This window comes from Peromyscus maniculatus, chromosome X, assembly GCF_049852395.1.
Source record: "Peromyscus maniculatus bairdii isolate BWxNUB_F1_BW_parent chromosome X, HU_Pman_BW_mat_3.1, whole genome shotgun sequence".
NCBI classification, from domain to species: Eukaryota; Metazoa; Chordata; class Mammalia; order Rodentia; family Cricetidae; genus Peromyscus; species Peromyscus maniculatus.
The window spans coordinates 107,781,789-107,925,967 of NC_134875.1; the positions used below are offsets into that span (position 1 = coordinate 107,781,789).

Consider the following 144,179-nt stretch of genomic DNA (forward strand, 5'->3'; position numbering starts at 1 on the left):
CAAAAGACCCAGGGCAGCCAAAATAATTATGAACAAAAAGTAAAACCAACTGAAGAATTACCCTGGCATATCTTAAGATACAATACAGTTCCATAGAAATAAAGACAATGTAGTACTTGCACAAAAACAGACATGTAGACAATTGGAACAAAACTGAAGGCTCAACCATTAGTATACATAAGTTCAGCTACTTAAAATACATACAGTAAAGAAAAGAAAGAGTCTTCAACAAAAGTTACCAGGAAAACTGGATCACTACATGCAAAAGAATGGAATTAAACTTATGTCTATCACTGTGTACAAAAAAAAAAAACTCCAAATGGATCAAAGATGTAAATGTGAAACCCAAAACAAACATCTTGAAGAAAATATAGGCAGTACCCTAGAGTACATAGATGTGGGAAAGGTCCTTCTGAATAAGACTCTAATTGTCTAAGAATTAAGGACAATTGCTGAGTGGGATTTCACGAGTAAAAAGCTTCATCACAGTTAAATAAACATTCAACCTGGTGAAGAGGAAGCTCACAGAATGTTAGAGAATCTTTGATATCTATGAATCTGGCAGAGGGTTAATATTCAGAATATGTAAAGAACATAAAGACAAGAGTCATAAAAAGAAATGATTCACTCAAAAATGGCCCTGGAAATGGAAAAGTGAGCTCTGAATTGGGAAGCATTTTGGGGGGCAACATGAAAATCTAATGCAGTAGAAACTCCCTGGAATCTATGAGGGTGACCCTAGTGAAGACTCCTAGAAATGGGGGATACAGAGCCTGAAGCAGCCATTTTCTGTAACCAGGCAAGGCTTCTAGTGGTAATGATGGCACAGAACTTGTAAAAGTGGCTAATCAATAACTGGTCCAACTTGAGTCCCAAGCCACAAGAGGGATCTCATACTTGACACAACCTGGATTGCCAAGTACTGGAGACTGGATAGATAGCAGAGACCTAGGATAGAACCAAACACAACTGGCCAAAAAAAGTCAATGAAATGATTCCTAATAATATTTTGCTATATTCAAAGATTGGTGCCTAGCTCAACCATCATCAAAGAGGCTTCATCAAGCAACTGATGGGAGCAGATACAGAGACCAACAGTGAAATATTAGGTGGAGCTCAGTGAACCCCACAGAAGGGGAGGAAGGACAACAGGGGAACACAGCCCACAGAATCAACTAAACACAGCTCATAGAGACTCATAGAGATTGAAATGACTATCACAGAACCTGCATGGAACTGTGCTAGGTCCTCTGCATATATGTTAGGGTTGTACAGCTTGTTGTTTTGTGGGGCTCCTAACAGTGAGAGTATGGGGTGTCTCTGACCCTTGCCTGTTCTTGGGATCCTTTTCTTCCTACTGGGTTGCCTCTACCAGCCTTGATATGAGGGTTCGTGCCTAGTCTTATTGTAGCTTGTTATGCCAAGTTCCATTGAGATCTATGGGTTACGCCAAGTTCCGTTGATATCTATGGGAGGCCTGGTCTACAGAGGAGGAGTGGATCTGAGGGAGAAGAGAAGTGGAGGTGGGAACTGGTATGAGTGTAGGAAGGAGAAACTGTAATCAGGATGTAATCTGTGAGAGAAAAATAAAGAAAAAAATGAAAAAAAGTGAAAAACTAACTAACTTTTAAAATGTTCATCATTCCTAGTAATTAGGGAAATGCAAGTCAAAAGAACTCTACCCCATTCAGAATAGCAATGATCAATTGAACACTCAACAATGATGCTGAAGGGTATGGTGGGAAGAGAATCCTCATTCCCTCTTGGTGGGACTGTAACTGGTACAGGCACTATGGAAACCAATGTGGAGAATTCTCAATTAGTGAAATTAAATCTACCATATGACCTTAGCTCTATCATTCCTTGCTTATACCCAAAGGGAAATCTGACCAAGGAAATTGGAACAGGGAGACGCCTTAAAGAGTGGGAGGGAGGTTAAATAAAGAAGAAAGTAGAGTAAGGGAAAAGGGCAATAGCTGGAAACAAATTATCCTGAAAGAAGGAATGAGGAAACAGGATGCTTCTTAAGGAAGTGGAGGGGTTTAGTGCAGAAGAAGATAGGAAGATGGTAGAAAGGAATAGTAGGACACAACTGACCTCATCTGGAAAAAGGGAAAGAAGAGCTCCTTAATGAAGCAGAGGACTTAAATATAAGATCAGAGGTGAGGGAGATAAAATACAATTTGAACAGCTCAAAAATCCACAGTGAATCTTATTATTAATTGCTTAACTAAAACACCCATAGTGCATATAATTCAGTGTATAAATATACATATATATTTTAATAAACATTCTTATCTGGGCTGATAATTCTCACTCCAAAAGTCAAAGACCACCTAACAGTAGCCTGAATGCCAGACATGAAAAGCATTTTTTTTTAGTTGCTGCCCAGGGCTGTCTAAGAGACTCTCAAAACAGCCTATTACTGTTGCCCTTGGTTATCCCACAGAGGTGGAAGGTAAGTCCCTATTGCTAAAGACTCTATGTACTTCAGAAACGGCCCAGAGGTCCCTAAACTGGAACTGGCTTTAATATCCCCTCCTTGAGGACTATGTTTCTTACTACCGTGTGTCATGCAAGCTTCCAAAGGAGGGAGACAAACAACAGCTGTGATGACACCTATGAATCACATCAATGACAAATACAGCACAATAGCACTATTGGTGCAGTAGTGTCACACATATCTTGACAGTAACCAATGTCTCTCTAATTGGACTTAAGACCTACTCAACAAGAGGGATACCATGTTTGGTACTGGAAAGCCAGCTAACTATCAGTGCTAGTGAAATCTTGGTTAATGGAGGAGAATATACAACTACTAATATACAACTACTAATTTACTAACCCAGCATAACCCCTAAAACAGTTTCTAAACATGTCTTTATATCCACAGAAGTATAGTCTTTGCCCCTCATCAAGGAAACTTTGCAACAGACAGAGACCATTACAAAAACAAACAAAAACCTACAACAACCAATATGTAGAGTTGTGGAGTTCAGTCCAAATGAATACATCTATAAAACACACCAGAATCTAATGCTCAGGGAACATTGCAAAATAGGGAGTGGAAAGATTGCAACAGCCAGAGGATTAGGGAGCTTTCTGAGAGAATGTGTCTGCTAGAAACAACAGAAGCTCTACACATAAAGCTTCACTAACATGACTCTAAATGTCAGCTAAACAAAGATGGCACCAATGAATATGCCAAACCTGGTAGACAGAATCTCATGAGGCCTCAACCCAGCCTAAAAAACTATAGGCAACTATGTAAAGCTGGGAGCAACAGAGGTAGCTCTCCCCAGGGAAGAGCACATCAATTGTTGAGTGCCAAATGGTCAACTCTGAAAACATACATATGAAAACAATTATATTGATCAAAGGGTTATATTTGGGAATATATATGTAATAGTAATTGATGAAAAAGAGCATATGAATTTGAGAGCCCTTGCATATACATGTAAAATTTCTCGTCCGTTTGTTTTTTTTCTTTTCTTTCTTTTTTTTTTGGGGGGGGGGTTCAAAACAGGGTTTCCCTGTGCATCTCTACCTGTCAAGGAACTCACTCTGCAGATCAGGCTGGCCTTGAATTCAGAGATCCACCCACTTCTGTCTCCTGAGTGCTAGGATTAAAGGCATGCACTATCACCACTTGGCATAAAATAATATTTAAAAAAATAGACTTGGGTAGACTTCTATAGGAGGAGGAAATACTGTAGGAATCAGAGGGGAAGGAGGACACCAGGAGAACATGGCCAACTGAATCAACTATGCAGGGCTCACATGGGCTCACAGGTAATGAAACAGTAAGCATATGGCCTACCTGGGTCTGCATCAGGCTCTCTGTATATATGTTATGTCTGTTAGCTTGGTGTTTTTGTGAGAGTCATTAACAATGGGAACAGGTATATCTCTGACTCTTTTGCCTGCTCTTAAGACTTTTTTTTCACTACTATTAGGTTGCTTTGTCCAGCCTCCATATAGACTTTTGCCTTGTCTTGTCGCATCTTGTTTTGTTCTGTTTGGCTGTTTTCTCTTGGAAGCCTGCTCTTGTCTGAAGAGAAAACAGACAGAAGGGGATCTTCAGAAGAGCGGAGGTTGGGGGGGGGCGTAGTAATAGGAGGAATGGAGGGAGGGGAAACTGTAGTTGGGATGTATTGTATGAGAGAATAATCTATTTTAATAATAAAAAATGAAATGAAAAAATCATCTGGTTATAAATGTTATATTCTCAATTTTAGAAAATTAGAGTATATTTCAGGATACTTAAACTTCAACTACATTTCTACTAAAAACGAGATTTATTTAAAATAAAAATACTAATCCTAAAATGAGTTGTATGGGGCTGGCATGTAGAGTTAGAAGATAAGCAGAGGATTCCTGGTGATGACCCACAGGGGTGGGAATGTGATTCATTCTATACTCCTACACAGTTACTAAAGTTCAAATTATAGGTTGGAGGTGTATCTCAATGGTAATGTACTTGCCCAGCATGAAAAAAGGCATGGGGTTCTACCCAAGAACAGCAAAAAAATATGTAAAAGTCAAAATAGCAATTGTTTTCTATTGTGTATTCTATTAAGTATGTATTATATTTTTACAAAATCAAAGTGCTCATTGTGGTTGTTTGAATAAAAATTCCCCCAGTTATCTCCTCTATTTGAACACTTGTTTCCCAGTTGGTCTATCATTTGGTGGAGATAGTTTTAGGAGGTGTAAACTTGTTGGAAGAAGTATGACAATACATGATCTTTTAGCTCCTATAAAGCAACTGAATAAATACACTGCTGCTAATGTGACTCAGAGGGCCAGGACCCAACCAAAGCTGGCAGCATAACTTGGCAATGTCATCCATGTGGTTAAGACTTTAGAGGTGTGAAGGATACAGGAGAAAAGTAGTTGTTGATTCTCCTTCTGAATCTTCAAAATGCAGCTGAGGTCAGGCAATTTGTGTCAGTAGATTCTGTGCAAGAAGGCCCAGAGAGGCAGGAGGCCACAAGGCCATTGTATGAAGCTGTGGAAGTGAAGCCTGATTTACACTGAGAACCCAAGATGCTGAAGATGCAAGTGCTATGTGATATCTGTAAAGGATATGTGCAAACAGAGAGTAGAAGCAGCACAAGAGAGAAATGTATGCTGCAGGCAGCAGCTTCAGGCAGCAATTCTGGAGAGGCTGAGCCATTTCATCCCCTTGACACTGGGCATGGAGTTAGAGGATTTGGTGTTTGGCCCACTGGGTTTCAGTCTTGCTTTATTCCAGTATTTCCTCACTATGCCCCAATTCCTATGCTTTGGAGTGCTAATATATATTCTGCACTATCATATGTTGGAAGCATGTAATTATTTTATTTATTTTATTTTATTTTATTTTATTTTATTTTATTTTATTTTATTTTATTTTATTTTATTTTATAGGGCCTTAAAATTGCTGTGAGTCTTAGAAGAGACACAGGAGTTTATAAAAGTGTTGAGACTGAAAATGACTATGGGAGCATTTGAGTTTGACTGCATGCATTTTGCATTATGATATGGCTATGACTATTTGGATCCAGGTAGTGGAATGTAATCATTTGAATGAGAAATGTCTCTCATACTCTTGGATATTCAAGCTCTTGGTCCCCAGTTGGTGGAGAAGATTAAGAGATGCAGCTTTGCTGGAATTAGCAAATCATTGGTGGTCAGGCTTTAAGAATAAAATCCTCAAGCCATTTCCAGTTGTTCCCTCTGCTTTGTTCTTGAAGTTTGAAGATATCCCTCAGTTTGCTCTTCCTGCAAGATTCTATGCCTCCACACTGTGAAGAAATTTTTATCCTTGTGGAACCATAAGCCCAAATAAACTCTTGCTTCTGTAAGTTGTAAATTATGGGGTTTTATCACAGCAACGGAAGAGTAAAAACAAATCCTTACCCCATTATCAAACTCATGTTATCAAACTTTATGTTAAGATCCTTGATCCATTTGGAGTTGACTTTTGCATGGGGTGAAAAATAAGGATCTATTTCATTTTCTACATACAGAAATCTACTTTCCTTAGCATCATCTGTTGCAGATACCATCTTTTCTCCAATGTATATTTCTGGCCTAAATGTCAAAAATTGTGTAACTGTATAAACATCGGCTGATATCTGGGACTTCGGTTCTATTTCTCGTGTCTGTTTTTATGCCAGTACCTACTGTTTTCCTTACTGTGATGCTGCAGTATAAATTGAAAACAGATATGGTGATACCTCCTGTGGTACTCCTTTTATTCAAATTTGTTTTGACTGTCCTTGATCTTTTATCCCTTCAAACAAACATTTAGAATTTTTCTGTCTATGAAGAATTTCATTTGCATTTTAAAGGGAATTGAATTGACTCTGTAGTTTTTGGGTTTTTTTGTAAGATGATCGTTTTCACAATATTAATTCTTCTAATTGTTGATAATAAGACATCTTCAAATCATCTAATATCTTCCTCAATTTCCTTCTTCATTGTCTGAAAGTTTTCATGGAAGAGGTCTTTCATTACCATGATTAAGATTATACCCAGAAGTTTAATTTTTATGTGGTTGTGAGGGATTGGGTTGTTTCTACAATTCCTTTTTCAATTTGCCTGTCAATGTTAAACAGAAAGTCCACTAATTATTGCATATTGATTTTCTATCCTGCTACCTTTCTGATAGAATTTATCAGGTGTAAAAGTGACTTGGTAGCATCTTGAACATTTCTTAAGAATAACATCATACAATCTGCAAAAAAAGGATACTTTTGTCACTTCTTTTCCCGTTTATATCACCTTTATTTCTTTCTCTTCTGATGTTGCTTTGCTAAGGTGTAAATGCATATATTGAAAAGAGGTGGAGAACATGGATATCCTTGTCTTGTTCCTGATATTTTTGAGAATGTTTTGAGTATATCTCTGTTTAGTATGATTTTTGGTATAGGTTTGTTATGGACAGCCTTTATTTTATTGACATAAGCTACTCAAATCCTAGCCAACTTTTCATGAATTTAATCATAAAGGGATACTGTGGCTTTTCAAAGATGCTTCTACCTCTATTATGTTTTTTCTTTTTTGGTGGGGTGGGGGGCAGGGTTTCTCTGTGTAATAGCCCTGGCTGTTCTGGAACTCACTCTGTAGACTAGGCTGGTCTTGAACTAAAATATCTGCTTGCCTCTGCCTCCCAAGTTCTGGGTGCAGTGTGTCATCACCACCCTGGCTTCTGCTTCTGTTATGATGTTTCCATGTTTTCTGCCTGTTAATCTATTTGTGTTAGGAGTTACATTTGCTTATGTAACTATATTAAACCAGACGTGCATCGGTGGAATAAAGATTACTTAATAATGATGAAAGATTTTTTTATGTGATATTGAATTTAGATCACAAGTATATTATTTGAGAATTTTTGCATCTTTGTTCATTAAGGAAATGTGTGTGTGTGTGTCTGTGTCTGTGTGTGTGTGTGACAGAGAAAGAGAGAGAAAGAGAGAGAGAGAGAGAGAGAGAGAGAGAGAGAGAGAGAGAGAGAGGTCTTTACCTGGTATTAGTATCAGCAAAAAACTGCCTTCACACAAAGTTTTGATAGCATTCAATCTTTTTCTACTTTGTGGAATAAGTTGAACATTATTTCTTTCCTGAGGTTCTAGTAGAATGCTACAGTGAATACACCTGGTCCTGGGCTTTATTCCATTGAGAAACTTATTACTGCTTCAATTTCATTGCTATTTATAGATATTTTGGATTATTGATTTAGTACCAGTTCAAATTTGATATGTCATATGCATCTAGAAATATATTTTTTCTATATATTTTCTAAAATTTATTGTAAAATTTCTCAAGTAGTGGATTATAGGTTTATAAAATGTGTCCTGGTGATTTTCTGAATTTCATTGTTATTTTTTGCAATATCTTCCTTTTAGTCTCTATTTTATTAATATAGGACTTCTCTCTCCTTTGGACAATTTTGTTTAAGGTTTGTCAATTTTATTTATTTTTTCAAAGAATAATCTCTTAGTCTCATTAAAGTTTTTTGTGTTTTTTCTTATTTTTTTCCTGTATCAGTAATTTCTCACCTAATTTTGTTCATTCCTTTCAATATATTCATTTGGGGTTTGTTTTGTTTTAGTTCGTTCTTATTTTTAGAAAGCTTTATGTTATATCATAAATTTATTTTATTTAGATCTCTTGAATTTTTTGATGTGGCAATTTAGAGCTAAACATCTTCCTCTTGAGACTTCCTTGATTGCATCAAATAGCTTTTGACATGTTGTCTCTTCATTGTCATTAATTTCTATGAATTTGTGTTTCCTTCTTGATTTCTCCATCGAAGAGTACATCATTCAGCAGTATGCTGTTTGATCTCCATGTTTTTAGGTACATTCTGTAATTTCTATTGTTATAGGTAACTAGCCTTTTCCATTATGGTCAGATGGAATTCACAATGTTATTCAGTTACTGGATGAAGGCTCTATGATGACAGGAAATTCACCAATTTAATCACAGGAGTTAGGCCAGCACAGGTAACCAGACTACAATCCATAGCACATGAGAAGTTAGTAACTTCTAGTAACAAGAAGGACCCTAAGAGGGATGCATGGAATGCCTTGGAAAGGGGAAATAGATGAGATCTCCTAATGAGTAAACTGGGGGTAAGGGGGGAATGGAGGGTTGGGGATGGAGGACGGGAGCATGGGGAAATAGAATGGTTGAGCTGGAACAGGAGCAGAGTGGGAGAGCAATGAGGGAGATATTTTGATAGAGGGAGACATTGTGGGGATAGGGAGAAACCTGGTGCAAGGGAAGTTCCCAGGATTCCACAGGGAGGACCCCAGCTTAAACTACTAGCAGTGATAAATTGTTTGATATATAAAACTTTAAAAAAATTAAATCAAAACCAGAGAAGTACTTTAAATAGACCCAAAACCCCTAGTAAAATAGAAGTAGTAATTAAAAGTCCCCCAAGCAAAAAACATCTCAAGACTAAATGGATTTAGCACAGAATTCTACCAGACTTTCAAAGAATGGCTCTTAAAATCATTCCACAAACTAGAAATTTAAGAAACATTGCTTAATTCTTTTATTAGATCCCACTTAACATGATATTTAAACCACACAAAGACCCAACAAAGAAAATTATAGGCCATTTTTCCATATGAACACAGTCGCAAAATTTCTGTAGGGCTGGATTTGTGGATATGTATTGTTTAAATCTGGTTTTGTCGTGAAATATCTTGTTTTCTCCATCTAGAGTGACTGAAAACTTTGTGGGGTATAGTAGCCTGGGCTGGCATCCATAGTTTCTTAGTATCTGCAGAACATCTGTCCAGGACCTCCTGCTTTTCAGAGTTGCCATTGAGAAGTGGGGTATAATTCTGATAGGTCTGCCTTTATGTGTTACTTAGCCTTCTTCCTTTGCTGCCCTTAATATTCTTTTTTTTTTATTCTGTATGTTTGGTGTTTTGACTACTATGTGATGATGATAGGACTTTCTTTTGTGGTCCAGTCTATTTGGTGTTCTGTAAGCCTCTTGTACCTTCATAGGCATGTCTTTCTTTAGGTTGGAAAGTTTTCTCTCATAATTTTGTTGAATATATTTTCTGTGCCTTTGAGCTGGAATTTTTCTCCTTCTTCTATCCCTATTATCCTTAGGTTTGGTCTTTTTATGGTGTCCCAAATTTCCTGGATGTTTTATATTAAAAATTTGTTGGATTTATCATTTTCTTTGACCAATGAATCTATTTCCTCTATCATATCCTCAATGCCTGAGAGTCTCTCTTCCATTTCTTGTATTCTGTTAGTTATGCTGTAGTTTCTGTTCATTTGCTCAGATTTTCCTTTTCTTAAATTCTCTCAGGTTGTATTTTCCTTATTTCCTCTATTTCAATTTTCAGGTTTTGACCTGTTTCCCTCACCTGTTTGATTGTTTTTCTTTGTTTGTTTGTTTTTTAGTTTCCTGACTTTCTTTCAGAGATTTCTAAATTTCCTCCAATTTTTTGTCTTTTCCTCCATTTCTTTAAGTGAATTTTTCACTTCCTCTTTTAGGTCCTCTACCATCTTCATAAAGATGTTTTTAAGGTCATTTTCTTCTGGGTCATCTGGTCTGGGATGTTTAGGTCTTGCTGTTGTAGGATCACTAGGTTCTGATGGTACCATATTGCTCTTTATGTTGTTTAATGTGTTCTTACACTGTCATCTACACATTTCTCCCTTTAATCCAAACAGGTGGGGCTCCAAGTCATTCTTCTTCCAATTAGTGCAGGTAGGGCCTCTGGCTCCTGTGGTTGTTCTTCCCAATCAGTCCAGGAGGGGGTTTATAGCTCTAGTCGTCACTGTTCCCAATTATTGCAGTTTGGGTATATGGCTCCAGTGGTCACTAGTGCCACAGGAGATGGTTGGCTTGGCAAAGGGGGGCAGAAAGAAGCAGCTGCCAGATCTGTAAGGCTGCACTGGCTGGTGGGGAGGGGCATAGAATGTACCTCTGAGGCCTAGGGGCTAAAGACCTGGTCTGCCCAGTCTGGAGATTAGGGCCTTACCTGTTCCCAACGGTACAGGGTGGGCTTATAGCTCTAGTGGTCATTGATGTCCCAGGGGGATGATGGGTTTGGTGGCAGGGGTAGGGGGAGAAGCTGCTGCCCAGTCTCTGGGGCTGTACTTGCTGTGGAGAGGAGGGGCACAGAATGTGTCCCCACGGCCTAGGGGCTAGAGAACTGAGCTGCCCAGTCTGGAGATTGGGCTGTTACCTGTTCCCAGTGCAGTGCAGTGTCAGGGACAAGGACAGAATCTCTAGTTAGTGGAAAAATACAGACCCCCCATAAGACAGGGAACTAGATCATCTTACAGTCAGGTTGCCTAGCAACAGGACATTGAGTCAGAGTCCTTGACCCTTTCACCCTGTAAACATCTTAAGGCCTTGGTGAAGTTGTTGGATCCCCCTGAAATCGCCCGGTTCAGGACGCGATCCCGGAGGAGAGCAGAGACGACGCAGATAAGAAAGTGATGAGCCATGGGACAGGCAACATCGTCACAAGATTATTCCTTTCTGGCCTAAATGAGCCCCTCAAGATACAAGGAACTAGGGTAAAGAAAAAAGACCTTAAAGCCTTTTTTGATTATTAATGACATTCTTAGGGTCTATAAATATTCCCCTGACATACAAGAGCTTATTAATATAGGATAAAAAAAAATTAAAAGAAGCTTTTCACTCCCCCTCTACCTGCCCTAAGACCTGAGTGCTTTCTCAAGTGCCTTCAGTCTGTCCCTGGAATCATGACCTGCACTCTATGGAAGAGGGGACGCTGATGACTTTTAAACCTAACAATCCCCAGGAGTCCGCTCCTGCCCATCTTCATCCCTCTACTAATAATTTTACCTATAACTCTCCTCCAGATCCCACTGAGGAGGCTTCCCTAGAGAAAGGGGCGGCCCATTACCATAATCCAGACTGGCCCCCCTGTAAAAATCTCCCCTTAAAACAGGAGTCCTTGGGCCCTTTTATACCACCTCAAAAATCTCCGGCGGTTCCCCCTTCCGCAATGCCCCCTCCCTATGTTTCGTGTTCCCATTTTTGTGGGCCTGTACTTGATCAGTTAGTTCCCCCTGTCCCAGATCTCGGCTCACTGGGAGGGGCCCTCCAGGCTCAAAGGGAACATGTTGAGCTTTTAAGGGAATGGAAAACTCTTGACAAAGAACTTAAAGATCTTGCCCTTGAAGTGGTGGCTCCCGGCCTGCTAAAACTGTGATACCTCAGTAAAACCCCCCACTCTATCCCCTACAGACAAAGAGAAGCTTAAACCAGGATTTGTAAGTCTAAATAAGAACTTAGACCCCTTTTCCCCAGGTGGCTGTATCTGCTACAGGGACTTTGAAAAACACAGTCAGGATATTCAACCAAAAGACTAAAAAGGGACGCAGGTTAAAATAAATTATATGGTCTGTGCCTCTAAGAACTAGCCTCACAAAGAAAGGGGAGCACTCCTTCTAACCTCCCTGCTGTGAGTGAGAGATTTAGAAGAGCCTCCCTGGAGGCTTGTAAACTTCGAAAACACCTTACTTTTGCATTCTGTACCTAAAGTCTCCGGTGGCCCCTTTGGGGACTGTGATCTAGGCCAGGCCAGCCCCAGGAACAAAAGAACAGAGTCAGGATGTCTGATGGTAACCAATTAACCACGAGATGTCCCTCTCCAGAGATAACAAGACCAGACCCCGGAGATGAGTTGTAAAACTCCTGACAGGGCAAACAGATAAGCTAGAATAAGATAAAGTCCAGGCCCGGGAAAAACTTGACCAATCAAGGATGGACCCATACTAACCCCCTCCCCTCTAAGAAATTTTATGGGTTTTGCCTATAAAAACTAACTTCCCCAAGAAAGAGGGACTCCTCCCTGCCTCACTGTATTGAGTGTAGGAATGAGTCCCTGTCTAGACTTGTATCTGCAGAATAAACCTTGCTGTTGCATTCTGGACATCCAAGGTCTTCGGTGGTCTTTTTGGGGGGTCACAATCTGGGCATAACAAAACCATCTCAAAAATCTAGTAAATCCAAACATAAGCCTCAGCCTGTCCTGGCATTTCCTGTTACCCAGAGCCAAACCCCTCAGGGGGTTTGGAAGATCAAAATGATGAAGGGGAGGGGGAAGAAGAGGAGGAGGAGCCGGAGCTGTCATCTGAGGACCCCTGCCAGGACAGACTTATCACAAATTAAATTTCCATCTTGTTGATGTTGTGCCCAGATCGTGACCCCCAGAGAGACCACCAAGGATGAGCAAGCCTGAATGCAAAAGCAAGGTTTAATTGTGGATATCCAAATGCAATACAAGCCTAGGCAGGGACTTCGTCCAAAAGATCCAACGCAGTGGAAGCTGGAGGAAGTGCCCACCTGTCTGCAAGCTCAGTTTTTAAAGGGAAAAATCACAAGGTTACATCGTTTAGGGGGTGCTAGTACGGGTACAATTCTGATTGGCTTGTGTCTAGGAATTCCAGAAATCACAATTCAGTTTTCCTTCTAAGGAAGTAGTTGCCCACCACCATTTTTCATTGGCTGCCCCCAGATGGGGGCATCTGGTGATTACACAGTCACTATGGAAACTAGGGTTGGGACATTCTATGGTCAAGCAGTTGCCTAGGGGGCCAGGGAGAGGACATTCCATAGTCCGGCAGCCATTACCTCCTGACTACCTTGTGACTCTGTACTTTTACACTTCCTGGTTTCTGGAATCTGAACTGACTGGTCTCAGTAACTTCTGTCCTGTTCCAGTAACTTATGGCCTGTAGCTAAAAGGAGCAGTCTTAGTGTTAGGTTTTTGTCTGCGTTGTGTTCTTACCCCTTACAAGGAAACGTCACGAAACACGACAGAATCCGCTTATAGAGTTTATTAGAAACAGAGGACAGAAAGTGCGCAGGCCTGTGGGAGAGACACGTGCGTGGAGAAGAGGAGTGGGGAATATCGCGCCGGACTTTTAAAACCGGCTGGGGGCGTGGCCAGGTCACGTCACTACATGGTCATGTTGCGCGCTTACATCACCATGCAATGCCACGGGACTCTGATCACGCGAGACCCCTTGGCCCGGAACTTGCTAGGCGGAGATATCCGGGACAACTGGGTATCCTAGCTACGGAAGACGCTTTTTTGATGCGGAAATGGCTAGGCGGAAGTGTTCGCCCAGTAAATGTGGCCGCGTTGTGAACCCTTCACTTAGGCCTTTAGTTTTTGGGGTGAGAGCATTTTGGTCTTATTTTGGTTCCACAGTTGAAAAGCTGAAATACGCCTGTGCTCAGTATGGTCCTACAGCTCCTTTTACAATGGCCTTGGTGGAAAACCAGAGTGAATATTGGTTAACTCCCAATGACTGGTAGGTATTTCCTTGCCCATGTGGCTCTTTCTGGGGGTGACTTTGTCTTCTGGAAAACAGAATTTACAGAAAATTGTCGAGAAGTTGCTCAAAAAAAGTATTGAACAGCCGTCCTCAAAAACTTGGACGCTAAAGAAACTCCTCGGCAACCCCCCTTATGATACAAATGCAGCACAGGCAAAATTCCCTCCTGGCCTCCAGGCCCTGATTCAAAACGCGGGGGGTCCAGGCCTGGAAACACCTGCCCCAAAAGGCTACCACTTCATTAGCACAGATTCATCAAAGCCCTGATGAATTTTTTAGTGACTTTGTTTCTCACTTAAATGAGGCAGCTGGGAGACTTTTGGGGCTGAACAAACACAAAAGCACCTTTGTTAAACATTTGGCCTTTGAAAATGCAAACCATGCATGCCAGGAAGTCCTCCGCCCTCATGCCCTCATAAAAACAGAGTGGACCTGTCTGAATATGTCAGACTCTGTTCAGGTGTTGGTGGCGCCCATGCCATGGGATTAGCCATAGGGGCTGCCCTGAGGTCTTCACAACAGCCTGGGGCCTGCACCTGTTATTTCTGTAAACAACCCAGACATTTTGCTAGGGAATGCCCCCAGAAAGGTCACAGCCTCGTGCCCTTAGCCCAGCTGACTCAGGAGGTCGCCTCTATGAGGCCCCTGCCTTCCACTCTCTGCCCCTGCTGCTACAAAGGTCGTCATTGGGCTACAGAATGCAGGTCAGAAAGCAATTATCTCGGCCAGCCCCTTCCTCTGCGGGTGCCAAAAAACTTCCAAAGGGGCCAGCCCCTGGCCCCAATGCCTCCAAGAGCGCACCCTGGGGCCTTGAGATCTGCTTGCCTCCTGCCTCCCCAACCTCAACAAATGCTCCCACCCCAGTTCCATTCTCCTCCCTCTGGAGAGTGTGATACCTCAGTAAAACCCCCCACTCTATCCCCTACAGACAAAGAGAAGCTTAAACCAGGATTCCTAAGTGTAGATAAGAACTTAGACCCCTTTTCCCAGGTGGCTGTATCTGCTACAGGGACTTTGGAAAACAGTCAGGATATTCGACCAAAAGACTAAAAAGGGAGGTGGGTTAAAATAAATTATATGGTCTGTGCCTTTAAGAACTAGCCTCACAAAGAAAGGGGACTGCTCCTTCCAACCTCCCTGCTGTGAGTGAGAGGTTTGGAAGAGCCTCCCTGGAGACTTGTAAACTTAGAATACACCTTACTTTTGCATTCTGTACCTAAAGTCTTCAGTGGCGGCTTTAGGGACTGTGATTTAGGCCAGGCCAGTTTCAAGTCCCCAGAAATGATGGCGCCAGCCCCAGGAACAAAAGAACAGAGTTAGGATGTCTGATGGTAACCAATTAACCACAAGATACCCCTCTCCAGAGATAACAAGACCAGACCCCGGAGATGAGTTGTAAAACTCCTGACAGGGCAAACAGATAAGATAAAATAAGATAAAGTCCAAGCCCGGGAAAAACTTGACCAATCAAGGATGGACCCGTACTAACCCCCTCCCCTCTAAGAAATTTTATGGGTTTTGCCTATAATAACTAACTGCCCTGAGAAAGAGGGGCTCCTCCCTGCCTCACTGTATTGGGTGTAGGAATGAGTCCCTGTCTAGACTTGTATCTGCAAAATAAACCTTGCTGTTGCATTCTGGACATCCAAGGTCTTCAGTGGTCTCTTTGGGGGGGGTCACAATCTGGGCATAACAGAGAGCAACTCCAGGCAGTGCCAGATTGGACTTGTGTGCCGCCGCCAAAACAGTATTAAACTCCCTTGAAGGGGCTCAGGTCATCCCTACAGGGGTGACAGGGCCCTTACCTCCTGATGTTTGCGCGCTTGTCCTTGGCCGTGTTTCTGCGGCCCTCCGAGGGATCCAGGTCTACCCTGGCATAATAGATAGTGATTTCACGGGTGAAATTAAGATTTTTGGCCACTGCTGTAAATGGCATGGTCACAATTCCTCAAGGTATGCACCTGGCACAGCTAATTCCTCTACCCTCATCTGTCTGTGATAATTCCTCAATTGCAAACATCCCTCAGGGGTCAGCTGGATTGGGCTCCTTGGATGCCTACTGGGTCCAGCCTGTTACTCAGGATCACCCTACTCTCATCCTTACTATAGAGAGAAAGAAGTTTCAGGGGATCTTGGATACAGGGGCAGATACCACAGTCATCTCTCAGTCTCACTGGCCATCTGCCTGGCCACTGGTTCCATCCCTCACCGATTTAAAAGGAATCGGTCAGTCTAATAATCCTTTAATTAGTTCAAGGACACTTTCCTGGAAAGACGAGGAAGGAAACCAGGGGACTGTCACTCCTTTTGTGGTTCTGGGCCTGTCTGTTAATCTTTGGGGAAGGGACATACTTTCACAAATACAAGTCATCTTATATAGCCCAAACTCTACAGTCACACAACAAATGCTACGGATGAATTATATCCCTGGCACAGGCTTGGGCAAGGCAGCTCAGGGGAGAGTCCAACCAATTCAGCCTGTTCCCAAGGAGGATAGACATGGGCTGGGATATTCGGGTTTTTAGTAGTGGCCACTGACCCTCCTATACCCCATACAGACAAAATTACCTGGATGACCCAGACCCCTGTCTGGGTGGATCAGTGGCCCCTTACTCAAGAAAAGCTACAGGCCACCACTATACTTGTATGGGAGCAGCTTATGGCTGGCCACATTGAGCCCTCCAACTCCCCTTGGAATACACCTATATTTGTTATCAAAAAGAAGTCAGGAAAATGGAGGCTCCTTCAAGACTTAAGGGCAGTAAATAAGGTAATGAGGACTATGGGGGCACTTCAGCCTGGATTGCCTTTGCCTGTGGCCATTCCTGCTAAATTTTACAAGATGGTCATTGACCTTAAAGATTGTTTCTTTACTATTCCCTTGCACCCTGAGGACAGAGCCTATTTTGCACTCAGCCTTCCCCACCCCAATTTTCAGGGACCTATGCTTCACTACCAATGGAAGGTATTACCCCAGGCCATGGCCAACAGCCCTACTCTCTGCCAGAAATTCGTGGCTCAGGCTGTGGACCCTGTTATACTTAGTTGGTCCCAGATATATATCTTACATTACATGGATGACCTTCTCCTCGCTGCACCTGACCCCATCTCCCTTGAGCGATGTTTTTCAGAAATCAGTAGATCCCTTAATGGATTGGGACTACAGATTACTCCAGATAAGGTCCAAACCCAGGACCCTTTCAATTACCTGGGGTTGGAACTCCATTCAAACCGGGTCCTCATTCTTCATGTCCAGTTACATACTGACCATCTCCATACCCTAAATGATTTCCAACAATTGCTCAGCCATATCCAATGGCTTAGGTCTTATCTTAAACTTCCTACGGACTCTCTTCTTCCCCTCTATGAGATCCTCTGGGGCGACCCTGACCCCACATCACCCCGTGTGCTTTCCCCTGCAGCCAACAAGGCTTTGATTCAGATAGCCATTGCCATTAACCAACAGTCTTGTTTTCAGATTTCTTATGCCATACCTCTATATTTTATAGTTCTGCCCACACCACACACCCCCACAGGAGACTTTTGAAAACATGCTCAGGAACCAAAACTTAAAGGCAAGATACTCCTCTGGGTCCGCATGCCTGCTGCCCTTTTGAGAGTCATTTCCGTCTATCCTGAACAGGTGGCCTCACTCATTATGAAAGGACGACAGACCTCTCACCAGTATTTTGGTAAAGACCCTGATATCATTCATACTCACACCCTATCCCAAGGATCAAACCCAGTTTTACTTCCAAACCTTAGATAAGTGGGGGGTTGCCTTGGCAGGGTTTATCGGGACCTTGGATAATCACCTCCCAGATGACTCCTTGCTCCATTTTGCCTGGCTACATCCCTTCATCTCTCCAAAAATTACAAAAACCGGTCCCATTTCTCATGCACTTACAGTCTTTACTGATGGTTCTGCTAATGGTATGGCAGCCCTCATAGCCCAAGGCTGCCCTACCTCCTTCCTAACGCCTTTCCGGTCAGTGCAGTTGGTTGAACTTTCAGCAATTTTAAAGGTTTTTCAAACCTATTCTGATCAACCTATTAATAGCTATACAGATAGTGCCTATATTGCCTTGTCCATCCCCTTGTTAGAAACCTTTCCAGCCATAAGGCCTCCCTCCAACGCAACCCCACTTTTCTCCCAGATTCAACAGCTTGTCCTGACTCGCCAACATCCATTTTTTATAGGCCATATTAGAGCTCATAGTGATCTTCCTGGACCATTAACCGATGGCAATGCACAGGCCGATGCTGCCACCAGGTTAACTTTCCTTTTCATGGTCAGCTCAGTCCTATAGGCCCAAACTGCCCATAAGATCCACCATTTAAATTCTCAGACCCTTTGTCTTCTTTTTAAGATCTCTAAACAACAGGCCCGAGAAATTGTCAAACAATGTCCTTCTTGTATTGTTTCTCACCCTGCCCCACACTTGGGAGTCAACCCTCGAGGCCTCCTTCCCAACCAAATCTGGCAGACGGATGTTACTCATTGCCCTGAATTTGGCAGACAAAAATTTATCCATGTCTCTATAGATACCTTTAGTGGCTTTATCTTTGCCTCTCCTCATGCTGGGGAAGCCACAAAGGATGTTCTTTCTCACCTGATTCTTGCCTTTTCTGCCTTGGGAAAACCAGCTAAGATAAAGACAGACAATGGCCCTGCTTATACCAGCACAGGCTTCAAAATTTTTTGTGATAGTCTACAAATTATTCATACCACAGGGATACCTTACAATCCCCAGGGACAGGGCATAATAGAATGAGCCCACCAGACCCTAAAGACCTGGTTGGCTCACCTCAAGTCTTCTAACCTTCATTTTTACCTCCCCCAGAGATCAATTGAGCCATGCTCTGTTTGTTCTCAACTTCCTCACCTTAGATGCTGCAGGGCACTCTGCCACTGACAGGCCCTGGCACCCTTTTCCAGATGCCACCCAGCCACTAGCCATGTGGTGAGATCCCCTCACGGGGAGTTGGAAGGGCCCCGACCCAGTCCTTATATGGGGACAAGGTTCGGCCTGCATTCTTGACCAGATACACTCTGCTCCCCGATGGTTACCACAACGCCTGGTTAGAGCTGTAAATATACCTGATCTGCCCAGGTGAGACAGCCCCTATCCTGAGGAAACTACTTCTGTTTCAAATGCTGTCCCTCCGACAAGCAATCCAGGCTATTGTCCTCACCCACAGCAACCCCCACCAGCCCTTTAGCTCTGTTATCACTCTGCTCCGAGTTCCTGTGGTGGGACAGCGGGAACTTTACAGAAAACTGTGTTTGAGACCTTTCACACAGTATACAAGTCCCATAGTCAATCACGTTCTGGGCTGAGCAGGGACACTGCTTGTCTAATCCAGTCTGACAGCAGGGCTCATGTTTCCAAGGGCAGTGCTGAACTTTCATCCAAAGTGTCAGAAAGGCTTGTTGGACTTGCTGGCCTTGGTGTCACAGGTGGTCATAGCCATGTTGGGCCAGACTGACACAGCCTGTGGCTGGCAGGTAGCACAGCAAACAGGGTAGCACCAGAGATGCCACTCAGGGCACTTAGGTCCCTTCCACCTAGACTAACCTATTATTCCTCAGATCAATTCCTAGATCTCTAGGAAGAGAAGCCAGGCTGAGATGACTGCCTTGACGGGAGCCTGTTACTGCCATCACCTTAGCAGTCCTTCTGGGGGTTGGAGCAGCAGAAACAGACACAAGAATCTGGTCCTGTCCAACCAACATTACTCTGAGCTTCAACTGTCCATAGATGAGGATATTGCCCAATTTAAACAGGGAATTTCTGCCCTCAAGTCATCCCTTTCCTCCCTAGCTGAGATAGTTTTACAGAACAGGAGAGGCCTGGGTCTCCTCTTTTTACAACAGGGTGGCCTTTGTACTGTGCTCAAAGAGGAATGTTGCTTCTTTACAGACCACAGTGGGGTAGTCAGGGATAGTATGGTAAAGGTTAGAAAAGGACTAGAAAAAGAGAAAAAGAAAAGGAGAACAAGAGCTTGGGTGGTTCTAGAATTGGTTTTCCAACTCCCCTTGGCTAACAACCCTTCTTTCCTCCCTCCTAGGACCTGTTGTAGGCCTGCTCCTGGTCCTTGCCTTTGGGCCATGGGCACTTTCCTGGCTCACTCGGTTCATCCAAAGCCAAATAACAGACCTGCTGGCCCGGCAGATCCAGGTTCATTACCACTACTTTGATATGCAGGACTCCAGGGTTGAAATTTCCCCTGAGGAGAGATGCCCCACACAGACCCCTTCACTCAGGGGAAGCTGCACCTGTGTGTGGGAAAAAGGCTCACTCAAGGCATGATTGGAGTGCAGCTAGGACTGCACAGGCTGGGGACCATGGTACCCCAAAATCCCGAGAGCCTGGATTATATGCCCTGTTGCATAGCAGTTGTGCAGTAACAGCCTTGCACTTACCCATTTCCGATCCCTCAAAAAACTGCACGGTCCATTGATTCTCGCACTATGGGGATGCCCGTGGTGCTTGAGTCTGGAGAGACATTCCCTCTCGGACATTTTATCACAACCTTTAGAGGGATAGGGCCTCTGTAATACTCCATGCAAAGCCTCTTTCAGAGCCCTCCTTTTAGACCATTCAAACCTGGTTTATGTTGGCCCTTAGATTTATTACTAAGAAGGGGGAGATGTCAGGGACAAGGACAGAATCTCTAGTCAGTAGAAAAATACAGACCCCCGATAAGACAGGGAACTAGATCATCTTACAGTCAGGTTGCCTAGCAACAGGACATTGAGTCAGAGCCCTTGACCCTCTCACCCTGTAAACATCCTATACAAACATCCTGTTAGCTTGCCCTACCTTATGCAGATGACAGCTTCTTGCTCCCCCTACCCTGTAGGAACTATATAAACCCTTGTGGAAGGAAATAAAGTTGCACCTTGATCAGAATCTAGACTTGGTATATTTTCCTTTGTATCTCCTGTCCCTACATTCCCTCCTTAAGGTGGTTGAAAACCCATTGTAGCCCTGCATGCAGGGTAGTGTAGGATAGACATATGGCTCCAGTGTGTCCTGGATGTCCTGTTTCTTTAGGTCTTTATACATTCTAATCCCATGACTGTATGTAAAATTGGTAAAGACTCTGATGATATATTGTGTCCCCAAATATATTATATACCCTAATAAAACTTATCTGGGTTCAGACAGCAGAACAGCCAATAGATTAGCCATAGAGGCCAGACAGTGGTGGCACACAGCTTTATCCTATCACTTAGGAGATCTGGATCTCTGTGAGTTCAAGGCCACACTGGGAACAGAGCCAGGCATGGTGGCACACACCTTTAATCCCAGCACTTGAGATCTCATGTCTTTGTTTAAGACACACACCTTTAATCCCAGGAAGTGATGGCAGGAAGCAGAAAGTTATATAAGGTGTGAGGACCAGGAACTAGAGGATTTTAAGCTTTTAGGCTTTTTATCAGCAGTTCAGCTGAGATCCATTTGGGTGAGAACTCAGAAGCTTTCAGTCTGAGGATTCATGGAAACAGGATCAGATGAGGAGCTGTCAAGATGAGGTTGGCTGTGACTTGTTGTGCTTCTCTGATCTTTGAGAATTCACCCCAATATCTGGCTCTGGGTTTTTTTTATTAATAAGGCCTTTTAATATTTTGTGTTACAAAAGACCTTTCCCTATTCTATATCCTTTCACTTTGTGTAAATGATGATGTCCTTTACCATACAACAGCTTTTCAGTTTCATGAGTTCCCACTGGTTAATTGTTGGTCTTAGTGTCTGTGCTATCAGACCTGTTCAGAAAGCCTTTTTCTGTTCCAATGAGTTCAAGACTATTCTCCACTTTTCCTTTTATTAGATTCAGAGTACCTGTTCTTTTGTTGAGGTCCTTGATCCATTTGTAGTAGAGATTTTTGCAGGACCATAAATACGGATCTATTTGCATGCTTCTACACACAGACATCCAGTTTGACCAGAACAATTTGTTAAAGATGCTGTCTTTCTCAGTGCTCACTTTTTGTTTCTTTGTCAAAAATCAGGCATTCATAATTGTCTGGAGTTATATTTGTGTCTTCTACTTAATTCTGTTGATAAATACATCTAGTTTATGCTGTTTTTCTTACTATAGGTCTGTAGTAAAAATAGAATCATGGATGGTGACACCTCTAGCAGTTCTTTTATTTTTCAGGACTGTTTCATCTATCCTGGTTATTGTTGTTGTTTGTTTTTGTTGTTTTGTGTGTGTGTGTTTACATATGAAGGTAAGAATTGCCTTTCTAGATTTGTGAAGAATTGTGTTGGAATTTTGAAAGGGATTTCATTGAATCTGTAGATTACTTTTTTTAGGATGGCCATTTTCACTATTATAATCCTCCTGATTTGTGAGCATAAGGTATCTTTTCATTTTCTTTCATTTCTTACTTCAAAGTCTTAAAGTTTTTATTATATATGTCTTTCACTTGCTTAGTTAGAGTTATCCCAAGATACATCATTTTATTTTTTGAAGCTATTAGTGAAAGGTAGGATTTATTTTTTACTCTTTTTGTCTCTTGTATTACTGATTTTTGTATGTTAGTTTAGTATCATCTTTTCATGAAAGTATTTATCAGGTGTAGATGTTTCCTGGAATAATAAGGGACTTCTGTGTAGAAAATCATATCTCCTAATAAAGATACTATGACTTCTTTGTTTCCTGTTTGTATTTCTTTGATCTCCATTGGTAGTTTTATTTCTTTAGCTAAGACTTCAAGTGCTATATCGAATAGATACAGAGAGTGTACATCCTTGTCTTGTTCCTGATTTTAGTGGAATAGCTTTGAGTTCCTTTCCTCTGTGGTTGATGTTGCCTATGGGACTGTTGTAGATATCCTTTATTATGTTGGGATATGTCCCTTTTATCCCTAATCTCTCCAGGACTTTTGTCATGAAGGGGTATTGGATTTTTGTCAAAGGTCTTTTCTGCTTCCAATGAGATGATCATGTGTTTTTTATTTTTTTCAGTTTGTTTTTATGGTGGATTGCATTTATCAGGGATGGGGGTGGCATGGGGCTAGGTGGTGGGGAGTGGGAGAAGATGAGGGAGGGGGAACAGGGGTTAGTATGTAAAAGGAAAGAAAAAAATTTTAAATAAAAAATTATATAAAAAAGAAACTGGACATCAAAAAATTATTCAATTAATAATGGAGTTTAGAAACAACATAAAGTTCTCAAACTATAAAGCATAAATGACCAAGAAACACTTAAATGTTCAACATACTTAGTCATCAGGTAAATGTAAATGAAAGCTACTCTGAGATTTCATCTTACATCAGGAAGGATGGACAAGATCAATGAAACAAATGACAGCTTATGCTGGTGAGAATGTGCCAAAGGTAAAATCTTATCCATTGCTGGTGGGTGTGAAAACTTGTACAGCCACTATGGAAATCAATGAGGCAGTTCCCTATAATGCTGGGGATTGTGCTACCTCAAGACACAACTATACAAGTTTTGGGTACATATTCAAAGGACTCTGCATCGTACTATAGACACACTTGCTCATCCATGTTCGCTGCTTCTCTATTAATAACAGCCAGAAATAAGAAACAGCATAAATGTCCACCAACAGTGAATGGATAATGAAAATGTGGTACATTTACATAATGGAGTATTATTCAGTTGTTATTTTAAAAAACCAAAATATTAAAATTCACAGGTGAAAGATGGAGCTGGAAAAAAATCATCCTGAATAAGATAACTCAGACACAAAAAGACAAATATTATATATATATTTCTCATATGTTGATGTTAGCTTTTAATCCTTTAATAGGCATGTTTTAATCTATATAACTACAGATGTTATGTATAAAGTAAGGGACTAAGGCATGGAGAGGAACTCCCAAAGAAAGGGAAAGATGTGGGGGAGACTGCAGTAGGAGGATTAAGTATGGAGGGTATACAACTGATCTTTAGAGGAAATGGGAATATGGAGGCTTTTTATGGAAGATTGAGGTGGGGATGAATACAGGATAAGAAGGGAAGTAGATAAAATAACAATATAAATGGCTGAGAAAGCCACAAGGAATCATGCCATTAACTATTTTCTTTAAAAAATGCATGTAATTCAATATATATAAACTTATCTTTCCTAATGATGCTCCCTTCAAGACACAAAGACCACCTAACAAAAATTCCACTGCCATATATAAGAAGCCTTCTTTGGAGTTGTTGGACAGGGTTGTCTATGAGACTCCCAAAACATACAGTATATTGCTATTGCCCTTGGTTGCTCACCAGAGGTGGAAGGTAAGTCGGGCTAACGACACCAAAAACTTCACAAAGAAGGTCCAGAGACCTCTGTGCTGGAACTGACCTAAATGCCCCCTGTAACACAATTTTTAAAAGGTCTTATTAATATAAAACTGGTAAGCCAGGTTTTGGGGTAAATTCTGAAAAGCCAGAGAAGCAGACCAAGCCACAGCTAACCTCACCTCAACAACTCCTTATCTGATCCTGTTTCCATGAATCCTCAGCCTGAAAGCTTCTGAGTCCTCACCTGAGTAGATCTCAGCTGAACTGCTGCTAAAAGCCTCAAAGCTTATAAAGCTAAAAAGCTTCAAGTTCCTGTTCCTCACACCTTATATACCTTTCTGCTTCCTGCCATCACTTCCTGGGATTAAAGATGTGTGTCTTCCCTAAGCAAGACATGAGATCTCAAGTGCTGGGATTAAAGGTGTGTGCCACCATGCCTGGCTCTGTTCTCCAGTGTGGACTTTAACTCAGAGATCACGGTAGATTTCTGACTCTGGAATGCTAGGATTAAAGGCTTGTGCTACCACTGCCTAACCTCTGTGTTTAATATAGTAGCTGTTCTATTCTCTGACCCCCAGATAAGTTTATTGGGGTACATAATATATCAACCACAGCCCCCTCCTCCAGTAGTTGCTTTCTTGGGACCATAAGGTACCTTATAATCTTCCAAAAAGGGAGGAAATCAACAGTCTTATCCAGCTATGATACCTATGAACTACATTAATGATCAGTATGGTATGAAAACCCTATGTTTGCAGTAGTTGGCACAAATACTTTGTTGGTAACCAGCTGCTCCCAAATTGGACTTAAAACACTCTCAACAAGAACAGATACCATGCCTGGTACTGGAAACCTAGCTACCTAGCCAGTGTTGGTGAAATTATGGTTATTGGAGGAGAACATGCAACAAGACATGCAATTAATTACTTAACCGGCATAATCCCTATCTATAAATATGTGTCCTTTTACCCATAGATGTGTGTTGTCTTTATCCCCCATATAGGAAACTTCTATTGTGACAGATGGAGACCATTACAGAAAACTACAATCAATATACAGAATTGTGGAACCCAGTCCCAATGGATATACAAAACACTCCTACACCTAAGGTTCAGGGAACATTATAGAAGAGGAGGCCAAAGGATTGTAAGAGCCAGAGGACTGGGGAGTTTGGTGTGAGATTTTGTCTCCTACTAACATCAAAGATATACATATAAAGCCTCACCAACATGACCACTCAAACCCTACACAAAGTATAGCTAACTGGGTAAGCTGACAGTGGAAGAAGTGTTCCATCCCAGGAAGAAAAAAACATACCAATTGGTTGTCCAGTACCAAATTATCGGCCATGAAAACATATATAGAAGTACATTATATTGATTGATTAAATGGGTTTTAATTAGGGTTCTATACATATATATATATATGTTATATAATAAATAATAAGGATATAGAGAGACAAATACATGTAATATAATAACAATTGATTGAAAGAGGCCATGAATCTAAAGGAGAACAGAGGGATGTGTGGGAGGATTTGGAAGGAGGAACAGGAAGGGAGAAATGTAATTAAAATATGATCTCAAAAATATATGAGATAAATATAATTTGTTGTTGCTGGTCTTCTTGGGTTGATGAATCAGCTATGATTAACAAGTCATTAGTGCTACTGAGCTGAAACTGTTTTTCACTGGCACAATGGGATGCTGGTCATATGAAGCTGAAGGATTAGCTGTGCTTGATAAGAGATTGGCCCCACTGAGATGAACTTTTCTGTGACTCATTGGGATAATAGGTAAGTGGTCAGCACACTCAAGCTATAGTCTGAAGAGGACAACACTAGATCTAACTATTCTCCCTCTTGGGATATGTACTTTAGTTGTACTTTATCTAACTTTGGAGGGAATAGTGATAAGGCTTAGAAAATCTGTAAGGCTGCATTATTGTCTGTCCTTCTCACTCTATCTCCTTAGGCAACTTCATACATGTCCTTTGATGTTCCTTGTAGTGTACTGGCTATATTTATGACAATTTGAACAAGCTAAAGACATACTAGAAGAAGGAATCTCAACTGAGAAAATGCCTTAACCAAATTGGTCTGTGGGGAAGACTGTTGTGCAATTTCTTGACCAATGATTGATACGGGGGGGACCCATCTCACTATGGGTGTTTCTATCCCTGGGCTGGTGGTACTGGGTGCTGTAAGAAAACAGGCTGAGGAAGAGATTGGAAGTAGCCTGTTGTCCTTGGGATTTTTAACTGCAGAGAGACATTTGATTGTAAGGGCTGCTAAGTTAAGCCAACATATATATCTTAAAAGTATCTTGACTTCAAAATGTGGGTCTAAAAATATGTTGTGTTAGAAAAGAGGTTCTGCTGTTATTTCCACAGAAGATGAGAGGCTGTGGATTCTTTCTAGGTTAATATGGTTCCATCAAGGAAGATCCTCTGAGAGATCTCTAATGGGAGCAATGGCCCAGATGATCCAACATCCAGAACAGCTTCAAGGCAACTAGCTATGATAATGCAGCTTCACAGACTACTCCTATTAGCACTTGATCCATAATCCTATATTTTCTCATCCTCATAAGATTGCCAGGGCCCCCAATCCAGCAGGAAGTAATATAGAAAGCTACGCCCAAATTCCCAAAATACTGTTTATGAATGTTTGTTTTTATTTAAAGGGGGAATGATACAGAAGTGATGAAAAAGAGGTAGATAATTAAATCTACTTTAATTCAAAAAACAATTTTTAATATCAAAATACTTTACATTGGTATGATTTTGGGTTTATTAGTACAGTTTTAAGGTCAATTTTGTTATACTGTATGTATATTTCTATTCTTGTTTAAGGTATGTTCATGTAACTCATTTAAAATTATAATATATATTTAAGAAATACAGATTAATGGTCATCTATGATAATCAAACTTATAGTCATGTTAGTTAAGTTTTTAAGGTATACAAAGATATATTTCAATTAGAGAGATAATTTTCAAACACTTCAAAGACCTGCAGAATATGGCATTTAAAATGTTTTAAGAACTTAGACTTTTCTGGACAGTGAGAAATATCTTCTCCTGGCAGCACCAATTGATTCAAAGAGTATGATGGGGAACCAAAGAAACTCATGAAAGAGTTGGCTTACAATGTGGAAAAGGCTAGCCATTTGGGGAAGAAACTGCTCTTGCCTCGAATGCTTGACAATATGCTATATAAACTGGGTATGCAGAACCCATAGGAAGGTGACCACTCAACTTTGCCAGTGGTCCTTCAGATTCCTGCTTCACAGAAGAAACTGCCAGGCATTCTGCAGGACACAGAGAAAAGTGACTGATGAACTTTTGTAGATGAATGGTCTTGTTAAATAAGAAACACAGAGCCAATGCAGAGATGAAAGCCCAAGAGGTCAGAGCTGAAAACCTTACCCTTCACTGCTGCTGTTGTCCTCTTCAGCAAGAGACCTACTTCCTGTCTGTTTGTCTTTTTTATAGACTTTCTATTCTGCCTTCTCATTGGTTGTAAACCCAAACATATGACCTCCTTATCACTGCCTGTCTGTACAGACCTCCAGGTATTCTATGGTTGGTATTGAGATTCAAGGCATGTGTCTCCATGCTGGCTGTATCCTTGAACACACAGAGATCTGCCAAGCTCTGCCTCCCAAGAGCTGGGATTAAAGGTGTGCACCACCACTGCCCAGTTTCTGCTATAGCTTGCTATTAGCTCTGACCCCCAGGTAACTTTATTTATTAACATACAAATAAAATCACATTTCAGTACAATTAAAATATCGCCATATTTCCCTTTTTCTATTTTAATAAAAAGAAAAAAAGAAAGTTGTAACTAATATAAGAAAAACTGTCCATTCTTGTTGACTATGTGTGTGTGTGGCTTCATCTTAGCATCTCATTCTTCTCCATATCCTTCTATTAAATGCCAGTCTACTATTGAGAGGCGTGAGTTTAGTTACTCTTCAAGAATAGCTGTTTCAGCTGCTGTTCCATTGCACAACAGAAGCCATCAGCCCACTGCCTGTTCAGCTGCCTTTGAAGAAAAGGGCACTGTACCTTTTCCAGATTGTGAAGGCCACTTCAGAGATGGTGCCATATTGTCCTGGCCTCAGAAGATACCTTTTGATAAAGCCATAACCACACTTGTTTTGGCAAGAATCAGTAGTCCTTTGTTTCGTGTCTTGTCTGTCAATTTTGTCCTGTTGTCAGCAGTTGATTCGAGGATAATTTGTTGTCCAGTGGCTAACTTTTGCAACAATGAAAGTTAACTCCATATGCAGTTTCTTCAATGCTCATATTCTCTCTGAAGTAGATTGGTACTGCCAGGAGCCGACATGTTTCATAGTCATAACAAAAAGAAAAAATTTCTAAGTTATTAAAACATTTTAAATGCCATATTCTGTAGATCTCTGAAGGGTTTGAAGATGACCTGTTTATCTAAATATATCTACTCAATCTTGAAAACATACCTAATATGACAATAAGTTCTATTGTAATGTCTAACTACTAACTTTCATTTCTTATATCCTAATAGTTGGTAATAATAACATTTGAGAATCAGGATTTGCATTATATTGTTAAATGACAAGTATAAGTATAATATCTTGAACAAAGTTAGAAACATACATATAGCATTTTCTAACAATATCAATTTCAATATATATAATCTGTATACAATATAAAAAAATCCAATCCAATGTAAAGTATTTAAATCTAGTAATTATCTTTTTCTTTTTCTTTCTTTCTTTTTTAAATAACCTTAAATGTAATCTCCTTTGCTTAGCCCTTTTTCTAATCCTTAACAACAACTTGTAGACAACCCTCCTAAACAATGAAAATTATCCCAGATTCAAAACCCAATAAAGACCAAAAATAAAACAAAACAAAACAAAACAAAACAAAAAAAAAAAAACCCGCCCGACACCACCTCTTTGGGAATGTGGGCATCATATTCTGCTGTGGATATCGTTCTATATAAATAAAACACTGATGGCCAGTGACCAGACAGGAAGTATAGGCAGGACAAGGAGAAAGGAGAATTGGAGAAACAGGAAGAAGGAAAGAGAGACACTGCAGCCACCGCCAGGACAAGCAGCATGTAAAGATGCCGGTAAGCCACCAGCCACGTGGCAAGGTATAGATTTATAGAAATGGGTTAATTTAAGATATAAGAACAGTTAGCAAGAAGCCTGCCATGGCCATACAGTTTATAAGTGATATAAGTGTCTGAGTGATTATTTTATATGTGGATTGTGGGACGGCGGGGCTTGGTAGAACCTGGAGAGAAGCCCTCCAGCAACAATATTCTTAAAATTGCTTCCTGCTGGGTATGAGCGAAGGTATATTTATCCTGAAAAGAAAAATTTTGGGTGAATTGTCAAATTTGAGGGAAGGTAATTATATCCTTTGTTATCCAGTCTGTGCATAATGCCAAAGTTCAGGGTTTATATCAAGTCCTTATTCAAGTAGTCTTTGTAACTGGATCATCTCAGCCAGCCCTCTCAAAATTGCTCTGAGCACTTTATAGTCCAAAGCTCATCTGTAGATGATGTTTTTCAGCTTAGTGATATTATTATTGTCCAAGTGAAATTGTTGTTGTTGTGGGGCCCCATCTTCTTCCTGGAGATTTCAGTTGATGTTAGGCCTGGCCATGATTTCCTGCAGAAAACTGATAAGAGACTTGAACACAAAGACATATATATACAGCTAATTGAAGCCTTTTTTCTAGAATTAGTTAGTACACTATATGACCATTTATATATTTATATCTTAACAAAGTTTAAAATGTATATATATATATATATATATATATGTCTTGTAAATTTTGATATAAATTCATACTTTAAGAAAAGTTTAAAGAATCAGAATAGAATCAAAGAGTTGAGGTTAGTAATAGAATAGTCCCTTAATTAATTTGGTTTTTCTCCTGTCCCATAGCAGAAGATGGCTCTTTTCTTCTGGCATGATACAGGGAGTTTGCATTTTCCTTTTAACAACATGCTTGAGTTTAAAGAAGGAGAGAGCCATTTTCCAACTACAAAGTTAGGTTTAAATTTTAATTGAACTGGGATGACAAGGAGACCAATAGTGTTAAATGTCTTTAGAGAAGAGCAGAAACAAACATTTAGGAAGACTTATAAAATTTATAGATGATATACCAATAGGCCATTTTACTGTTTCCTGGGATAGATGATTTGTCCTTTTTCTTCAGTTGTCTCATTTGTCCAGTGTTCTTCAGATTCCTTAGCCTTCATTCTCCTAAAAGAACAAAACAAAGCCGGGCGGTGGTGGCGCATGCCTTTAATCCCATCACTTGGGAGGCAGAGCCAGGCAGATCTCTGTGAGTTCGAGGCCAGCCTGGGCTACCAAGTGAGTTCCAGGAAAAGGCGCAAAGCTATACAGAGAAAACCTGTCTGGAAAAACCAAAAAAAAAGAAAAAAAAAGAAAAAAAAAACTTTTCCTCAAAACTAATTTTGGGGAGGTTCCTTTTTGGCAAGTTATATCTGATTAAATGAAAAGGCATGTGTTACTGGTATAAGTTAGTTTATATTGGATGTTCATGCTGGTTGATAAACTATCACCTCCTCTAATTAAGAGGTCTCTCTTGTTCAAATCGAACCTTCATCAATTTTGATGGTACCCACAGCTTATCTTCTCCTGTAGAAACAAAAGCAAAACCTCGTCCCCAATGTAATACATACCCTGGTTTCCATTCTGAGGTCAGCACATCCTTAAAGTACATAGGCTGATTTAATTCTGTAGTTTTTTCTATTATCCAATGTCTCTCTGCAGCTGTTGTTCCTTTCTCATTGGCATTCAGAAAATTCAAAGTTAGAAGAGCATTATGCAGTCTATTTCTGGGGGTTTTCGTTACCCATTTCTGTTTATTTAGCATATCCTTTAGAGTTCTGTTTGATCTTTCTATAACTTCTTGACCTGTAGGATTATGTGGTATGCCTGTAATGTGCTTTATATTGTAATGAGCAAAAAACTGTTTCATTTTAACAGAGACATATGATGGAGCATTGTCAGTTTTGATTTGTGCAGGTATACCCATGATGGCCATAACTTCTAGCAAATGAGTGATTACAGAATCAGCTTTTTCAGAACTCAAAGCAGTTGCCCATTGAAATCCTGAATAAGTATCGGTGGTGTGGTGTACATATTTCAGTTTTCCAGATTCTGCAAAGTGAAATACGTCCATCTGCCAGATTTCATTCCTCTGAGTACCCTTTGGGTTACATCCTGCTGGTAATGGCATTTGATTGTAGAAGGAACAAGTAGGGCATTTCTTTACTATTTCTTTGGCTTGTTGCCAGGTTATGGAAAAATCCTTTTTTAAATCTTTACTAATGACATGATGATTTTATGAAATTCTGAGGCCTTCAGCACATTTCCTATCAATAATTTATTAATCTCATCATTGCCTTGTGCTAGAGGGCCTGGAAGACCAGTATGGGATCGAATGTGAGTTATATATAAAGTATGACTCCTTTTCCTGATTGTATCTTGTAATTGAATAAATAGTGAAGTTAATTCTGAAGCATCAGGGATAAATTCTGCAGTCTCACTATGTAATACCACTCTTTCAGCATACTGAAAGTCAGTTACTATGTTGAGAGGTTCTGAAAAATCCATTAATACCAACAGAATAGCATACAATTCCCATTTTTGAACTGAATTATAAGGACTTTGAACCACTTTACTTAAATTTTCTGATTTGTAACCTGCCTTTCCTTCTTTTTTGGCATCTGTATAAAATGTATGAACTCCAGATATGTTTTTTTTTTCTGGTACAATTCGAGGCAAGATCCAATCAGCTCTCTTTATAAGATCAATTCTATCACTTTTGGGATATTTGCTGTTAATTTCTCCCAAAAAATTACTGCAAGCTCTTTGCCAAGGATCACTTTCTGTCCATAATTTTTCAATGTCCTCCTTAGTTAAATGTACAATAATTTCTGCTGGGTCTATTCCTGCTAATTGTCGAAGTCTCAATTTTCCTTTCCAAATCACGTCAGAGATTTTTTCCACATAAGTTTTTAATTTTTTACTTGGTTTATTTGGTAAAAATATTCATTCAAATATAATATCTTTCCTCTGCATTAATATTCCAGTAGGAGAATTCCTAGAAGGTAAAATAACCAAAATGCAATCCAGTTTTGGATCAATACTATCCATGTGCCCTTCATGTACTTTCTTTCTACCATGGCCAATTATTTCTGAGTTTCAGGTGATAATTCTCTTGGACTAAGTAAGTCCTTGTCACCTTCAAAGGTTTTGAACAAATTATTCAATTCATCATTTTTTACCCCAATAATAGTTTGTAGATGAGAAATGTCTCCAAATAATCTTTGAAAGTCATTCAGAGTCTGTAGTCTATCTCTCATAATTTGCACCTTTTGGGGTCTAATTTTTTTGTAGCTCTATTTTATATCCTAAATAATTAATAGAATCTACTCTTTGTATCTTTTCAGGAGCAATTTGTAATTCTCCAGCAAGGCAAAATTTTCTTTACTTTTTCAAACACTCTTTCTAAAGTATCTGCATTTGAGTCAGCTAGTAAAATATCATCCATATAATAATAAATTATAGATTTAAGAAATTTTTATGTATCACTTCCAATGGCTGTTGTACAAAATATTGGCACAGAGTTGGTCTATTCAATATTCCCTGTGGGAGGACCCTCCATTGAAATCTTTTAACCAGTTGAGAATTATTATAAGTAGGCACTGTGAAAGCAAATCTATCTCTGTCTTTTTCTTGTAAGGGTATTGAAAAGAAACAGTCTTTTAAATCAATAACTATGAGAGGCTATCCTTTTGGTAACAGAGTAGGCAAAGGAATTCCAGATTGTAGAGAGCCCATTGGCTGAGTTACTTTGTTAATTGCTCTAAGGTCTGTTACCATTCTCCATTTACCAGATTTTTTTTTAATAACAAATACAGGAGAATTCCAAGGCCTGGTTGATTCTTCATTATACTGAGCATTTAACTGTTCTTCTACCAGCTCTTCTAAAGCCTGGAGTTTCTCTGTTGTTAAAGGCCATTGCTGAACCCATACAAGATTATCTGTTAACCATTTTAAAGGTAGAGCTGTTGGTGTCTTTGGAAGATCATCAGTTGTTGTGCCCTGTTCTTGTATAATATGGATGGCTGGTGACCACTCATTAGAATAATATCTTCTAATATTTCTCTCAGAAACATGTGCTAGTTTATGATTTGTTTCTGAGATTGGAGGGATGTTAATCTGAGTATTCCATGGTTGCAACAAGTCTCGACCACACAGGTTCATAGCTATGTTAGCCACATATGGTTTTAGTTTTCCTCTCTGTCCTTCTGAACCTATACATTTGAGCCATCTTGCACTATGTTTCACATGAGATAATGTCCCAATTCCTAACAGTTGAACGTTTACCTCCTGAAGAGGCCAAGTTGGATGCCAAAATTCTGGTGCAATTATGATAATGTCCGCACCTGTGTCTACCAGACCAGACAACAAAACATCATTTATTTTTATCGTTAATTTTGGTCTTTGTTCATTAATAGAAGTTTGCCAAAAAATTTTCTTTATGTTTTCTCCTGAATTTTCTATTCTCTCTGTTTCATCATCCTGACCAGCATGATTTATTCCAATAGGCATTTGGTTATTTAATTGCTCTGAGTAGGGGTTTCCTCTACGACTTCAGGAAAGGTCTGCACTGGATTTGCTATGGGGGCCTGCCTGAGTCCCCTCTGGGAGTTTCCCAAATACTGAGGCAAAGGATTACCTTGCCTGTCTCTTGTTGATCTACTTTCATTGGTCCAGTGTTTTCCCTTACCACACCTTCTGCAGACTCCAGAAGAAGGGGCATTCTGTTGCCATTGTTCCTTGAAGAAACATTGTTTCTAGGAATGACCTGTTTACAGTCCCTTTTCAAATGTCCTTGCTTTCCACATCCAAAACTTCTGACATTCCTTATACCTTTTGAAATTGCTTCTCCTACCCACATATCATCTTGGTCATGAGACTCAACATTACCTGTGTCTCTAATCCAATCTTCCAAGGGTGCAGATCTTGCCTTTAATGGCCTGATTATTCTCTTGCATGCTGCATTCACATTCTCAAAAGCCAAAGATTTGATTATTATCTGAGTAGCTTCTGAATTGGGGACCATTCTCTTTTTTTTTTGTGTGATATATATTTTTTATTTTACAATACCATTCAGTTCTACATATCAGCCATGGGTTCCCCTATTCTCCCTCCTCCCACGCCCTCCCCTTACCCCCAGCCTACCCTCCATTCCCACCTCCTCCAGGACAAGTCCTCCCCCGAGGACTGTGATCAACTTGGTAGACTCAGTCCAGGCAGGTCCAGTCCCTTCCTCCCAGACTGAGCCAAGTGTCCCTGCATAAGCTCCAGGTTTCAAACAGCCAACTAATGGAATGAGCACAGGACTTGGTCCCACTGCCTAGATGCCTCCCAAACTGATCAAGCCAATCAACTGTCTCACCTATTCAGAGGGCCTGATCCAGCTGGGAGCCCCTCAGCCTTTGGTTCATAGTTCATGTGTTTCCATTCATTTGGCTATTTTTTTCAATAATTGAGTAAAACTGAAATTGATTATATGCCACAGTCATCCTAGGGACCTCCATGCTATATATATAGCCTCTATGGTTCTATGGGTTGTGGTCTGATTGTTCATTTTATATCTAGAATCCACCAATGAGTGAGTACATACCATAACTGTCTTTCTGGGTTTGGGTTACCTCACTCAGGATGATTTTTTCTAGTTCCATCCATTTGCCTGCAAATTTCATGCTTTCATTGTTTTTCTCTGCTGAGTAGTACTCCATTGTGTATATGTACCACATTTTTATCATCCATTCTTCCGTTGATGGGCATCTAGGTTGTTTCCAGGTTCTGGCTATTACAAATAGTGCTGCTATGAACATAGCTGAGCATGTATCTTTATGGTATGTATCAGCATTCTTTGGGTATATGCCCAAGAGTGGGATGGCTGGGTCTTGAGGTAGTTCGATTCCTAATTTTCTGAGAAACCGCCATACTGATTTCCACAGTGGTTGTACAAGTTTACATTCCCACCAACAGTGGAGGAGTGTTCCCTTTGCTCCACATCCTCTCCAACATTGGTTGTCATTGGTGTTTTTGATCTTAGCCATTCTAACAGGTGTAAGGTGGTATCTCAGAGTCGTTTTGATTTGCATTTCTCTGATGATTAAGGATGTTGAGCATTTCTTTAAATGTCTTTCAGCCATTTGTAGTTCTTGTTTTGTGAATTCTCTGTTTAGCTCTTTAGCCCATTTTTTAATTGGACTGTTCAGTGCTTTGATATCTAGTTTCTTGAGTTCTTTATATATTGTGGAGATCAATCCTCTGTCAGATGTGGGGTTGGTGAAGATCTTTTCCCAATCTGTTGGGTGTCTTTTTGTCTTATTGACTGTGTCTTTTGCCCTGCAAAAGCTTCTCAGTTTTGAGAGGGGGGACCATTCTCTTTACTGCTGAAGCTAGTCTTTGTAAGAAATCTGTGAAGGATTCTTTTGGGCCCTGTATAACCTTTGTAAATGACTCAGTTTTCTTTCCTGGTTCCTCAACTCTGTTCCATGCATTCAAGCCTGCCATTTGACATAGAATTAAGGTTTGGATATCATATAAACATTGTGTTTGTACTGCAGCATATTGGCCTTCTCCAATAAGCTGATCCTGGAAAACTTGTATTCCTTTATCCCTCCTTTGTTTTTCTATGTTTTTAGCCTCCTCTTTGAACCACATTTGCCACTGGAGCTGTTGTCTGGGTTCCAGAACAGCATATGCCAGCTCCCGCCAGTCCTGTGGTATAATCCTATTATAAGTTGACCAGGTGTTTAACATTTGCTTTACATAAGGGGAATGCATGCCATAAGAAACTATTGTGTAGCTAGAGTTTTCCTGCCTTGCCCACAGTCAGGACAAATCTTTGTCACCTGCCAGTCCCACAGCTGCTCAGACCCAACCAAGTAAACACAGAGACTTATTTTGTTTACAAAATGTATGGCAGTGGCAGGCTTCTTGCTAACTGTTCTTATATCTTAAATTAGTCCTTTTCTATAAACTATACCTTGCCACATGCCTCGTGGCTTACAGGAATCTTTACATGCTGCTTGCCCTGGTGACGACTGGCAGTTTCTCCTTCTGCCTTCCTGTTCTTTATTTTCTCCTCTCTGTTAGTCCCACCTATACTTCCTGCATAGCCATGGGCCAATCAGGTTTTATTTATTGACCAATCAGAGAAATTTGACATACAAACCATCCCCCAGCACAGCCAAGTGCAGACCATCTCAGACACCTGCACTCAGGCTTGTGGTCCTAATCATCCTTTATGCAGACCTGCTGGGTAAAGCCACAAGGAACCCAAGAACAGGCTCCCACAGGACATACAGAACATCCCACAACACTATTGCCTCCTTAAACCTTTGTAAATCTAACATTTCAGTTGGAGTCCAAATATTTTGTGTATTCACTTGATCAGGTAACTGCTGTACGGTTACCAGATAAATTAAGGGTGATTGAGTGAAAACAGGCTTTCTTTCTGTAACCTTATGATCCAATCTTGAAACAACTTCACAGTTAATTTCTTCTGTCTGAATCTGAATTTCTCTATAATTCATTTTAACAGGTTTAATGGGTTTTTCTAAAACTTTTATCCTGGCATTTAAATTGACTATCTTTTAAAATAGTAATATAAGGATAAGAAAAGTAATAAACTGCATAATTCGATCCATATTAATCTTCTCATATAGTTGTTCCATTGTCAGACTGCCTAAAATTTCAAACAAAGCCCAATTTTCTTACAATGTACATATAAAACCCATTTTTAATGTGAAAAAAGTTTTAAATAGTTTCCTTTAAAATATCTGATATCTTAATTGACTTACCAAGTCTGTGTAGAACAGTAGAAGTCCGAGGGAATTTCAAAACAGCTACCTAGTGTCTGAGATGTGAATCCAAACAGAGAGAGGGGAGGTGGGAGGGAGAGAAAGAGAAAGCAAGCAAGAAAGCATAGCCACAAGTTCTGGCTAAAAGCTTAATTCCAGCCACACGTTCCCACTTGAGTCAAGTCAAGCCTGGGCTCTGGCTTCCTTAAGCTCTGACCACCTGTGTTGGAGTATCAGTCAAAAGCTGAGTGTAGCTTGTTGCTGGAATCATATCTGAAAACTTTGCAAATTCTCTGAAGAGATGATGAGGGATGAGAAATCATAATCAAACTTCCAATTAGAGATGTCTACTGAAGAGACATCACTTTGAAACCATTAAATGACAGCACAACTTTTTTATCTTGTCATCTCCATCATTTAGTTGTTGCTGGAGGGCTTCTCTCCAGGTTCCACCAAGCCCCGCAGTCCCACAATCCACGTATAAAATAATCACTCAAATGCTTATATTACTTATAAACTGTATGGCCATGGCAGTCTTCTTGCTAAATGTTCTTTTGTCTTAAATTAACCCATTTTTATAAATCTATACCTTGCCACATGGCTGGTGGCTTACCGGCATCTTTACATGTTGCTTGTCCTGACAGTGGCTGCAGTGTCTCTCTTCCTTCTTCCTGTTTCCCCAGTTCTCTCTCTCTTTGTCCTGCCTATACTTCCTGTCTGGTCACTGGCCATCAGTGTTTTATTTATATAGAGCGATATCCACAGCAGTAGCTACTGCAATTAGTGGTAGCTCCAGCAGGGCAGGCCTGAGTTGTTTGTAGCACCGGCTTTAAGCAAGTAGCTCCAGCTGTGGTAAGGGCTTGTAGCTATGGTCAGTTGGGCCTGAGACCTAAGCCGAGCTGGGCCTGAGCTTGGGAGCCAGGCCAGAGCTAGTGAGTTGGGCTGCCTAGGTGGGAATCCAGACCCACTGCCAAGCCAAGCCAAGTGGTTTTTAATGAATTCTTGCCACGTTGGGCGCCAAATGTAGATGAACGGTCTTGTTAAATAAGAAACACAGAGCCAATGCAGAGATGAAAGCCCAAGAGGTCAGAGCTAAAAACATTACCCTTCACTGCTGCTGTTGTCTTCTTCAGCAAGAGACCTACTTCCTGTCTGTCTGTCTTTTTTGTAGACTTTATATTCTGCCTTCTCATTGGTTGTAAACCCAACCACATGACCTCCTCGTCACTGCCTGTCTGTACAGACCTCCAGGTCTTCTATGGTTGGTATTGAGATTCAAGGCATGTGTCTCCATGCTGGCTGTATCCTTGAACACACAGAGATCTGCCTAGCTCTGTCTCCCAAGAGCTGGGATTAAAGGTGTGCACCACCACTGCCCAGTTTCTGCTATAGCTTGCTATTAGCTCTGACCCCCAGGCAACTTTATTTATTAACATACAAATAAAATCACATTTCAGTACAATTAAAATATCACCATAAACTTTGCCAATAGGAAGAACAGTCCTTAAAATTTCCTGCTTCACTGAAAAGTATGGCAGATACTCTAGGCCTGTAGGCTGAAGATTGATGCCCCAATGTTACAGACGAACTTTGAGTTATTGTCCATGCAGCCAGATGTTTCTGCCATTTTAGAAGTTGCTTACAATGCACTTCCTGTTTACTCAGATAATATTATATCCTTCTGGGGTCTTTGATGGGAGTTGAAGACTAGATAATTATAATTATAGTTGTCCTTGGTTATGATAAAAGATGAATTAGATATGAAACTTAGGCTCACAAATATAGGATAGATGATAGAATATTTTCTTTAATTTTGCCAAATACAAAGATTAGATATTGTAACTATAATTCTTGCTTGATAACTGTTTGTTATATGTAATTTTACCATGTTAAATATAAAACCTTCCTTTTTTGTTAGATAGAAAAGGGGAAGTCTTTTGTGATGGTCATTCTGTATGCTGTGTTGCTACTATTGGTTAATAAAGAAGCTGTTTGGGCCTATGGCAACATAGGATATAGCCAGAGAGGAGATCCAAGAGAGATACAGGGAGAAGAAGGGCAGACTGGGGGAGACGCTGCAAGCCACCAGGGGAGCAAGATGTAGTGGAACACAGGTAAAGCCTTGAGACATGTGGCAATACACAGATTAATAGAAATTGATTAATTTAAGATGTAATAACTAGCTAGCAATAAGCGTGAGCCACAGACCAAACAGTTTGTAATTAATATTAAGCCTCTGAATGATTATTTTATGAAAACTGTTGCTGCCCAGGCAGGACTGGATAGGACCAAGAACCTTCAGGCTACAGTAGCCATTAAGAAGCACTATTCCATGTCCTCTGCATCAGTTGCTGTCTCTAGGTTACTGCCTTGAGTTCCTACTCTGAATTTCCTAGATGATGTACTAAGAAAATAATAAGAAAAAAAATAAAAATAAAATAATAAGAAATAAAATAAAATAATAAGAAAAAAAACCTGGATTGGCAGGACTAGGTAAAGCTCATTTGTGTTTAATTTTTCTGTTTCAAAATTAAAAATAAATCTCTTTTAGGCATGAAAAAAAGACAAAAAAAATCTTCCTCCACCTCAAGTCTCTTTTGGTCGTGGTGTTTTATTCCAGCAATAGAAACCTTAGCTACGGCACACTGAATGATTACAACTTGACTGAGGATTTAGATGCCATATAATAGATTACTAATTGGGTTTATTGCATGTGTTGGATGCCAATAGCCTTTGCTCTTTCCAAATGGCATAATGAGCATTTAATAACCTAACCATATATTTTGAAATAATGTTGATAAAATTTTGATTCCCTTTCCCAAAATCAGTCACCTCATTAGGGATATTTTGGGCCTTTGGGGTTGAAATGGAGGGGGATACTAGAGAACCTTTCATTATTTTCTGGGTAGCAATAGCATATGCTGTCTTATTTTCTTCCTTTACAGTGTAACTGTTCCCATTATTAAACCACATCAATCCTGCCTTTTTAGGGCCTTGTCACATAAATCAGACTTGCTAATATATTGATATTACTAGGGTATGACAGTTTAGATTTACTGTTAATTTCACAGGATCTAGACTCTAGATTCTAGAATTACACATAATAAATTTCAGGACACACTTGTGAGACATTATGTAGATTTTGTTAGCCTCTGGGAATGCCTGTATGGGGTTATATTAAATAAGTGATTTGAAGTGGGAAGACCTTCCCTAAAGGTAGGCAGCACCATTTCCTAGGCTTGGGTCATGGACTGCATGAAAAGGAGAAAGCAAGTCAAACAGCATTTGCCTCTCTCTGTCTTCTAACTGTGATTACAATGTAATCAGAATCTCAAGATCCTGCCGCCATGATATCTTTGCCACTATGAACTAGACCCTGGACTCCCAGGCAAAATGACCTCTACTTTCAGGAATTTAGTTTGGGATTTTCTTTGGGGAGTCTCTCAAGTTATCACACTCCATCCAAGTTATACCTAGCTAGAATTATTTCATTGTTCTGTTGTTGATGGTGAGTAATTTGTTTCTGTTGCATCTCCTTAGGAAATGTCTCACAAGAAGTAAAGGCATAAAAAATGTATGGAACTATATCAGGGAATACTTGTTAGGCTAATTAGGTATAGGATAGACTGAAAATATTTAGTATGTAATAAAATTGGAGTACAAAGAGAATAAAAGATGAGATGGAATTCCTCAAATTTTAAAACTTTAGGAAAAGAAAAATCTATTTAAAGGACTAAATGAAGGAGCAAAGAAATATGGGGAATAATTACACAGGTATTTTGAGAAATGCATTGTGGAGATTCCTTATAGCAATCTGTAACATAGTTCAGGAAATTTCATCTGGTAGAGAGTTGCAATTTTTATGGCATGGGAAACAGGCCTTCTTTAATTTTTATGGATTTAGAGGATGATGTAAGGAGTCAATATATTTTTATACTCATTTCCATGTCTGCCATGTTCCTTGATTATTTACCTTCAGTAACAATAATTAAAATACAGAACTCATAAGTGAGCAAGATTTTATTTGATGAAAATCCATAAGCCAATCAATGAAATCCTAAAGCAACCAAAACAGGAAATATAAATGGAGGCCCCTTGTCCACCTTTGGCATGCTCTGAATCTGGAAATTTTAGGTAGATATCTGAAGAATACTTGTGATTACTTCTTGTAATTTTGGATTTTCAAGTCTATGTAAGTTGGAAATTTACATTTAAATATTAGAATATATATGGGGACGCCGGGGAAGAGTGAAAGAAAGGGAAATTGTGCCACCCACTAGAAATAAGAAGGAAGAAAGAGTTGCCATTGTCAGCGCAGTGCCAATTCTCTGGGTATCTGGGAAGGATGGCATGAGGAAATATGGGGGGAAGGCAATCCTGTCCTTGTGAATGATGGCTAAATAGTTGTACAAGACAGAAAGGAAAACAAAGCTGCTAGCAATGATGTTCAGAACCCCTGAAAAGAAGAATGGATTGTAGGGGGCTTTCTTCCGGAGTCTCCTTGAGTAAATTCTCCAAAGAGCAGCAATGATGGAGACTGTCGCAACCATGCCGAGAAAGCTGGAGACAAGTAACAGGTGTTGAGCAACTCGAATATCCAAAGGAATGAAGGTATCCTGGTAGGTGTATGGGTAACACACTCTGAAAATTCTGGAAACATTTTCCTGTTGGTAAACGCAGGCCATCCACATCCCCACTAAAATCATGCTGGGTTTGGAATCCACGGGCTCTTTAAAAGACCACATTCGCCAATGAGGGAGGGCCATAGAGATGCTACAAAGGATCCATGCTAGGACGGCAGCACCAAAGCCTCCTAGCTGCCGGTTGTCACGGCTGCTGACCATTTTAACGGTGACACTGAACACCTGGAAACTGTAAAGAAACACAGGACATCATGAGGATGGGCTCTTCAGGCCTGGGAGATTGTCCACTGTGGGGCACTACCAGGAGAGAAGGGTTATATTGAGCAGGTGGGCCTTTGACCAGGAAATCGACAGGGAGTGTGTTCTGATCAAACTCAGAAGGGCTGACTCTGTGGCAACATTTACCAGCAGGTTGATAATCCACACACCACCTAAGATTTTTCTTTTACCATTTTTTATAAACTCACAATGAAGTTTGGCCCCAAATATTTAACCATCCAGATTGTCATCATAGCATGAAATTTCATACTGAAAATAGAAAGCCATCTGAAGCACATTATGCATTATCCATACCATGGAGTTCCATGCCACCCTTAAAGATAGAAGTGTGGTCATACATTTAAGCTGTCTTATTTTTGACTCAGCACATTTAACTATTCTTTTTTTTGTGACACTGTATGGCTCTGTATCCCAGGCTGGCCTTCAGCTAGAGGCAATCCTCCTGCCCCCTCTCCTTTTCAACTGTTGGTATTAGAGGCAGGAACCACCACATTAGCTAACTAGTGTCAGATTCAAAGTCTATCAATGCTACAACCAGTATGAGAAGATTGTCAACTTCCATAATGTTTCTCATTGTATGGATGATCCATGCTTTCTCTGATCAATCATTGAGTTTCTATATCTGGATTAATACTGAGTTAAACTTATGATCAATGGTGCCATGTGCATTGTATGTAAGGATATAATGTATATATACCTGTGTGTGTATGTATGTATAACTTATTAACTTATGTTGATATACATTCTCACGTTCTTTGGTTTTATCCTAAGGAACAGGATTGAGTTTGTGTAATACAGTGTCTAGTGTGTATTTTAGAATTTACTAAATTGAAGAAATGACTAAGTTTAGAAAATATACTGTAGAAAGAAAGCAAATGAAGTTATAATAACTGAAACATAGTTTACAAATAAGAACACAAATATCAAAATCACAAAATGACTGCAACTAACTATACTTTTCAATAATAACTTTAAGTACCAGTGGTCTCTACTTCCCAATCAAAAGTCTCAAGTTGGATAAAGAAACAAGAGCTATCTTGGTGTGGTCTACAATGAACTCACCTTCAACGTGAGGAGCTACCTTGAATCAAAAGGATGAAAGAAGTATCCTAAGCAAATAGGAATAGTGAAAAAGAAAGCAGTTTTCTCTACCCTAATTTCAGACAAAACAGACTTCAACATAAAATAAATGAAAGGAGACAAAAAGGATACTTCAGAGACACAGCATGCAACCTCTCAACCCAGACAGATCTCACTCAACCTTCTCTAGGTCTAACCAAGTGAGTATCCTTGATCCTCCCCTGACATATAGACTTCCCAACCACTAGATCTCTCCCTGAGACCCACAACTATGGCCAAACCTATTCTAACCACCATTGTCTGCATGTAAAATAACCTCTACACTTCTGCCAGGAACCACCCTGCTTTCCTCCCACCCAGAAGGCCCTTCCCACACCACCTCCAACCTTTATATTCAGTCAGATCTACACACATATTCAAGGCATGGACCAGGAGGGACATCCTATACAGCAACCTAGTCCACTGTTTCCAGTAGACTGCATTCCTCCCTAGCCATTTCCAACCTCTAGGACCACTATGCCCACACATTCTCTCTTCTGACATAATCTGCTCTATGCATATAAGATAAGAAAAGCAAATAACAGAATGAATCCATATGCCCAGATCTCGTTGCAAAAATGCAATCAATATGAAAGATCAAGCCAGTGTCTTCTCTCCAAAATCTACCAGACCTGTAAAAGTGTTTGCTAATGAGAATATATAGATGAGTCCTAGGACAAGAGCACATAATTTAAATCAATAATCATATGCTTCAGTAAAGAATTCAAGGAATGTAAGAAGATACAAAGAAACAGCCCAGTGAAGTTAAGGAGACAGAACTGAAGGAGAATAAATGCCTGAGTGATGCCCATAATATATAAGGTTGAAGGAAACAGCAAAGACAGCCTTGGACTTCAGAACAGAATTCATCCAGGAGATAGAAATATTGAGGAGAACTCAAGCAAAAATAAAAATCCAATAACTAAAGTAGAGAACTCAAAGGAAAGCCTTGTAAGTAGAATGACTCTAGCAGAAGATAGAACATCAGGACACAGAGCTAAAGTAGAGGATCTAGACCAAGCAAGCAATGGGTATGAAAATTTTACAAAAACACAGGGAAGGAACAAACAAGAAATGTGGGACATCATGAAAAGCCAAACATTCAAATTATACACATATGTGAGGGAGAAGATTGCCAAGTCAATAGCATAGACCAGGTGATCTTCAAGAAGATCATAGAAGGAAACTTCCCCAAACTAAGGTAAGGCACACTCATGCAAATACAGAAGCACACAGAACACCAAATAGACAAGAATAGACAGGAAGATCCCACAGCATATCATAATTAAAACACTAAGTATATATAACAAAGAAATTGTATTGAAACCTGCATGGGAGATACTATAGGTCACATATGAAGAAAAACTCATCAGCATAACAGCTGATTTCCTGATGGCAACCTTGAAATTGAAAAGAGCCTGGAACAATGCATCCAACTCCTAAAAGGACTGCACATCTTTTAAGCCCTTGTTATTATCTTATTGACTTAACAGAATATAATTTTTAAATTTTTTTCCTTATTCTGAATTTCTTTGATGTCTGCTATCTTCCTCTGACTGCACCAGAAAACTCTATTGTCCACTCCACTGGCAGTCTCAGAATGAAAACACAAACAAATCTCCTGCAACAATAAAAGATCAATAAATTTGAAAGCTGGTTCTTTGAGAAGATACACAAGAATCACAGACTATTGGCACAATTATTACAAAATTAATCAAATGAATAGATTCAGAGGTAAAAGGGGAAACAACTGACGTCAAAGAAATTCACAATAAGGAAAAAAAATAAAAAATATATTCTATAAAGCTATAAAACCTAAAAGAAATGGATGGGTTTCTAGATGCATCCAAACCACCAAAGTTAAGCCAAGGAGAGATCAACAATGTAAACAGGTACATAAATAAGGAAATAGAAACAATGATAAAATGCCTTCTGTCTTACTCAATTTCTTTCTTCAATGTCTTAAAGTTTTTATTATACAAGCTTTGCACTTACTTTGTTACAGATATTTCAAGAAAGTTTTTTAGCTTATTAATTTGTATATAAGAGGGTTACTGATTTTTGTGTGTTAATTTTGCATCCTGCTACTGTGCTGAAATTGCTTTTCAGTTGAAGAAGTTTCCTGGGGGAGTCTTTAAGGAATTTTACATATAAAATCATATGATAGGCAATTAATGATACTTTCAATTATTCCAAACATGAGAAGTTCTCCCATGCTCATGAATCAGTAGGATTAATATTGTAAGAATGGACAGACTGCCGAAAGCAATCTACAGATTCAGTACAATCCCTGTCAAGATTCCAACATAATATTCACAGAAATTGATAAAGTAGTTGTCAATTTCAAATGGAAAAACAAAATATCCAAGATAGCTTAAACGATCCAAAGTAATAAAAGAGCTGTGGAAAGTATCACCATCCCAGATTTCAGGTTGTATTATAGAGATGCAGTAATTTAAATAGCAACAACATGAAATTGGCCTAAACCAGACACATTGGTTAATGGAGTAGAATAGAATAATCAGACATAATCCCACACACTTTCAGACACTTGATTTTTGAAAAAGAAGCTAAGAATAAACAGTGGAGAAAAGATAGACTCTTTAACAAATTGTTCTGGTCAAACTGGATAGCTGCATGTCAAAGAATTCACATTTATCACCCTGCACAAAACTCAATTCCAAATCAATCAAGCCCCTCAACGTAAAACCAAATAATCTAACCTGATAGAGGTCAAAGCATGGAATAGGCTTTAACTTATTGACACAGGAAAGGACTTTCTGAACAGAACAGCAATACCACACCATTAAAGAACAATTAAGCCAGGCGGTGGTGGCGCATGCCTTTAATCCCAGCACACGGGAGGCAGAGGGATCTCTGTGAGTTCGCGGCCAGCTTGGGCTACCAAGTGAGTTCCAAGAAAAGGCGCAAAGCTACACAGAGAAACTCTGTCTCAAAAAACCAAAAAAAAAAAAAAAAAAAAAAAAAAACCCAACAATTAATAAAAGGGACCTCAAGAAACTAAAAAACTTCTGTGTAGCAAAGGATAAAGTCATTCAAGAAAAGAGGCAGTCCACAGAAGAAGCAAAAATATTTACCAATACATCTGACAGAGGGTTAGTAACTAGAATACAAAAAGAACTAATTAAAAACTGATCAACAAAAGAAATGATTCAACCAAAAAGTGAATGCAGATATAATCAGAGTTCTCAAAAGATGAAACATGGATAGCTGAGAAACACTTAAGAAGTATTGAGTATACTTAGTCGTAAAGAAAGTTCAAATTAGCCAGGCGGTGGTGGCACACGCCTTTAATCCCAGCAATTGGGAGGCAGAGGCAGGCGGATCTCTGTGAGTTAGAGGCCAGCCTGGGCTACCAAGTGAGTTCAAGGAAAAGGCGCAAAGCTACACAGAGAAACCCTGTCTCGAAAAACAAAAACAAAAACAAAAAAATTAAAATTAAAACTAGATTTCACCTTGCCCAGTCAGAATGACCAATATCAATGGAAAGTGACAGCTCATGCTGGCAAGATTATATGGAAAGGGAAATACTTACTCATTATTGTAAGAATGCAAATTGGGGCTCCCAGCCTGCTCCCGACTTCCCTTCTGGTCCAGAGGTGAGTACCTGGGTCCAACCCGGACCCCATCCCTGGGCACCAGCCACTCCGGGAAGACCTGCCCAACTTGGCACCAGGTTCGGGCCACCGGGCAGCTCCCCTTCTAGCCCCACTGGGAGGGATCCCCTTTTCCAAGCCCCCCGGCAGCCCCTGCAATCTCCGCGCCCTGCCCCCACGCCCATCTGCCTGAGACCACAGCCACTTCCTGAGACTTAGAGACCGGCCCCCAGCTCCCAGCCTGTCCCCGACTGCCATTCTGGACCAGAGCCTGCCCCAGACTTCCCTTCTGGACCAGAGAGTTGGACAAGAGAACTCCCTTTTGGACAAGAGAGAGAGTCTTCCTGAATCTGTCAGCTCTTTGTGAAACAAGTACACTGATAAGACCAAGAAGGAACCACGAGGAGATAGGCAGACGTCAAGGCAGAAGTACATACAACAAAATGAAGAGCAACACAGCATCACTAGAACCTAGCCTGCCTCCAACATCTAGACCTGAACACCAAAAATTGGAAGAAGCAGAAGAAAGTAGCCTTATGAGTAACTTCATGAAGAAGGTAGAGGCTTGTGTAGAGGAAAAGACAAGAAAATTGCAAAAACGCTGTAAACAACTAGAGGAAAGGGCAAACAAATTAGAAGAAAACAATAAAGCCCTCCAAGAAAACAATAAAGCCCTCCAAGAAAACAATAAATTCCTGCAAGAAAACAATAAAGTCCTGCAAGAAAACAATAAAGCACTGAAAGAAAATCATGAAAAAGTAATGAAACAAACAAAGGAAACAGTCCAAGAACTGAAAAGGGAAATTGAAAATATAAAGAAGACACAAACAGAGGGAATGCTGGAAATAGAAAACCTGAGTAAAAGATCGGGAACTTCAGATGCAAGTATAACCAACAGAATGCAAGAGATGGAAGAGAGGATTTCTGGCATTGAAGACACAGTAGAAGAAATAGTTTCATCAGTCGAAGGAAACACTAAAGCCAACAAAGTCATGAACCAAAATGTCCAAGAAATTTGGGACACCATGAAAAGACCAAACCTATGAATTGTAGGGATAGAAGAAGGTGAAGAATACCAACTCAAAGGCACAGAAAATATATTCAACAAAATTTTAGAAGAAAACTTTCCCAACTTAAAGAAGGAAATGCCTATGAAGATACAAGAAGCCTATAGAACACCAAACAGACTAGACCCCAAAAAAAAGTCCCCTCGACACATAATAATTAAACAACTGAATGTACAGAATAAAGAAAGAATATTAAGAGCAGCCAAGGAAAAAGGCCAAGTGACCTATAAAGGTAAACCCATCAGAATAACACCCGACTTCTCAATGGAAACTTTGAAAGCCAGAAGGACCTGGACAGATGTAATGCAGACACTAAGAGACCATGGATGTCAGCCCAGACTAATATACCCAGCAAAACTTTCAATCATCATAGACGGAAGGAACAAGACATTCGAAGACAAAGCCAGATTTAAACAATACCTATCCACAAACCCAGCCCTACAGAAAGCACTAGAAGGAAAATTCCAACCGAGGGAAGTCAGATACACACTTGAAAACACAGGCAATAGATAAAGCCACAACAGTAAACCCCAAAGAAGAGAAGTACACACACACTACCACCAAAAATAACAGGGATGAAGAATCACTGGTCATTAATATCCCTTAATATCAACGGACTTAATTCACCTATAAAAAGACATAGACTTACAGAATGGATACGAAAGCAGGACCCATCCTTCTGCTGCATACAAGAAACACATCTCAAATTCAAAGATAGACACTACCTAAGAATAAAAGGCTGGGAAAAGACTTTTCAATCAAATGGTCTTAAGAAACAAGCAGCGGTAGCCATCCTGATATCCAACAAAATAGACTTCAAACTAAAATCAATCAAAAGAGATCAAGAAGGACATTACATCCTCGTCACAGGAAAGAACGACCAAGATGAAGTTTCCATTCTGAACATATATGCCCCAAACACAAGGGCACCCACATATGTAAAAGAAACATTACTAAAGCTTAAACCACATATAAAACCCCACACATTAATAGTGGGAGATCTCAACACCCCACTTTCACCACTGGACAGATCTCCCAAATCGAAACTTAACAGAGAAATAAAGGACTTAACTGATGTCATGACCCAATTGGACCTAATAGATATCTACAGAACATTCCATCCTAACAAGAAAGAATATACTTTCTTCTCAGCACCCCATGGAACTTTCTCTAAAATCGACCACATACTTGGCCACAAAGCAAATCTCAACAGATACAAAACAATCAGAATAACCTCCTGTGTTCTATCAGACCACCATGGTTTAAAGCTAGATTTCAACAACAACAAAAACTACAGAAAACCTACAATCTCATGGAAACTGAATAATGCTCAACTGAATCACCAATGGGTTAAGGAAGAAATAAAGAAAGAAATTAAAGACTTCCTAGAGATCAATGAAAATGAAGACACCACATACCCAAACTTATGGGACACTATGAAAGCAGTGTTAAGAGGGAAATTCATAGCACTAAATGCCCACATAAAGAAGTTGGAGAAATCCCACACTAGTGAATTAACAGCACATCTGAAAGCTCTAGAACAAGAAGAAGCAAAGTCTCCCAGGAAGAATAGACGCCAGGAAATTATGCAAGTGAGAGGTGAAATTCATAAATTAGAAACTAAGAGAATAATACAAAAAATTAATGAAACAAAGAGTTGGTTCTTTGAGAAAATCAACAAGATAGACAAGCCCTTATCCAAACTAACCAAAAGACAGAGAGAGAGAATCCAAATCAACAAAATCAGAAATGAAAAGGGGGACATAACAACAGACATTGAGGAAATCCAGAAAATTATAAGGTCATATTTCAAAAACCTCTACTCCACAAAACTGGAAAACCTAAAAGAAATGGACATTTTTCTGGATAGATACCACATACCTAAGTTAAATCAAGACCAGATAAACTATTTAAATAGTCCAATAACCCCTAAGGAAATAGAAACAGTCATTAAAGGTCTCCCAACCAAAAAAAGCCCAGGACCAGATGGTTTCAGCGCAGAATTCTACCAGATCTTCAAAGAAGAGTTAATACCAATACTCTCTAAATTGTTCCACATAATAGAAACAGAAGGAACATTACCAAACTCCTTCTATGAGGCTACAATTACCCTGATTCCTAAACCAAACAAGGATGCAACAAAGAAAGAGAACTACAGACCGATCTCCCTCATGAACATTGATGCAAAAATACTCAATAAAATACTGGCAAACAGACTCCAAGAACACATCAGAACAATTATCCACCATGATCAGGTAGGCTTCATCCCAGGGATGCAAGGGTGGTTCAACATACGAAAGTCCATCAATGTAATACACCATATAAACAACCTCAAAGAAAAAAAACACATGATCATCTCACTAGATGCAGAAAAGGCATTTGACAAAATCCAACACCCCTTCATGATAAAAGTCTTGGAGTGATCAGGAATACAGGGAACATACCTAAACATAATAAAGGCAATATATAGCAAACCAACAGCCAACATCAAATTAAATGGAGAGAAACTCAAAGCAAATCCACTAAAATCAGGAACGAGACAAGGCTGTCCACTCTCCCCATACTTATTCAATATAGTACTTGAAGTTCTGCCAGAGCAATAAGACAACATAAGGAGATTAAGGGGATTCAAATTGGAAAGGAAGAAATCAAGCTTTCCCTATTTGCAGACGACATGATAGTATACTTGAGTGACCCCAAAGATTCCACCCAGGAATTGATAAAGCTTATAAACACCTTCAGCAACATAGCAGGATACAAGATCAACTCAAAAAAATCAGTAGCCCTCCTATATACAATGGACAAAGAAGCTGAGAAGGCAATTAGAGATACATCACCCTTTACAATAGCCAAAAATGACATAAAATACCTTGGGGTAACACTAACCAAGCAAGTGAAGGACCTATATGACAAGAACTTTAAGTCCCTGAAAAAAGAAATTGAAGAAGATGTCAGAAAATGGAAAGATCTCCCATGCTCATGGATAGGCAGGGTTAACATAGTAAAAATGGCAATCTTACCAAAAGCAATTTACAGATTCAATGCAATCCCCATCAAAATACCAACACAATTCTTCACAGACCTGGAAAGAACAATACTCAACTTCATATGGAAAAACAAAAAACCCAGGATAGCTAAAAGAAACCTGTACAATAAAACAACTTCTGGAGGCATCACAATCCCCGACTTCAAGCTCTACTATAGAGCTACAGTAATAAAAACAGCCTGGTATTGGCATAAAAACCGACATGTGGACCAATGGAATCGAATTGAAGACCCTGACATTAACCCACACACCTATGGACATATAATTTTTGACAAAGAAGCCAAAAGTGTACAATGGAAAAAAGAAAGCATCTTCAACAAATGGTGCTGGCATAACTGGATATCAGCGTGTAGAAAGCTGCAAATAGATCCATATCTGTCACCGTGCACAAAACTTAAGTCCAAGTGGATCAAAGACCTCAACATAAATCCAGCTACTCTGAACCTGCTAGAAGAGAAAGTAGGAAATAGTCTTGAACGCCTTGGCATAGGAGATCACTTCCTAAATTTAACACCAGTAGCGCAGACACTGGGACAAACAATCAATCAATGGGACCTCTTGAAACTGAGAAGCTTTTGTAGAGCAAAGGATACGGTCAACAAGGCAAAGCGACAGCCTACAGAATGGGAAAAGATCTTCACCAACCCCACATCTGACAGAGGACTGATATCCAGAATATATAAGGAACTCAAGAAATTAGACATCAAAAGGACCAACAGTCCAATTGAGAAATGGGCTTTAGAACTAAACAGAGAATTCTCAACAGAGGAATCCCAAATGGCTGAAAGACATTTAAGGAATTGCTCAACTTCCCTAATCATCAGGGAAATGCAAATCAAGACAACTCTGAGATACCACCTTATGCCTGTCAGAGTGGCTAAGATCAAAAACACTGAAGACACTTTATGCTGGAGAGGATGTGGAACTAGGGGAACTCTCCTCCACGGCTGGTGAGAATGCAAGCTTGTACAACCACTTTGGAAATCAATATGGCGCTTTCTTAGAAAATTGGGAATCAATCTCCCCCAAGATCCAGCTATACCACTCCTGGGCATATACCCAAGAAATGCTCAATCATACCACAAGAGCACTTGCTCAGCTATGTTCATATCAACATTGTTTGTAATAGCCAAAACCTGGAAACAACCTAGATGCCCTTCAACTGAAGAATGGATAAATAAATTGTGGCACATATACACAATGGAATACTACTCAGCAGAGAATAACAATGACATCATAGGTTTGCAGGCAAATGGATGGATCTAGAAAAAATCATCCTGAGTGAGGTAACCCAGACTCAGAAAGACAAATATGGTATGTACTCACTCATAGGAAGATGCTAGATGTGGAACAAGGATGACTGGACTGCTACTCACATCACCAGTGAGGCTACCTGGAAAGCGGGACCCCAAAAAAAGACACAGAGAAATGGACGAGATCTACATGAACAGCCTGGTCATGAGTGGGAACAATGAAGGGCGACAGTCGAGGGAAAGAGAGTGGGAGATCCTAGCTGGATCAAGAAAAGAGAGGGAGAACAAGGAATAGGAGACCATGGTAAATGAAGACCACATGAGAAGGTGAGAAGGGGAGGAAGCAGAGAGCTAGGGAGGCCCACGGAGATCCACAAAGATACCCCCGCAAAAGACTGCTGGCAATGGACGGGAGACGGCAGGAACTGACCTACTCTGGTGATGGGATTGCCAGACACCCAGATAGTGGTGCCATAAACCCCATCCAAGGACTGAGGAATCTGAAGGCAGACATCCACGGCTGGGCCCCTGGTGGAGCACTGGGAGTCTAATTAGTGAGAAAGAAGAGGGTTTATATGAGCCAGAATTGTTGAAGCCAAGGTTGGATAAAGCACAGGGACAAATAACAAAATGAATGGAAGCACAGGATCTATGAACCAAAGGCTGAGGGGCCCCCAACTGGATCAGGCCACCTGAACGGGTGAGACAGTCATTTGGCTTGATCTGTTTGGGAGGCAGCTGTGCATTGGTGCCAGGTCCTGGGCTCGTTGCGTGAGTTGGCTGTTTGAATCCTGGGACTTATGCAGGGACACTTGGCTCGGTCTGGGAGGGGGGAATGGACCTGCCTGGACTGAGTCTACCAGGTCGATCCCGGTCCTCGGGGGAGACCTTGATCTGGAGGAGGTGGGAATGGGGGGTGGGCTGGGGGGGGGCGAGAGGGGGAGAACAGGGGAATCTGTGGCTATTATGTTGAACTGAATGGTGTTGTAAAATAATAATAATAATAATAATAGAAAGAAAAAAAAGGCAAAGTGAAAAAAATAAAATAAAATAACACATGTTTAATTGTAAAAAAAAAAAAAAAGAATGCAAATTGGTACAGCCACTATGAAAATCAAAGTGGAGGTTCCTCAAAAAGCTGAAAAGTGTTCTGACACAATACCCAGGTAAGCCATTCTTAGACATATGCCCAAAGAACTCTATATCTTATTACATTGACACCTGCTCTTCATGCTCATGGCTCCTCTCTTCATAATAGCCAGGTATTGCAAAAAGAAAGCCTAGATATCCATTGAATGATAAATGGATCATGAATATGTTACAAATTTATATAATAGAATATTATTTAGCTGTTAAGAAAAATGAAATTATGTAGTTTGCAGGTACATTTAAGGAGCCAAAAAAATTATCCCAAGTAAGTTGACCCAGATCTCAAAAGTCAAATATTGCATATTTTTCTCTTATATATGAATGTTTGGTTTAAGCTTTAGATATGTGTGTTTAAATCAGAATAACCATAATGGTTAGGTAGCTATTAAGGGGCCAAGGGAGAGCAGGAGATCTCCAAAGGAAGGGAAAATATAGCATAGTGTTACAAAGATAAAAAGGAAAACTAGAACAGGAAGATTAAATAGAGGGATGTGCAAGAAAAGTAAGGGGGAGAAAATAGGGAGGGATAACTGAAGCTAACGGAAATTTGAAAAACTATATGGAAATCTACTACTGCAGAAGTTTCTGGGGGAAATATACATACATACAGACTAACACACATGTATGTAAACTTAGAGTCATTTATAATAGGGGATACAATGTCTCAACTATACATTTTGTTGAGTCATTGACCAAAAGTTTTTCATAGATCCCCAAACATCACATGTTAACTACCAATACTCTGGATTGTTCGCCATAACCTGACAACAAGACCCTATAGCTGAAGACACCACTTACTTTTATCATCAAACATGGAAGCTTCACCTGTACTGGCCAGCATTCATTAAGCTAGAAGGTACTTGTCATACTATCAGAGAAGAAAAGTAATCATCAATATCACCCAGCTTCAAAGCCTGAGATGTAAAATAGTGACCTGCTTTCAAGATACACTGACATAATAGTTAGACAAATGTTATAGGGGTAAGCAGCAACCATTTTCATTGTACTTAAGGCTCAATCCATGAGAGGGAACACACATTTGACAATGCTAAAGTGGCCAATAACCTTAGACTAGATAGGTCAAGCATACTACTATTATTTTGCTAAAGGAAATAGCAAGAAAATTATTCCTAATGACACAGTGCTATACCCATAGACCAATGCATTATTGAACCCTCTTCAGAGAAGCTTCTTACAGTAAATGGTAATAACACAGAGACCCACAAACTGGCCAATGCACAGTGAATGAGGGAGTTTGGAGTACTCATCACTAAATGAATCTTTATCAAACCCCATCTCCTCACATTTCAGGGATCTATGTGGACGAGGAAGCAGAAAGATTTTAAGAGCCAAGGGTGATGGATGACTCCAAGGAAACAGCTTCTTCCACACCCAATAGGGCTGATGCCACTTGGACTCCCAGAGACTGTGACAACATCTGCAAGGCCCACACATGTTCAAAAACCATATGTACTCTCAGCACAGAGAAGGAGAGGTGGACATGGGTCCCCCCATACACACTTAAAAGAAGCTATTTGCAATGATACCTTCTGGGAAAGGAAAAATACGTTTCATCCAATAGACTATCACTGCATATATCAACCACATCCCAGAGCTGAGCTCATATCCAATAGTAGTTTACTAGCAGAAACTGGACTTCATTTTCAGAGACAGAGAAGGAAGCAGGCACAAGGTACTATCTTCAAAGGCATATTCCACAGGAACTACTTCCTGCCCAATATCCCATTTCCTTCAGTGTCCAGATCCTCTCAAGTTGGTATTAAGAGCTAGGAATGATTGATTCAACAGAAGATCGTTTTACAGATACAGACCACATTGAATGAGAGCACCATGGGAAATTAAGGACTAACAGTACAGGTGATAGAATATGGTTTCTACTTACAGACTTGAGAAGGAGAGAAATGTGCACATGGGTGGCAAATGGATGTGGCATGTACACATTATGCTAAACTGCCAGTCCCAAAAGATCAACCACCATGAAATTCCACTAAAACAGACCCTGGTGCAGTCACCTCCAGATGCAGACATCACAAAAGCAGTTGTTAGCAGCCAGGGCAGTGAGAAATGATAGATGGCATTCAATCAGGGCAGTTTTTCAGTTGGGGAATGTGAACAGAGGTGATATTTACACATCACGGTGAATGTACATATAGCCATGAACCTACTTTTCCAAAGTTAATCATAAATTCTGATAAGAATACTTTTAAACATTAATTACATATACAACAATGATGGATAGAGCCTATACTTACCTGTTACACTGTCTCCAAGTGAAATGGTGGCCAGTTATGCGGTAAAATATGAAGCTAACTGGACTGGCAGAGCTAAGACAACACAGCTCCCCTCACATGTCCTCCAAGGCTGGTTGCTTACATCACAATCAGCTGTGTGGTGACTGGCCTGCTTCACAGTTCTTAGACCTTTATTGCATCATCACATTTCATCTCAGTGAGATCATCTCCCAAGTTTCAGCCATTAGTGTATGAGAGCAATGACAGTTTGACTAACCATGGAAGAGTTTCAATTCCTTTTGTCCTGTTTTCTTAGGCAGCATTTGAGGAGTGGGATGTGTTTGCTAGTATGCCTCCTTGCTCATAGGCAAGACCTACCTGATTGGTTCATCCTTGTCCATTACTTTTTCCTTTGAGGCACAGTTTCTAACCCTCTCATTGGAGGTGGTGACATTTTAAAAGAATTAGTGCCATATGTAGATCCAGGTGCTAGAAAATGTGGCACCAACATACCAGGAGAGGTCCTTGTTAACTCATCAGAGATGTTCACAAAGATCCAGTGGTATAGAACAGCCAATGAGATTATAGTTGGGATGAAAGGAGAAATCTCTTAAAATCGTATGTAGAAAACTCCTTCAGTATACAACTGTAGATCATGATAGATGCAGTTAGTCCACATTATGTTGAAATGTGTTGAAGGAAATGTTTCAATGTTACTTAGTAAATCACTCATTTTAAAACTATATCATTAGCTCAATCCTAATTCTGTAATAATATAAAAGGAAAAGGGAGAGATGAGGGCAGAACAGAATTTAAGGAAAATAGGGGATTTTTAGTATTTTTGTTTTCATTTTTGAGACAGTTTCTACATCTAGGTCATGGTCACCCTGAATTTATGAAGATACTATCTCTGACTCCAGGGCACTGGTGTTTCAGGCATGTTCTACCATGCTTTTGTTAGGCACTTGTATTAGTTAATTTTCTATTGCTGTGATAAAATACCTTGACCAAGGCAACTTGTAGAAGGAAGAGACAATTCAGGCTTCTGTTTCCAGATGGAAACATAATGTCCATAATGTCAGGGAAACAGGACAGCAGGCACGCAGGTCAGGACACTGAGACCTCATCTCCATTCCAGAGAGACCGATCTAGAACTGCACAAGGCTATGAACTCTCAAAGCCCTCCTACATTGGATGAGGTTCTTCCCCCAACAAGGCTCTACCTCCTAATGGCCCCACAACCTCCCCAAGGAGCACCAACATTTATGGACCAAGTGTTCACATACACGAGCCTATGTGGGCCCTTTCTCATTTAAACCACAACAGTACCCATAAAAACTAATATAGTGAATCTTTCTAGCCACAGTTTTTTTTTTAAATGTTCTTAAATATGGTGACTTATCTTCCGTCCTGACTACTGGATACCTGTCACAACCCAGACACATGAATCATCTTTCATTACATAAAACACTATGTACAGTTTCAGATAGTCACTGAGCAACCTGGATCATATTCCCTGCAAGAAGGACAATTGTACTCAAAGCTTACATACATTGTCTACACAAGGCCTGGGTTCCAAGCTCATTCATCTCACAATGGCTCATCTTCAATTACAAGAAAGGACATATCAGATTAGAAGTTTTAAGTCATTTTCTTAGACCATGCAATCTTGAAGTTAAAGGGGCTTTGCACCAAGATGGCTGCTCAGGTGTTCAAATGCTTCTGCCCTTGGCCATTAGTTATCTTAGGTGACTGAAGGCCACTAGGTACATGGCCAAAGCTATGATAAGCAGCTTTATAACTTCATTCTGGTATGCCTGCTGATCGCATGTCCAGATCACGGGGCTGGGCCCAGGAAGAAAATGAAGGACATGTGGCACAGAACAGCCTGAACTATTTATTTGATATAAAAATTTAGGATCTATGACATAAAAATTGTGATGCAAGTAATATTTCCCATGTATACTGCTGAGATTTCATAGCAGTGCTACACAGTAGTTTGAGTGACAGCTAACCTGTGTCTGACTGTAAGTTATTTAAGAACCTGCTACCTGGTGAATGTGGTTCTTTCTCTTTCCCTTTCCCTTCCAATTTCTCTTCCTCCTCTTATTTCTGAGAAACTGTGTAGCAGTGGATCCCAAGGTGACTTTGAAGCTTCAGCAATGAATACTTTTCAACACCCCAAGGACTTGCATGGAAGGTTTGGACTTCAGTACTGTGTTTCAGATACTGGTTTTTGGGTGGGAGGACATTGCTAGTATTTGAACCCAGGACCCCATGCTCATATCCTCTTCCCCTGACCCACATGTCCAGCACTGGTACTTTAATTCTTTTTACAAGGCTATAATGTAGGAAATAAAGATACCTTCTATTCATTTGAAGAGACACTATTTATTTTGTCAAAATCAAGCAGGGGGAATCTGTTGGCAAGCTTTGACTATGAAGTCTGTGCACATTTTACATGGTGGAATGCAGAGTAATCCCACAAAAGTTGACTTTAAGCAAGCTCAGTGTATACACAGAGGACCATAGCTGCTGTGCCCACTACTATGGATGCCAAAGGACAACCATTAGGACCAGGTTGTTTCTTATTCTATACTATTACTACATATAGGCTAACCAGACATGGAGCAGGCAAGCAAGGAATGGACAGATAGATCATTATTACATTTGTTTAACTAAAAGCCTGCTAGGGAACTACATATTGTTCTCCTTAACTGAAAATCCTGAAACAAAATGGACAGGTAATATACAAACAAAACTCCACTGCCTGCATGCTATATACGTTTCATTATAGGGGCCATAATACAGTATTTGGGGAAAGGAATCACAGGTGACAATTTTGGTATAAATTAACATTCAACAGATAACTTGGTAGCCACTATCATGGTATCTTGTTGTCAGGTTATGGAGAACAATCCAGAGTCTTGGCAGTTAACATGTGATGTTTGGGGATCTATGAAAAACTTTTGTTCAATGACTCAACAAAATGTAACCCATTTGTGGCATTGGGTGTTTAACTTTGTGATGTAAGTTGTATAGTTGAGGCATTGTATCCCCTATTATAAATGACTCTAAGTTTACATACATGTGTGTTAGTGTGTATGTATGTATATTTCCCCCAGAAACTTCTGCAGTAGATTTGCATGTAGTTTTTTCAAATTTCCATTAGCTTCAGTTACCCCTCCCTATTTTCTCCCCCTTACTTTTCTTGCACATCCCTCTATTTAATCTTCCTGTTCCCTCAATTCTCCTCTCTCCTTGTCCCGCCTATACTTCCTGTCTGGCTACTGGCCAATCAGTGTTTATTTATACAGAGCGATATCCACAGCAGATTTTTGCTTTTTATCTCAGGTTAACCCTTATACCTTACTGGGTAGATCAGAGGTCAGAACTTCACTTGCTGTTACTTAATGCACATGTACAATCCCAGTGCTTAGGAGACTGTGTTAAGGCAAGTAAATCTAGAGTTTAAGGCCAGCCTGAGTAACTTAAAAAAATGTTCTCTCAAAATAAAAATGGCCTGGAGATGTAGTTTAGTGAGAATACACTTTCTTACTCTACATGAGAGTCTGGGTTTAATCTTCATCATTAACAAGAAAGAATAAGATAAAAAGACAGCCAGATACATAGAGATTAACCTATAGCTTCAGCACTCAAGAGGTTGAGGCAGGAGCCCAGTGAGTTCTATTAGATGTCAGGAATACGTTCCCTCCCAACGTTCCAATTTGACAAGCAAAACTGTTACAGGATGCTGTCAAGTGTTTCATGAGATGGAACACAGTCTATGATGAGAATCTCTGTTCTATGAGAATGGAGAACTATGAGTATCCATGGCTATAGAACTTAGTTGATGAATGATCATGTCTCTGGTAGGCTTCATGTTACCAATGAATGCATGCTGCTTTCAAACCTTGACCAAGGAAATGCCAAGCACTAGAGGGTAATGAGAAAAACCTGGCTTAGCCCCCAAGGCAGCCATAAATATTGGAAAATATTGGAGTATGCCTTTTAGCAACTCTAAGATGCTTTAGAATCCTAACAGATAGGCACAAGGGAAGTGGCACTCCCTGGTTTGTGCCATCAATCTATTTGTCCTCTGTGGTGAAGAAACTCTGCAAAACATCTTCTTCCATTGCTGAGCTTCCTCTAGAAGTTACTCATCTTTGAGGAAGAGTCTCCATATTAAGGTGGAGGATGCACACTGGTGTGTAGAATGGTATCCAGTGACTTATACTTTCCCAGGTGGTCTGTGGCCATTTCATTAGATTTCAGGCCATGCCTGGTCTTCTCCATGGCCCTACAGTAGCTGACTATGGGAGGATCAGCCATATCTGACAAGGAGCACAGATGTTCTATAGGAGCCAAGGCATGATAAGATGGCTCCTATATGTGGTTTTCAGGTACAGGCAACAGCATTTCTTTGATCAGCATCTTGATCTGGTCCTGCTCTAGGCAACAGTGCAGTGATGGCAGCTTTGCCAGGGTCCCAGGTTCTAGTGGTTCCTGTCCTTGGGCTGGCTATCTCAATGCTCAATTTTCATGGGAACTGTTTTCAAGGTGGTGATATTTTCATTTACTCACTGAATTATGCTAAGACAAGGGCTTGCCTCTGAAATCGTGACTTTCACAGATTCCCACTGACAAATATCACTGCCAGGCCTCCTCCCCACATGCAACTTTACATAAAATTCCACTGTCAAACAAGTAAGTGGAAAGACAAGGCAGTAGCTGGGAATTGTCCACATTGCCCCTTTACATGGTATTCAGATGTCTACCAGTCCTACTGAAACAGTCACATCAGGTGGAAACTTCCAAAATTGCCTTGGCTAGCCTTCAACACATACTCTGACCCAGGCAGGACTTGAATTTGTAATCTTCTGACCCAGCCTTCCAAGTACCTAGGATAACAGGCTTGGGCCACCAGGATGGTGTCCAATGTTGACTCTGAATTAGTCCAGCTCTTGTGTGTTCCACTGGCAGAGGCTTGTCTAGGGAGAGCTCTAGAGAGCCGTCTGCTTGTGTATGCTCTGTTCTTTTGAAATACAGCTAGACAGGTGGTGGTCAGACAAATTATTGCTAGGGAAGTTGCTTTTAAGGCACTGAAATTAAATGTCATCTCACAGAGGGCCCTGGCCTCTATCATGTGGGAACAGTGGAAGATGACACCACCAAAGGACTATGAGGCATTTTTGACTAGACACTATATCTGTTACATTTTGACCTTCAGTTTCCAGGCTCAAGAACCATAAGCAAGTGGTTTCCAAGCCATTCAGCCTGCAAGATTCTATTAAAGCAGAAACTAACAAAACATGACATTTTCTTTCTATACCCCAAGAATGCTACAAATGGAAAGATGATGGATAAATGGATAAATGATGTCAATTAAGATATAAATCACAAGCCGGGCGGTGGTGGCACACGCCTTTAATCCCAGCACTCGGGAGGCAGAGCCAGGCAGATCTCTGTGAGTTCGAGGCCAGCCTGGGCTACCAAGTGAGTTCCATGAAAGGCGCAAAGCTACGTAGAGAAACCCTGTCTCAAAAAAAAAAAAAGATATAAATCACAGCTGAACCTTTTGATTAATACCAAGAGTCATCTTATTTTGTTTCCTCATACCCTCTCAGACTTCCTTTCTAGCCCATCTCTATTCTTTTTTGTCAGACACCAATACGCAGGAATACTATCTACCATGAACCCTCAGTAGCCACACTGGGATGAAGCTTAGGGATCTCATAGCCTCAACACCAGTCTGGGATCCACAGTGAGCAATTGCAATCACAGAACAGAACACCATCCAACAAAGTCAGGATAACTACATCAAAAGAAACCCCAAACACTATAACTCCAGATGCTTAGATTCCAGCGCACAAACACAATTGTGAATAGACCAGTCAATATGCCTCTTTAAGAAGTCAGCAACCCAAATGCAATAGGACCTGAGATAAGTAATTTAGTTAAAGCACAAAATAAGGACTTCTAAATAGGAATTTAAAATGTGCTCAATTGTAGCACAAATCTTAAAAGTTCTTATTAATAAAAATAAACCCGGAGCCAAGTATTTGAACACCATCAGAGAAGCAAAACAAGCCACAGCTTCCTCACCTTGCCAATTCCTCAGCTGATCCTGTTTCCTCAGACTGGAAGCCTCTCAGTCCTCATGCAGAATGAACTTCAGCTGATCTGCTGCTAGAAGCCTAAAAGCTTAACCAGACTAGTTCCTGGTTTTCATGCCTTATATACCTTTCTGCTTTCTGACATCACTTCCTGGGATTAAAGGCTCTTGTTACCATGCCTGGCTTTTTCCAGTGTGGCCTTGAACTCACAGGGATCCACGCAGATCTCTGCCTCTGGAATGCTAGAATTAAAGGAGTGTGTAGCACCATTTTCAGGCCTTTATATCTAGTGGCTGTTCTGTTCTCTGACCCCAGATAAGTTTATTAGGGTGCACAATATTTTGGGGAACATAATATCACCACACTCAGTGACCTTAAAGATTTGAATAAATGCTTTAATGATTAACATGAGAATGCAAACTGTTGGCTGAAACAATAAAAGCATTTGAAGATATGAAAGTCAAATTTGAAGATATGAAAGAAAATGAACCATCAAAGAAAACACAAACTGAAAATAAAAAAAAAACTTAAGATTTCAAACAAATTCTTCAGTGGTAAGCCTCACCAAGAGGTTACAAGACATGAAAGAGAAAAGTTAAGATCATAAAGACAAGATAGAAGGAAATAGATAATTCAGTCAAAGAAAATGTTAAATTGAAAAAATCAAAAAATCTGAGATACTAGAAAAATATTAAACCTGCAAATGATAGGCATAGAGGGAAGAGAAGAAATCTAGGCCAAAAGTGCTGAAAATATTCTTTTTAAATCATAGAAGAAAATTTCTACAATCTAAAGAAAGTGTTGCCAATCAAGGTATAAGAAGCATACATAAGGCCAAATAGACAGGATCTGAGAAGAAATAAAGAATATATATCAAAAGCATCAAGACAAAAAGAATAAGTCACATATAAAGAAAGGCTCATTTGAATAGCACCTGACTTTCTAAGGGAGGCCTTGAGAACCAGAAGGGCCAGGGTGGAGCTTCTATGAACACTGATAGATCACAGATGTCAGCCTAGATCTTGCAAAAATACCTGGCAAAGCTATCTATCACAGTTGAAAGAGAAAAATCCATTATGAACACAAAGTTAAGCCACTTTTATTTAGCAATCCAGCTCTATGGAAGGTAACAGAGGGAAAATTTGAATATGTAGAGGCTAACTACATCCATGGGGAAACTAAGAATAAATAATACAAGAAGAATAAATTGAAAGAGGTGAAAAACATGCACAACCCAACAGCAAAATAACAGAAATCAATAAGTGATGCTCATTAATAACTCAATATTGAAAATCTCAATTCACCAATTAAAGGTGGACACTAACAGACTGAATTAGAAAACAGAATCTCTCAGCATCTATGAACTGTACCTCACCAACAAGAATAGTCATTATCTTAGGGTAAAAGAATGGAAAATAGTATTCCAAGCAAATGGATCCAAGAAAGAAGTAAGAATAGCTATTTTCACTTCTGAGAAAATAGGCTTTAAACTAGTACTAATCGGAACAACTAGGGAAGGATGTCTCATACTCATTAAAGAAAGAGCCCAAGAGGATATAGTCGTTCTCAACATTTAAGCCCCAAAGGTCAACCAAGTTCATAAAAGAAAAACTACTACATGTAGTTGTAACCAACCGTCTTATTAAATAAGAAACACAGAACCAATGTAAAAGTGAAAGCCAAGAGGTCAGACCTCAGAGCTAAAATCTTACCCTTCCTCCTGCGGTGCTCCTACCTCTCCAAAAGACAGCTACTTCCCGTGTGTTTGTCTTTAATATAGTCTTTCTGTTCTGCCTTCTCATTGGTTGTAAATCCAAACACATGACTGCCTCGTCACTGCCTTTAAGTACAGCCCTCCAAGTCTTAAAGGCATATGTCCCCAATGCTGGCTGTATCCCTGAACACACAGAGATCTACCTAATTCTGTCTACCAAGGACTGGGATTAAAGGCATGTGCCACCACTGCCACGCTCTTGCTATGGCTCTAATAGCTCTGACCCCTGGGCAACTTTATTTATTAACATACAATTAAAATCACATTTAAGTACAAATAAAATACCACCATAACTACAGCTAAAATTGCTTGTTCAACCTCACACAGTGATAGTGACATCAATACCCTTCTCTCATCAATAAACAGATTGTCTAGACAAAAACTAAGAAGAAAAAGGGTGGAGTTAATTGATGTCATAAATCAAATGGAGCTAGCAGACATCTACAGAACGTTCCACACAAACACATATGAGTAAACTTTCTTCACAGGAGCTCATGAAACTTTCTCCAAAGCTGATCACATTGTAGGATTCAGAGCTCATTTCAACAAATAGAAGAAAACTGAAAAAATACTCTACATCTTATCTGACCACAATGAATCAAAGCTGCCTATCTGCAACAACAGAAAGAGAACAGAGAAGAGACTGTACAATCTTGTAAAAAACAAACAACTCACTACAGAATAAAACTGCTGTGGGATGGTTTGTATGTCAAATTGCTCTGATTGGTCAATAAATAAAACACTGATTGGCCAGTGACCAGGCAGGAAGTATAGGCCGAACTAACAGAGAGGAGAATTGAGAGAATTCTGGGAAGTGGAAGGCTGAGGAGGGAGACACTGCCAGCTGCCTCCATGACAAGCAGCATGTGAAGATGCCAGTAAGCCACAAGCCACAGGGTAAGGTACCAATTATAGAAATGGATTAATTTAAGATATAAGAACAGTTAGCAAGAAGCCTGCCACGGCAATACAGTTTGTAAGCAATATAAGTCTCTGTGTTTACTTGGTTGGGTCTGAGCAGCTGTGGGACTGGCAGGTGACAGAGATTTGTCCTGACTGTGGGCAAGGCAGGAAAACTCTAGGTACATAAAACCTCAAAAACAGCCACAAGAAATTATACTATTAACCATTTACCTAAAAAATTATAATGCACATAATTCTATATAAATACACATGTACAGTTTTAATGAACTTTTCTCTCCTGGACTGACAATTCTCCCTCCAAGAGCCAAAGGCCACCTAACAAAAACCAATGCCAGACATGAGAAGCATTCTTTTCACAGTTGTTGGCTAGGGATATCCAAGAGACTCTTAACATATGGCATATTGCTATTGCACTGCTTTTCCCCCAAAGGTGGCAAAATAGGCATGCCAAAGTAGATAGGGACAATCCTCAACATTAGATAACAATAGGCAAGTGAGTAAAGCTATGAGTTGGAGATGCAGGTTCCCCAGGGAAGAATATACCCATTAGTTGTCCAGTGCCAAATGGTAAGCCTCCAAAATATATATAAGGAAGAAGAATATATGGACTGAACAGGTTATATTTAGGAATATATATATGTATATACAAATACATAATTCATGCTATAACAATTAATGAAGAAAACGGCCATAAATTTGAAAAAGAGTTAAAAGGATTATATGGGAGGGTTTAGATGGAGGAAAGGGAAAATAGAAATGTTTTATATTATAATCTCAAAAATAAAAAATAAAGATAAAAATTGAAACTGGATCATGATAAAGTAACAAAAAATTAAAGACTTTAAGGGATAGTGTTGAAAATGAAAACACGTATGTGACACAATAAGGGCAGTTCTAAGATGGAAGTTCATAGTACTAAGTGCCTATACAAAAAGAGAAACAATAAAAGTTCTCATATTAGTAACTTATTAACACACCAGAAATGCCTAGAACAAGAAAAATAAAATAGAAACAGACATACAAACAAAAATAAAACAAAGAATCAATGAAATGAAGACTTGGTTCTCTGAGAAAATCAACAAGACTGACAAACCATTAACCACATTAATCAGAAGACAGAAAGAGAAGATGAAAATTAATAAAATTAGAGATGGAAAGAATGACATTATGCTTTCATAATAACACCCTCAGCCTTCCCTTGTAGCCCATCTCCATCCTTTTATGTCATCCACCAATTCCCAAAAGCACTTTCTATCAGGGACCTCCAGTGGTCAGAGCAGGATAGGACTTTCTGTCCTTCATTATGATGAGTTTGGTCTCATTTTCAGTTCTGTTGGAGCCTGCATGCAGGAGTACCTCCTCCTACCCTACCACCATTCCCTGGGGACTCTGACACACCTAGCTTAGCTCTTTCCCACAGACTTCTTGTGTCTTCATTCTAGTCCATCATAAGTCCTTTGTGTCTGCCTCTGATCCCCACAATCACTTTCTACCAAATACTTTCTACCAGAAACCCCCATGGCCACACTGGGCTCGAACTCAAGTAGTCAATTCTCAGTATCCTTCCTATCCTTCATTACATGCTCTCCAGAATTACTTTTTATCCTGCACCAGCCTGTTTGGATAATTCCATCCTGCTACTCCATATACTCCATGGAGGCTAGGGACTCCATCTCTTTGTGAAGACTCAGAGTGTGCCTAGCCTTTTTATTCCTGTCTCTCCAGATTTATTCCTTATCCTACTGCAGACTGCTTGCAGTAGCATCTGCTCCCACAGAAGCTCCAATCCCTGGTGACTCTACCTCTTGGTGCAACTCTTTCTAACAGCTCCTCTCAGCCTTTTCCCCTAGGAAATCACCATTTCTTTCTGCTACCCACAGACCCACATACACACTTTCTACCAGGGAGCCCACAGACACCACACCTGCCTAGGATCCAGAGAGGCAAATAACAAACACTGAAGAGAACACTCACCCAACAATGACAAGACCAGTTATTGCCACCAACAAGCACCTCAAACATCACCATAACTCCAAATGCCTAGATCTCAATGCAAAAAAACCCACAAACATAAACAGCCAATATAATATTCTTCTACCAGAAGCCAGTAACCTTATAGAGTAGAATCTGAGAAGTGTAACACAGCTGAAGCACAAGACAATGACTTAAAATGGTAATTATGAATATGTTAAAGTACCATAAAGATGATATGAGTAAGTCCCCAAATGAAGTCTGTGAAAACAAACACACAGTTTAATTAAATATTGAAACCAATTCAAGGCATGAAAGTAGGATATAATAAATAAATGTAATTATTAAAGAAAACTCAAACTGAAATAAAACTGGAAATGAAGCAATTAGAATGTCAAAAAACTCAGTTGTAAGCTTCACCACAAATTACAAGACATGGAAGAAAGAATCTCAGGTATTGAAGACAAGGTAGGATAAATGGATAGCTCAGTCAAATAAAATATTAAATATAAAAATAATCCAGGCACAAAATAATGAGTATATCTAAGATAGTATGAAAAGTATGAATCTACCATTTATAGAGATAGAGGAAGGAGAAGAAACCCAGACCAAAGACATAGAAAATATTTTGATCAAAGTCATAGGAGAAAATTTCTCCGACCTAAAGAAGGAGGTGCCTAACACAGTATGTGAAGTACACAGAACACCGAGTAGACAGGACCAGAAAAAGAAATTCACCATGACACATAATCAAACACTGCATGTTCAGAACAAAGAAAGCATATTAAAAGTTACAAAGGAGAAACAAACTGTAAAAGGAATCTTAAAAGTTCTTATTAATAAAATCAAACCAGAGGTCAGTTATTGGGATGAATACTGGAAGGTCACAGAGACAGAATAAGCCACAGCTATCTCACCTCACCAGTTCCTCAGCTGGCCCTGTTTCCTCAGACTGGAAGCCTCTGAGTCCTCATCCAGAATGAATCCCAGCTGAACTGTGCTGATTCAAAACCTGAAAGCTTAAACAGCCGAATGCTTAAACCAGCCAAATGCTTCTAGTCTCTGGTCCTCACGCCTTAGATACCTTTCTGCTTTCTACCATCACTCCCTGGGATTAAAGGCTTGCTTCCTGGGATTAAAGGCGTGAGTCACCATGCCTGGCTGTTTCCAATGTGGCCTTGAACTCACAGAGATCCCAGATGGATTTCTGCCTCTGGAATACTAGGATTAAAGGCATGTGCTATCACTGCCTAACTAGTGGCTTTTCTGTTCTCTGACCCCAGATAAGTTTATTAAGGTACACAATATTTTGGGGAACACAATGCCACCACAACAAACAAACAAATAATGTAGAAAGGCATGCCAAAGAGAATAACAGCTGACTTCTCAATGGAGACTCTGAACCCAGAAACGCCTGGAGAGATGTTCTATATACTCTTATAGATCTCAGATGTCAGTTCAGACTACCATACTCAACAAATCAATGACAATCATTGGAGAATGAAAAATCTTACCAGAATAAAATCAGATATAAGCAGTATCTACCTGCCAATCCAGCTCTACAGAAGGCAGTAGAAGAAAAACTTCAGTGTGAAATATTAAAAATATCCAAGATGACACAAGGAATTAATAATTCAAGAACATTAAATCAAAAGAGAGAGTGAATGCATGCCATAAGAATAAGGTGACAGTGTAGCCTGAACTGTCTCTCCAGTGAACAGACTGGTACCTAGCACAATTGTCATCAGAGGCTTCACTCAGCAACAAATGGAAACAGATGCAGACACACTGCCAAACATTAGGCAGAGTTTGGGGAATCCTGCAGAAAAGGGGGAGAAAAATGGTAGGAGCCAGAGGGGTCAAGGTCACCACAAGAAAACTCAAAGGATCAACTAACCTGGGCTCATAGGGGCTCACAGAGACTGAACGGACAACCAGGGAGCCTGCATGGGACTAACCTAGGCACTCTGCATAGAGGTTGTATAGGTTGTGTAGCTATAATTGTGTAGCTTGGTCCTCTTGTGGGATTCCTGACAGTGGGAACAGGGGCTGTCTCTATTTTATTGGCTTTTGGGACCCTACTCCTCATACTGGGTCACCTTTCCTAGACATGCAGAGGTACTTGGTCTTATTGCAAGTTGATATACCATGTTTTGTTGACATTCATGGGAGACCTCTCTTTTCCTAAACAGAAATGGACTTGGAGTGGATTGGGGGATGGAAACAGAGGAGGTGGGGGGAGGGAGGGGAAACTGCGGCTGGGATGTAAAATAAATAAGTGCATTTATTTAAAAATAAATAATTAAAAGAAAAAAGAATGATGCAACAGAAAGGAATAAACACTGCTCATTGATAACTCTCAATTCCCCAATTAAAAAGACATAGAGATTAGGTTAGAAAAAAAGATCCATACTTCTACTGCATCCAAGAAACACACCTTACCATGGAGAGTAGACATCACTTGGGGTAACGGGTTGGGAAAAGTTATCCCAAGCAAATGGACCTAAGAAGCAAGCAGGTATAGCCATTTTAATATCAGACAAGATAGACAAAAACTAATCAGAAGAGGGAAGGGATATTGCTACATATTCTTTGTCTTGATTAGTTTTACATCAACTTGGCACAGCTAGAGTCATCTGAAAGGAGGGAACCTCAATTGAGAGTTAAAGGACCAAGTAGATGCCATAACAGGCCACTCAGTCTTCTCCCAGAGATCAGTCCTGAAATTTAAGCAAGCAGTTTCTGGGAGGGCTATGACATAGTCTTTGCAGTAGCTCCCTTTCCGCACATACTCTGACTGCTCAAGGTTCAGTCAATTGTTTACTGTCTGGGACCCCTCACCAACTTAGAGCTGTGTGCATGGGTCAATGTGAATGTGTGAGGTCAGCCAGTCTCCATGGCAGCTCAAGGACAGAGCCTGGGACTTGTCCAGGCCTGCCCAAAAATGATAACTGTAACCCCCAACCAGTAAGTTCAAAGGTTACATACCCTCACCCAATCATGTGATGCAAGGTGCCACCCTGCTTGCGGTTTTTACTTTTAAAACCCCCTCACTCTGAGAGCTCAGGGCCATCGTCCTCCTCCACCCACTGTGTGGAGTGTTGGACACATACCAAGCCCAGGCTTGCTAGATATCAATAAACCCCTATGTGTTTTGCATCAGATATTGGCTCTGTGGTGGTCTTCCTTGGGGGGTCTCATGACACTGCACAACAAGAAAAAAAATGCCTTAATAAGATTCAGCTATAAGGCATGTTCTTAATTTGTGATTGAGACAGAAGGGTCCATACTATTGTGAGTGATGCGATCCCTGGGCTAGTAGTGCTCCTGGGTTCTATAAAAAAAAAAAAAGCAGGCTGAGTAAGCTATGAGGAGCAAACCAGAAAGCAGCACCCCTCCATGGCCTCGGCATCATCTTCTGCCTCCAGGTTCCCGCTCTGTTTTGAGTTCCTGTCCTGACTTCCTTTAATGATGAACCATGATATGGAAGTGTAAGCCAAATAAACTCTTTTCTCTCCAACTTGCTTTTTGGTCATGGTGTTTCATCTCAGTAATAAAAAACCTAAGAGACTCATTAAAGGAAAAATCCATCAGGAAGATATTGCAATTCATTCTAAAGAATTATGCCGCCAAACACTAGGGCAATCAAGTTCATAAAAGAAACACTATCACAGCTAACAATCATATACTGACCATTACACACTGGTATTGGGTGGTTTCAATTCCTCAATCTTGTCAATAGACAGGTTATCTAGACAAAAACTAAATAGAAAAACACTGGTGTTAAATAATGCCATTAGTCAAATGGACCTATGAGATGACACAAGAATATACTTTCCTTTCAGTAGTTCATGGAACATTCTCTAAAGTTGACCACATACTTGGACACAAAGCAAGCCTCAACAGACACAAGAAAAAATAAAATAATACCCTGTATCCTTAAATGACCACCATGGATTAAAGTTGGATGTCAAATGACAGAAAGAGCTGATAGCATACAAACTAGGAGAAAATGAATGACTCACTACTGAATGAAAAATGTGTCAAGACAGAAATCAAGAACAAAGTTACAACCTTTTTAGAAGTGAGTGAAAATGAAAGCACAACATAGTCAAATATATGGGGTGCAATAAAGGGAATTCTATGAGGCAATTTCTTAGCACAAACTGCCTACATCAAGAGATATTTTATATTAGTAATTTAGAGGCACACCTGAAAGCTCCAGAACAACAAGAAGAAATAACACACAAAAAGAGTGGATGACAACTCAGCGCTGAAATCAATGAAATAGAAGCAAAATACTATACAAAGAATCAATGAAACAAGGTGATTCTTTCAGAATATCAGTAAGTTTGACAAAGTCTTAGCCAAATTCACTAAAGGACACAGAGAGACAATCCTAATTAAGAAAATTAGAGATGAAAGGGGAACATAACAACAGACAATGAGGAAACCCAGAGAATTAGAATGACATACTTTAAAAGTCTGTACTTCACCAAACTGGAAAACCTAAAAGAAAAGGAATAAATAAAGGAATAATTTTCATTTTCCTTTTCCTTCCTTCCTTCCTTCCTTCCTTCCTTCCTTCCTTCCTTCCTTCCTTCCTTCCTTCCTTTCTTTCTTTCTTTCTTTCTTTCTTTCTTTCTTTCTTTCTTTCTTTCTTTCTCTCTTTCTTTCCTTTTTTCTTTCTTTCTTTTCTTCTTCCTCTTCTCTTTTCTTCTTTCTTCTTCTTCTTTCTTCCTCCTCCTCCTCCTCCTCCTCCTCCTCCTCCTCCTCCTCCTCCTCCTCCTCCTCCTCCTCCTCCTGCTCCTTCTTCTTCATTTTTTGAGACAGGGTTTCTCCGTATAATAATAGTCTTGGCTGTCCAGGAACTTGCTTTGTAGACCAGACTGGTCTTGAACTCAGAAATATCTGCCTGCCTCTGCCTCTGCCTCCCAAATTCTGGGATTAAAAGTATGCATCACCACACCTGGCATTCAACAAACTAAAGATAAATCAAAATGAAATAAATAATTTAACATAGCCATAACCCCTAGCGAAATAATAAATATAGGACTCTCAACTGAAAATGCCCAGGATCAGTTGGATTCAGCATAGAATTTTAGCAGACCTTCAAAGAAAAATTAATGTCAATACCACTCAAATTACTCTGCAAAGTAGAAACTCAACGTAAATTTCCTAATTCTTTTTTTATGAGACCACTATTATCTAGTACAAAGATCCAACAACAAATGAAATTATAGAACAATAACCCTTACGGATAGAGATGCAAAAATTCTCAATAAAATACTTGCAAATTGAATTCAAAAACACAGCAGAAAGATTATCCACCATGCTCAAATTGGATTCATCCAAGAAATGCAGGGATGGTTCAACTAACTTAAGCCAATAAACCTTATCTACCACATAAACTGTGAAAGTGAAACACCACATGGTCATCTCATTATATACAGAAAAGGCCTTTGAAAAATCCAATGCCCCTTCATAATAAAAACTCTAAAAAATCTAGGGGCACAAGATGACTCCCCATGGGAGACCTTGCCTTGGAGGAGGTGGGAATGGGGGAGTGGGTTATGGGGGAAGGCTGGGGGTTGGGAGGAGGGAGGATATGGGAATCTGAGGTTGATATGTAAAATGAATAGAAAATCTCTTAATAAAAAAGTAAAATAAAATCTATACTTATCCCCTTTTCTTCTTTAGAAAGAGATCACATTTATAATTAACATGCTTTAAATAAAAATATTGGTTTTTCTCTGTCCCATACCAGAGGGAACTTCTGATATGGGACAGAAAAATGTCTCAACCTTTTCTTTTAGTAATATGCTTGGGTTTAGAGAAGGAGTGAGCCAATTCCATCTCCAATACCAGCTTGGTATATTTGGAAATTTGGGTGTAGCTTCCCATACTACTTCCTGCTGGATGAGGGTGCTGTACTCTTATGGGGACATAAAGAAAATTTTAAGATTATGGAGTAGTTCGTGAGGCTGTATTTTCTGAGCCAGTTGCCTTGAAACTGCTCTGGATGTTGGATCATCTGGGCCATGGTGTCATGGGAGACCTTTCAGGCGGTCTTGCCTGGTCAAACCTGATGTATCTTAATCTGGAACAAATCCATAGCCTCTTGTTTTCTGTGGAAACAAAAGCAGAGCCTCCTTTCCGAAGCAACATATCCTTACATCCAAATTTTTAAGTCATGATACCTTTAAAATATACATATTGATTTAACTGAGCAGCCTTTACAATCAAATGTCTTTCTGCAGTTAAAAATCCCAAAGACAACACAATCCAGACTCTCTGTGTGGTTTCTACCTTTACATGGCTTATTTTTATATTACTTTGTCTTTAAAGACTTTATTTTTAAAATTATCTATTTCTTTATATAACTGCATATATTACTTTTTTAAGTAATACATCTTTCAAGGCTACAAACATTTTTATACACATTGTAAACCATTTAAAGGTTTATCTCATTCGAATCTGTCTCATTGTGAATCTATTGCTTTAAACTACAGCATTTTCCACTCACCTCGGCTTCCCAACATGGCAGTGGTACATTTTCTGCCAGCTCTGGATCTGGGAACCATGTATACCATCAACTCTCAGAAGCAGTGGTTTTATGCTTCTATTAAAGCAGCATGTAGCCCAGAAACCTTTTTTTTTTTGTCTGTACTAGTAAAGGCTAAATCCACCACACAGTGTAATGTGCGGTTTGCAGACACCTCATTCCCACATTGATGTAGGTCAAGCCTGCATGCCATGAACCCACCATAAAGTAGCTCAAGCCTGAAGGCTGCCATTAACTTGAGAGAGACAACTAGGAAGCTGTTTTTAGCTCTTTTTTAGAATCTTCTTTCTCGGGTTTTAGGTGGAAATTCAAGCCATTGGGCGCCATTTGTTGGTGGAAGTATTAAAGAAACTCTATGTAGTTAAAAGGGAGGTTTATTTTGGGGGGTAACTTACAAGTAAAGGGATAGGCTACAGGGTCCAGGAAAGGTATAGTGTAGTCCAGCAGTGTTCTTTAGAGAACTCTGCTTGGTCTACCTCTGTAGGGAGCCGCTATTCAAAGATGGCACTGGCTTCCTGGTAGCCTAGCTGTAAACAATTCCATATTTGGCTATGATGCATGAGTATGGTAATTGGCCTTATGTCCTCAGCCTATCCCGTGGCTCCCCGTGTTTGCATTCTGGCGGGACCCAATCACAGTACGGCACGGCACGTTTGCCTGATTCCCTATATAAGCAGCTGCAGTTTAGTCCTCGGGGCCCCTCACCTCCCGCTCTCCCTTAATCAAGAGGCGCTCCAATAAAGTGTGATCTGAGAAGAATCCTCCCGTGGTGGTCGTTCTTCCTCGCTGGCCGAGGAGTGCGCCACAACTGGTGCCGAAACCCAGGAAGGTAACTTCGGACAGCAACTGGTGCCGAAACCTGGGACGGGAACTTCGGACACCAGGTGAGGGGTCGAAGAGGATTCAGAACTCAGCATACGGAGCGGTGACGTCGGTGAGTTCTCCAGGAACGGTGACGTCGGTGGGTTCCCCAGGAACGGCGGTGACGTCGGTAAGTTCTCCAGGAACGGTGACGTCGGTAAGTTTGCCAGGAACGGCGGTGACGTCGGTAAGTTCGCCAGGTATGCTGATTGCTGGGATAAATCCGTTTGTGCTTGCTCTTGTGTTCATTCCTATGACAATTGTTGTTCTTCTTTGCTGTTTTGTATATGCATGTCTCAAGGAAGAACGCAATGTGGAAATCATTAGAAAGGGACGCAAGGCATTAATTAAGCACCAGGATAGTCTATCAGAATCAGACGTTAAAGGGGAGAACTTAAGTAGGCCTAAAAAGGAAGGATATCCAGTATTAGACGGTGAGTTAGACCCTGATGAGGAGGAGGATTTAGAGGAAGCTGCCGCTGAATATGAGGAAGAGAGACATGGGCGGCAGCGACCTCCTCCTTATAATGTTTCTGCTGGGGTGAATGTGGAACCAACGGCGCCTTCGGGACCACATCCACCCTCGGCAACACCTTCGTATCTGCAAACAGGTGGAGGTTGTCGTTTTATCAGGAGAGACACCTGGGCGCGGCTAGCGTCCGCGTTTCCAGTCTTTGAAGATCCGCAAACAAACAACAGATATCATGAACCTGTGCCTTATAAACAATTAAGAGACCTGGTAGAGGCTGCTCGAGCCTACGGAGTAACGGCCAGTTATACCTTAACATTATTGACTAGGCTCACTACTCAGGCTATGACTCCAACAGATTGGTTTGAAATAGCTAGAGCATGTTTAACTACAGGGCAGTATCTGGATTTCAAATCTATAGTTACAGATAGAGCCCAGGTACAAGCTAAAATTAATCTTCAGAATAATCGACCACAGTGGACGGCTGACATGCTACTGGGTCAAGGACCATGGACCGTAAATCAGACAGCATATCCTATTGAAGTTTATCAGCAGATAAATGAGATTTATTCTAAAGCTTGGAAATCATTACCAAATAAAGGAGAAGTTTCAGGGAATTTGACTAAGATCATTCAGGGACCTAATGAACCTTTTTCAGATTTCGTAGCTAGAATGATGGAGGCAGCAGGAAAGATATTTGGTGATGTAGAAACAGCTATGCCTCTGGTTCAACAATTAGTATATGAGCAAAGCACTAAAGAATGTCGTAGAGCCATTACCCCGTGGAAAGGAAAGGGATTAGAAGCTTGGCTAAAAGCCTGCCGAGAAATTGGGGGACCACTAAGTAATGCTGGCCTAGCGGCAGCAGTCCTTGCAGCCACACGAGCCGCACAAGGAAGAGAGAATGAAGGATGTTTTCACTGCGGGCAGAAGGGACACTTTAAGAGGCAATGCCCTAAGACTAGGGAACGCCTGTCCGCACCTCAGAGGCAGCCTGGCCTGTGTCCTAGATGCAAAAAGGGGAAATATTGGGCATACTTGTGCCTTCCCTAATGTTATTGATAACCATCTCCCAAAACATGAGTTGATTACTTTTGTTAATAATAATGTAGTTTATTTTCCAAAGATCACCTCCAAGGTGCCAATAATTTCTGCATTAACAATATTTACTGATGGATCTAAGACTGGTAAAGGTGCTTTTGTTGTTCAAGGACAAAAACCTGTTATTTTTCATTTTTGGCCTGATGCCCCGCAAATTACTGAGTGTCAGACTGTCTTGGAAGTCTTTAATAGATTCCCAGAACCTTTTAATTTGTTTTCAGACTTGCAGTATGTGGTGAATGCAGTTGCTTCCCTTGAGGTAGCAGCATCTATTAAGCATACTAGCACGGTGTCTAACATCCTTCACCAGATACAGACTTGTATATTGCATAGGGAGCATCCATTCTTCATTGGGCATATTCGAGCTCATACCTTGCTCCCAGGGCCTATGTCCCAGGCTAATGATCTGGTTGATCGTGCTACTCGATCCTTGGCCTTGGTGGTGACGGATCCTGTAGAGTCTGCTAGGGAATTCCATAAACTTTATCATGTGCCACCAAACACGTTAAGACAGAAATTTTCCATTCCCAGACATTTGGCAAGAGATATTGTAAAATCCTGTTCTTCCTGTGTTACTTTCCTCCATCCACCTCATGTGGGTATGAATCCTAAAGGACTCAAACCGAATGCGTTATGGCAAATGGATGTTACTCATATTCCTGAGTTCGGAAGGTTAAAATATCTTCATGTATCCGTTGACACTTATTCTGGAGTCATTCATGCCACACCCTTAACGGGAGAAAAGGTAACTCATGTCAAAACTCATTGCCTAGAAGCATGGGCAGCCTGGGGAAAGCCTCAGCGTATGAAAACAGACAATGGCCCCGCGTATACATCTCGCGGATTCCGTGCCTTCTGTGCACAACTTCAAGTAGTGCACACGTTAGGCCTGCCCTATAATCCTCAGGGCCAAGGCATTGTTGAAAGAGCCAACAGAAGTATTAAAGAACTGATTCAAAAACAAAAACGGGGGATAGCAGAGCATGCTTCTCCCAGAGAGAAAATATCTCTCGCGCTATTTACTCTTAATTTTTTAATCTTGAATGACGCTGGCGATTCAGCGGCTGACAGACACACTGTGGCACCTCCCTGTCAGGAGGAAAAAGTGATGTGGAAAGATGTATTAAATAACAAATGGCATGGACCGGATCCCGTAATATCGAGATCCAGGGGAGCTGTTTGTGTTCTTCCACAGGACAAGGAGGATCCAATTTGGGTACCGAGTCGATTGACGCGAATCATCAAGGTTGCCTCCGTGGTTGGGCCTGCTGATGCTTCTGCTGAGCCTGCAGCCAGGGATGATGGAACAGAGATGGGGGATACTGTCTGTATTCCCGAAGCCGATGCTGATACAACATAATGCAAAAGTTTTTCCCAGATTTTTTACTTCCAATAGCGCAATTAATCTTCTTTTTTTTGTTGAAATTGGATATGGTACAAGCAACCTTAGGAGAAAACCATATCTTTCCCGAGAGAGGATCTTTATGTTTCCAGTTAGATCAGTCTGGGGATTGTACCCCCCTGACTAAGGCAAGGTATGGAGATAGAATTTATTTTTGGCATGCTGCCTTGGAGGATGCGTGTTTTGTCTGTGGTTGGTCTGCCGTTTGCGAGCACGTACAAAAAAGGACAAGGTCATTATCACTCAAGCATTAGCCACTTTGGAGTGTGGCTCCTCCCCCCAGATCTGGCTTTCTGCCTTAAAGAACAACTAATATCCACATAGCCTTTGCACCCCTGGGACTGGCAGTCCATTGCACTCGGGAAGGTATGTGGACAGCTTTCACATACTTGTATTGAGCACAGGATGCCAGGCTCGTGCACTGCACTTGAAGTGTAGGACATTTTCCTTCCTTCAAGGAGAGCAAGTCTGATGCATATGGGTTCACATAGCCTTTGCACCCTTAGGACTGGTTAGTCCATTGCACTTGGGAAGGTATGTGGACAATTATCACAGTTACTCACCTTCGATGGGTCAACACATCATGAGGTGGGGACCTGATTGGGTGAAATGGTTGTGTTATTCATCTTTGATCGGTCAACACATCATGAGGTGGGGACCTGATTGGATGAAATACTTGTGTTGCAGAAATCAGACCTATACTCTCTCCTGCTGCTTAATTAATAAAGAGGGGGGAGATGTAGGGAGCCGCTATTCAAAGATGGCACTGGCTTCCTGGTAGCCTAGCTGTAAACAATTCCATATTTGGCTATGATGCACGAGTATGGTAATTGGCCTTATGTCCTCAGCCTATCCCGTGGCTCCCCGTGTTTGCATTCTGGCGGGACCCAATCACAGTACGGCACGGCACGTTTGCCTGATTCCCTATATAAGCAGCTGCAGTTTAGTCCTCGGGGCCCCTCACCTCCCGCTCTCCCTTAATCAAGAGGCGCTCCAATAAAGTGTGATCTGAGAAGAATCCTCCCGTGGTGGTCGTTCTTCCTCGCTGGCCGAGGAGTGCGCTGCAACTGGTGCCGAAACCCAGGAAGGTAACTTCGGACAGCATACCTCAAGTGTCCAGGATCCAGGAATCAAGAGAGCTGGCACATCTGGATTGCACGTCTTTTTTTTTATTTTATAATTTAATTAAATTTTACATATCAGCCACAGATTCCCTTGTTATCCCCCCCCCTCACACCTCCCTGCCCCACCTTCCTCCCAGCCCACCTCTCCTTCCCATCTCCTCCAGGGTAAAGACTCCCCTGGGGATTGAGTTCAACCTGGTAGATTCTGTCCAGGAAGGTCCAGTCCCCTCCTCCCAGGCTGAACCAAGTGTCCCTGTATAAACTCCAGCTCATGCACAGAGAACAGGTCCTGGTCCCACTGCCTGGATGCCTCCCAAACAGATCAAGCTAATCAATTGTCTCACTTATCCAGAGGGCCTGATCCAGTTGGGGGCTTCTCAGCTATTGGTTCATAGTTCATGTGTTTCCATTAGTTTGGTTATTTGTCCCTGTGCTTTTTCCAATCTTGGTCTCAATAATTCTCACTCATAGAAACCCTCCTCTTTCTTGCAAATTGGATTCCTGGAGCTCCACTTGGGGCCTGGCCGTGGATCTCTGCATCTATTTCCCTCAGTCATTGGATGAGGTTTCTAGCACGACAATTAGGGTGTTTGGCCATCCTATCACCAGAGTAGCTCAGTTTGAGCTGTCTCTCGACCATTGCCAGCAGTCTTTTGTGGAGGTATCTTTGTGGATTTCTTGGGACCTCTTTTTTTTTTTTTTTTTTTTTTGGTTTTGTTTTTTGGTTTTTCGAGACAGGGTTTCTCTGTATAGCTTTGCGCCTTTCCTGGAACTCACTTGGTAGCCCAGGCTGGCCTCGAACTCACAAAGATCCACCTGGCTCTGCCTCCCGAGTGCTGGGATTAAAGGCGTGCGCCACCAACGCCCGGCTTTCTTGGGACCTCTTTAGCACTTTGCTTCTTCCTATTCTCATGTGGTCTTCATTTATCAAGGTCTCTTATTCCTTGTTCTCCCTCTCTGTTCTTGATCCAGCTGGGATCTCCCACTCCCCTAAGCTCTCTTTCCCTCAACATTTGCCCTTCATTTCCCCTACTCATGTGCAGGTTGTTCATGTAGATCTCCTCCATTTCTCTGTCATTAGGTGATCCCTGTGTCTTTCTTGGGGTCCTGTTTTCTAGGTAGCCTCCCTGGTGATGTGAGTAGCAGTCTAGTCATCTTTGTTTTACATCTAGTATCCTCCTATGAGTGAGTACATACCATGTTTGTCTTTCTAAGTCTGGGTTACTTCACTCAGGATGTTTTTTTCTAGATCCATTCATTTGCCTGCAAACCTCATGATGTCATTGTTTTTCTCTGCTGAGTAGTATTCCATTGTGCATATGTACCACATTTTATTTATCCATTAAGTTGAAGGGCATCTAGGTTGTTTCCAGGTTTTGGCTATTACAAACAATGCTGATATGAACATAGCTGAGCAAGTGCCCTTGTGGTATGATTGAGCATTCCTTGGGTATATGCCCAAGAGTGGTATAGCTGGGTCTAGGGGGAGATTGATTCCCAATTTTCTGAGAAACCGCCATACTGATTTCCAAAGTGGCTGTACAAGTTTGCATTCCCACCAACAGTGGAGGAGTGTTACCCTTGCTTCACATCCTCTCCAACATAAGCTGTCTTCAGTGTTCTTAATCTTAGCAATTCTAACAGATATAAGATGGTATCTCAGAGTCATTTTGATTTGCATTTCCCTGATGACTAAGGATATTGAGCAATGCCTTAAATGTCTTCTGCAATTTGAGATTCTTCTGTTGGGAATTCTCTGTTAAACTCTGTAGCCCATTTTTTAATTGGACTGTTAGGTATTTTGATGTCTACCTTTTTAAGTTCTTTATATATTTTGGAGATCAACTCTCTGTCAGATGTGGGGTTGGTGAAGATCTTTTCCCATTCTATAGGATGTCGTTTTGTCTTACTGACCATGTCCTTTGCCCCAGAAAAGCTTCTCAGTTCCAGGAAGCACCATTCATTAATTTTTTTTTCATTTCACTTTATTAAGAAATTTTCTACTCACTCTACATGCCACCCACAGATTCCACCTCCTCCCTCCTCCCATCTCCCAGCCCTCTCTCTCAAGCCACCCCATATCCCCACATCTCTCACATCAAGGTCTCCCATGGGGAGTCAGCAGAGCCCAGCACACTGAGCCTAGGCCAGTCCAAGCCCCTTCCCACTGCACCAAGGCTGTGCAAGGTGTTACACCACAGGCACTGTATTCCCAAATGCCTGCTCATGTACCAGAGATGGATCCCGATCTCCCTGCCTGGGTGCCCCCAAAACAGTTCAAGCCAAACAACTGTCTTCTGTATCCAGAGGGCCTAGTCCTGTCCCATGGGGGCTTCACAGCCACCAGTCCACAGTTCATGGGCTTCCACTAGTGTGGCTGGTCATCTCTGTATGTCTTCCCATCATGATCTCCATGTCCTCCGCCTGCAGAATTCCACCTCTCTCTTATCAACTGGATTCCCGGAGCTCAGCCTGGTGCCTGGCTGTGGATCTCTGCATCTGCCTCCATCACTCACTGGGCAAAGGCTCTATGATGATAGTTAGGTTATTCACAAGACTGGTCACCAGAGTAGACCAGACCAGGACTCTCTGGACCACTGCCAGCAGTTCAAGGTGGGGTCATCCTTGTAGGTTCCTGAGAGCCTCTCCGGCACCCTGCCTCTTCCTATTCCCACAATGTCTTCATTTATCATGGTATCACTTTCCTTGCTCTCCCACTCTGTCCGTTCCAGCTTGACCCTCCTATTTCCTTATGATCCCATGCCCCATTCCTTCTATTACCCTCTACACCATAGTAATAAGGAGAAGCAGAGTGCTAGGTAGGTTCCTAGGAATCCACAAGGATGACTCCACCATAGACTACTGGCAATAGTCCAGAGGGTGCCTGAGCTGTCCTACTCTGGTGATTGGATGGCTGAATACCCCTCATTCAGTGACTGATGGAAGCAGATGCAGAGATCCATGGCCAGGTCCCAGGTAGAGCTCTAGCAGTCCAATGGTCAAGAGAGAGGAGAGATTCTATTAGCAAGGGATATTGAGACCATGATTTGAAAAAGTACAGAGACAACTAGCCAAACTAGTGGAAATGCATGAACTGTGGACAAATAACTGTGGAGCTCCCATGGTACTGGTCTAGGCCTTATAGATAAGCAAGACAGTTGTTTAGCTTGATCCCTAGGCAATGGGATCAGGACCTGTCCCTAGTGCATGAGCTGGCTTTTTGTAGCCTAGTGCCTACAGTGAGACACTTTGCTCATCCTTGGTGTATGGAGGAGGAGCTGGACCTGCCTCAACTAAATGTACCAGGCTCTGCTGACCCCCCATGGGAGAGCTTACCTTGGAGGAGGTGGGAATTGGCAGTGGGTTGGGGGAAGTCTAGGTGGCAGAAAGAAGAAGGACAGGGGAATCTGTGGTTGGTATGTAAAATGAATAGAAAATTTTTTAATAAAAAAAATTCAAAATCAACACTATAATATATAGGATCCAGACTCTCTGTGTATTTCCCATCTTCTGTGGCTTATTCTTTTTTATTATTTTACTTCTCTTTTAAAATACTTTATTATTTTTAAAATATTTATTTATTTCTATGACTGTCCATACACTTTTTCTTTCTTAAGCCTATATACATTGTAAAACACACTGGAACCTATTTAGAAATTTTTCCATCTGGAACTCTGTTATTGTGTATCTTTTAGCCTTTTTTGTCTGCATGAGCAAAAAACTGCTAAGTGGTGAGGCTATGACCTCTGCTTAGCTATGGTAGCTGGCCCCACCTGCTCCTCATTTTAGGAAAGCCAAGCCTAAAGCTCACGACCTGTTCAGAGATTCATGACTGAGAACTGCATTCAACCTTCCTAGCTATAGGTACCTGCATTTTTTCCCAGGGTTTTTACTTAGCTTGCCATTTTTATTTAGTGTTGGTGGCTGAACAGCAGTGTCACTTAAAGGAGCTGTGGCTTTATCTTTTCTTTTTTTAAATTTTCTTTCTTTTTCAGCTTTCTCAGGAACTACATGGAAATTCAGCCTATGTTGGTATGCCAAAATATTGTTGTTGTTGTTGTTGTTGTTGTTGTTGTTTTCTCCTTTACTCTTTTGGGGGCCATCACATAGCTCCCAAATAACACACAGAGGCTGCTTCTTTCATATGAATAACCAGCCTTGTCTTGTTTCTTGCCAGCTTTTCTTAACTTTAAATTATCACATCTACCTTTTGTCTCTGGGCTTTTTCCTTTTCTTACTTCTGTGTATCTTACTTTCACTCTTACTATGTGGCTGGCTGAGTGGCTAGGTGGCTGGCTCCTAGCATTCTCCTCTCCTTGTTCTCCTGCTCCTCCTTCCTTTTTCTCCTATTTATTCCCTCTGTCTGCCAGCCCTTCCTATCCTTTCTCCTGCCTCACTATTGGCCATTTGACTCTTTATTAGACCATCAGGTGTTTTAGACAGGCAAAGTAACACAGCTTCACAGAGTTAAACAAATACAACATACAAAAATGCAATACATCTTTGCATCATTAAAACAAATGTTCCACAGCATAAAACAATATGTAACACATCTTAAGATAATATTTCACAACAGGCCAGTTTAGGGCTGAAGTTCAGTTATGATTGCTATGAGACCAACACTACTGAGGTTAAATCTTCTCTGACTAGTTGGGACAATAAGGAATGGGTCAACATACAAAAGCTGTGGTCAGAAGGGGGCAACACTATAGCTACACCTCATCTATCTGATAAAATCTGTAAGGCTGTCTTTTTGTCTGCCTGTCTCTCAATCTAAGTCCTGCTTATGACTCTTGCAGTGATTGATGACTGCTGCTTGTTTGGACAGTTGAGTAGTTTCCAAAAATTTAGAAATATTGTTTATATATTTTTTCTTTTTTCTTTTTATTTATCCTTCTATTATGTAATACATCCCAACCACAACCTTCCCTTCCTTCACAAATCCCAGTTCCCTCCCCGCCTTCTATCTCCCCCAAATTAGCTCCTCCTCCATTTCCCTTCAGTAAAGAGAAATCTTCCCAGTGATATCGACCGAACATGGCGTAACAAGTTACAATAAGACTAGACACATATCTTCATACCAAGGATGGACAAGATGACCCAAATGAAGGAAAATGGTCCCAAGAGCAGGCAAAAGAATCAGTGATGTGGGCTATTAACAGTCCTCACTCTTTCCTATAGTGGGTGGTTGTCTGTGCCAGGCCCTAAAGCACCATCCCTAGTAAGTCAGTGGGTAGCTGCTAGGTACCTTCCCCCTTGGGCATGGCCTGGAAGGGGATCCTTAAGACCTGAGATGCACATACATGCACCTCACTTCTTCTCTTCACTACCTCATGGTCTTGGATGCTGGTGCTGTGGATCAAGGCAGAGCTCTCCTGAGAACCATGTTGGACTGTGCCCGCCCCCCAGGACTCTGCAACCAACTCCTTTATTCTTGTTGAGTTAAACCCTGAATAAATTCCTTTGACTGTCAGATAGACTTTGTGGAATTATCCCATTACTTTACTGATGGCATAAGGGGCATGTAAGTTCATTAAAGCATACTTCAAATTAATTTTCATAGAAATCTTTTCACCTTTACCCAGAACGTGTCCCATTGTTAAGATTATTTGCTTGGCATTTTGGACACAAGTAGAAGGGGGTGATGGAGCTACTTCAGGTATTATTTGGGGGCTGAACATTGAATATCCATTTACAATATGACTACCTTCAGTAGCAAGCCACATCTTCTCTGGATTGTCTAGGGGCTGTTCACTTACATTAGCCTGGATCAAATAGGTGTAGAGGATGGTCTCCGTATGCAAATTATCAGATCAGAAGTTTCCAGGGGTATAATTGATGCTAAATATAGAGTGCTCCATGTTTTGATAGTTATATCTGAGTTTTCTAGGATGGTTGCTTGATATTTAGTCTAGTTCTAGTTAGTTATAGGAGCCCATTTAATTCTAGTATGGTTTTTATCTGATGGAATTTGAGGGATTCTAATGTTTTCTCCAATGCCAGCTTAGAAATTCCTTCAATTATCAGTGCTGTGTAAATGGTCTTGTTAATAAGAAATCCAGAACCAGATATTGAAGTTAAAACCTGAGAAAATCAGAGGAATAGGAAAAGCCACAGTCGTCCTCACCTTACTGATGCCTCAATCTCCAAAGAGAACTAGTTCCTGTATACCCACACCTATATGCTTTTCTGTTCTGCCATTTCATTTCTTCACTCCACTCAGCTACATCATTTCTTCTTCCTACACAGCTCTGTCACTTCCTGTCTGTCTGTACAGACCTCCAGACCTTTATGGTTAGTGCTGGGATTAAAGGCGTGTGCCACCATGCCTGCCTCTGTTCCCAGTGTGCCTTGAACTTACAAAGGTTGGGATGGATCTCTGCTTCCCGGATGCTAGGATTAAAGGCATGTGCTACCATTGCCTGACTTCTGTTTAATATAGTGGCTGGCTTTTTCCTCTGATTCTCAAATAAACTTTATTATGGTGCACAATATTTTGTAGGACACAATGCATCACTACAGTGCTGTTGGCCACTATAGCTCTTATGAGGGTCACAATGCAAAAGATACAGGTTCAGTTTTATTTTTAGGGTTTTTCTTCTGCTACAAATAACCAGTAGCACTGCTGAATGTTGGGCATGCTCAGTGCTGTGGCTTCCAAGAAATCCCACTTAATATGATTAAAATCTGATAGTGATTAATTTACTGTCCCAATTATAGAGCTCAGGGTTTGGGTACTTACTGGTCTCACAGAGGTGTTTTGATATTGATCTGGATTTGTGAATCCATATGTGATAAAATCCATACTTGTCTTGAAAGGATCAAAACTTGTCTTTTGTTCAAATATTCCAATGATGACTATAACTTGTGATAAGAATATTTTTATGCCAAAAATATGTCCTGAATATAGTGTTTTCTTTCATGTTATCTAGAATTCTATTAGGAAATCCAGTAGCCTCCAGTGGCCAGAAAGTTTAGGGCTCTAATGCTATTTACATCTATTCTGACTCTGGTTGAATACATACCAAATATCACATACATATAATATATTATATTAACTCCCTGGGGCAAAATTAGGTCCAAGAGAATTTTTTCAAAAGAACTAATAAAAGATAGGGGCTGTCTCTGAACCCTTTCAGGAGGACTATCCAAATATGATGCTGGTGAACATCATTGAATGTAATCTCACATACCAATGCATTCCTTTAAAACTTGACTCATGGTAGCTTTTGCTTCTAGTACAGTGTAACATTTAGCAGATTCAGGACAAGAAGATTAGGATTATATCAGATGGTAAAGGGGTTACTACTTTACTGAGAACTCTGAGGTTCAGTACTACATGGTGTTTTCCACTTGGATTCATTACTAGAAGGATTTTGGCATTACAGGATTGCAGCTAATTGATTTGGTGTTCATTCCATGTCTTGCTCAGCTTTCTTTCCTATAGAACTCATTACCAACACCATGATGGGCTGGGCCCTCCTACAGCAATCATTTATCAAGAAAATTCATCACACAATGCTGTACTTGGTAATTTTCTCAAGATGACATAAGATAGAATAATCAGAGAGGAGGGAGCCTCAATTAAGAAAATGTTTCCCTGCAACAATCACACAAAAAGTGACCCCTGGAGGCACTGATACCCCCTGCACCAACTGGATGAAGAGTGACCTCAGAGGGACAGGCACCAACTGCACTGATTAGAGGAAGAGATGGGTAGATTCCAGTGCAAGAATACATTCAACAACATAAAGAGCAATATAGCACCATTAGAACTTAGTGGTTCTACAACAAGACCTGAACATTCCAATGTAGAAGAAGAAGAATGATAAAATAACCTTAAAAATAACTGTATGAAGATAACAGAGGCCTTTAAAGTGGAAATGAAAAATCCCCTTAAGGAAATTGAGGAAAAGACAAAAATTGAAAGAAATCAATAAATTCCTTAAAGAAAGACAAAAAAAAAAAACAGAAAAAGCAATCAAACCGGTGAAGAAAATAGTTTAAAATTTGAAAATTGAAATAGAGGCAATAAAGAAAACAAAACAGAGGAAATTCTGGAAATGGAAAATCTGGGTAAATAAACAGGAACTACAGGTGCAAGCATAACCAATAGAATGCAAGAGATGGAAGAGAGAATCTCTGGCATTGAAGATACACTAGAGGAAATAGATTCATCAATCAAACAAAACATTAAGGCAAACAAAGTCATAACACAAAATACTCAAGAAATCTTGGACACCTTGAAAATACTAAACCTAAGAATAATAGGGATAGAAGAAAAAGAAGAATTCCAGCTCAAAGTCACAGAAAATGTATTCAACAAAGTTATAGAAGAAAACTTTCCCAACCTAAATAAGGACATGCCTATGAAGATACAAGAAGCTTACAGAACACCAAATAGACTGGACCCAAAACAAAGTCCCCTTACGACATCATAATCAAAACAATAAACATACAGAATAAAGAAGGAGTATTAAGAATAGCAAAGGGAAAAGGCCAAGTAGCATATAAAGGCATACCTATCAGAATAACACTTGACTTCTCAATGGAGACTCTGAAAGCCAGAAGGTCCTACACAGACATTATGCAGACACTAAGATACCACAGATGCAAGCCCAGAATAGTATACCCAGTAAAACTTTCAATCATCATAGAGAGAGTAAAAATGATATTCCATGACAAAGCCAGATTTAAACAATACCTATCCATAAATCCAGCTCTACAGAAAGTACTAGAGGGAAAACTCCAACCCAAGGAAGTTAGATGTGCCCAAGAAAACACAGGCAACAGGATCAAACCTTATGCTGCATACAAGACACGCACCTCAACTTCAAACACAGACATTACCTCAGAGGAAAGGGTTGGGAAAACACTTTCTAATCAAATGGACCTAAGAAGCAAGCTAGTGTAGCTCTAATATCTAACAAAAACAACTTCAAAATAAAATTAATCAAAAGAAATGGAGAAGGACATTTCATACTCATCACAAGAAAAATCCATCAAGATGAAGTCTCAATTCTGAACATTTGTGCCCCAAGCACAGGGGAACCCACACATGTAAAAAAATTACTGAAGCTTAAATCTCACATCAAACCCCACACACTAATACTGGGAGCCTTCAACACCCCACTCTCACCACTAAACAGATCTGCCAGACAGAAAGTTAACAGAGAAATTAAGGATCTAACAGATGGTATGACTCAAATGGGCTTAGCAAACATCTATAGAACATTCCACCCAAACACAAAAGGATATACCTTCTTCTCAGCACCTCATGAAACCTCTAAAATTGAACACATACTCAGTCACAAAGAAAATCTCAATGGTTACAAAACAAATTGTAATAACCCCCTTATCTTATTGGACCACAATGGCTTATGTTAGAATTCAACAACAAATTACCAAAAGCCTACAAACTCAAGGAAACTGAGTAATGCTCACCTGAACTACAACTGCATCAAGGAAGAAATAAAGAAATTAAAGACTTCCTAGAATTCAATGGAAATGAATGTACAACATACCCAAGCTTATGGGACACCATAAAAGCAATACTAAGAGGAAAGTTCATGGCACTAAATGCCTACATAAAGAAGTTGGAGAAATCTCACACTGGCAATTGAACAGCACACCTGAAATTTCTAGAACAAAAAGAAACAAATTCACCCAGGAGAAACAGATGCCAGGAAATAATCAAAATGAAGGCTGAAATCAAGGAAATAGAAAGAGAACAATACAAAGATTCAATGAAATAAAGAGTTGATTCTTTGAGAAAATCAACAAGATAGACAAATCCTCATCTAACCTAACCAAAATGGAGAGAGAATATCCAAATTAACAAAATCAGGAATGAAAAGGGAGACATAACAACAGACAATGAGGAAATTCAGAGAATCATTATGTCATACTTCAAAAACCTGTACTCCACAAAATTGGAAAATCTAAAAGAAATGGACAATTTTTTTTGGATAGGTACCACATACTAAAATTAAATCAAGACCAGCTAAACAATTTAAATAGACCTATAACCCCTAAGGAAATAGATGTAGTCAGTAAATATCTTCCAACCAAAAAAAAAAAAAAAAGCCCAGGGCCAGCTGATTTCAGCCCAGAATTATACCAGAATTTCAAACAAGAGCTAATACCAATACTCTGCAAATTATCCCACACAACAGAAAGAGAAGAAACATTGCCAAACTCTTTTTATAAGACTACAATTACCCTGATATCCAACCCACACAAAGATGCAACAAAGAAAGAGAATTGCAGACCAATTTCCCTCATGAACATTGATGCAAAAATTCTCAATAAAATACTGGAAAACTGAATCCAAGAAAACATAAAAAAAAAAATCCACCATGACCAAGTAGTCTTCGTCCTAGAGATGCACGGATGGTTCAACATATGAAAATCTATCAATGTAATATATCATATGAACAAACTGAAAGAATAAAACCATGTGATAATCTCATTAGATGCTGAAGAATCCTTTGACAAAATCAAACTCCACTTCATGATAAAAGTCTTGGAGAGATCAGGGATACAAAGAACATACCTAAACATAATAAAAACAATACATAGCAAGCTGACAGCCAACATCAAATTAGATAGAGAGAAACTTAAAGCGAGTCCACTAAAATCAGGAACAACACAAGGCCAATCAATCCATATCTATTCAATTTAGTACTCAATAAGACAACAAAGGAAGATCAAGGGGATACAAATTGTAAAGGAAGCAGTCAAACTTTCACTATTTGCAGATAACAGGATACAATATGTAACTGACCCCAAAACTCTACCAGGGAACTGCTACAGCTGATAAACACCTTTGGCAATGTGGCATGATACAAGATTAGCTCAAAAAAAAAATCAGGTTGGGCGCCAGATGTAGATGTAACCAATCGTCTTATTAAAATAAGAAACACAGAGCCAATGTAAAAGAGAAAGCCGAGAGGTCAGAGCTCAGAGATAAAATCTTACCTCCTGCAGTGCTCCTAGCTTCCTCGAGAGAGAGCTTCTTCCTGTTTGTCTATCTTTAAACAGTCTTTCTGTTCTGCCTTCTCATTGGTTGTAAACCCAACCACATGACTGCCTCATCACTGCCTGTAAGTACCGCCCTCCAGGTCTTAAAGGCGTATGTCTCCAATACTGGCTGTATCCCTGAACACACAGAAATCTACCTAGCTTTTCTAACCACCACACTCTTGCTATGGCTCTAATAGCTCTGACCCCAGGGCAACTTTATTTATTAACATAAAATTAAAATCACATTTCAGTACAAATAAAATATCACCATAATCAGTAACCCTCATAAATGGGCCAAGAAAAAAATCAGAGAAACATTACCCTTTACAATAGCCATAAATAATATAAAATACCTTCGTAAGGTGTAACTCTAACCAAACAAGTAAGAGACCTGTAGGACAAGAACTTTAAATCTTTGGAGAAAGAAATTGAAAATATGAGAAAATGGAATGGTTTCCCATGCGCATGGATAGGTAGGATCAACATAATAAAAATAGCATAGACACATGGACCAATGGAATCAAACTGAAGACCCTGACACTAATCCCCACACCTACGAACATATGATTTTTGACAAAGAAGCCAAAACTATACAATGGAAAAAAGAAAGCATCTTCAACAAATGGTGCTGGCATAACTGGATGTCAACATGCATGTAAAAGATGACAAATAGAAACCATTTCAAATCATCTAACACTGGATTTGAAGCAAATAGAAAGAGTACAGGTAAATCATGACTGGCCAAATATTGATCATTACTGGAGCTAAAAGCAGGATCTGTACTTGAAATATGTTTATTTATTATTTATTTACACTTAAGAAAAAAATGGAACATTCTACATGCTGAGAAAGCTCCCTTATATGTTAAAACACCTAAGTCCTTGATCATTTGTATATTTACACCATGGAGAGTTTTTCATGACTTTAACATCAAGGATTAGACGAAAAAAGAAAAAGTAAAACATGAAATAAGATGAGTTAAAATGTGCTGGACATCATAGCAGCTAATTTGTGTTTTCCCTTAACTCTACAAATCAACTGTTATAAGAGATGAAGCATTGACTCTGCCTTCTTTGCATGCATCGAACTGTGGAGTAAACAAGTAGCCAGATCCAGTGAAATAAATCTGTAAAATGCATCTTATCTAAATAGAAACACATTAGAAAATAACCCTGGGATCATGGATGCAAAGAAGGACAATTAGGAGATGAAACCATTAGTTATCTGGAGAAAATTTGAGTGTTATGTTACAGTTAGATTAGGGTGTTTAGAGGGATTATGCTTTCCCTTCATGGAGCCACAGAATGATGCATCAAACATAGAAGCACTAAGTCAATGCAAAATATTTGAGTCTACCCAGGTCTTCTTCAAAGACCGCAGCTGGAGTTAGTTAACAATTGACCTACTTTGTCAAAAATTCATTGATGAGAGGCAGAGGGGATGGAACAATAGTATACTTACATGTGAAGGTATTAACAATTATGACCTAAGAGGCAGAATATATTTATTGTTTATAACAAATACATTGAAGAAAAACATGTCTTGGGAGGAGAATGCTGTGAAACAAATTAGTCTGAGCTAAATAATTCCATTTGATGGGAGACTCTTAAGTCCCAGGAAGTAAATGACTGAAAGTCTTAAGAGATCCCTGAAATTTACCATATTCAGAATTCTTTTTTCCTCCAATGTTGCATATACAGTAAGGACAAATGAAGAGAGGAGTCTGTTAAATCTGTTGAGCTGCCTTCATGAATACAGAACAATCCTGGAGTAGGTTTTGCTGTGATGGAGATGTCCTGGAGTTATTCATGCTCTTGAAAGTAATCTTCCATCTATACTGCTACAGAAAACATTAGTCACCTCACTGGTTCACCAAGTGGTACCAAAGTAGAATAGTCTTCTTGTTGTTCACACCCTCTCTGAAGTAATATTTGCTCACATCTCCCTGAGAAGTGTCTGTCACACAACAGGGAGTAGCATGAAAATTTTTGAGGCTGCACTAACAAGGGAAACTTATGCTTAGAAGATGTGAGATGGTAAGAAAATATGTTTTTGCAGGATAGTATGGGAGAATATGGACTTGCAAGGATGCGATGAGTTTAAAATACTTAGAGAGAAGAGAACTGGACTTACAGGACTGACAGACAGAGCAAGGAAATGTGGGGAAATGGTTAAAAGTAATGATTCTCATACTGGATGGACATTTCTTACTGCAGTCTCTCAACTTCAACAATTTGGGGAAATTTCATATGAAGGGGAGTTGTTATTATCATGACATGAGAAACAGGCTCATTATCATGGGATTTTTTTCCTTTTGGATTTATTTTGTTATTGTTTTTTATGGATTAGAATGTGATGTGAGGGTTAAAGAATTCTGACACCCATTTGTTTATTTACTGTGTTCCCTGATTATTTACCTTCAACAATAGTAATTAAAATTCATAAGTCATAAGATTAAGTGGCCATGAATTTATTTAATGAAAATCTATAAGCCAATCGATGAAATAATAAATCGACCAAAACAGGAAATATAAATGGAGAGCACTTGTCCACCTTTGGCATGTTCTGAATCTGGAAATTTTAGGTAGATATCTGAAGTACACTTGTGATTACTCCTTGTTGTTTTGGATTTTCAAGTCTATGTAAGTTGGAAATTTACATTTAAATGGTAGTACATATATGGGAACGCCGGGGAAAAGAGAAAGAAATGGAAATTGTGCCACCCACTAGAAATAAGAAGGAAGAAAGAGTTGCCATTACCAATGCACTACCAACTTTCTGGGTATCTGGGAAGGACGGCGTGCGGAAATATGGGGGGAAGGCAATCCCAGCCTTGCGAATGATGGATAAATAGTTGTACAAGACAGATAGGAAGAGAAAGCTGCCAGCAATGATGTTCAGAACCCCTGAAAAGATGAATGGATTGTGGGTGGCTTTCTTCGGGAGTTTGCCTGAGTACAATTTCCAAATAGCAGCAAAGACTGAGACTGTCGCAACCATGCCGAGAAAGCTGGAGACAAGTAACAGGTGTTGAGCAACTCGAATATCCAAAGGAATGAAGGTGTCCTGATAGGTATATGGGTAACACACTCTAGAAATGGTTGAATTACTTTCCTGGTGGTGAACGCAGGTTTTCCACATCCCCACTAAAGTCATGCTGGGCTTGGAATCCATGGGCTCTCGAAAACCCCACACTCGCCAACGAGGGAGGCCTATAGAGGCACTACAAAGGATCCATGCTAGGATGGCGGCAGCAAGGCCTCCTAGCTGCCGGCTGGCACGGCTGCTGACCATTTTAACGCTGACACTGAACACCTGGAAACTGTAAAGAAACACAGGACATCATGAGGATGGGCTCTTCAGGCCTGGGAGATTGTCCCCTGTTGGGGCAGTACCAGGAGAGAAGGGTTATGTTGAGCAGGTGGGCCTTTGACCAGGAAATCTCCCGCAAGGAGTGTGTTCTGATCAAACTCAGAAGGGCTGACTCTGTGGCAACATTTACCAGCAGGTTGATAATCCACACACCATCTAAAATTTTCTTTTTCTACTGTTTATAGACTCACAATGAATTTGGCCCTGTATACTTAGCCTTCCAGATTATCACCACAGCGTGGAATTTCACAGAGGAAATAGAAAGCCGCTTCAAGTCTAACGACTGAATAGTTTATGAAATACCCACACCATGGAGTTATTTGTCAATCTTAAATATAAAAGTGGAATCATACATTTCGAGTTTGGTATTTGGGGCTTAGAACACATATTTGTGGTTTGTTATTTTGCTTTTTTTTTTTTTTGGTTTTTGTTTGTTTTGCAACATTGTATGGTTCTGTATCCCAGGCTAACCTAAAACTATGTCCTCAGTCTGGCCCTCAGCTAGAGACAATCCTGCTGCCTTTCATTTTCAACTGCTGAATTAAAGGCAACAGCCACCACATCAGCTAACTGATGTCAAGTTTTCAAACTCCATCAATGCTACAGCCAGGATGAGCATTTGTTCTCAAGGTATGGATGACCTGTGTTTCTCTGTTGCCATATTAAGTTTTGACATCTGGATTAACACCAAGCTTTGCCTATAGTGAATAAAGTTATATATACACACACACGTGTGTGTGTGTGTGTGTGTGTGTGTGTGTGTGTGTGTGTGTGTGTGTGCATGATCAGGTATATATAAATCTTTGGGCTGATATGCATTCTTGTTTCTCTTAGGCATATCCTAAGCAACAGAACTGGGAGGATGTTGATACTCATACTTTATAATTCAATAAACTATTTTACCAAGTGTTTGCCCCAGGTAATACTCCCAGGGTAGCATGATATTAAGGACCCAGATTCTACAAAAGTTCTCTCACATTGATTATCTCAAAATCTAACATATCAACACCAATGAACTACGAATGAGTAAAAAGTTCTAAAGCAATAGAGAATTAGCTTATTCTGGCCAATACATGCAACAAGTACTTATAATGCATATTACCTTGATGCAAACTACTCACTGGTCTGCTTGACAGATGTCCAAACCTAATGCTAGTTACTGTGTATAATGTCCACCATCAGGCATATGTAAAACACAGAGAAAATTGTAAGTATATACTGAGTGTGATGATTGGATTATCCACTTGACCTAATATAAAATGGTCTAGGACAGGCGTCTACATGATGAATTGTCTAGATTAAATTTTCTGTGGCATGTCTTTGAAGGATTTTATTGATTATGTTAAATGAAGTAGGAAGACTTGCCCTGGTTGGGGATGGGTAGGGGTTGACACACCATTCTCTTGGAAGGGACTCTGTGCTACATGAATGGAGAAAAATACTTGGGTACTATCATGAATGTATTAATTCATTGCTCTCTTTTCTTGATTGTTGTTATAATGTGACTAGCTGCTTTAAGTTCCTGCCTATTTGGTTTTGTCACAATGACAGAATTGCTAACCAAATCATCATTGCTTCCTTTATATTGCTTTTTCCATAGTATTCTATCACAGCAACAGAAACAGAAACTGAGACACATAATATTATTTATTTATTTATTCGTATTTTAGCCTATCATGAAATATGCTGTCTATGTATATAATAAGGTATAGTTGAATCCTGGGGTTATTGATGATTTTCTTTCCCCTTTGTTTTAGTCTAAAATATTATCACCTTTTGTTTTGTTTGTTTTGTGCTTTTGTTTATCTGGAATGGAGTTCTCTCATGATGTAGGCCCAGCTTTTATCTACTTCAGTATATAATTCATGTTGGTCTCAAATTTGAGGAAATTAATTTGCCTCAGACTCCCAGTTGCTGGGATTATAGGTATTGACCACCATACATGGCTTATATAAGGTTTCTGTTATTATTTTTTTGTGGTGGTGGTCGTGGTCATGGTAGTGGTAGTAGTGACGGTAATGCTGGTTGTGCGCTTGTGTAGCTAGAGTTTTTTTCTCTGGGTCCCGACAAGCCCTGGCAGTCTCTTAACCCACTTATAAAATAAACACACAGACAGTTATATTATTTAAACTGTTTGGCCTAATGGCTCAGGCTTCTTGCTAACTGTTCTTATATCTTAAATTAACCCATTTCTATTAATCTATACTTTGCCATGTGACTTGTGGCTTACTGGTACCTTTCATCTTGCTTCTCATGGCGGCTGCTGGCATTTTCTCAATTCTCCTCTCTGTTAGTCCCGCCTATACTTCCTGCCTGGCTACTGGCCAATCAATGTTTTATTTATACAGAACAATATCCACAGCAGGCTTGTTTATTTATTTTTAAGTTTTGCAGATTAAATTCAGGATCTCATGTATGCTGCTCAAATGGTTTACCACCTATCTAAACTCTCATTCCTAAAAGTGTGTTTTCATGGGTTATATTTTCAATTACTCTCTACAAGATATCCTTCCCCTCCATGGCTCTACCACAGTCAGAGTGTGTATTGATGTCCATAGCTCTTGATACCACTGAAGGCCATGCCAATACCTGGGACACTACCTGATGCCATGTTGATGTCTGAGGGCCATGCTGCCACAGGGACCATTCCAATCTGAGTGGCCTGAGCTGCCATCTGAGGCCATGGTGACATCTGAGCCCAGGCTGCTGCCTAGAATCATGTATGGGTATGTGGTCCTACCACAGCCAGGGTCTGTATGGATGTCTGTGGCCCATATTGCCATCAAAGGCCACATGGATGCCTGGGGTCTAGGCTGCAACCTGTGACCACAAGGGTGTCCAAGGGCCATGCTGCCATCTGAGCCATCCTGATCTGAGTGGCCTGTACTGTTACCTGGGGCCATGGTGGTGTCCAGACCAGGGCTGCTGCATCTGAGTCCATGGCCCTACAGCAGCCAGAGTCTGAATTGATGTCCATGACTCCTGTTACCAGCAAAGGCTCTGTGGATGATCAGGGTCTGGTCAGTTTCATGAGACCATGTTGGTGACTGAGGGCCATGCTGCTGCCAGGGCCATACTGATCTGTATGATCTGTGCTGCCACTGGGGCCATGGTGATGCACATGCCTGAATTGCTATAGTGGACCATGTCTAGTTCCATGGTTCTGCTGCAGCTGGGGTCTATGTAGATGTCCATGGCCCATGTTACCAGGAGTTATAAGAATCATGGTTGTTGAAGTCGGAGGGCCACGCTGAGCTGGCTCCATCTTTCACTGGCCCTGGCATAGCTGGTCCTACCACTTGCTGGACACTGCATCAGAAGAGTTGGTACAGCCCCTCAGGGAAGAGCTGGCCCTTCACTCATAAAAGATGGCCCTATCCTTTACCAGGGGCATACACCTCACTTGTGCAGCACACTAGTGTTAACCCTGTTGGAGGGGGTGCAGGAGAGAAGGCCCTGAAAGCATGAGAGAAGCAGAGCTGACCACCTTCTATTATCTGCCATGTGGTGACAGGGGTGAGGAAAAGATGCCCACCTCCACTCCTTGCAACCTGCAGCAGGTAAGAGAGTTGGCACCCAGGTTGTAAGAATGGGAGAACTAGCGCTGCCCCTCACCAGCTGCAACACACAGGCTAGCTGGCCTTGTACTCCACCTGGGAAGCACACTAGAGCTAACCCTGTTATGGGGGGCACAAGTGAGCCAGCTCTGAGGGCATGCAAGTGGGAGAGCTGACTCTACCTGCATACTACCTACAGAATCAGGAGAGGGTCCTGCACCTCTCCTGGACCAAACAGTAGAGCTGGCCCTGGTGGTGTGAGTATGGGTGATCCATTCCCAAGAGCCTGAGAGCAGAACTGGCCCCACTTCATGCTGCAGGCTGCATTGGGTGAGCTAGTCTGGGTAGTGATGATGAGGAAAAGCTGGCAGGCTAACCAATCCAGCTACCACCCAGGTCCAGAACCAGGGCTATGAGTTGGCTACTCCAACATCCACCTCATCTATGAACTGCTGGAGCATGTGAAGGGGAGGAACCTATAGATCCAAAACTATAGGATCTCCATGACACAGGACAACAACAGGATACCCAAGAGGAACCCCAGTGAGAAGACATTATCAGTGGTGTAGCAGAATCCAGAAGCCTTGAACCAAACCAATGACTCATAGCAATAAATACTTATGAGTAAAGATAAATGAACTAAAGGGTAAATTATGTGACTAACAGGACCACACTACTGTAGTCAAAAGTTTTCTCTGGTCCCACTTGGCCCCACCATCCTCCAGCCACTTATAAAATAATCATTCAGAGGCTTAATATTATTTACAAACAGTATGGACTATGGCAGGCATCTTGCTAGCTTGCTCTTACCTCTTAAATTAATTCATTTCTATTGATCTATGTTTTGCCACATGTTCCATGGCTTTACTGGTCTGCTGGCATATTGCTCCTTGGGAGGGAGGCTGACATCTCTCTAGACTCTGCCTTTCTCTTTCCTGTCTCTCTCCTTAGATTTCCCTCCTGCCTCTAAGCTGCCTTGCCATAGACCAAAGCAGCTCATTTATTAACCAATGGAAATAACATATATTCACAGTGTACAGAAAGACATCTCCCAGCACACTACAGCTTCCATGATGAGATTCTTCTCCTTTTTTGTTTTTGTTTTTATTTGTTTTGTTTTTGTTTTTCCTTTAAATTTTATTTTTTTTGGGGGGGTTGCAAGGGCAGAGGGAGGATTTGAGGGGACAGGGAGATAAGTGGGATCAGGATGCATGATGTGAAAATCCACAAAGAATCATAATAATAATTAAAAGATTTTTTTTAAAAAAGATGTCCTTCCTTGTGCCTCAGGAAAAAAAACTGTGGAATAGACTTCAATATAGGACCTAAGGGAATTCAGTTCCCTGGTGTCAACTATCTACAAAATGAGTAGTTTATAACCTGTGGAAACAGAGATCTACAGGTATCTCCATTGTCATTGCTCAAGAAGCAGCCCTTAAGTGCAACATAATTATACCATTTAATACCCCTTCATTTAAGCTAAAAATAAATCTACAATATGACTCAGAAATTCTGTTACTTAACATATACCTGAAGGACTCAACCTCCTATTCCATTGAAACTTGCTCAGCCTTGTTTGTTGCCTCTCTATTCACAACAGCTAAGGAATGGAAGCAACCTACATGTCCTACAACTGGTAAATTGACAATGAAAATGTGGAGCATACATACTATGGAATACTATTCAGCTATATATAGAAATGAATTCATGAACTTTACAGGTAAATGGATGAAACTAGAAAATATTATATTGAGTGAGGTAGCCCAGACTCAGAAAGACAAATATCACGTTTGCTCTCAGATACAGTTCCTAGCTCCAAATCTTTAGATGTGAATGTACAACCCAGAGTAACTGATGAAAACAGAAAAGTAAGAAGGGAACAATGAGGAGAAGGAACAATACAGAGGGGAATAGCAAGGTACAAGTGATTTGAAGAAGAGCATTTAAGTATGATGGGAGGTCAATAGCAAAGGATAGCAAGGAGGGTAAAAAAAAACAACAAGAATATATGAAAAAGACATGAGGAATCATATTATTATATACTTGCCTAAAGTTACATGTAATACATATAAATATGTATACACGTGTACATTTACAGTTTAATTGAAATTTATTCACCCAGATTGACAGGGCTTCCCCAAGAGCCATAGACTAATTAAAACCCTAACACTAGGCATGAGAAGCTCCTCTTTGAGTCTTTAGTCAGAGTTGTCCAAAAGACTCCTAAAAATTCTATAGGCTATTGCTATTGTAATTGGTTGCCTCTGGGAGGTGGAAGGTAGGTCCCTACTGATAAAGATACCATGTACATCAGACACAGTATCCAGAGGACCTGAGCTGGGTCTCACCTGAAAACCTCCTCCTTGAGAACTAGCTTTCATGGTAGAAGAAGATACCATATAAGCTCCCAAAAGATGGAAGCAACCAATAGTCTTACCCAAATATGAGGCCATGAACTACCATGACAAGCATGGCATGATAACCCTGAGAGTACTATAGGGACATTCATACTTTGGCAAAAACTAAAAGCTCTGCAACTGGACTTAAGGACCACTCAACAAGAGGGAAATCATGCCTGGTATTGGAAACCTAGTCAACTACTAGGGAAAGATGATGTTATGGATCTTAGAGGAGAAATTAAATCCAGAATAATTCCTACCTAAATTCTAATATCTGTTCTTATATCTACAGTTAGGTCCAGTCCACACTCCTCATCAAAGAAACTTATTTTTGTAACAGATGGGAACCATTACAGAAAACCATAACCTAAAAATGCAGAGAACAAGAGATTATGTGGTGCTAAGTGCCAACTGATACATCTACAACACAACTACTAACCTATGGCTCAAGGAGCATTACGAAAGAGGGGCAAAGATATTGTTAGAACCAGAGAAACAGGAAGTTTTCTGTGAGATTGTATCTCCTAGAAATGTCAGAGAAGCTATACCCATAAAGTCTCATCAAGATGGCTGCCTAAACAAGATCTGATCAAGGATAACACCAATAGATATGCTAACATGGATGAAATTTTATGGTGCCTCAACCCTAGACAAGCAACTATGGTCATCTAAGGAACACTGAGAGTGAGAGAAATGCTTTTCCCCAGGGAAGAGTTCCCCAATTAGTTATCCAATACTAAGTGGTCAGCCTTGAAATCATATATGTACAAAAAACATTACAGGGACTGAGAAGGTAGCTGCAATTTATATGTTTAATTATATATAAAAACAACAAAATAAAAAGAAGCCATGAATGTGATAAAGAGCTGGTGGGGGGTAGGGACAGCTCTCCTGCTTTTGTGACCTCAGGGCCAGTTCCCACACCTGCCTCAGGAGTTGATGGGGGGGGCAATTCTCCACCATCCATGCTCAGTTTGAGACAGGGTTTTGAAAGACTGTCCTTGATTCCCTCAGTAGTCCAGGAAGCAATAATTTTTTTTGCTGTATTTTGCTTACTTGATCTGATATAGGGCCTCTTACTCTGTATTGTCATAGAAAACAATTGAAGTGATATTCCTATAGCCTCTACCTTCTTGCACCAGGCTGATCTGATGCTTTGATGAGAATAGTATTTAGAAGAAAATGAATGGTAATGCTTGATTTTAAAATCCACAGGCTGCCTTCGTCATCCAGGTATATATGAGATAAGGGAGTGTAGACCCTGTCATTCTGTCATTAGTGTAGAATTTCCTGTCAGAGAAGGGTTCCAGGGCTCATCTGGTTTCAGCAAATTCAACAAACAGGCTTAGTGTTCCAGGATAAGCTCTCCAACCAAAAACCAGATATCTGTTCAAGTGAGAAAGAGTAGTCATGGAGTTAAAGACTATTTCAAAGGAGAAGAAAGGACACCTCTTGTATGTCAGGGAGACCAGAGGGACCCCGGTCCCTTCAGAACATGGTCTCATGAAAGATTATATCACAAAAATTTAGAGTAACACTGGATGATTTTAATGCATTTAGAGTAATATTTCAGTAAGTGGTCTGTGCCAAGAGATTTGCATCCCCCAAACATGGCTTGAACATGTAAACAAAGTGCAGAGAATAGAAACACATGTAGGGTTAAGGTAGAGCTGTGATAAAGATTCTAATGCAAAATTCCATTATGGTTTCTAATGAACAAATTACCTCTTTCACATAGTGACTTTTTAAGCCTGTGATGAAGCTGAGCCACTATAACTCAAAGCATTTGTCAGTTTCCTTATCTGTGAGCAAAATATCCCAGAAAATAAAATAAAAAGAGGAATAAAACTGACTCTCTAGTCTCTATTCTATTCATGAACTCTCCAGCTCCTGCCAATCCCCAGCAGTCCCGCAGCCCACTTATAAATAAATACACAGATGCTTATATTATTTAAACTGTTTGGCCTAATGGCTCAGGCTTCTTGTTATCTAGTTCCTATATCTCGAATTAACCCATATCTATTATTCTATAAGTTGCCATGTGGCTTGTGGCTTACCGGTACCTTATATCTCACTTATGGTGGCTGCTGGCAGCGTCTCTCTGACTCCGCCTTCCTGTTCCCCCAATTCTCCTCTCTGTTAGTCCTGCCTATACTTCCTGCCTGGCTACTGACCAATCAGCATTTTATTTGTCAGTCAATCATTCACCACAATGAACTCCTCCCTTGTCCATACTGTTATTTTGTCTTGCTCCATTCTGTATAAGTCTTGTGCATATAAATACAGTCACTGTGAGTTCATGCATGCAACAGCCCTGTCGTGTCTGGCAAAGACTGTTTTGTTGCAGACATTTACTACCTCTGGCTCTTACAGTCTCTCCCATTCCTAATCCCTTCTCTTCCATAATGATCCCTGAGTCTTGCAAGTAAGAGTTGTGATGTAGATCTCACATTTAAAGTGCAGCACTCATAGATTCTAACTCACTGTATATTGATTAGTCATGGGTCCCTGTATTAATTACTACTTTAAAAATGATTTTCTCTGATGAAGGTTGAGAGATCCATTAATCTATGAATGTAAAGATATGAATTTAGGGAGCAGTTTATTACTATATCCATTTCATAGAATAACAGTATTGGATTCTCCCCTAGGGCCTATGACTTAGCCAGCCACAGGTTTCTGGTTCAGTTAACAGTACCAGACATGGGTTCTATCTTGTGGAGCAGACTTTAAATTCAATCATGAAATGATTCTTTACTCCTATAACATTCATGCCACTTTCACAACACTGGGCATGTCTTACCAAACCAGTTACTGTAGTTTGCAGAGTTTACAGACGGGTAAAACTGTTGATTGCTTTTCTGTTCCAGAAGTATGCATAGAACCCCCCAGCACTATGAAAGCTAGCTAATAGCTAATAGTTTCTAGGTCAGTATTAGCTTGATTTTTCCATGTCCTATGAGCAAGCATATGGTATTTTAGCAATAGGGTCTTACTATCATGTTCTAAGGAGTACCCAAAAGCAATGGGAATAATCTGCAATGTTTGGGAGGACTCCACTGATCAAAAACTTGAAAAGAGGTAACCCATTTCAGGAGCTGAGATTTTTTTTCTGAGAGCCTACAATGTATGAGAGAGGCATTATAGAGTAATGACTATTTAAACAGTCTATTACAGAGTAATTCCATCTAAAATTTCTTGATATATCTGTATGTGTATAGTTTAGAAAGGCTCTGGAATAGTAGCTTTCCACCTGACCTTTTACAAAGCCTTTAGTGAAAGTTATTCCTCCTATACTACTTCTTCTACTGTGTGGTTCCACCTTCCTCATCTCATTTATAAGAAAAAGAATACAAGTGCTTGAATTAAATTCATTGGCTGCCTATAGGGTAAGGTAAGATGAGAGACAGCAGATTCTTTCCCTATAGTGAAAACATTCCTTGGAGTAATCATTTTGTGCTCTACTGACATCAGGAAATTCAACAAACAAACTTTGTGTTCTAAGGACAGTTTCCCTGCCCAAAATCCTAAAGAAATAAAATTTTTCAGGGATTAAATGCTCACTGAGGTTTTGAAAAAAGAATCAGAGTACATATCAAAAGTAGCATAGAAGTGACATCCCCTGGATGTGAGTAGGACTAAAAAATACCAAGAGAACTACTCAGAATAGGGTAGCCTAAAGATCACCTCACACACAAAAAAGAAATCAGAGTAATTCTGGGTGCTGTTTATTCATATAAGAGTATTCTTTCTGAGAAAAGATCTGTGACAAGAGACTTCAGAACCCCCAAGTATGGTTTGGTGGGTAGCCCAGCTGTATAACAGAATATTATCTTTCAGAGCAATAATGAGATAAACAAAGTTCTAAATTCAAAATTAAAGTATAATTTCTATTGAGCATGTTAACTCTGTTGTCTGTTTTGTTTTTTAAAAACGCGATGAAGTTGAATGACATTAGACCATAGCACCACTGTTGCTTTGTTTCCATAACTGTGAACAAATGTCTAATAGAACAACTTGAAAGGAGGACTAAGTAATTATTAGTTCAGTTACAAAGATGTTAGTCTAAAGTCCTTGGTTCTGTTTATCCTTTGTATGGGGAGGCAGAATACCACTGTAATGAGAGTAGGTGGTTCAAGGTAGTAGTCACCTCTGAGTGATCAGAAATCAGAGACAGAGAAAGGAACAGGGATAAAGTAATGTCTTCAAAGGCACAACCCCCTGGAATCTACTTTCTCCTCCAACAACCCATCTTCTTAAGTGCACATATGTTCTCAAGACAGCACCATACATCAGTTGTGAATCAGTGAATTAACACAAAATCTTTTATGGGGACAAGACAGATCCAATCTATAACCTCATGGTAAATTAGGGGCCAACTGTACAAGTGATAGAATATTATTCCTATTTATAAACTTGGGAAGGAAAAAAATTCTCATATTGGTGACACATGGCTAAAGTTTGAGGACATTACACATAGTGAAATATGCCAGTCACAACTGATTAAATACCATGTTATTCAACTAAGGAGGTCCCTGACCAAGTCAACTCTACTGAGACAGAAAGCAGAATGGTGGTTGATAGGAGCAAAGGCAGGGAGAAACAGGAAATGGCATTCAATACGGACAGTAATTCATCTGAGGGAGATTTACAGTAGTGACATTACTATGTCCTTGTGAATATACTTATAGCCATGGGATCATACAACTAGAAAGGTTAGTGAGAAATCCTGGCCTTTAAATAACATTAATCAGAGTATACAATAAAGACAGGCAAAACCTCTACTAACCAGTGATTCTGTCTTCAAATGAACTGCTGGCCAGTGCTATGGAAGAATGTGCAGTTATCTAGACCAGAAGGGCTGATGAGGACATAGCTCCCCTCACATGTCCTTTCATGCTCACTACTGGCCTCATAGTCACCGGTGAGCTCTTAGCTTACTATACAGTTCTGAGAATTCTATTGTGACATCAACTATCAACCCTCAATGACCTCACCTGCCACATTTCCAACCATAATGTGTGAGTACAGTGACATCTTTAGGGGCTAACCATGCAGGGTCTCTAGCTTCTTTTTTTGGGAGGGGGGGGAGTGAGACAGGGTTTCTCTGTGCAGCTTTGGCACCTTTCCTGGAACTCACACTTGTAGCCAAGGTTGGCCTTGAACTCAGAGATCCTTCTGCCTCTCATGTGCTGGAAGTCTCTCGCTTCTTTAGTTATGTCCTTTCTCATGAAGAATTTGTGAGGTGGGGTGTGTTCACTAGTAGTCCTCTGTGCTCTAGGGCAGTCCACTGGTAACATTTCACTTTCACTCTCATTGATGTCAGAGTGCTTATTCCAGAGAGAGTGCCATAAGAGTTTTTGAGGCAGGAATTCAAACTGTCATTGTAACTGGTTACATTTTAGAAAAGTCATTTTCATATGTAGATTACAGTATTGACAGAGATATCATCAGTACTCTCAGGTTAATGCCAGTTCATTCATCAGAGATATGAACCACATTTTCATTATGCATTCATAAATTGATGGGCACGTAGATTGTTTCCATTTTCTAGTTATTGTAAATAAAGTGGTGATGAATATGGCTGAGTAAGTGTCAGTGGGATAGGAGAAGAAGTTCTTTCAGCATATGAGAAGGAGTGGCAGAGTTGGGTCATGTAGTAGATTTAATTTTACCTTTTTAAGAATTTTCCATACTGACTTCAGTAGTGCTGACTCCATTTGCAATAACACCAACAGTGAATGAGGGTTTCTCTTTTTCTCACATCCTTACCAGTATTTACCAATTGCTTCCTTGATCTTAGCCATTCTGGCTGGGTAAGATGAAATCATGAAATAGTTGTAGTCTATATTTTTCTATTTGTCAAGGATGTTGGAAAAATTTTTAAATATTTCTAAGCCATTTTAGTTTCTTCTTTTAAGAGCTTTCTGTTCGGATCCATAGCCTCTTTGTGTTGGGTTTTTGTTTTCTTGATTCTTTGTTTTTTTCCTCTCTGAATATTTGAATGCCCTCTATCAAATGTATAGCTTGAAAAGATTCTTTCCAATTCTGTGGACTTCCTCTTCACTTGATTTATTCTTTACTTTGCCATACAGAAGCTTTTTAGTTTTATGAAGTTCCATTTGTTGATTGTGGCCATAATTCTTGAGCAAATGGAGCTCTATTCAGAGTCTTTTCTTGTAGGTACTGCCTGTTTTCTTCTACCAGTACTAGAATTTCAAATTTCATATTGACATTTTGAATCATTGGGAGTTTATTCTGTACAAGGTGATAGATAGTGGTCCAATGTCATTGTTTGTGGATATCTAGGTTTCCCAGCACTATTTTTTTGAAAATGCTATATTTGCTCCAGCAGCTATTTTTGGTATTTTTATTAATTATCAGATGTCTATAGTTCATGCACTCATGTTTAGGTCTTCTGTTTTGTTCCATCAATCTATATGTATTTCCTGTGCCAGCACCATGCTGTTTTTATTACTATAGCCCTATAATAAATCTTGAAATCTGGACTGGCAATCACTCCCTTTTGTTTAAGATTGCTTTGGCTCTATAGTTTTTGTATTGGCAATATTTATAAATGTGGAACCTTTTTCCTGCAGTCCAGGCCAGGGGGTTCCTGTAAGTTTGAGAGGCCTGGGAAAAGTCATGTGCCAGGTTCCCCATGGCAGCCTTGGCCAGTGCAAGCTCCTGACTCAGATAGGGCTAAAGAGCTCTTGGCTTGTGCAGCAGAGGAAGAATACATTCCCAGGTCATATGGCTACCATGTCTGCCCAGGAAGCAAGGTTTTCACTGCCTAGGAGTATGCAACTGGGCCTGAGGGAGGTGGAAAATTTTGATGGGATCCCTTCCTCTCCTCCTAGCAGAAAACCAGTACACAAGTCACTGACAGAGTCCCTGGCAGCATTATGGGCTCACCATCCCACCCACAACTTATTTTCTGAAGCCACAGAAGCCCTGGATATTAGGGCCCCCAGCATGGTGTTGAAAGCACAAAAAAATCCTTCACTCAAAGCTCTTTTGTCTTCTCCTTCTTCCTTTCTTTATCCTTTGCTTCCTTTCTTTTTTCTGTTCTCCCTATTTCTCACCCTGCCCTCCTGTAAATGGTGTGTTTTCTTTGTCCTGTCCCACAGCTATTTCCAAATAATCACTCAGAAGCTTATATTAATTATAAATGTGTTGCTGGAGGGCTTTTCTCCAGGTTCCCCAAGACCCGCAGTCCCACAATCCACGTATAAAATAATCACTCAGACACTTATATTACTTATAAACTGTATGGCCGTGGCAGGCTTCTTGCTAACTGTTCTTATATCTTAAATTAACCCATTTCTATAAATCTATACCTTGCCACGTGGCTGGTGGCTTACCAGAGTCTTTACATGCTGCTTCTCCTGGCGGTGGCTGCAGTGTCTCTCTCCTCAGCCTTCTGCTTCCCAGAATTCTCCTCTCTCCTTGTCCCACCTACTTCCTGCCTGGCAACCTATTTCTTGCCTGGTCACTGGCCATCAGTGTTTTATTTATATAGAGCAATATCCACAGCATAAATGCTTGGCCAATGGCTCAGGATTATTACTAACACACTCTTACATTTAAATTAACCTATTTCTATTTATTTATTCATCATCACATGGCCTGTGGTTTACCAGTCCTTTGGCATCTTGCTCCTTGGGTCTCCTGACTCTGCCCTTCTCTTCTCTTCCTTAGTTTGATTATGCTGCCTAAACTCATCTTGCCTCACCATTGGCCAAACTGTTTTATTATTAACCAATGAGAGCAACACATATTCACAGTGTATAGAAAAACCATCCCAGAGCACCCCCTCTCCATTTGCCTTCATCTCTTTTTCCTTTCTCCTTGTTTCTTCTTTCTATCTCTCCTTTGTTCCTTTTTCTTTCTTTTTTAATTTAATTTTAATTTTTTTATTTCCTCCCTCTTCCCTCCTCCTGCCCCCTAAGCTCCCCCTCCCAAACCACCCCCACTCCCACCTACAAGAAGACAAGGCCTGGTGCACGAGGTGTCCCATCATAGGTAGTGGGCTCCACAAAGCCCACTCATGTACCAGGGATGGATTCTGATCCTACTGCCAGGGGGCCTCCCAAGCAGATCAAGCTACACAGCTGTCTTGCCATGCAGAGGGCCTAGTGTATTCCCATTTAGGCTCCACAGCAATGTTCCTTTTTCAATTTCCTTCTCTTTTGGTAGATCTACAGGTGAAGTTCAAGGAACCCCTTCCTGTCAGACTAGGGTTCTGCAAGAAAACCCAATTGCTAGGAATATCTAAAAATGATGAGAAACACTGCAAGGGTAACATGCACCTAGAGCATCCTGAATATGTGTAGCTTGTGGGTGGGCAGCAGCAAAGACAGAATATGATGTCCTTCCTTAGGGTGAATCTGAGTAGAAGCAGCAGCAGTTGTAGGTGGAGTGTACCCAAAAGTGGTGTAGCAGTAACAGTGTCATATGGCCAAGTTTCACTGACCAAGGATGCTCTATCAAATCAACCACCAGGTACAACTGACCCATGCAGAGATTGTCGCTCTTGGATGCACTTCCTTACTCAGCCACTGTGCTGGCTAGTTTTATGTCAACATGACACAAATTATGGTCGTCTAAGAGAAGGGATCCTCAGTTGAGTAAATATCTCCAGAAGACCGGGTTGTAAGCAGACGAGCCTGTAAGGCATTTTTTTAATTAGTGATTGATGGGGAAGGGCCCAGACCATTGTGGGTGATGCCATCCCTGGGCTGATGGTCTGGGTTCTATAAAAAATATCAGGCTGAGCAATCCAGGAGACACAATCCAGTAAGGATCACCCCTCCATGGCCTCTGCATCAGTGCCTGCCTCCAGGTTCCTGCTCTGTTTGAGTTCCTGTCCTGACTTCCTTCAGTGATGAGCTGTGATGTGGAAGTGGAAGTCAGATAAACCTTTCTTCCTCAAGTTGTTTCAGTCAATGGCATTTCAGCATAGCAATAGTTACCCTAAATAAGACAACTACCTTACTCAGGATATTAGTGAACCAACCAAGATTAAGGTTAGGGAATCCTTCAAGCCCACCTCTCCCAAGTACAGTAGCCCTAGGCATCTGGCTGTGCTATTATCATAAATGAGAGAATGAGTAGGAGAGGAAATAACTTTGACACATGGCACAACTGCAAAGTCTAGAATTCAGTGTGGGGGGTGACTGGGAGTGATGAACATATACTCTTTGTCCTGGAAAGGATGAAAAACCTCAGAGAATGTAAAACAATGGTACAGCGTGCTACTTATGTAGTGGGTGTTGTAGATGTACCCTTTGTTCTCACAGGGAATGATGTCTGCCTGTGGGGGGAGCCATTTAGTGATTCAGCCATCAGGAACCTAAGTGGGTTCAGGTGACAAGTAGTGCATGGATTCCAGAGAAGAGGCTTCCATAATGTCAGTTATGTAGGCCTATATTTGAGGCTAAACCACCAATACTATTGGCTGGGAACCATGTGAAATGTGGTAGGCCAGTCTTTGGAATATATGGCCTGGTCCTGGTAATAACTCAAGAATTCTATGTATTCAGAAGAGGGGGCCAGATCTCACTATTGATGGTTGTGAGCCACCATGTGGTTGCTGGGAATTGAACTCAGGACCTCTGGAAGAACAATCAGTGCTCTTAACCTCTGAGCCATCTCTCCAGCCCCTAAAAAAAAATAGCCGGAGGGATAGCCGTGGGTGCTGGGAACCGAACTCTTATATTTTTGGTTGTGAGCCTAGCCTTTAACGGCTGAGCTATCCCTCCAGCCCCTCAAGAATTCTAAATGAGCACAATTGCCCACATTAGAGGACCCCTGAGCTGGGATTGGTACAGAGAGAAGTGGGAGGTGATGACAGGGTTGTCCCAATGACACCAGGAGAATGGGCTATTTCCTTTCTGCAGTACAGAAGCACTAACCTTTAAAAAGGTGGTCTTCTGGAGACTTCCTTAAGGAGAGTGAGATTTCCTGTTAAGTGGGGAAGTATATTTTCCGAGTGAATATTTTAATTCCCTAGGAATGCAGAGAGGAGAGGACTGTGTCCTATGGATACCTATGAGTGCTGGTAGGCTGGTGGGAAACCCAGTCATTCACCTACTAACTCCACTGACTTTGTCTCTTTCCTGTAGGGATGAGGTCTGTGAGAAAAACAACTGGATGATGGATCTTGTGACTTTTTTTCCTTTGAGGATGCCAAATTTGGAGTGGGAAGGGACTGAGTAATTCAGGAATGTGGAGGTGCTACTGGTATATTGGTTAAAGCCATGAGGAATTGGTTCTTTGTAATGTGTTCAATTGCCCATCATGCTATTTGAATGTCATCATAGTGCCTTCTCTTGTGTATGTGCAAGACACTAGCTGTAGATGAAATTCTAAACGGTCTTAGTAAATAAGAAATGCAGAGCCAAATACAGAGTTAAAACCTAAGAGACCAGAGGACTAGCAAAGCCCAAGATTACCTTTAGCTTACCAGTCACTGCTGTCTCTTCCCCTGAGAGAGAGACCTTCTCCTGTGTGACCTTTCTCTTTATTGCCTTCCTGTTCTACATCCTCATTGGCTCTAAACCCAGCCACACGATTTCCTTGTCACTGCCTGTCTATAGAGACCTCCAGGTCTCTGTGGTTGGTACTGGGGTTAAAGGTTAGGGTCATGGCATGGCTGTGTCCTTGAACACACAGAGACTCTGCCTGCCATGTGATTGGATTATGGGCATGTGCTACCACTGCTGGACTTCTGCTAAATGGCTTGCTTTTAGCTCTAATCCCCGGGCAACTTTATTTATTAACATACAAATAACATCACATTTCAGCACAAATAAAATATCACCATAACTAGTCATAGAATTCTTGGTGGCTATAGAAGAAAAAAATAATTTAATTACAATTTCCAGAGGGACTTGGAATCTTTTGGAGAAAGGAAATAAAAGTATGCTGATGTGTTATTTATGGATGGGGCTGAGTACTAGGTCATTGGAAAGATTGTGCCAGAGAGGGAGATCAAAATGGTGGCTGAGCAATCACAAGGAGATGATTGTGGGCCCATAGCAAGCACCAGGCAAGAAGAGGTAGCAGCTATGATGCAGTACTTCTCCTTTGATTTTTTTCTTATCCCATGATCAGGATACTCTACAGCAGTGATTTTTCAACCTGTGGGTCATGACATAGCCTGTATATCTGATATTTACATTACAATTCATAACAGTTGCAAAATTGCAGTTATGAAGTAGCAATGAAAATAATCTTATGGTTGGGGGTCACCACAACATGAGGAACTGTATTAAAGGGTCAAAGCATTAGGAAGGTTGGGAACCACTCCTCTACAACCTTTATTTCAGCATATGTTGTTTGGGAATTCTCCCAAGGGAGCCATGGCCTTCTGTTTACTGTGTTTTCTTCCTCCTGTCTCTGAACCACAACTTTGGCAGATATTAAAAAAAAAAAACTACTTGTTTTCTAAGTACATCTCTTTATAATAAAAGCACAGTTTAATTCAAATGTAATTATATTGCTTCTACCATTTCTTTTCTTCCTTCCAGTCGCTTTATGTACCTTTATTAATTTTCAAGTTGATATAATCTTTTTCTTTGATTATTGTTACATATAAATATATATGCATATACATAAATACAATATGCTGAGTCTATGTTGTTTTTTGTGTATATATGGTTTAAGAAATGACTACGTTATATTGGGTAATCAGTTAGGGGGATCATTCCTGGGAGAGGCTAATTCTCCTCTCTCAGCAGTCATTCTGTAGTTATCTGACTGTGGATAGGACCTTGTGAGATTCCCCACTTCCACATTAGCATGTCTATTGATATTGTTAATGAGAGACTTTCCCACAGAAAACTTCCTATTACACTATTTTCTGCTTCATCTTCTGTATTGTTCACTGAGCCATATATGCCAGAGCTGTGTTATAGTTGTATCCATTGGAAATGGCGGCCCACAATCCATTGGTCACTGACTTGGGACCAGTTGTGATTTTATGTAATGGTTTCCATTTACTGTAAAGAGAAGCTTATTTGATGAAGAATAATAGTGCCACATAGCTGTGGTATAAGGATAAGATTTAGAATGTAGTTAGGAATTATGCTGGTCTAGCAAAATGATAGTGGTAGATTTTCTTCCAAGATCCATGACCTCACTAAAACTGGGGAGTTGATGGTGTCTAGTGCCAAGCATGAAAGAAGCCGCCTTCCTGAGGTCTGGCTCCCATAGTCCCAGAAAGTACTATGCAAAATGACAATTATCCATGCTTTGGTTCCTGGGGCTTCTGGCCTCCTTTCCAGGTAGGGATGGGTTACATTAGGAAGCCTGTATGCATGTTCCCTGTGCTTTAACAGGGCACCATTCCCAGTAGTGGAGTCTTTGGTCTAAAGGCCAGGCATTCTGATATGAGGCTCATCTCTGGTTACAAGTGGTATGGACAGCCCAATAGGGAGTCTTTTTAAAGGCAACCCGTTAGGATATTTTGCTCAGCAGAGGTCCTGGGGACTGGGCTTTGGGCAAGGATAGCTTAGAATTCTTAGTGATAGTGCCTTGCCTTGAAGTGGAATTATCAGGTCAATGTCCTGCCAAGACAGAATAAGATACTCTTTCAAAACTCTTGCTTCTGAAAATGGTCTGTCAGATATTCCAGGCCTATAGCCAAATTGGATGCCCCAATGGTGCTGAGAAACTTTAGGTGACTGTCCAGGCTGCCAGCTGTCTCTACCTATTCTTGAAAGATTTCCAAAAGTTGCTTGCATGCATTTCCCATTTACTCAGGCATTATTATATTCCTTCTCAGGTCTTTGATGGGATTGAAGACTACCAGTTACAATCTTCTAGTATCTTAGCTAGAAAATACTAAGTACTAGATTCATATTCTTCAGGATAAGACAGCTTTTGGAATAATATCTCTAACATACCATTTACCTATGTTCTGGACATCTCTGGATTTTAGTATGTGTCTCCTGTTTGAAGCTGTCCTTGTTGGTTATAGTTCCATTTGTTTATGTCATTACCCTTTATTTCTCCTTGATAATCATTCCTATTGTATATAGTTTTGTATTAGGTTAGAACTTTCTTATTTAGACAAAAAGGGGAGATATAGTGGGTGGCTGTTTGAGCCATGACCTGAGGCACCACCCCTAGTGAGGCAGCTGTAGCTGTTATACCCACCTATGACGTTAAGGTACCAGCTTCTGGGACAGGGCCACCAAGGACCCTTAAGACCAGGGATGCATGTATGCCCTCTCTTTTTGGCTACATCAAAGTTCTGGATGCTGAGATCTTGGACCAAGTGGTTCAGTGTGGGACATAATTCAGCTTTCCTGGACCCTACAATAAATCTCCCGTGGTTGGGAGTTTACCCCTAAATAAATTTTTTTGATCATTAAATAGACTCCATGGATTTATCTCAGTAGACTGGGTCTTAAGTCCGGTTATAAATTGAACCACTGAGGTGCTGTGGGATAATGTTTTTGTACACTGTTTTAATAAAACACTGATTGGCCAGTAGCCAGGCAGGAAGTATAGGTGGGGTGGGGTGGAGTCAGGAGTCTTCAGCCAGACACAGAGGAAGCAAGATGACAAGGCAGAAGTGAGAAAAGGTACCAAGCCATGTGGCTAAACACAGATAAAAGTTATGGGTAAATTTAAGTGTAAGAGCTAGTTAGTAATAAGCCTGAGCTAATGGCTGAGCAGTCATAATTAATATAAGCTTCTGAGTGATTATTTTACAAGTAGCTGTAGGGCCATGGGGCCAAGCAGGACCCATGAAAACATTCGACTACATTGAGGTATAAATGCCACAATGGTACCCATAGGGTTATCTCACCAAGCTAGTCAATGTGGTTTATAGACACCATAGCTGGGTAGGATTCTTGGTTGCTTCCCTCCTTTGGAAGCTTGTGTGGTACCTTCTAGTATCATGAAAGCTAGTCCTCAGGGAGGGGGCAGTCAGATCAGCTCCAGCTCAGGGGCCTCTGGGCCCTGTTTCTGAAGTGAATGCTTATATTCAGCAATAGACATTTACTTTCTACCAATGGAGGGTAAACAAGGGCAACAGCAATAGATTGGATGTTTGAGGAGTCTCTCAGACAGCCCTGGACAATAATTGAAAAGAGGGCTTCTCATGTCTGCTATTGGGATTTTTGTTGGGTGGATTATGTATCTTGGAAGGAATACTGTGAAGCTAGATGAGAAAAGTTAATTAAAACTATATATGTATATTTATACCTTGAATTGCATGTATTATAGTATTTTTTAGAAAAATAGTTAATACTATGATTCCTGGTAGCTTTTGTAGAAACCATTATTGTTATTTTGCCTGCTTTCATCCTTATCTTGTATTTACCTCACTCCCCCTCCCAAGAGATTTCCCATGTCAAATCATTTGTAACCTGCTATTTTACTTTCCTTTCCTTCCACTAAAACATCTTCCTTTTCTCATTTATGCTGTAAAAATCACTTGTTTCCTTCTATGCTTCTTTACTCTCTTCCCATCTTCTTCCTAATTTACTTTCTTCTCTCATTCCCCAGAAGCCACCTTTTTCCTGATCAGGTCACTTGTACCCTGTTATGCCTCTCTGTATTCTTCCCCAACCCCCTACCTTATCCTGCCAATGGTCCAGTTTTACTTTCCTGGTTACTGTAGTTACTCCAGGCTATGTACTCATATCTGAAGATTTGGAGATTGTAACCTCCCATAAGAGAGAATATGCCATGTTTATCTTTCTAGATCTGGGTTACTTTACTCAGTACAATCTTTTCTAGTTCCATCCACATACCTGCAATGTTCATTATTTCATTTTTCTTATAGCCTAATAGTATTCCATAATGTGTATGTGCCAAATTTTTACTATGCATTTGTTGGTTGTAGGACATTTAGGTTGTTCCCATTTCCTATCTCTTATGAACAGAGCAGCAGTGAACATGACTGAGCAAATATCCCTGGAAAAGGATATTGAGTTTTTTTAGGCGCCTGCCAAGGAATAGTTATTTTCAGCTCTTTGAGAATTCTCCACATTGTTCTCCATAGTGGTTGCACCAGTTTGCAATCCCATCCACAGTGAATAAGGGTTCTCATTTCCCCAGATCCAATGCATAATTGCTGTAGTTGGAATAATCCCATTCCAACTGGTGTAGATGTAACGGTCTTATTGAAAAAGAAACACAGAGCCAAATGCAGAGTTAAAAGCCCAAGAGGTCAGAGCAGTAGCTAAGAGCTGATACTAAAAACCTTTCTTACCTTTCGCTGCTGCTGCCATCCTTCCCCTCAGAAAGAGACCTATTTCCTGTGTATCTGTCTTTTTATTGACTTTCTGTTCTGCCTTCTCATTGGTTGTAAACCCAACCACATGACCTCCTTGTCACTGCCTGTCTATATAGACCTCCATGTCTTCTATGGTTGGTATTGAGATTAAAGGCATGTGTCACCATGCTGGTGATGTCCTTGAATACACAGAGATCTGCCTGTCATGTGATCAGGATTAAGGGTGTGTGCTACCACTGCCAGACTTCTGCTATGGCTTGCTATTAGCTCTGACCCCTAGGCAACTTTATTTATTAACATACAAATAAAATCACATTTCAACACAAACAAAATATCACCATAAACTGGGGTAAGATGAAATCTCAAAGTTGTTTTGTTTACACATTCTAATTACTGTGGATGATGAACATTTTATTTGAGATATTTCTTAGCTATTTTTTTTCTTGTTTTGAGAATTCTGTATTCAGGTGTAGATCAATATTTTCATCAGGTCATTTGGAATTTGTTTAATTTTTGGTTTTGTTTTTTGACTTTGTTTTTTAGTACTATGTACATTCTGGATATTAATCCTCTGACAATGTCTAGCTGAGAACAATCCTCTCCCATTTTTGCAGGCTTCCTCCTTACCCAATTGTTTAACTGTGTACAAGAGTTTTAGTTTTAGTTTTAGTTAATTCTTAGGTAGAGTCCTATTCAGGAAGTACTTTCCTACACCTGTATCATGTAGGGTACTGCTTTTTTTGTCTTCTAGAAGTTAAGTGTTTTAGGTTTTACACTTAGTTATTGCATCCAGTTAGACTTAGTTTTTATGCAACGTGAAAGATATGGCCCTTATTTCATTTTTCTCCATGTGAATATTCAGTTTTCCCAACACCATTTTTTCCAAGATGGTTTTTCTCCATCAATTTTTTATATGCTTCTCAAATATTAAGTGCTGAAGTCACTTGTGCCCTTATTTGGGTCAGTGATAAAGTTTCATTAGCCTACATGTCTAGTATTTGCCAGTACAATATTTTTATTAATATGGTGCTGTAATATATCTTAAGATGAGGATATGTAATTTCCCCAGCATTGTTCTTTTTGCTCAGGATTATTTTGACTTTCTGTACTCTTTAATTGTTCTATATGAATTTCAGCATAGTTTTTTTTTCATAATTCTGTGAAGAATGTAATGGGGATTTTGATTGGAATTGTACTGAATCTGTACACAGCTTTTGGTAGAATGCTCATTTTCACAAGGTTAATTCTAATAATCCACAAGCATGATATGTCTTTCTATTTCCTATTGCCTTTCCCTATCTCTTTCTTTAGTGGTTAAAGTTTTGGGTATAGAGGTCCGTTACTTCCCCTGTTAGGTTTTTTTTTTTTTTTTTTTTTTTTTTTTTGAGGCTGTGGTGAATGGGAGTATGGACATGATCTCTTTCTCTGCATGTTTGTTGATGGTATATTGAAAAGCTATTGATTTGTACAAATTGATTCTATATCCTGTCACATTGCTGAATTTATTTATCATTTCTAGAAGATTCCTGGCAGAACTTTTGTGATCTCTAATGTATAGTATATCATCTATAAATGGAGATAGTTTGACTTCTTCTTTCCCTATCTGTAGCCCATTAATTTCTTTCTCTTGCTTTATTGTTCTAGCTCATACTTATAGCACAATATTGAAAAGGCATGGGAATAGTGGACATCCTTGTTTCATTTTTTACTTCAGTTGGATTGATTCAAGCTTTTCTTCCCTAAGGATGATGTTGGCTATGGTTTCTCATATATAGTTTTTATTGTGTTAAGGTATGTTTCCTCTACTCCTGCATTCCCTGTGAATTTTAAAACAAAGGCATATAGGAATCTGTCTGTCAAAGGCTTTCCCTGCTTCTATTAAGATGATCATGCAAGTTTTGTCTTCAATATAATTTATCACATTTATTGACTTGCATAAGTTGAGCCATACATGCATTTCAGAATAAACCCATGTTGGCCATGGTGGATAATCTTTTTCATGTATGTATGCATTGATTTTGCAAGCATTTTATTTACTACATTTTAGTATATGTTCATCAGGTATTTGGCCTATAGTTTCCTTTTTGTTATATCTTTGCCTGATTTGCATATTAAAGTGATAAATGCTTCATGGAAGTTGTTTGAGAGTGCTACTTCTGTTTCTATTTTTTATTAAGAAATTTTCTATTCATTTTACACACCAACTACAGATTCCCCTCTCCTCCCTCTTCCCACCCTGCAGCCTTCCCTCCCAACCCTCCCCCCATTCCCATCTCATCCAAGTCAAGGTCTCCCATTGGGAGTCCACAAAGCCTGGCATATTCAGTTGAGGCAGGCCCAAGCCCTTTCCCCCTGCATCAAGGCTTTGCAAGGTGTCCCACCATAGATACTGGGTACCAAAAAGCCCACTCATCACAATCTCCATGTCCCATGCTTATATAATCCCTCCTCTCTTTCATCAATTGGACTCCTGGAGCTCTGTCTGGTACCTGGCTGTGGATCTTTGCATCTGCTTCCATCAGTAACTGGATGGAGGCTCTATGATGACAGAGTATTCACTAATCTGGTTACTGGAGTAGACCAGCTCAGGCACCCTCTCAACTATTGCTAGTAGTCTGAGAGGGGCTCATAGATAGCTCAGCAAAGGAGAAATAGATGAGATCTACATGAGCAAACTGGGGGTGAGGGGAGTAATGGAGGGCAAGGAATGGGGGATGATAACATAAGGAAATGGGAGGTTCAAGCTGGAACAGGAACAGAGTGGGAGAGCAAGGAAAGAGATACCATGATAAATGAAGACATCATGGGAATAGGGAGAAACAGGGTGCTGGGGAAGTTCCCAGTTTCTCTTTTGTTGAATCATTTAAGGATGACTGGCCACAATTCTTTACAAATCTTGAAAAGATCATTTTCAGCTTCATATGGAAACACACACCATACACAGACACAGACACAGACACAGACACAGACACAGACACAGACACACACACACACACACACACACACACACACACACATGAGCTATCAAAGAACTCCTGGCAATATCACCATCCCTGACTTCAAATTGTACTCTAGAGCTATAGCAATAAACATAGCATAGCATTGTACAAAAACACACATGTCAATCAATGGAATTGCTTGCATTAAAGACCCAGACATAAATTCACACACCTATGGACAACTGATTTTTGTTAAAGAAGTCAGAAATGCACACTGGAAAAAAGACAGCATCTTCAACAAATGGAGCTGATCAAATTGCATGGCTGCATGTAGAAGAATTCAAATAGAACCATACTTCTCATCCTGCAAAAAACTCAACTACAAATGTATCAAAGGCCTCAACATAAAACTGGACACACTGAACCTGATAGAAGAGAACGTGGAAAATAGTCTTAAAACCATTGGCACAGAAAAATATTTTCTTAACAGAACACCATTAGCACAGGTACAGAGATAAACAATTAATAAGTGGGACCTCATGAAACTGTGAAGATTCTGCATTCAAAGGACAGTGTCATTAAGACAAAGTGGCAGCCTACAGAATTGAAAAATATTTTAACCAACTACACATTCAATAGAGGGCTAATATCTAAAATACATAAAGAACTAAAAAAACTATATATCAAGAAAACAACTAAGCCAATTTTTTTAAAGGAGTGCAGATCAAAATAGAGAATTCTCAATAAAGGAATCTCAAATGGCTGAGACACACTTAAATGTTCAACATCCTTAACCATCAGGGAAATGCAAGTCAAAACTACTTTGATATTTCATCTTACACCTGTCAAAACAGCTAAGATAAATAAGACAAGTGGCATCTCATACTGCTGAGAGTGTGGAATAATAATCCATTGCTGGTAGGAGTGCAAACTTGTACAGCCACTATAGAAATCAATATGGTTGTTCCTCAGAAAGTTGCAAATCCATCTACCTTAAGATCCAATCTTGGGTATATACCCAAAGGATGCTCCATCCTACCACAAGGACACTTGTTCAACCATGTTTATTGCTACTGTATTCATAATAGCCAGAAATTGGAAACAACCTAGATACCCCTTAACAGACGGATAATGAAAATGTGGTACATTTACACAATGGAGTATTATTCAGTCATAAATAAAATGAACTTATGAAATTTGCAGGTAAATAGATGGAACGATAAAAAAATCATCCTGAGTGAAGTAAGTCAGATCCAGAAAGACAAATATGGTATGTTTTCACTTATATGTGGATATTAGCTGTTAAGTTAGTGATGACCACACTACAATCTGTTGAACCACAGAGGTTACTTATAGATTAAGGGACTAGGGAGAACAAATAGTTCTCCTTAGGAAAAAGAAATACAATACCTAGTTATGGATGCATAGGGAGACTAGAATGGAAGGATCAAGAGGGGAGAGAAAAGAGAGAGGGGAATGATGGAAGAAATATGAAGAGAGGCAGCAAAAATTGAGGGCCATTTGAGGGATAATATGAAAAAACATATATGAAGGTTATCTAAATGAAATCATCAAAAAGTGGGGGAGATAGATCCCCAAGTGGTCTTCTCTTGTTACCAAATGAAACATCTAGTACCAGAATTCTGTTACACTTAATTGAGTTGTTGGCCAAAGGGGACCATGGAAATCCCCAAACAAGACAGGTTATTGCCAAGGCTATAGGTTGCTCTCCACAAACTGATGACAAGGCTCCATTGCTAAAGATACCTATACAACCCATTGAACATGAGAAGTTGAGCTAGTATCTACATAGAGCCTTCACTCCTGTGTTCTCACATCTTTGGTACAGAAAGGTACTTTACATGCTACCAAAAGAGAAATGTAAACACCAATGTCTTGTCTGCAAAATATGCTAGTGCAATGATGGCACAAACTTGTAGGAATAATCAACCAATGTCTGATTTGACGTAAGGCCCACTCCATGAGAGGAAACTCATACCTGACACTGCTTATGTGACCAAGAACCTGAGACTATATAGTCCAGGGACCTAGGGTAAAACCAAACATTACTGATCTGAAAAGCAAAAAAAAAGTAACAATAAAATTATTCCTAATGACTTTCTGCTCTACTCATAGATCAGTGCCTTGCTCAGCCATCATCCAAGAAGCTGCCTGCTATAGGAGATGGAACAAATACAGAGACCCACAGCTAGACATTGTGCAGAGAGTGAAATACTTTGGAACACTCAATCCTAAAAAGGATAGCTCTATTACGTCCTTACCCTCTGGGCCCAGGGAACACCAAGGAAAAGGAGATAGAACGAGTGTAAGAGCCAGAAGGGATGGAGGATACCAGGAAAACACAGCCCTCTAAAATCAACATGATCAAAGCTCATGTGAACTCACAAGGACCTAGAAACATTCACAGGGCATGCAGATGTCTGTAATAGACCCTGTGTATATTGTAATTATGGCTTCCAGTTTAGTGTTTATATGAGATTCCTGAGTGTGTGAAGTAGTGGGTCTTTGTTTCTTGTGCCTTCTCTTGGGCTCTTTTCCTTCTACTTGTTTGTCTTGTGCAACTCTGATATATTAGTTATTACATATGATGTTATTAATTTTAAAAAAAGAATGACTAGCTGTAGATCTTCTTTGAAGTTTTGGAACAAATCTATTGTGAAGCCATCTGGTTCTGGATAGTTTCAGGATGGAAGATATTCCATTAGTCTTTTAATCTCCTCATTTGTTAGAGGTCTCTTTAAGTTGCTGATTTCTTATTTTAATTTTGGTGGTTTGACTCTAGAAAATCATTTCTTTCAGGTTTTGCAATTTAATGGGATATGAGCTTTTCAATATTTTCAATTTCTTTGGTGTCTGTTGTAATATTTCTCTGTCAATGTCTGATTCTGTAAATTTGTATCCTCTTTTTCTCTCTTTTGTTTAGTTGGGCCATGGATTTGTCAATATTGTTTGTCTTCCCTAAGAACTAGATTTGTTGAGTCTCAATATTGTTTTCTTTGTTTCTAGTTTACTGATTTAGACTCTGATTTTTATTATTTCCTGTAGTCAACTGGGTTTGTATTTGATTTGCTCCTATTTTGCTTACTTTTTCAGTTACATAATTAAACCATATATTTATGCTCTTTTTGAGTTTTTAATATGGGCACTTTGTGCTGTGCATTTCCTTTGTCAGACTGATTTCAGTGTGTCACAGAGGATTGTGGTGTGTTTTCATTTTCTTTTAGTTCAAGGTTTTTTAAATATTTTTCTTGATTTCTTCTTTGATCCACTCATCATTCAATATTCAGTTCTTTAAATTCCATGAGTTAATATATTTACTAGATGCTTTTTGCTATCACTGTTAAGTTTTATTGCATTGTGGTTAGAGGATAAAAGTAATTTCAATTTATAGAGATTTGTTTTGTGTCCCAAGATGTGGTCTATTTTAGAAAATCTTCCATTTGCTGCTGAGAAAAATGTGTACTTTTTGATATTTGGATAGAATATTCCATAGATATCTATCCAATCTGTTTGATGAATAATACTAATTCTGATCTCTCTCTCTCTCTCTCTCTCTCTCTCTCTCTCTCTCTCTCTCTGTGTGTGTGTGTGTGTGTGTGTGTGTGTGTGTGTGTGTGTGTGTGTGTGTGTGTGTGTTTTGTCCAAATGACATGTATACTGGAGAAAATGAGGTATTGAAATAAACTAATATTAATGAATTGTTTTTAATCTTTGTCTTTAATTTCAGTAGTGGATTTTTTTTATGAAATTGAGCGCCCCTGAGTTTGGTTACATATATGTTTAGGATAGTAAAGTCTTCTATGTTAACTGTTCCCTTCATTAGAATGAAGTGTCCCTCTTTGTCTTTTCTGATTAGTTTTATTTGAATCTATTTTGTCAGATATTAGAAAAGTGATGCCAGTTTGATTCTTAGTTGTATACAATTAGAGCACTTTTTTCCACCCATTTACTCTAAGGCAGGGCCTATCTTTAAACCTACAATGTGATTCTTGTAGGCAGAAGATAGATGGATTTTTCTTGATTCATTCTGTCAGTCTGTGTCTTTTGATTGGAGAACTGAGACCATTAATATTTAAAGTTATTATTAAAATGTATGTGTTAGTCATTGTCATCACATTGATGGTTTTTGGTGTTGTGTTCTCAGTGGGATTTTGTCTTTTAATAATTATGACTTTGTATTTCTTTCCACAGTCTCTCTGCTCTGCTCATTCTTCTCCTTGGCCCAAAATAATGCTTCCTATATTTTCCTTAGATTTGCTTTGTTGGATATAAAAATTTGAGGCTGTTTATGTCATGTAAATTTTTTTTCTTCCAACCATGGCAGATAGTTTGCTGGGTATATTAATCCAAGCTGCTTGCCATAGTCTTTTAGGACTTCAAATGCATTGTTCCAGGCTCTTTTAGTTTTCAAAGTTTCCATTGAGAAATCAACTATTATTCTGAGGGATTTTCCTTTAAATGTGACTTGCATTTTTTCTCTTGCAGCCTTCAATACACTTTCTTTGTTATATATTCTTAGTGTTTTAACGATGGTATGCCATGGGGATGTTTTTTCTGGTCTTGTCTATATCGTGTCCTGTGTGCTTCTTGTTTCTGTATGGATATATCTTTCCTTAGATTGGGGAAGTTTTCTACTATTGATATTGTTGAAGATCTGGTCCATCCCATTGACTGATGATTCTTCTCTTTCATCTATACCTACAATTTGAAGGATTGGCTTTTTGTTTTTCATGTTGTCTCACATTTCCTGTATGCCCCCGTCCTGAGTGTTTTAAATTTTTCATGTTCCTCACTTATTTGGTCTAGATCAGTGGTTCTCAATCTTCCTAATGCTGCAACCATTTAATATGGTTCTTCATATTGTGGTGATCCCAACCATAAAATTATTGTTGCTACTCCAAAACTGTAATTTTGCTACTGTTCAGAATCAGAATGTAAATATCTGTGTTTTCTAATGGTTTTAGGCAACCCCTGTGAAAGGATCATTCCATGCCAGGAGTTTGTGGCCCACAGGTTGAGAAACACTGGTTTGAAGGGTTATTTCTATAGGAAAAGATGGAAATGATTTTTAAGTCTAAGGAGGAGTCTATCTTCAGAGATCCTGACACAATGAGTCATACCTTCTGGAGTGAATCCCATTAATTTAAGAAGCCACTTCTAGGTTACTATGAATGCTGGGGCCTTCTATTCTGGCCTCTATCAGTAAGACCTGGTGTCCTACTGGATATCTGATATGCAACCCCCAAAGGAGTTGCAACCCATAGGGTGAGAACTGCTAGTCTAAATTCACTATTTTATCTTCAAGGCCTGATAGTCTGTCTTCTCATTGATTCATTCTACCTGTAAAGGTTTCCTTTGAATTTTCTAGTTGGGCTAGAAACCTAATAAGGTTTTTCATTTCCAACTTTATTTCAGCTTGAGACTTCAATATTTCTAGCTTCTTATTGCATTCCAATTTCATCTTGGATTATCTTCCTTATTTCCACCAGCCTAATGTTTGTGTTTTCTTGGGCATCACTCTGAAGTTTATTCTCTGTATACTCTTTCTCCCTGATTTCACTGAGCTGTTTCTTTGTTCCTTCTTTAAACTCCTTGAATTCTTTAATGAACTTCATGATTGTTCTTTTATCGTCTGTATCCTGGAGTTCATCTAGGTAATTCTCATTGGCAAGCATTTCTACAGAACTAGCAGCTTTGGAGAGAAGATACTGGCTTGATATTTCATATTATTGGTATCCCTGGGATTAGATCTGGGCATATGGACTTCCCTTTTTAGTTCTGAGTTTGTTATGAGTAGAGAAAGTTGAATGAGAACAGAAGAGGGTAAACAGGTTGGGTCTAGAGGTTGGAAATGGTTTGGTTGGCACAATGTCAGATGGACAGAGGGGACTGAGTTGGTATACAGGATGTTCTTCCTGTAGCTAGAGTTTTCCTGCCTTGCCCACAGTCAGGACAAATCTCTGTCACCCGCCAGTCCCACAGCCGCTCAGACCCAACCAAGCAAACACAGAGACTTATATTGCTTACAAACTGTATGGCCGTGGCAGGCCTCCTGTTAACTGTTCCTATATCTTAAAGTAACGCATTTCTACAAATCTATACCTTGCCACACGGCTCGTGGCTTACCAGCATCTTCACATGCTGCTTGTCCTGGCAGTGGCTGGCAGCGTCTCCTTCTGCCTTCCTGTTCTTTTATTTCTCCTCTCTGTTAGTCCCGCCTATACTTCCTGCCTAGCCACGACCAATCAGGTTTTATTTATTGACCAATCAGAGCAACTTGACATACAGACCATCCCCCAGTACAGCCAAGTGCAGACCATCTCAGACACCTGCACTCAGGCCCATGGTCCTAATCATCCTCTATGCAAACCTGCTGGGTAACGCCACAAGGAACCCAAGAAGGGCTCCCACAGGACATACATTAACATCCCACAGCACTTCCCCTTTTCTTTTTTTTAAAAAGGAAGGTTTTAACTTTTACACATCTCCAAAGCCAGCTTGGTATATTTGGGAATTTGGGCGTAGCTTCTCTTACTACTTCCTGCTGGAGGGGGGCGCTGTATCTTATGGGGACACAAAGAATATTTAAGGATCATGGAGTAGTCCGTGAGGCTGTATCGTCTGAGCCAGTTGCCTTGAAACAATTCTGGATGTTGAATCATCTGGGCCATGGTGTCATCAGAAACCTTTCAGGTGGTCTTGGCTGGTCAAACCTGATGTATCTTAATCTGGAACAAATCCATAGCCTCTGGCTTTCTGTAGAAACAAAAGCAGAGTCTCCTTTCCAAAGCAAAACATCCTTAGACATAAATTTCAAAATTGAAAAACCTTTAAAATATACACATTGATTCAACTGAACAGTCTTTACAATCAAATGTCTTTCTGCAGTTAAAAATCCCAAAGACAATATAATCCAGACTCTCTGTGTGATATCCATCTTTACATGGCTTATTTTTTATATTACTTTTACTTTCTCTTTAAAGACTTTACTATTTTAAAACTTTCTATTTCTTTACATAACTGTCTATGTTCCTTTTCCTCTCTCTTCCAAGCCTATGTACATTTTTACACACATTGTAAAGCATTTAAAGTCTTGTTCCATCTGAATCTGTCTTATTGTGAATCCACCGCCTTAAACTGCAGCATTTGTAAGACTGAAACAGCTCTATGGCTGCTGGCTCCGCCCACCTCAGCTTCCCAACATGGCGGTGGTACGTTTACCACCAGCTCTGGGAGCTATCATGAGTCTATGCTTTTATCCAAGCAGCGTGTAGCCCAGAAACCTTTTTTGTTTTGTAACTAGCCAAGGCTAAATCCACCACACAGCTTAATGTGCCACTTGCAGAGGCCTCATTTCCGCCTTCCTGCAGGTTAAGCACACACGCCAGGAACGCACAAGTAGCTCAAACTGGCAGCTGCCGCTCATTTGAGAGACACAATTAGGAAGCTGTTTTTAGCTCCATTTTAGATTTGATATTCTATAAAAAAAAGAGAGAGAAAGAAAGAAAGAAAAGAAAAAGACAATTACTAATACTTTACGTTGGATTGAATTGTTTTATATTGTATACAAATTTGAAACTGATATTGTTAGAAAATGTTATATGTATATTTCTAATTGTATTTATACCATTCATTTAACAATGTAATACAAATTTCTGATCCTTGAATGTTATTATTACCAACTACTAGGATATAAAGAAATGAAAGTTAGTAGTTAGACATTACAATAGAACTTGTAGTCATATTAGATATGTTTTTTTTTTTTTTTTTTTTTTTTGGTTTTTCGAGACAGGGTTTCTCTTGTGTAGCTTTGCGCCTTTCCTGGAACTCACTTGGTAGCCCAGGCTGGCCTCGAACTCACAGAGATCCGCCTGCCTCTGCCTCCCGAGTGCTGGGATTAAAGGCGTGTGCCACCACCGCCCGGCTTAGATATGTTTTAAAAATTGAGCAGAGATGTTTTAGACAGGTCATCTTCAAACCCTTCAGAGATCTACAGAATATGGCATTTAAAATGTTTTAATAACTTAGAAAATTTTTCTTTTTTGAGACATGTCGGCTCCTGGCAGTACCAATCTACTTCAGAGAAAATATGGGCATTGAAGAAACTGCATATGGAGTCAACTTTCATTGTGGCAAAAGTTAGCCACTGGACAACAAAGTATCCTCGAATCAACAGGACAAAATGGACAGACAGAACACGAAACAATGGACTACTGATTCTTACCAAAACAAGTGTGGTTATGGCTTTATCAAAAGGCATCTTCTGAGGCCAGGACAATATGGCCCCATCCCTGAAGTGGCCTTCGCATCTGGAAAAGGTACGGTGCCCTTTTCTTCAAAGGCAGCTTAACAGGCAGAGGGCCGATGGCTTCTGTTGTGCAATGGAACAGCAGCTGAAAGCTCACACCTCTCGATAGTAGACTGGCATTTAATAGAGGGATGTGGAGAAGAAGGGGATGCTGAGATGAAGCCATATATACACAGCCAAGAAGAATGAACAGCTGAATTAAAAAACTGTCAACAATTTCCAGAATTTAAAATCCTGAATCATGACAGGACACTAGTGGAATTCAGGTGTTTCTGGTACATGGACTGCTCTCACCCAATGTGAGATTGAACTGTTGACCTTGTGTACATCCTACTTCACAAATGAGTCCTTCAGATACGATAAGCCTATAGGCTGAAGATGATGCCCCACGTTGGGCGCCCATAACGTTTGTTATGAGTAGAGAAAGTTGAATGAGAACAGAAGATGGTGAACAGGTTGGGTCTAGAGGTTGGAAATGGTTTGGTTGGCACAATGTCAGATGGACAGAGGTGTAGCTAGAGTTTTCCTGCCTTGCCCACAGTCAGGACAAATCTTTGTCACCCGCCAGTCCCACAGCCGCTCAGACCCAACCAAGTAAACACAGAGACTTATATTGCTTACAAACTGTATGGCCGTGGCAGGCTTCTTGCTAACTGTTCTTTTATCTTAAATTAACCATTTCCATAAATCTATTCCTTGCCACGTGCCTGGTGGCTTACCGGCATCTTCACATGCTGCTGGTCATGGCGGCGGCTGCAGTGTCTCTCCGCCTCAGCCTTCCGCTTCCCACAATTCTCCTCTCTCCTTGTCCCACCTACTTCCTGCCTGGCCACTGGCCAATCAGTGTTTTATTTATTGACCAATCAGAGCAATTTGACATATAGACCGTCCCACAGCACAGAGGGGACTGAGTTGGTATACAGGATGTTCTTCCTATCCCAAGCTCAAATTGTGTAGGTAGATAGGTCTGAGTGGAAAGGTGGAATATGAAATGGGAGAGTTCTATGCCTTGGTGGATAGGTAGAATAATACTGGCCTAAACCCAGAGCACCTCTGTAGTGGAAGGCATGTAAGGCCAGACTAGGCATGTGCCCTGGTTATGGGTCCCAAGCTAAATCTGGTAGATTGCAGAATCTGGATGAGGAGGTCAGGGGTACTATTCAGTCTAGATCCTGGAAGAGGACATGAGGAGTTTGGTTATGGAGTGTGGTGGTGGAAGTGGTGCAAAGAGTCCTGTGGTTTGGTGCAAGTAAGGCATGTCCTGACAGAAACCTAGAGATTCGCTGCAGTACAGCAGGAGATGGTGATATTAGTTGTGTGAAACTTTTGTGCATGGTCACATGTCTGCATATACACATGTTTTAACACCTGTGCTAGTTTAGAGCACAGTCACATTTCAGCACATACATCCATGTTGACAAACATGTAAGATCTGAGCCTGGTCATATATCAATGTATATGAATATTTTGACACACATGCAAGTTCCAAGTGTGGTCACATGTCAGCACTCCTGCACATTTTGAAATGAATTTGAGTGCCAAGAATGAATACATATTGGTGCATAAACATTTATTGAATTGCATGCAATATGCAAGTGAAATTACATGTCAGAACATGTGAATACATTCAGATAATGCAGTTCTGAGCATAGATGCATCTTATTAAATGTGAGTGTTTACATGGGTGAACTTCCAAGCTAGATCACATATAAACATATGTATGTGTGTGTTGACATGCATGCAATTCCCAAGAGTGATCACATGTTACTGCATTGGCACATATAACCAATCATTCAAATTCTGAGTCTGGTCACTTGTTGGTACATATGTGCAATTTGACATGTGTGCAAATTCCAATCATAGTCAATGTCAATGCATATTTGTATGTTCACACATGAGAATTTCCAAGCATGGTATATATCAGCATATATGAACACATTAATGCACATTCAAGTTATATGTATAGTCACCTATAAATACATAACATACTCACACAAGTTTAGTTCACAACACAGTACATATTGGCACATATATGCATGTGTTCACCTGTATGACAATGCAATATTATGAAAATATCTCTTACATTCTAAGACACTGGATCTTTTGTTGGACCTCACAATAAAAGTTAATCATATACCTTGAGGTCACTAAAGACTGCTGCTATTTATTCATGTTTAACCTGCTTTTAAAATAACAATATAAAATCTGACATTACTTGCCTTGGATTTTCAATGTAGTCAACTATTACAACCTGAGCTAATGCATAGCTATAATCTTAACTTACATACTCTTCAATGCCGCTGACACAGAACAATGTATGTGTATCATTTGCTGAAAACAGCAAATACAGAAATTGAAAGCAACCTTATAAAATCTACCATTTGTGGTTATTGGTTGATAAACAATTATGTTTGTAGTACTGTTTGTTGTCTGGGTCAGTTGCGATCAATTAGAACCAGTGACTTAAACCCTTGTAAAACTGTTAAAGATTTCAGTGAAGTATCTTCCTTCCCCCATGTGATGCTTTCTGTACTGTTCAATAAAGACAGATTTGCCGGGCGGTGGTGGCACACGCCTTTAATCCCAGCACTCGGGAGGCAGAGCCAGGCGGATCTCTGTGAGTTCGAGGCCAGCCTGGGCTACCAAGTGAGTCCCAGGAAAGGCGCAAAGCTACACAGAGAAACCCTGTCTCAGAAAACCAAAAAAAAAAAAAAAGAACAGATCAAAGACCTTTGTCAGGGACAGACACACATAATCATACAACAGATTCACAGACATTCACAGGAGTAGAGACAGGGACAGATTTGCAAGGCAGCCTTCTTCAAGACAGACACAGAATCAGACTCATGCAACAGGCAGACAGAAGACAAGATATGGGAAACATGAAGTAGAGAACTCACATCTGGACTCTGTTTTGCTTAGATGACTTCAAGGGAAAGTGTCATTTCTTTCCTTAATGCAACCCCAATGCATTATGGATAACTTGGAGTTAATCACTAATGCATACAATCCACATATTTTTGTGCTCCATGTGAGAAATTTTTAATGCTTTAGTGAAGTATTTTGGAGAACTTAGTGAAAGGAATGTACAGTCTGAACTCATCCAAACATATCTGGAAGATCCCTTGTTGGTGATGTATCACTTACTGGGGAATGTGCATTTTGAAAATCTTAGTATCCAAAAGTGACAGGAACCTGGGAATTTCCAAAAACCTCTCAGCTCTACTTGCAATGGTGGACAGGTCCAAGGAAAATGGAAATTTGGATGTCTCAAGTCAGCTGAACTGGTAAATTGATCTCAGGAAGACATATCCTATGCCCCGAAATTTCCCTTCAGTCTCTAAATCTTTTATTTCCTCATTTTTCTTTCTTTATCAAGTCCAGTTTGATTGTGTTTCAACTTCTGTCACAAGGAAAAACCATGTCTCTCTGTCAGTCATTTCACACCTCTTCCTTCTCATTTTAGCTTTCAAACTGCTCACACTATGGGTAATTCCCTACCTCCCACAGCTTATGCCCACTGACTTAGTTACTGTTCTGTTGCTATGAAATGACACAAGAACCAAGTTAACTCAGAAAAGAAGCATTTAATTGGGGGCTTGCTCACAGTTTCAAAGGATGAGTCCATTACCATCATGGCAGGGAGCATGTCAGCAGGCAGACAGGCATGGCACTGGAGCAGTAGCTGAAAGCTTATAACTTATCTGCAAGTTGGAGGCAGAGAGAGTGAGACTGGGCCTGACATGTGCTTTTAAAAGTCAAAGCCAACCCCCATTGATATACTTTCTCCAACAAGGCCATACTTTCTAATTCTTCCCAAAAGTGTTCCACCAATTTGTGACCTAGCATTCAAATATATGAGCCTATAGGGGCCATTTACATTCAAACCACTACCCTCAGGAACAGCAGTTAAAAATTCACTTAAAGGAATTGGAGCCAAAGTGTCATTAAGACAAATTTGTAAGCTACTTACTGTAATTAAAAAATATTGTCCCTGTCTGAGCTGAAGAAAGATGATGCTAATGAACTTTCCAAACTGGATGGAGAAAAGCCCAAGAGGCCTCAACCCTACACAAAGAACTATAGAAAACTGAGCAAATCTGGGGATAGGAGAGATGGTCTTCCCCAGGAAAGAGTATACCAATTGGTTTTTCAGTGCCAAACAGTCAGCTCTGAAAACATACATACAGGTAGCAATATATATATATATATATATATATATATATATATATATATATATATGCATACATATGTGCATGTAATAATACTTAGTTTTAAAAGGAGGCCATAAATTTGATGGAGAGTGGGCAAGGGTATAAGGGGGGGAGTTTGCAGGGAAGAAAGGGAATGGAGAACTTTTATCATTAAAATATAATCTTAAAAATAAAAAAAAAATAAATATTGTCCCTGGCATCCTGACCATGGACTGTTTGATCCCGCATCCTGGGAGTGAAGGTGATGCTTAATCCTTTGGAATGAGGTTAGTCATACAGCCTTACCAAAAGAAAAAGGAAGGTACAGAAAAGCCCCCTCCTACTAAATTCTGTACACCTCCTCTGCCTTGTTCTCTGACAAATGGTAATACAATAAATGTTCCATGTCCACAAAGTACTTTTCAAAAATGCCATAAAGATACTTCTCAAGGAGGAACATTAGTGACTATGTTTTCAATCATTAGAGAAGTAGGACCTAATCCTGCCCATGAAGGCCTCCAATTCACCACATAGAAAGACCTAAAAGAAAGGATTACAGAGAATGAGGTTCAAAGCCATTTCACCTGATGGATAAAATGCTATCACAAATATGTATGGAATGTGACTTTTGACCGGCAATCCCTTATGAAAACAATTCTCACCACTGTTCAATATAGTCTGTGGCTCATAACCAAAAGCAGAAGCCCCTCATAAATACAGACCCTGATCTTTACATTCTTTCAGTGTCCTTTTCCTCTGTCAGACAAAACTCTACAGAGCCCTTTATGGACCTGGTTGATTGTCTACTATAAGCTATAAAAGGACAGATAGACAACAAAGATGCTGATTTCACTTCATCTCTTTCATTAGTTTATGAAAATGCAAATTCTAACTGCAAAACAAAAAAAAACAACTTCATTCTGCAGTTGCTACTTTTTCACACTATTGCTTATATGATAAAAGCATGCCAAAATGTTAACACAAAGGAACATAAGGCTCAGACTCTGGCAGCAGCCTTGCAGCTCGCTATGTTTCAAATGTGGAAAAAGAAGCCACTACCAAAAACAATGTAAACAAAAACTTGCTAATAAACCTCGGTATTATTATATTATCTGTTGACACCCCCTGCGCTCTAAAATATGCCCAAAATGTAAAAGAGGGTATCCACTGGGCCATTTATTGTGATCTACAACTGATGACAATGACAATCCCATTTGGGGGAATGGGGAATGAACGGCAGGGGGCAGCATGATGACACAAACAGGCCCTGCTTGGAATTCCAATGCTCAGGCTCAGGAGCAGTGGAAGCAGCATCAGACTGAAGCATGCTGCCAACTCCACACACAGCGCTACACTCAGTTCCACTCCTACCCCAAAGACAATAAAAAATTTGATCACTCCTGCTAAAATTAATTCAGGATTAGACTTATCGATAATCAAAGACATAAAATTAGGAAGTAAAGAGACTCCCCACAAATCTATGGGAATCCCTTCCAACAAACTGCCCTGGCTTGGTATTAAGCAAATCAAATTGAAGTATAAAAGAAATTTTTGTTTATCCAGATGTTGATTCAGGTTTTACTGGGCCAATTCATATTATGGTTTATTCCCAGCTACTTCAAGAAATTCCAGCTCTAATTCAATTGGCATAATTGCTTATTATTCCTGATCTGATCCCACAGATCCTTGAATATAGTTACCAAAATCAAGAACTTGACTCCTCAGACTCATATTAAACTCAATTAATGTCTCCTGATAAACCTTATGTTATAGTTTCCATCAGTTAGCTCCCCATAAAAGGCATTATAGACACAAGATCTGGTGTGTCTATTACAGCTAAACAATCGTGGCCTTTTAATTGGCACATGCATTCCCCAGTTTTAGACATTTAAGGGGTTGGTGCCAAAAGTAACCCCCTACAAAGTTCAGAAACATTGTGAGTTCCAAAACAAAATGCTATTTTTCAACCCCATATTTTATCCTTGCCTTTCTCCTTTTGGGGTAGAGACCTCCTATCTCAGTGGGATTGTGATATCTCTATACCTGAATATCCTCTTTCCTAGGGGCCCTGGAAATATACCTACCCAAATTTCTTGGATAGACTATACCCCCTTTGGGGTGGATCAGTCACTGATTAAGGGGAACAAACTTAAATATGTGCATTAGCTAATCCAAGAACACCTACAGGCAGACTGTGTAGAACCATCCTTTAACACCTGGAATGCACTTATCTTTTATATTTCAAAAACATCTGGTAAATGGAGGTTTTTACATGACCCCCATGCTATTATATTCATCTTCATTCTTTTGGCACTCTTCAGCCTGTAGTTCCTCTCCTGCCCTGATCCCTCAAAACTACAATTATTGTTATTGATTTAAAGGATATTTTTTTACTCTCCCTTCACTTCCTGGTGATACAGAAGATTTGCCTTTTCAGTACCTACTCTCAATAATGAGCACCAATATCTCATTATCAATGAGAAATTCTCTCAATAGCCCCACCTTCTGTAAAAGGTGAGTAAATGGGGAAATACACCTTATTAGACAAAAAGTTCCTGTTACTTATGTATTTCAATTTATAGATGGTATCCTATTAGCCTCCTACACTAAGACTGATATCTATTTCTTTTAGAGGATTTACAAGCTTCATTACAAAACTTTCATTTAGAATTTCAAGCAGACAAAATTTAGCTAACTGGTCCATATAATTATCTTGGATACGTTGTCATTTGCTCTTCCACTTCAGTGATTAAATCACTTCAGTGATTAAAATTGTTTGTTCAAAAAACAGAGGTAAAATTTCAACAGATTTTAAGCAATAGAAAATGACTTCAAATCTCCAAGAATCCCCCATGTGCCTGTTTCTCATCCCTTTTCCTCTCTTGCAGTAGATACTGACTTGATCTCAGCTTGTCCATCAACCCCTCTTGCGTTGTAGCAATAACAGCTAGTGGCTAGTTCACAGGAACTTAGATTTGCCCCCTCTGCTTTTTGTTTTTGTTCTTATCTTCAACATTCCTCTTTTGCTTTCAGCAGCCATTGAACACAACTCCTTCTTTAGTCATTTTAGAATGATTATTTCTGCCCAATACATTTAAACAAGACATTTTTGCCCCAAACCAACAGACAATAATCTATTGAACAGGGCAGAACCAGAGCCATCCAACTTATTGACCAAGATCCTAATATTATTTATCCTTCTATATCTCAAGATAATTTCAATTTTCTTTTACAAACCTCAGAAGAATGGCAAATTATCTTTAGATATAGAAAGAAAAGACTATGTAGAATAACATTACTTTCCACTCAAGACTTTTCTTCCATAAATACACATCCAACTTCTAATGCACTATGTTTTTCAGATGGAGCCAATAGATCAGGAGGCAAGAAGTCACTAACATGGCGTGTTGATGCTGGAATGTCACATTCTTTTATTACTCCTAGAGCAAGCACTACCCAGTGGGTGGAACTTCTGACTGTCCCTTCTGCCTTCAAAAAGTTCCCAATTAGTCCTCCAGTTCACCAACTCATTCTCACTGTGTGGTACAAGGCATCCTACAGTTACTTCAAGCTACCTTGGCTCACATTTCAGACTCCTTCTTGTAATCAGCATGTACCTCCACTCAAAGCCTCCTTTGTAGATCCCATACAGAGTTAGTTGCCTGACACCTCACAGAAAGAAATCATTCTGACCACTAGTCATGCCCTCTTTTCAACAGTCTGCTGTTTCCTATTCCTTCCTTCATCAAGAAGCTAAATGGTCTGATCCTGTCCCTACCATCAGTCCCTGCATCCCACCATCTCAAGAAGAGTCACCAGCTATGAAATCATTAGATCTTCATTCTAATGATCTTTGGCAACTTGATGTTACCCACATAAATTCCTTTAGTCATCTTAAATGCATTCATGTTTTTGTTGATAACTTCTCGTGGGTTATCTATGCTGCTGCTGAAACACATGGGCCTACTCTAGCTGTTTGACTGCTCTGACTGCTTTTCCTGTAATGGGAGTCCTGAAACAGATCAACACAGACAATGGTTCTGTTTATACATTCAAAACGTTAATCTCCTTTTGTCAACATTGGGAAATTCATGTCTCTCATGGCATTCCCTAAAACCACCAAGAACAGGCCATAGTTGAATAAACTCGTGTATTACTGAAAAATCAAATACTTAAAACAAAAAGGTGGGTGGATAAGCGCTTAGCTTCTCTGGACCAATATGCCAAAGCAACTTATACTTTAATATTCAAAAAGTCATTTCTCTCAATCTTACCCGGATATCTTCAGAAAAACATCACAAGAAGCAAGAAGTTTTATCCAAAATGGTGATTTTATATAAACTCCCTCAAGGACAAAACCAAGGTCTGAGTCCTGTTCCCTTAATAACTTGGAGCCTAGGGCTATCATTTGTGCTTTCTTCCACTACAGGCTTTCTCTGGATTCCACCAGGATTGGTAAAGCCAAATATGAACTGGCACCATAAGATGGCAAGCTGGTAACAAAAGAGGAACATTTTCCTGAATTTCAACCATGAATAAACTACATGTCACTTCTAGCCCTTGCTCTATTTACCAAACTTCTCATTGTACTGTAATTTTTATCTCCTTATTTTAATTCTTAGACAATAAGTCCATATCCTCCTGTTAATAAGACTCATCCAGGGTATGGGGAATCTGCTATTGAACAACTCAATTATGTTGTGAAACATATAGGTATAAAAAGATTCATTGGAATGATTATGGTAGCTATCATAGCTGCCACAGTTATCACTTGCCACAGCAACAACAATCTTACCTGTCTATTCAATCTGCAACAACGTTAAATTCTTATCTTCAAAATAAACATCTTTAAATGGTATTTGATAACCAACTGGCTCAACACTTTTAATTAATTTTCAGGATTAAATTGTAAGATGTGGTCTTTTATGGGAATAGACATTCTATTTGTCTGCCTCTTCCTTGAAGTCCTATTGTGACTTTGCCTATTTTTCAAAAGAACCAGCACAAAACGATGCTGATTCAGGCTGCCCCTATAGTACACCATGCCTTGACCAGCTCTTCACAGTGACCACCTCCATGGACATGCTTCTCCTTTAATAAAAAAAAAAAAAGAAGAAGAAGAAGTGGGATGATGCAGTATTCTGAAAAATCTTTCTTACATTCTAACAGACAGTAATGTTTTTCTGGATCTCTCATTCAGAGTTAATAATACACCTTGAGATAACTTAAGACTTAAGACTGCTATCCTACTGTGTACTCAGCCTGTTTGTTTAACCTGCTTTTATGAGAACAATATAATAACCAAACTTACTTGCCTTGTATTTCTCAACCTTTACAACCAAAGATAACAAATAGCTGTAATCTTGTTGCATATTCTTCCATGCCCCTGACCCAGAAGAGGTGTATCATTTGCTAAAAGCAGCAAATACAGAAGTTGAAAACAACCTCCTAAAATACGTCATAAAAGTTGAAGGCATCCATCTATGGTGGTTAGTTAATAAACATTGATATTTGTAGTACTGTTGTCTGGGTCAGTTGGAGCCCTCATAAAACTCTGCTAAAGATTTCTGTAAAGTATCCTATTACTTGCCTATGCAATGCTTTCTGTGCTGTTCAATAAAGACAGAATGAAGCTCTTTGTCAGAAATTGACAAATACAGGCACATGATAGACACACATAGACACCGACACAGACACAGGGATAGATTCACAAGACAGCATTCTTCATATCCAGGCAGATTTAGACTCATGCTACAAGCAGAAATGAAACATAAGATACAGGGAGCATAAAGTAGAGACTTCAAATCTGGAATTTTTCCAAGGGGAAGTGCATTTATTTCTTTTCTTAATATGACACTGATGTATTATTGGTAACTGTGGAGTTAATCACTAATATGTATAGTCTGTGCAAAAATACATGAAAGTTACATGTACACTCACAAATTCTTGCATATATGCACATTGACAAGCATGTAGTTCTGACCACAGTCAAATATCCACTCAAATGCATGTATTTAGACATGTTCATTTCCAAGCACATTCATATACAGGCTCATTTGAGTGTGTTCACACATGTGAAAATTTTGAACATGATCACATGTAATAGTCCACTCAAGAAAGATACAGACAACACTGCTGATTAAGCCAATTAAAAGTATATGAATCCTTTATTGGCTGGTGACCAAGAGTGGGCAAAAACTACAAAGACTGTAATTTACATCAAAGTTACATGAGGGTCAGAGTCACCTTGAAACGTTCATTTCTGGCAGAACATAGTCATTATTTCAGGCATAACATGACAATTATTTTTTTACTTATACCTTCTTCATTTATTTTAGTTTATGTTAAGTTTGTATAAACATTAATTATTTGGTTAATACATCTGGACCATGGTCAAGGTCATGGAAATCTCAAATATGTTGACATTACCTTAGTCACTTTATTCCCCCATTTCTTTTAGTTATTTTCAAATCCTTGATTTTTATGAAGGGGCAGGTACTAAGTAACAATCAGGTAATTAAGCAGGATCTACTCATTAGACCTAAGAGGAGAAGGACAAGAGGACCCATGGTGCCTTTAAGTAAGGTGGTTGGCGTTGGATTCAAATCAAACTTTGGAAGCAGGAATTGTTGGCCTTCTTAATTTATTATTTAAAAGTACCAAGTAGTTGGATACATAGGAACAATTCATTGAAGAAATCAAATCATTTTCTAACAAACCTGTTATTTTTAGATACGACAGAGCTAGTAATATTTTGTATCATAGTCCAGTCTTAGGGAACCATTGGTGCTAGCACTATAGCAAGCATTATGGCTCACATTAACATGATTCCTAACTCCAAATGTCTACTGCTGAATTCTTAAGCTTTACTATATGAAAGCCTGCTAACTTCTCGGTTTCTAACAGGAGCAAGGCTAGAGAGCTGGTCCCCTGTTGTCTCCAGAAAGTGACTCAGAAAGGCTGCTCTAGGTGTATATTGGAATTCTTTTAGTAGCAAAATACATTTTAAACCATAAATACAGTCAATAGAGAAACTGAAATCTCAGTATTACCACAGTGTTTTTTTTACATGACTCAGTTTCTCCAAATAAAAAGCTTAACAAAGTTAGCAAAGGTATAAGTGATTAGATATATATCTTTAAGTCAGTTTAAATCCTTATAACTTTAGGAATTTATAAATCTTAATCATCAAATATATGTCATTCTTAAGTCCTACCCTCCATTAAACCCTGTATAACTTTCCCAGATTTTTTACAACTTGGCTTTAAGATGTCATGGTTTTGTCTTTATCTGTTCTTTTTCATTCTTGGGACAAAATTTCATTTCATCATACAAACTTTATCTTTGTCCAAAATATTTCTAACCCTTTTTACCAAAAACATAGCCTCATACTTATATCTTTTTACATGTCTTTCTCATATTTATTTACTCTTTCTATTTTGTTTACCTAAAGAGGAGTTGAATTCAAAATACATAGCAAATTAAAACTACATGTACACAGATTTAACTTTTTTGTTATGAGTTTTAAGCTTACTTTTTCTGCTTGCAATATTACAGCTTTTAAACACACACACATTTTTACATATCCTGAGAGTAAGAACGTTTACATTTCAGCAAGATCTCCAATGATATTGATGACGTTAGTGAATTTTTTTTTGTAAAAAGAACCATAAAGGGGGTATTCAGAGAGATAGACATCTGTAATGGTATTTAGCCATTTTAACTTCTGTATATAAATCTCTCTTGATTAAAATATTTAAATATCATGTGACAGAACATAACAAATAAAGTTACCATTTGTTATAAGAAATTTTCTCTAATGTGTGTGGGGGGGGAGGTGTTAGGCAATATCTGGGGCCTTTACTCAGAATATATAAAAGCTTATCTATGACTACATAGGTGGACTCTCTCCTTATTCTTAGATTTTTAGCCTGAATAGTCTAGTTTCTACAGAAAAACTTTGAGGTTTCTTGCAATTTGGACGTAATTGCACAACCAGCCAGGAGTGACTGGAAACTCAGGTGAAGGTCCAATGACCTCACCTATCTCCTCCTTTCTTAGAGGAATGTTAACATTTAGCAACAAGCAGGCACAATGGGAGTTCTTATTGAGAGATTTTAGACAGGTCTTTTCAATAAGCAGTCTATGTGTGTGTTTGTGTGCCAGTGGGAGTAGACAACCTGGAAAGCTTGATAAGTATTTTTTATTTTCTAAAGACACCTGTCACCTAGAGGCCATTAAACAGAAAACTAAAAACCACACATCCAGGGGAACTCAGAAAATGTTAGCACCATGAAGGTGTGGGTCACCTATTGGTGGCCTAGGTTTACAGTCCTTTCAGATGTGAGGTAATGGTCCTTAACTCTGTCTGTAATTCCTGGAACTGGCATCTTTTTATTTGTAACTGGATTTATTGGAATTGTAAAAACAGAAACCTCTACCCCAGTACCCACCAAGAACTTAACAGGGTGGCCTCCTATTTAATTAGTGATCAAGAACTCTTGGAGGCCTAAAATGATAGAGCCCTGGCTTCTTTATTTTGATTCACTGTCCATTTCCCTCATGGTTGGTAGGGTGTACACTCAATCACTCACATGGCTGGCCAGCAATTCATCCAGACTAAAAGCAAAACCAGATCTTTTATGAGGTAGAATAAGGAAACAGGGTCTTCTGCTAATGGCATCCCAATTTAACATGGGATAAGGAGGGTAGGCTCCTCACCACAAGTTTTTTCCCAAACCTTAAGAAAGTCCCCCAAAGGGCCATATCCTCCTCAAATATAAGGAGTCTCCCCAAGGGGTCTGACCTTCCACAAAGAAGGCCCTCTTAGGTCCTAAGAAGTTTTCTCTAGAGGCTTGTCCTTCTCAACCAGAACTGAATTCAGTATACAGACTTACCTCCTAGAAGTGTCAGAATGACTCAAACCATTTTGGTATCTGGAAACAGATGTCACTCTGGACCTCTCTGGACTCAGCAGAGAGTAGAACTCTCGAATGTTTATCAAGTGGCAGCTCCCCTGACACCTCTCCCTGATCAGGAAAGCCTAGAGGGAAGCTGAGTTCAGTAAGGCTTGGGGCATCTCTCTGGGGCCTCCAAAAATGTAATAATTCATGCAAGAAAGATACACTAATTAAGCCAATTAAAAGTATATGAATCTTTTATTGGCTGGAGAGCAAGAGCAGGCTCGTGCCTCAAAGTCTCTTGGTGCCCTAGCATTTTTAAAGGCAAAACCTACAAAGACCATAATTTACATCAAAGTTAGATGAGGGTCAGAATCACCTTGAAAAGTTCATTTCTGGCAGAACATAGTGATTATGTCAGACATAACAATTATTTTTAACTTATACCTTCTTCATTTAGTTTAGTTCATGTTAAGTTTGTATAAATATTAATTATTTTGGTCAATTCATCCGGACGATGCTCAAGGTCATGAAAATCTCAAATGTGTTGCCAAGCAGACGCGACTGCTGTAGGGGTCAGGCAAGACGGAATTACCTTTACTCACTTTAATGTCAGAGTATATGCGCATATTCACACAAGTGCAATTCTAAGCCTGGATCACATATCAGCACTTTGTACATTTTGACTCAAGAAAATTCTGAGAGTGATCACATGCACTTATACATGGCTTGACAGGAGTGCTCATTTCAAAATATGTGCAAGTTCCACACATGGTTCCAGGTCAGCAAACATGCATGATTTGACACTCATGAAAGTTATGAGAATGTTATGTGTCAGTGCATATGATGCATACATTCACCCATATGCAGGTCAGAGCACAAATTTGTATGTTTACATGCATGCAATTTGGAGTACTGTCCGTCTGACCGATAGGTAGGGCAGAGGCAGGAACAGGCCAGCCAGTCTCTCCTGGGACTGAGTGGGATGATGAATGTCGAGCGGCCCCCCCACTCCTGTCCACTGGAGAGAAACACACTGGGCCAGGAGTCTTGTCGAAGCAGGAACTTGCTTTATTGTATCAGGAGTGAACTTATATAGGTTGGGGTGATGGGAGGATGGGGTGAGGATAGCAGGCCAATGAGATGATGCCATCTCCGCAGTTACTAGGCAGAGGCCGATTCTAGGCCAGGTAGTGCTGAGTCACTCATGAGGAAGTCATGTCCTAGGACAGGTCACCAAACTCGAGCTAGGCTCTGGAAGTTACACTGGGCCTCATGCCCGGGCATTATGGGGCCCAACAGAGTACAATCACATGTTGGTGCATATATGTGTGCTTCATCATGTGCAAATTTTAGCACAGTCACAGGTCAGCAAATATGCACGTGTTTGTATATATACAGTTTCCAAGTGCAGTACATATCAGCACATATTTGTATGTTCATATGTGTATAATTTTCAATTGTGGTCACATGTTGGTACATAGTCACACATCTGCAAATTTTGAGCATGGTCATATGTTGGCATATATGCATATGTTCACACAAGTGAAATTCTGATATGGTTACATGTAAGCACATATTCTTGTGTTAAAAGATGTGCAAGTGTTGAGCATTGTCACAAATTGGTGCATATTTACATTTGACATGCATGTAAGTTCCAATAATGTCACATGTTGGTGCATATATGCATTTGAACATGTGTTCAAGTTCTCAGAGTTGGCTCACATACAAGAATTGAGAAGAATGTAAGTTCTGAGCATGTTCGCATGTATGCCCATATATGCATTTTGACATGGATGCAATTCCCAAGCATGATCATGACCTTATGTTGGTACATATGCACATAAACACAATTAAATTCCAAGCACAGTGCATGTTGTCACATATGCTCATGTTCACATACATACAAGTTATGAGCAACAATATGGTAGTATATTTGTGTGGATTCACCCACATGCAGTTCTAAACATAGTCACATATCTCAAAAAATATGTTTACACATGTACAGTTGCAATCATGGTCACATGTGGGTATATATGTGCATTTTCACACATGTGAGGTTATGAGTGTGGTCACATGTCAGTGCATATGCAAGTGTTCACACATGTACAATTTCCTAGTGTAATCAAATGTGAAAGCACCTGTACATGTTGACACACATACAAGTTCTGAGCATGGTCATATGTTGGTACATGAACACATATTGATACATTATAGCTATTACATGTTGGCAAATATGCACATTTTCACGCATGTGTGAGTTCTGGGCACGTTCCACATGAACAGAGAGGAGTTAAAGTATCAGACAGGAGGTTTAGAGGATTAAAGTCAAAGGCTCAGCAAGATTGTTTCAACCAGCGAGGAGTTCAAGGCCATTTTTGGCTACATAGTGAAATTAACGCCATCCTTGGATACATGAGATCCTGTCTTAAAACAAACAAACACACAAACAAAACACTGAATGAAAAGAGAATGAAGAGAAAATTGAAGTAGAATAAGACAGAAAAGACCAATTATTAGATACTGGTTTATTAATTTATTTAGTGATTTACTTCAAGTACTGTTTGTACTGCCTATTTGCCAAGCATGATGTCACAAAATGACCTGGAGAAATAGCTAAAGCTGCCGTAAAATCTCTATTTACCCTACCTTGTAGTTTTAGAGTATAAATAAAATGAGAATGCAAACTGCACCCCATGCAAAGACCTTTCAGGAGTTGTCCTAGCTTTAGTCTACCAGTGACACCTCTCTTCAGAGTATTTATTCTACCGAGGCTCCTGCAACAAAATGAAAGAAGGAAGCAAAAGAGGTGCAAGCTTTTCCTAGGTCTTGTCCATAAATGACTAAGACAACGGGTCTCAAAGGGAAAGTGAGGTTCTTACAAACAGCCCAACAAGCCATAGGCCCCTCCTGAACAATTACAAATAACAAACAAAAAAATCACAAGGTCTCCGGCAATAGCTCAGTGACAGTGTATGTGTCTAACATACACAAGGCTCTAGGTTTCATACCCAGGCACTGTAAAACAAAACACTTTTCTTGTTTCAAATACTTCCACACCGAAATGTCATTGGCCATCATTAGAAGCATAAATAAGCCTGGACTTTGTCACATCTGAGATTGAACTGGAGTACCTTTATTTGTATGTGCTGGCTGATTACTGACATGGAACTTGAACAGAGAGAAGTTAAAGTATCAGACAGGAGATTTAGAGGATTAAAGCCAAAAGCCTCAGCAAGATTGTTTCAACCAGTGAGGAGCAAAACTGTTGTCACAAATATTTACCTTTTGTTAAAATTAAGCCTTCAAAGAATCTAGTCTCAAAAATATTTGCTGGTTTCCCCACTCTGAAAATGCCTTCTGCAATCGCCTGGGTAAGCACATTTAACTAAACAGTATGACTAGTGCTAATCACACAACAAAGCAAAATGTTCTTTATATAATTTTTATTTACTAAATTAAATTTTTTTGCATTTAAAATTACATTTATTAACTTGTTTGTTGGGAAGGGAGGAGCACTCGTGACATGGTGTGAATGTGGAAGTCAGAGGACAACTTGCAGAAGTCAGTTCTCTTCTACCATGTGGAGTCTGGGAAATCAAACTCAAGTTGTCAGACTGGACAGCAAGTGCCTTTAGTAGCTGAGTCATCTCACTAGCCTGCATGTTTGTTTTTCAAGATTTATTTTCATTTTTCATTTGTGTGTGCTTCCTAACAGAAATAAAAGGTGTCATTGGGGAATATATGTGCAGGTGTCCATGGAGGACAGAAGAAGGCATTGGATCTTTTAGAGGTGGAGTTACAGGCAACTGTGAACCACCTGATATGGGTGCTGTGAACTAAAATCTCTGAATTAAAGGACTCTGGATTATATTTTTATACTCAAATAAGTATCAGACAGGAGATTTAGAGGATTAAAGTTAGGAAAATGTGCCTGCCTGCTGTCAAGCATGATAACTCAAGTGCCCTCCCTAGGACCCACATGTGAAAGGAGGGATCTAACTTCTGACAGTTGTCCTCTGACCTCCACATAAACATGTACATATGCACCAATATGTGACCAAGTTCAGATATTTCATGTGTGTGAACACATGCATATGCATGACATGAGAACATACCCATAAATTGTCTGCATGTCAATGCATGCATATGCACTAACATGTGACCACACTTGGAGCTTGCACTCTTGTCAGTCCATGTGTATATACTGACCTGTGATCACTCTCAGAACTTTCATGTGTTGCAAATGCACTTATGCACTAACATGTGATCATGCTCAGAACTTGCATATATATCAAATGCAAATAAACTACAATATGTGACTGTACTCAGAACTTGTATATGTGTCAACATGTTCATAGATATCCATATATTCCTATGATCAGAAGTAGTATTCATGTGAATGCACTTGGAACTTGCACACATGTCAACACTGACTATGCTTCAAGATTACATGCACGTCAAAAGACACATATGCACCTACATGACACAATACTAATAATTTTCATACATGGAAAAATTTGCATGTATAAACTTGCTAAGAACTGCAGCTATGTAAACATGCTTGGAATTGCATGTGTGTGAATGCATATATATGTACTGACATGTGACTCCACTTAAATATTCCATATATGTCAATAATAATACAAACACACTATCATGTGTTTGAAGATGACCTGTTTATCTAAATATATGTTTGACCTTGAAAACATGCCTAACCTGAATACAAATTGAATTGTAATAGGTGACTAACTACTACTAACTTGCCCATGACTGCACTCATAATTTGCATGCATGTAAACTTGTGCCCACATGTAACTATGCTTAAAATGTACACATGTGTCTAAATACACATGTGCCCTGACATGTGACTACTCCTGAAACTTGCACATGGTCACATATCAGCACATATATATTTTGAAACATGTACAAGATTCAAGAGTGATCACGTCAGCACAAATGCATGTGTTAACATGAATGTAAGATCCAAGCATAGTTATATGTCAACACATATGTGTGTATTAATAAACATGCAAGTTATGAGAGTTGTCCCATGTCAGCACATATACATGTTGACACATATACAGGTTTGAAGCATGGTCACATGTTGGCATATATGTATATATTGAGATTCATGCAAGTTCTAGATATTGTGAAATCTAAGCACATGTTAACACGTGTGAATTCTGAGCACTGTCACATGTCTACACATACCCGTTCTGTAGCTTCCAAGATGCCAGCTACTTCATGTCTAACCTGCATCTTTATTGCCTTGCTTTTCTGCCCTCTCATTGGCTCTTAGCCCAGCTACCTCACTTCCTTGTCACTGCCTATCTGTACAGACCTCCAGGTCTCTATGGTTGGTACTGGGATTAAAGACATGTGTATCGCCATGCTTGGCTGTTCCCAAGTATTACCTTGAACACACAGAGATCCTGCCTGCCAAGTGATTGGAACTAAGGGCGCGTGCTATCACTGTCTGACTTTTGTGTTAATGGTTTGCTATTTCCTCTGAATTCCAGGCAAACTTTATTTATTAACATACAAATAAAATACCACCACATTTCAGCACAAATAAAGTATCACCACATTGTCTAGTCCATTTGTATTTGACAATTTCAGAGAAAATATTCTATTATCTATTCTATTTTGGTGAGTCCAAAAATGTACCTAATTCACTTTCTATCCTACCTTGTATTACCAACAGGAAACTATCTTATGATGCCTTTTAAACTTATACACTTCACACCTCTTAGTGAGTTTCTTTTCTGAATTTTCTTAACAAGAAAACTGTAACTACAACTATCTAATTTTCAACTTCCTCAGAGACCCAAGAAGGAAATATTACCTAGTAAAACAGGAAGTGCAAACAAGTGACTTCCAAAAAAAAAAATGTGAGTTGACAGAAACAGCCAGCTGCCTGGACAGTCACCCAAGGTTTCTCCACAACGTTGGAGCATCATCTTCAGCCTATAGGCCTAGTGTATCTGACAGACTCATTTGTGAAGTAGGATGTACACAAGGCCTACAGCTCAACCTCACATTCAGTTCAAGTATTCCATGTACCAAATAAACCTGAATTCCACCAGTGTCCTGACATGATTCAGGATTTTAAATTCTGGAAATTGCTGGTGTTTTTGGAATTTGGTTGCCTTTCTTCTCAGCTTGTAGAAGGCTTCATCTCAGCATCCCATTTTTCTTGGTTTGTGGATGGCTTCATCTCCTTTATTAAATGCCAGTCTACCATTGAGAGGTTAGGCTCCATTAACTACTCCTTCAAGAATAACTGTTTCAGCTACTGTTCCACTGCACACCAGAAGCCATCAGCCCACTGCCTGTTCAGCTACCTTCAAAGAAAAGGGGCACTGTACCTTTTATGGATTGCAAAGCCACTTCAGCAATGGTACCATATTGTCCTGGCCTCAGA

The 144,179-nt window shown here is 39.9% G+C and overlaps 2 protein-coding genes and 1 pseudogene across 4 annotated transcripts; 1 reads left to right on the forward strand and 2 right to left on the reverse strand.

Moving 5' to 3' along the window:
* Positions 1–15,782: 15,782 nt before the first annotated feature.
* Positions 15,783–16,373, forward strand: LOC143271075 (endogenous retrovirus group K member 7 Pro protein-like). The gene has a single exon (XM_076562949.1). The coding sequence runs from the start codon at positions 15,783–15,785 to the stop codon at positions 16,371–16,373; it is 591 nt and encodes a 196-aa protein (XP_076419064.1).
* Positions 16,374–41,052: 24,679 nt separating this feature from the next.
* On the reverse strand, positions 41,053–103,025 carry LOC102910517 (claudin-34-like). Of its 2 annotated transcripts, none has more exons than XM_076562169.1 (2): positions 102,922–103,025; positions 41,053–41,919 (listed from the first exon to the last, which is right to left on the reverse strand). In XM_076562169.1, exon 2 carries the CDS (start codon positions 41,889–41,891, stop codon positions 41,259–41,261), a length of 633 nt encoding a protein of 210 aa, XP_076418284.1. In that variant the 5' UTR covers positions 41,892–41,919; positions 102,922–103,025; the 3' UTR covers positions 41,053–41,258. The 2 variants fall into 2 exon arrangements, with proteins under 2 accessions (XP_076418284.1, XP_006973322.1); XM_006973260.3 differs by lacking the exon at positions 102,922–103,025 and adding an exon at positions 55,494–55,624.
* On the reverse strand, positions 91,254–103,057 carry LOC102910196 (claudin-34 pseudogene; annotated as a pseudogene). The gene is made up of 2 exons (XR_013048107.1): positions 102,922–103,057; positions 91,254–92,126 (listed from the first exon to the last, which is right to left on the reverse strand). The product of XR_013048107.1 is annotated as a claudin-34 pseudogene (transcript).
* Positions 103,058–144,179: the final 41,122 nt, after the last annotated feature.

Bases quoted from the DNA above. Each gene is read 5' to 3' on its own strand.
- LOC143271075 (XM_076562949.1), top strand. From the start codon at position 15,783: ATGGTCACAATTCCTCAAGGTATGCACCTGGCACAGCTAATTCCTCTA.
- LOC102910517 (XM_076562169.1), bottom strand. From the start codon at position 41,891: ATGGTCAGCAGCCGTGACAACCGGCAGCTAGGAGGCTTTGGTGCTGCC.